This window comes from Vigna unguiculata, chromosome 11, assembly GCF_037176805.1.
Source record: "Vigna unguiculata cultivar grain cowpea cultivar isolate G323 ecotype 2 chromosome 11, ASM3717680v1, whole genome shotgun sequence".
In the NCBI taxonomy this organism is placed as follows: Eukaryota; Viridiplantae; Streptophyta; class Magnoliopsida; order Fabales; family Fabaceae; genus Vigna; species Vigna unguiculata.
In genome coordinates, this window is record NC_140802.1 from 28,716,136 (window position 1) to 28,846,822 (window position 130,687).

A 130,687-nucleotide genomic window follows, 5' to 3' on the forward strand; every position below is an offset into this window, starting at 1 on the left:
GGAGGTGCGTAAAGAAACAATTTAAATATGCTAACCTTAATTAAAACAGAGGTGGTGCGTGAATGAATTATAGTGGTGCATGAAGTAAAAACTTAAATCTGCTAACTTTAATAAAAGAAGAGGGGGTGCGTGAATTAACTATGGTGGTGCCTAAAAAAAAAGGTTAAATTTGCTACCCTTAATTAACAAAACGCACAGCACAAATGACCTAACCCTTACTTCAACTTCTTCCTTTCCACGAAACACCACTGCCGCACTAACTCACAACCTAGACCACCGGCGGCAATCGTTGCGCCACCACCAACAGTAACGGCAGCTATAGATTTTCGCCTCCATCCCTACACTACCATACCATCAAATGCGGCCACCATTCAAAACGCACTCATGCTCGTGGTAAAGCCGTCAACGGTGACGGCGACCACTCTCAGTTTTTGGCAACGTCGGCATGGCGCTGCTCGCCACTACACCACTCATGATCGCGAAAAAAAAAAATCATCGCACTGTCTCCACTACTCGCGTCTTCTTCGGGCCATCAAGACTACTGTAAGTTTGCCGTCACAGCCACCGTCAGCGTCGGAACCTCCAACGTTTCCCTTAACGCTCACTACCACAATCCTATTTTATAGCGGCAATCTAAATCCTTTTTATTTTATTTGTTAATTGCTTTGCCATTGTATGAAAAACAGAAAACAGAGAAGTTTTTGTGATTGATATTCATTTCAATTGGGACTTCTTTTACTGGTACATACTCAACCGCGATGCTCCCAACTCAGATCATCATATAACATTAAAAGAGATTTTTAGATAGAAAATGCGTACCTCTTTTGCAATTCTGCTTTTGATTCCGAAAGTTGTTGGTTTACCAATTGGTTCTCCTTTGTTGCAATTCCGAATTCAATGATTTCAATAAGAAAGTTGCATAGCCATGGTGCCAAAAAAATGCAGAGAATCTTTTTTCATCAAAATTCCTGTGTGTGTGATAACCCTCCGGTTCTTGTGTTAACTTCATTAGCAGATGGAGTGGGCAGCAGTTGGAAGAAGTTGGGATGGAAGAAAAAAAACTGTTCCCTCCAATCCACAATTTTTATTTTTAACTTTTATTTTTGAATTTATTAATTTCTGAATTTATTAATTAAAAAAACGAAAATATATTTTTTAATTATAAAAACAAAAAGATCATCTTACTTAACGTTTAAAAACATAAATTAAAAATCTTTTATTATTTAACTTTTATTTATTATTATATTTTTTTTTAACAATTTATTATTTTTATCTTTTTTTTTTATATAACATTTATTTTTGAATATATATATATATATATATATATATATATATATTATTTTATTTTATTTTATTTTTATTATTGTTATTTTATTTTATATATATATTATTTTATATTTTTTATATTTTTTATATATATTTTTAAAAACAACATTATTTGCCCGAACGAAATTGGGTGTTGACAGCTGCCCCTCTTTTCTTAGATCTTACTAGATGATACGAAAAATTAGTCATTTTCATATCATCAAAGTAAAATATAAGAAAAGACAGAAACACTAATTTCATCTGGGCTTTAGAAAGAAAACACAACAATGCAAAACATAAGAAAAACAATGACCATTCCATCAAAGAGGGTCTTGATATGAAAGATCGATGACCAATGCATTTGCAGAGGGCCTTGATATGAAAGATCGATGACCAGTACCTTTGTAGAGGGTCTCGATATGAACACATATGAAAATCAATGACCATTCCATCGAAGAGGGTCTTGATATGGAAGATTGATGACCATTGCATTTGCAGAGGGCCTCAATATGAAAGATCGATGACCAGTACCTTTGTAGAGGGTCTCGATATGAAAACATATTAAAATCAATGACCATTCCATCGAAGAGGGTCTTGATATGAAAGATTGATGGCCATTCCATTTGCAGAGGGCCTCAATATGAAAGATCGATGACCAGTACCTTTGTAGAGGGTCTCAATATGAAAACATATTAAAATCAATGACCATTCCATCGAAGAGGGTCTTGATATGAAAGATTGATGGCCATTGCATTTGCAGAGGGCCTCAATATGAAAGATCGATGACCAGTACCTTTGTAGAGGGTCTCAATATATATAAAAAGTAATTTGAGAGTATGATATCCTAATTTACAAAATATGAATGCATGTTATGCATGAATCACCTAGAACTTTGTCTCTTCATTTTTCTTTTCCTTTCATCCTCAATCATTCATTTTTCATCATCATTTTTCCCTCATTTTTCATTTCATTTTTTCATTTCATTTTTTCATTTCATTTTTTATTTTTCTCTCTCTTTTTTTTCTAATTTTATCATTTTTAAGAAGACACATGTCTTTATAATTATTTGCTTTTGCAGCCATCAAATTCAATGCATGCTCATAATTTGTTTTTCACATTATCACCTCACACTCTATATCAGAATCACGAGGAATTTAGGCAAATCTTTGCGCGGAATGAGAGCACCGTATACCTTACATTCTCTTTCTTGATGCACAATACATCTCATGTATGTTTGAACCCATGGATAGGTGTTACACAGCTGATGCAATCTTGTGTCAGCAACGTGTTTCAAAACTTGTACCGAAAAAGGATTGCCTTACTTTAAAACTTTTGACTAAATTTAAGAACTGACTGAGTTTTTTGCCCTTTTTCTTTTCTCTCTTTCCTTTTTTCAATATGTGTCATCAACCAAATTTTTGTTTCTAAGTTATTCCCATGAACAAAATCTGACAGACATTTTTCAATCAGTGTGGACTTTAACTAGCTTGTAACGTGGCCCGGGCTTAAGGGTGTTGAAAGAAATAGATATTAAAGGCCCAAATAAAATATTAGTGGCTTTTACATTTTGTAACAAAGATCGTTTTGCAAGATTATCGCTTCGGCTATCACCTAGGGTCTTTGAACTTTTAAAGTTCTCATCATTCCTAACTTTTCCTTCTCAAGTTCTTTTTCGCCATTACTTTATGACTTTCTTTGAATTTTCAACTTTTGGCTTTTTCATTGAAATACTTTTTTCACTTTATTGAGCCCCTTTAATAGCCTTGCAATTCTTGACATGTTGATGATCCTTATTCAAGGGTATTTTGGGAAACAAATTATTATTTTTTTTAGCTCAAAGAGGGTACAATGGAAAACATATTTTTAAATCATTTTTTGGATAAGAAAAAGATGGCCACACATCATTTTAAATCTTGACTGCCTTATCCTCTTCAAAGAGTTAACTTAGTGACAAAACAAATGGCATCAGACACATATCACTGTTTATTTTTGTTTGCGTGTATAACTCTCTTTTTCTTCTCCTCCCTCTCTCTCTCTTTCTCTCTTTTCACTTTTTTTTTTTAACTCAGAACAACCTTTTTAGTCCAAACAGGGCTATCAAAAATGTGCCCCAGCATACTATTTATATTCTCTTTTCTTTTGGCAAATCCTTTATCTTAGGGAAATCTTCATGAGTTGGGGAATTCAAACAACATGAGTGTAAAAGTGCTTCAAAATAGGAAGTATTTGATCCGCTACCCTCAATGCCACAAACATAGACAAACCATACCTCCTCACTTTGATTAACTCTCTCTTCACTTTCTTTCACCTCTTCTAGCGATGCACTGTATTTGCAACTGCATAGTCAAACAATTTGGACTTGTGATCTTCTCTATTTATTTTGCTCATTTCCATGACACCCTTCAAGAACCATTTTGGGCTATACTGAATGACTTGTACTTCGTGATTTAAACCCATGGTATTAAAAAAGCTCAGTGTGATGACAAAGATACTTACAAAAGAACGTAAAACAAAATTACAAAGAAAATGACAATCCAGTCTTGACTACAATAAAGCATAATACAATGAACCATAAGAACAATGTCAATATTTCCTAATCATTATCAGATCATTACGCATAGAACTTCTTTACTGCATCTGAGTTGACAGGTAGAGATAACTCTTCTCCATCCATTTTTGTGAGAACTAGCGCACCACCTGAAAATGCTTTCTTCACTACATATGGCCCTTCATAATTTGGAGTCCATTTCCCTCTGTGGTCTTTTTGTATAGGCAAAATCTTTTTCAAGACTAGATCACCTTCAAGAAACTCTCTTGGACGAACCTTTTTATCAAATGCCCTTTTCATCCTTCTCTGATACAATTGTCCATGACAAGCTGCTGTTAACCTTTTTTCTTCAATTAAGTTAAGTTGGTCAAATCTAGCCTGTACCCATTCTGCTTCTTCTAACTGAGTTTCCATTAACACCCTCAGAGATGGGATTTCTACTTCAAAAGGAAGGACCGCTTCCATCCCATATACCAAAGAGAAAGGTGTTGCACCAGTTGAGGTCCGTACCGATGTACGATATCCGTGTAGGGCAAAGGGAAGCATTTCATGCCAATCTCTATATGTAATCACCATTTTCTGCAAAATCTTCTTTATATTCTTATTAGCAGCTTCAACGGCCCCATTCATTTTCGGGCGATAAGGAGATGAATTGTGATGTTGAATTTTGAATTCTTCACATAGCTCTTTCATCATTTGATTATTCAGATTAGTTGCATTATCAGTGATAATTTTATTAGGCAACCCATATCGACATATCAACTCCTTTTTTATAAACTTTACTACCACCTTTCTAGTCACATTGGCGTAAGAAGCTGCTTCCACCCATTTGGTAAAATAGTCAATTGCAACCAGAATGAAACGATGTCCATTTGACGCCTTCGGCTCTATGGCTCCAATAACATCTATTCCCCACATCGCAAATGGCCATGGTGCAGATAGAACATTTAAGGTTGTAGGAGCTATATTAATATTATCTGCATAGGTCTGACATTTTTCACATTTTTTCACATGTATGTAACAATCATTCTCCATAGTCAACCAAAAATAACCTGCCCTCAAAATCTTTTTAGCCATAGAGTGCCCATTCATATGTGTACCAAAAGCTCCTTCATGAATTTCTTTTAATATCAACCCTGCTTCTCTTGCATCGACGCATCTGAGGAGTACCATGTCATGATTTCTTTTATACAAGACATCCCCATTTAGAATAAAACTTGAAGCTAACCTTCTCAAGGTTCTTTTATCATTCTCAGAAGCTGTTTCAGGATATTCTCGGCTTTTGAGGTAGCGCTTTATATCAAAATACCAAGGCTTATCATCTGATTCTTCTTCCACTAAATAACAGTATGTTGGTTGTTCATAACTCCTCATCTTGATCATTGGCATTTCCTCATCTCGACTAATTTCAAACATTGACGATAAGGTGGCCAAAGCATCAGCTAATTGGTTATCCTCTCGTGGAATGTGATAGAACTCAATGGAATCAAAATGTTTCATTAATCCTCTAATATATGATTGATAAGGGATTAACTTTTGGTCTCTAGTCTCCCATTCCCCTTTTAACTGATGAACCACCAATGCTGAGTCACCATACACCTCCAACACCTTCACCTTCGACTCAATAGCTGCCAAAATACCCATGGCGCACGCTTCATATTCTGCAACATTATTGGTACAACTAAAGCACAATCTTGATGTCATCGGAATGTAATGATTCTCTGGCGAGATGAGCACTGCCCCTATTCCATGTCCAAGCGCATTGGATGCTCCATCAAACAGTAATATCCAAACCTTCTCATGATGGCTACCCTCCTTTTCACCAAATAGGGCAAGAATGTCCTCATCTGGGAATTCAGGTTGCATAGATTGATAATCCTCAATGGGCTGTTGAGCCAGATATTCTGCTAAAGCGCTTCCCTTTACGGCTTTTTGAGTCACATAGACTATATCATATTCTGATAACAACATTTGCCATCGAGCCAATCTACCAGTGAGAGCAGGCTTTTCAAAAATATACTTAATTGGGTCCATCTTAGATATCAGCCAAGTAGTGTGACTCAACATATATTGACGTAAACGATGTGCTGCCCATGTTAATGCACAACAAGTTCGTTCCAACATAGAATATCTTTGTTCACAACCTGAAAATCTTTTACTCAAATAATAAATGGCATGCTCTTTCTTCCCTGTCTCATCATGCTGCCCTAAAACACAACCCATTGATTCATCCAACACAGTTAAATATAAAATGAGGGGCCTCCCTGATACCGGCGGACGCAGTACGGGAGGATCCTGCAAATACTGTTTGATTTTATCGAAGGCTGTCTGGCAATCTTCATTCCATTCCACAACTTGATTCTTACGCAACAATCTAAATATTGGCTCACAGGTGGAGGTTAATTGGGAGATGAATCTAGCAATGTAGTTCAGTCTGCCTAAAAACCCTCGCACTTCTTTTTCAGTATTAGGAGCTGACATTTCCATTATTGCTCGTACCTTATCTGGGTCAACCTCAATACCTTTTTCACTGACAATAAAACCCAATAACTTTCCTGACTTTACACCAAAGGTACATTTAGCCGGATTCAATCTGAGTTTAAACTTTCTTAACCTCTCAAACAATTTTCTCAAATTAACGATGTGATCATTTTCTGATTCAGATTTAGCAATCATATCATCCACATAAACTTCGATTTCTCTATGCATCATATCATGAAAAAGAGTCACCATCGCTCTTTGATAAGTTGCCCCAGCATTTTTAAGTCCAAATGGCATTACTTTGTAACAAAATGTTCCCCAAAGTGTTATAAATGTTGTTTTCTCCATATCTTCTGGTGCCATCTTAATCTGATTATACCCGGAGAATCCATCCATGAAAGAGAACAATGAAAATCTAGCAGTGTTATCCACCAAGATGTCAATATGTGGCAATGGGAAATTATCCTTAGGGCTAGCTCGATTCAAATCCCTATAATCAACACACATTCGGACTTTACCATCTTTTTTCGGCACAGGGACAATGTTAGCCACCCATTGAGGATATTTTGCTACAGCCAAAAATCCTGCATCAAATTGCTTCTTCACTTCTTCTTTAATCTTTAGCGACATTTCAGGTTTCATTCGTCTTAGCTTTTGTTTAACTGGGGGACATTCTTCTTTAAGTGGAAGTTGATGTTGCACTATATCAGTATCCAACCCAGGCATATCCTGGTATGTCCAAGCAAACACATCTCTGAACTCTTTCAACAAATCACATAATTTTCCTTGTACCTCCTTGCTCATGTTGTTACCAATTTTAACCTCTTTTCTCTCATTTTCATCCCCTAGATTAAGTATTTCAATGATCTCTTGATAGGGTTTTATTTCTCGGTCTTCTTGTTTCACTAACCTTAACAACTCAGAAGAAGGTTCCCAATCATCTTCATGATCGTCATCCATATTATCGATAGGGTGCTCAAAATTAGGAATATTGACATCATTATTTTCAAAACATTCATTGTCATATCTGCATTATTTGGATTTATAAAAGAAAATAAATAGACAAACAAAGTATATAGTGAAAGAAAACATAACTGAACATCACATTAACTGAAAACAAAAAATAGAACCAGTCCATAAAGACATCCTAGAATGTTTTGGGGAAAAACAAAATAAAAATAACAATAACAAGCATTACATTTGATTGAACTTAAACACCACGGGTAAATTCACGGTCTTCCAATTATCGATTTGCATGTTGGGAGGACAAGGCTGCACCAAACTGGAACTTTCTTCCCCAGATTCATCTTCAATAACTGCAACTTGACTAGCATTGATCCATCCAGCACTACGAAAGCTCTTCTTTAAGTCACATATGGAGATCTTTCCTACCCTCGGCTCACGACCCTGCAAGCGAGCTAAGCTTCGTTCTTTCTTTTCCTCCATTAATCTTCTTTTGTCCTCCTTAGTAGGCTTGTACCCCAGGCCGTATCTGTTCTTGTTCTCAACAATTTTCAGTGGAAATATTGGTCCCTGTCCAACTTTGCCTAGGCCTTTCCCATATTTATAACCTTCTCTCAACATAACCCTTGCCATCATCAGAGAGGCACATGACAAATATGGCTTTATCTGAAATGGCTCAACATATGTATTCCCCACAATTTCCAAAGCTTGAAAAGCCGTCTCAAGAGCCTCCTCTGTTGTTTCAATATATCGGGCAGATGAAGGACCACTCACCAGAAAATCTTCCTCTCCTGAAACTGTTACCATCTTATCCCCCATTACATACTTCAACTTTTGATGCAAAGTGGAAGGCACCACCCCTGCAGAATGAATCCAAGGTCTACCAAGTAAACAACTGTATGCCGGTAAGATATCCATTACTTGAAAAGTTATTTGAAATACACACGGACCAACTTGAACTGGCAACTCTACTTCCCCCATCACCTCTCTTTTGCTACCATCAAAAGCTCTCACAATCATAGTACTTGGCTTCATAGGGAATTTATCACGTGATAACTTCTCCAGCGTCACCTTAGGCATCACATTTAGGGAAGAACCATTATCAATCAACACACGAGCTATGACATGGTCGAGACATTTAACAGATACATGAAGAGCTTTATTGTGTCCTCTTCCTTCAACTGGTATCTCATCATCCGAAAAAGTAAGGAAATCATTAATGGTAATATTATTAACAATCCCTTCAAATTTATCCAACGAAATATTTTGTTCAACATGAGCCCCTCTCAGTATTTTCATTAGCAACTTTCGGTGAGCTGTCGAATGCATGAGCAGTTCCAAAAGCGAAATACGAGCTGGCATACGATTCAACTGCTCCACCACCTTGTATTCGCTTTGTTGTATGAATTTCAAAAATTCACCGGCCTCTTCATCTGATATTTCTTTTTGTTTATCTTTTCTACATTCTTCCTCATCTTGTATCGTCTTTTCTCTTAATATCTCTTTTGCTTTTTCAATTCCATCATTTACTTTACTTCTATGGCATGCTTCCTTCCTTAGATCTGGTGGTGTAAAGAAACGACCACTCCTTGTTATCCCACCAAGACCTGATATATTTTCAACATTTGGACCTTCATGCACAGAAGTGTTTTCAACTTGTTGTCCCTCACCTAATTCATGTACTCCATACTTCCATGGAACAGCTCTATCACTTTCATAAGGAAAAGAGGAGGGCGTTTTTATCACTATGGATTGCCTTCCTTGTTCCATGAAAGAAGGGGCAGATCTAGTGAAATGAATCACTAAAGGTTCTGGCGTGGTTAAATTGGATTGTTCATCAGTTTGGGCCAATACCTCCTCATCTTTCTTTCCATAAAAAACTTGCAGGAAATGCTTATCAACTAGATTTTGCAACTCTAGCTTGAACTCCACGCAATCATTAATAGAATGTTTGGCACCCGGATGGAATGCACATGCATTACTCAGATCATATTCACCTTTTACTAGCCCCCTTTCTAATAGTGCTTCAAGAATGAATTTCATAGAGCTCCGAATTTCACTCACTTTTCTTACCAACCTTTTCTCCCTGACCTCAATAGCATTTGTTGAAGTCTTCTCATGCCCCGACAAAGGGTTATTTTCAATACTGGGTTTATCTTCTTTGAATGTCAACCACCCTGCATCAATCAAAGATTGTACCTTATACTTGAGAGGAAAACACTTTTCTGTCGAATGCCCCTTTACCCCTCCATGGTAGTCACATGTAGCATCTGGATCATAACTCTTGGAAAAAGGAGGTTGTTGTGGCTTCATTGGGCAAATTGCAACAAAAGATTTACGAAGAAGCATCGGTAACAACTCTGTGTATGTCATAGGAATAGGAGTAAAATGAATAAACTTCCTCTCCCTTCTTGTATTAGTACTTTGACCTGGGTTCTCATTATCACTAGTAGTCGCTTTCTGAGGTTGCAATTGATTGTTTGAAACAGGTTGTATTTGGTAATTAACAGGTGCACGGTTATCCCATGCGGATGCGGCATGAACTTCAACTTCTTTTTTCTTACTTTGATTGAAACCTGGTTTCTTGGTATTTGCAGCCGCGGGCGGGCTATATGCAATTTTACCATTTTTTATCCCAGTCTCAATCCTTTCACCAATGATGATGATGTCCGCAAAATTAGAAGATATATTCCAATTCCCAATCATATGCTCATAAAATGGCGGTTGTAATGTATTCACAAACATTGTAACCATCTCTTTATCATATAGTGGTGGCTCAACCTGGGCAGCTATCTCTCTCCAACGCTGGGCATACTCTTTGAAAGTTTCATTTTTCTTCATTGTCATGTTTTGCAATTGTATTCTGTCTGGTGCTGTATCCATATTAAATTTATATTGCTTTATGAAAGCATCAGCTAGATCCACCCAAGAATGAATATGAGTCAGCTCAAGATGCATGTACCAATTCAACGCTGCCCCAGCTAGGCTATCTTGGAAAAAGTGGATAAACAATTTCTCATCATGAGTATGACCAGCCATCTTTCGACAGTACATTGTTATATGGCTTTTTGGACACGTAGTCCCCCTATACTTCTCGAACTCAGGCACTTTGAACTTAGGGGGTATCACCACGTCAGGGACCAAAGATAAGCCTACAGCATCACCGAATCCATAACTTTTATTCCCTTCAATAGCCCGTAGTCTTTCCTCCAATATCTCTAACTTTCCCTTGTTATTCTCAGTCGATGAAATCACTTGAGCTAGTGTCTTTTCTTGTAAACCCACACCTACAGTCGAAACATGTGGTGGAATCGATACATTAGGATCTGTGTAGGTTGTGATTCCAACCACACTTTCTCCTGGGCGTACCTGGTTCCTAAAATCAACCATCCCAGTTGACACTTGGAACTGCTCATTAGGTAATGAAACAGGTATGCTTGTATTACCACCAGAGAACGGAATCTTAACTTGCTCTACATACTCTGCCATTGGAGGTGTGTAACCCGGGGGTAAGCCGTAAGGTGGAAAAGCTTGAGATGATGTCCCTTGACTCACAAGATGATGTGATGGGTAAACCGGAGGTCCACTTGATACATGAGGATAAAAGCCTGGAGGGTAGGAAGTACCACCGTCAACTGCTGAACTTTCTCCTGAACTCTTCATAGTCCTCAATGCCTCCAAGATCTGACCCATTTGATCCTTTATTTGGCTGATTTCACCCTTCACTTGGCTAATTTCTTCCTTTACTTCCTCGTGTGCATTTTCCCAATCCTCCATTGTTTTGGAATTTGCCCGAGTTCTATAAGGGTGTCTCGGAAATTTTGCCGTATTCACTTATTGTCACTCCTCTGTTTAATTTCAAATGAAATGAGAAGTGCGAAAAAGGAAAAGAAAAGACAAAATGCAAATGCAAACATTCTAGCTAGAAATTATAAAGCTGTGCGAATAATACTGCGAGTAATAATGGAAATTAACGCGGAATAAAGTAGTCGATTCAAACAAAAATCCACAATGTTCAGAAGTTCACAACAATGAAAAAGAAAGAAAGCATAAACATCAATTGCGAGCTCTAGTCACTATATTCTTCATTTCCCCTACTAGCTCTCTGCAGTAACCGAGGAAATCTTCAACTGCTTTTGGTGGATTGAATATAGGCATTGCAATCTCAGCATCAGTTAACATCTTGGGTACATCTTCAATTGCTCCGTTAGCTATAGCTGCTAACTTTGAAAAACATCCTCTCCAATACTGTACAGTTCCTTTTAACTCAGCACATTCAGTTATCAATCTCTGATTTTCCTCCTCCGACTCTGCCCGGTACCAACTCTCCTCAGCCACTTTTGCTTCATAAGCTGATACTGTATCCTTCATTTGTCTCTCAAACTCTCTGTTCCTGTACTGTATGTCATTTTCTAATTCTGCTTTATACCACCGCTCTTCTTCTAGCTTTGCCTCATAAGCTGCTGTCATTTTTTCTGTCTGTTGTTCCATCTCCTTAATCCTAACCTGTGCATTTCGCAGCTTGTTTAATGCCTCCCTTTTGTCTCTCGCCAATTCTTCACATAATGCAATTTTCTCACGTTCAGACAATACCACTGCCTTCTTCTCTTTGCCTCTCAAAGCTAGCTCTTTGTTAGCTGCCTCGAGATCTTGTTGTACTCTAAAGTGATGATTTCTTTCCTCTCTTTGCTTCTTTATTAATACATCACAAGTTCTGATCTTGGCTTCATTGTCATGTTTGAGATCCATATATTCATGGTGAGCTTTCTGAAGATCATTAACAAGCTTAACATTTTTCTGCTTCATTTTTTCTATTTCTTCCTTAAGGGTTTTGACTTCCTCACTCTCCATATCTTGTTGTTCTGACATGAAGGCAACTGGTTTGAACGGTAGCTTCACCACTTTAACCCTATCCATTACCCATTGCTGATAAGACGTCTTCTCATTTACTACCCATGGCCTAGAGTCTTTCTCTGCACGCACCACACTGCCCCAAGCACTTCTAATTCGCCGGAGTAAATCATTAGAAGTCCCTTCTTTATAGCAATTCCACACTGCAACTAAAGATTCTGGATTTGGTGCACCCCGTATAGGATATCCAAATTGTCTTTGTGCTAATATCGGATTATAATTAACACAATATTTGGTTCCTATAAGAGGTACATTTGGGTACTCCCCACAGTGTATGATATGTGATCTCTGCTGCCAAGATACTTCTCGTTTGATCATTCCATTATGTAACTTAGCAAAAAAACACGCCCATTCTTGCACTCCTTTAGCTGTTGGCTTGTAATTTGGACTAATATGAGAAGTAAACCATTTATATAATACTGGCAAGCAACATGACAACTTCTTCTTCTTAGATTCATAACACATTCAAATTTCCATAAACATCAGCTAAAATTGCTGTGACTGGGTTTTCTGCATTGATCTTATATGCTATGAAAACATTGATGGTTGAGAGATCAACAAAGTTATCGATGCTTGGAAAAATCATGACGCCATAAAGAACGAGCGCCAGTACATCCATGAAAGTTTCCCCCATGTCTTTATCAACCAATTGACGTAGATGTCCCTCTAGAAACCCTTGAGGAATGCCTTTGATGGTTCCCTTCGTAATCATTTTGCTTTCTAACTCGGCAGGGTGTACCTTCAAGATTCCTGCTAGTGTTGAAACAGATGTATTTTGCGTTGCATGCTTGTAAGGAATCTTGCCTTCTAATGGTAGATCTAGAATACCCCCAAATTCCTCCACTGTCGGCACTAGTTGAAAATCCTTGAAGGTGAAGCACCGGAGCGGCGGATCATAGTATTGGACCAAAGCAGTAACAGCTGGAACCTGAGTATCAATCTCTAAAAGATTCAGTAAATTCCCATACTTCCTTCGAAAACTGTTCCTCTGGATAGTCTTCATCTTCCCCACCAACTCTCGAAGATAAATCAAGTTTCCTTCCTTTGCTCTAATTGACTGCTTCTTTTTTAGTGACTCTGAACCAGAATGCTCTCCAACACCATATTCCCTATTAATTTCCATTTCTTCTCCAAGAAAATGACACAGCTTTATAATTTTCTACCTAGAATGGATATAATGAAAATGTACAAGAAAAAGAAAAAATTACAAACTACATGATGCTATGAATAATTTACATAACTTATTACAACCCAAAGAAAGGAACACAAACCAAGAAATACAAATAAAAAAAATAAATAAAAAAAATAAAATAAAATAAAATAAAATAAACAGAGAGGGAATTATAGGAATACACATCTCCCTTTCGTGCCTTATAGGGTTCAAGCGCATTCATAGGATTAAGGTATGTATATGTGCTCACCAGGATAGTCTCCTATGTCCTAAGGATAAAAAGTCACTAGAGTTATGGCCCACTTCACGACATTTCTCACAACAGTTGGTAAACAACACGATGTGAGAGTATCAAATGAAGCAAACAGACTCTAGCTGGGGTTCTCACAATGACCACTTGGGAAGTACATCCACTGTGGCACTGCTACACAACCCCCTTCTAATTCTAAGCTACTCAGACCCGGGTATAGGGCCGCGCTCATGTTCATGTACAAAATATAAGGTGAGTGTGTGAAGGGAGAGAAAACATGCAAACCTAAACCCCCACCTGCAAAAGAGATCCATACAAAAACATATTTTCTACCCTAAGGTTCAATATCCACAAATATATCATACACCAACAGGAATATATATACATAAATTGAAAAAGGGAAAAACAAAACATCTAAATTTAACATATCGCTTTCGCATATTCGATTAAATAGGCCTGACTCTCTACGGTCCCCAGTGAAGTCGCCATCTGTCACAACCTAAATCGTGACGGGATGACAAACTAAAATAAATTCATTTAGAAAATAGAGATTTGAAGTCGCCACCATAGTTTATTCTGGAAAACTATGGAAAACCATAAAAAACATAAAGTCCGCGAGAACCAAATTTAGGGTCCGGGAGTCGGTTACGCGTAGGGAAGGTATCAGCACCCTACCGCGCCCGTCCAAAGGCGGTACCTTTAATTAAATTTGCAAAAGAGATGTGTTTATTTTAAATATTTATTTTTCCCAAAAGTAAGAACATAAATATATTTTTGAGTGAAAAGGACCCGACAAGGATTAACCTTGGTCCTACGTATTCTCATTAAAAATAAGAAATCAGGGCTACGTAGTTTATAAAATTGTTTGATTAAATGATTTAACTTTTGAAAGTTGTCTTTTGACATATTTGAAAGGCAATGTCGTGCGGCGCGAACGGTCGATTGGACATTAAATACCTCTTTATAACTTATTTATTGATAAGAAAGAAAGTGTCATGTGACGCGAATGATCAATTAGACACCAAAAACATTTTTAATATTTTTGCATTTTTAAAGAAAGTGTTGTACGACGCGAGCGGTCGATTAGACACTAAAATAATTTTTATTTTTACCTTTTAAAAGAAAGTGTCGTATGACGCGAGCGGCCGATTAGACACTAAAATAATTTTTATATTTTTATATTTTTAATAGGAGTGTCATGTGACGCGAACGATCAATTAGACACTAAAATAATTTTTATATTTACCTTTTGAAAGAAAGTGTCGTACGACGCGAGCGGCCGATTAGACACCAAAACAAAGAATAAAGAAAATAATTTTAAATTTTTATTTATTCTTATTTTTGAAAATTATTTAAATTTTAAAATATTTTTATTATTTTTTTGAAAATGACGTGATTGAAATATGAAATTTACTTAAAAAACGCGGAAACGTGATACATAAAGAAAAACACGGGGTGCATAAAGTAAATGCGGGGTGCATTAAAGTAAAGCGCGGGGTGCATAAAGTAAAGTAAACACATTATATCTAAGAAAAAAATAAAGGAAATGGGTGTGTGCTTAGTGAAAACGCATGTACGAAAAGTAAACTAAAACTTAATGAAAGGGGTGTGGAGTTATTACATTGGGGAGTGCATGAAGCAAATAAATAAACAAAATCCAATATTAAAAGGAAGGGTGTATAAACTGAATTCTGGAGGTGCGTAAAGAAACAATTTAAATATGCTAACCTTAATTAAAACAGAGGTGGTGCGTGAATGAATTATAGTGGTGCATGAAGTAAAAACTTAAATCTGCTAACTTTAATAAAAGAAGAGGGGGTGCGTGAATTAACTATGGTGGTGCCTAAAAAAAAAGGTTAAATTTGCTACCCTTAATTAACAAAACGCACAGCACAAATGACCTAACCCTTACTTCAACTTCTTCCTTTCCACGAAACACCACTGCCGCACTAACTCACAACCTAGACCACCGGCGGCAATCGTTGCGCCACCACCAACAGTAACGGCAGCTATAGATTTTCGCCTCCATCCCTACACTACCATACCATCAAATGCGGCCACCATTCAAAACGCACTCATGCTCGTGGTAAAGCCGTCAACGGTGACGGCGACCACTCTCAGTTTTTGGCAACGTCGGCATGGCGCTGCTCGCCACTACACCACTCATGATCGCGAAAAAAAAAAAATCGTCGCACTGTCTCCACTACTCGCGTCTTCTTCGGGCCATCAAGACTACTGTAAGTTTGCCGTCACAGCCACCGTCAGCGTCGGAACCTCCAACGTTTCCCTTAACGCTCACTACCACAATCCTATTTTATAGCGGCAATCTAAATCCTTTTTATTTTATTTGTTAATTGCTTTGCCATTGTATGAAAAACAGAAAACAGAGAAGTTTTTGTGATTGATATTCATTTCAATTGGGACTTCTTTTACTGGTACATACTCAACCGCGATGCTCCCAACTCAGATCATCATATAACATTAAAAGAGATTTTTAGATAGAAAATGCGTACCTCTTTTGCAATTCTGCTTTTGATTCCGAAAGTTGTTGGTTTACCAATTGGTTCTCCTTTGTTGCAATTCCGAATTCAATGATTTCAATAAGAAAGTTGCATAGCCATGGTGCCAAAAAAATGCAGAGAATCTTTTTTCATCAAAATTCCTGTGTGTGTGATAACCCTCCGGTTCTTGTGTTAACTTCATTAGCAGATGGAGTGGGCAACAGTTGGAAGAAGTTGGGATGGAAGAAAAAAAAACTGTTCCCTCCAATCCACAATTTTTATTTTTAACTTTTATTTTTGAATTTATTAATTTCTGAATTTATTAATTAAAAAAACGAAAATATATTTTTTAATTATAAAAACAAAAAGATCATCTTACTTAACGTTTAAAAACATAAATTAAAAATCTTTTATTATTTAACTTTTATTTATTATTATATTTTTTTTTAACAATTTATTATTTTTATCTTTTTTTTTATATAACATTTATTTTTGAATATATATATATATATATATATATATATATATTATTTTATTTTATTTTTATTATTGTTATTTTATTTTATATATATTTTATTTTATATTTTTTATATTTTTTATATATATTTTTAAAAACAACATTATTTGCCCGGACGAAATTGGGTGTTGACAATAAAAAAATCATATTACTTGTTAACTAATTTAATAAAATAAAAAATAATTTACTATAGGAAAAAATATTTATGAAGTTGTTCACAAGGTTTCAAATTTTTTACATGTTTGCTTACACTTCATTCCTTAGCATTTTTATTCCATCCGTAGATGGAAAATGGGCAACAAGATGACATAATATGTTTGGATGACACTAGTTTAGTAGATGAAGATTGTAGTCTTCCTACTTAAGATGAGAAGGATAGCTTTGATACTATTGACCTGAGTAACCAGCCTAACGACGTTGCTTCTCCCATTGTTGGAATGCAATTTGACACATCATAAGACATTAAGACTTTCTACAAAAGTCATGGTCTCAAATGTAGTTTTGGAGTGCGAATTCGACATTAAAAAAGGATGATGATGACGACCAGTTCCGTTACCTTAAATTAGTTTGCCCTAGGAAAGGTAAATATGTGTCCCAAATCCCATTTGAATTGAAGACCCACCCTACCTAAAGGACTATGGTACATGACCATAATCATGACATTAGTCCTACTAAGTTAAGGTTAATACGGGGAAATAAAAGGTTGAATTTTCAGGTTAAAAGAACCCTTGAAATTAACGACAAAGTCGGTGTACGCCTAAATAAGACTTTTAGGTCCTTAGTATGCTAGGCAAGTAGTTTTTGACAACTTAGATTTCCTTGAGCGAGACGCAATGAACTACATTGGCCAACAAAGATGCGCCTTTGGAAAGGAGGGAGATGGGCAGGCATTGATGGTCTATTTCTCAAGAATGAGAGAATTTAATAATGAGTTTTATTATGAAATTGACATAGATGCTAAGAATAGAATAATTAGTTTTTTAGGCAGATGCAAGGAGTAGAGCAGCCTTAGTGGATTTCAGTGATGTTGTGTCATTCAAGATACTACATACCTAATCAACAATTATGACATGCCGTTTGCACCCTTCGTTGGTGTTAACCACCATGGTCAATCGATTTTGTTGAGTTGTGGATTGTTGTCTTTAGAAGATACTTCAACTTTTACAAGACTTTTTCGATGTTGGTTGACGTGCATTGACCCAAAGTGCTACGTTCGTGCCAAACAACATGGTACGAAGCCAATTACCCGTTAAGAGGAAGGGGTGACCATGATCAAATGGGGAAGCTTTCCGAGAAACGTAAATCTAAAGCGGCATCTAATAAATCAACAAGGGATCATGTTGTAAGTTTAACTCCAAATTTAGTTTCTTTTTAGTGTAACTTTAATGATAATGAAATGGATTTTGTAAAAATTAATTGATTATGCACCTACAACTTAAATTTCAGGAAGTTAACGTTAATATGTGAACTGCAGCTACTACACTTGACATTACTAGTGTCACATGTGACTCACATAACCCCTTCTCAGCAGCACCTTCCACATGTTTTATGTCACTAATAACTTCATTACATAACAATTTGGATACATAGATGTTTGCAAATGAGGAGTTTATGAGGTACTTTATAACTCTAGTGAAATTTATTAAGACCCAAAGCATAACAAAAATTTCATGACTTTAACCTTTTTTTGCAAAACACAGTGACGTCATTTGCATGGTTATTTACTCATATTCTTTTGGATACTATGCAATACTAATGAAGCTCATTGCGCCAATTGGAAGGAAGAAACTCCATGAATGCAGTAGAAATGCAGTTGGAATGAAGGAGTGGAGATAAGTTTGAAGGCTCTTGTACCTATAGAGTGATGTGGTGGAAATGAAGTTCTAAGATAGAAGACTATCCTAGGGAAGGGGGCTAGAGGAGCTAAGGTAGAAAACTAGTCTAGCAAGTGACTCTTGAGGTAATAGTGTGGAGTGCTCTCAACATTTAATCTATTACCAAGTAAAAGTAATCCAATACAAGTGGAAGGAGGCCCCATTTATAGTAGGATGGTTGACCTTAATGGAATGAAAATGCAACATCAAATGAAAAGTAAATGTAGCTTGGAGAGAAAGCTTGCTCTATGGTTGTGTGATGCAAAGGAGTGAAGGATCAAGAGCCATGTGGCAAGTCACACTTTCCATGCTTGCACCATGAGGAACATGTGCACTTCCAGCTTGCCCTCCAAGTCTCTTTCTCGGCCAAGCTTCTAATTGGGAAATCAAAAGTGTTGTCCTAAATTGCATGGAGAACCCTATCCCCGGTGAATATTTTCTGCATCCAAGACCCACTCACAGATGTAATCTTTTCTAAATTGTTGAAGATCTTCTTGTCATGATAAGTGAAGATCTTAGTACATCCAACTTGAATTATGAGATGACTACACCAAATAACAATTTGGACTATGTTGAATGTACTTATGCATGTGTAAGCAGGCATACTTTTGTCATCGTATTTGTTCACAAGCTCCCAAAGCTGGAGATATTTGAGGACCATAATACCATAGTCGTACCTATTTAAAACACGAAACTTATTGAAATCAAATATCACATAAGTCATGATGCCTCACACCTTAAATTTAGAGAAGCTTACAAGTTTGGTTTTTGTGGTAGGTCAGGTCTTCAATGATTACTTCAAAAGTTGGTTTCTCTATTGGGGGGGAGACATCAACATTGAAATCAAGTGCTCCAAATTGTAGGCCTTTAATCAAACCAAGTAAAAAGTCATTGATGTTTATCTGGAAAATAAAGAAACAAACTAAATCCACATATGAAATAACATGACAATACTTACAATATGATTATCAATGTGTTTTCTCCTTGGACACTTGTGAGCTAGGGAGTCAAGAACATACAATTTTCTAGATTCCAATTCAAGAGCATAACACCACCAATGATTATCACAAAGAACAGGTGTCATCAACTAAAACAAATAATTAAATAAGACTAAAATAATTCAAACATACAAGGTACCTATAACCACAAGATAGAGCATTAAGAATACTAACAAATTTGGCTATCAAGACATCCTTTATAGAGAGAAGTCGACATGCAAAGAATTCGTTGTAATCCGCTAAAGACATTACGTGCATGTTAACCTTCTGCTTAGCACAATCTTAGATGACCTTATCCTGCATAAAATAATATTAACAATAACTTGGATAGATGAATTTAATGGGTAAAAAATAATGCAGTACATGTGCCATGTAAGTTGGACTGAAAATAACTTTGTTGATGTTCGCTGTGACGCATTTTTCCTTGTACATGAAGTGGCTGGCTGCAAAAAATATTGACTACATAACATACAAGCACATAATAGTCAGTATAATCGTTTCATGTTTAATTGACCTTACCAACCTTACTATGTTGTCAATCCATTCACGAGGCCGAAAGCCACTAGTTTCATTATTGGTGAGTATTTGGTCATTAATCTCAACATATCTCAAAACCATTGAGTTGGAAATTATACACTGCATACTTAGCAAATAAAAACTTTTGGGTGCTTAATTTCACCTAAAAATGTATTTCAAATTCATACACAACGTCAATACCTTACACAAATATATAAAACATCACACACCTCATTGTTTTCTAAAGACTTCATAATCTTGCCTCCCCGGATTTTAACCAACGGCTAAGACAAAAAAAGGGGGAAAATTAATCTATCGGTTATGTCTCCCAATAAGAGCCTCCTTGCAGCCCAAACCTTTTACAAATAACGCATTATTAATATACATCAAATAAGAAAACCTATTTGTATTATTGTAATTGAAACACATTTACCTGAACCATAGCGACTGAACCCAACACAAATATCATGTGGTCATTTGCCTTTTCTCTATAAACTTTTGATAAACGACTCAAAGAAGCAATGAGAAAATTGTGAACATAACTCGCCCATTTGTACTTCCTAAGGTTATATAGGTTATCTAATAACCTAAAAGGCATGTTCGTTATAATCCTAGAGGTCCTAGGGAAATACATAATAACAAAACATAAAATCACAGAGTTGGCAAACACTATCAACATGGTCTGCTTCACTAACCAACTCCCTCATCCTTTCAATTATGTCATTGATCTTGATTTCCTTAGTAGGAAACAACAACCCCACATCACCCCACAATTCACTATCAAAATCTACATCTTCGCCTGATGCACTCAACCCGAAACATATAAAAACATCTAAACAAGTTAATTTCAGCAAGTGTTGCCTAATTTGGATGAATTCACCTTTCGGAACCCATTAACTGAGGACCTCTCTTATCAATGCATAGTTTATATTCAACTCCATTTTTAGCCGAAGGCACGACAAAAACGATGTCAATTTAAGTCTTGGACGATGTGTACTGCTCAATAGTGAAGTAGCTTCAGCAATCAACCTCGTTTGGCATCTGTGTTCAATGCGAACCTAAAATATTTGCAAAGAATTCAATTTAATATAACCAACAATGTACAAAATATAATCAATTTAATGAAAAATTTACTTATTTAACTTACATTCTTCTTAATTAAAGGTTTCACATTACTCATAGATGCTTTCTGTGTGCTCCCTTATGGCTTCAGTTTATTCACTTCCTTCTTCACATTTTATCTTTATAAGTGTTGTTTTCGTTCGCCCATTCACTAGTGCAAAATAAGCTTTTTATACCTACATTATTATACCTGTTCAAATTCACCAGGTATAAAATAAGAGGCAGATGACAATTTTGTAAATAATGTGAGATTTTTTATGCCAATTATACTTTCAACCGGTATAAAAATTAATGCGATGACATTTTTACAATATTAGAAAAGACTTTTTATACCGGTTATAATTAAAATTGGTATAAATTTTATATATATATTATTAAAAAAAATATTTTTTATTGACGGTCGAATTGTAACAGTTAAATAAACTGCTAAAATTATTTTTGTTTATGTTATTTTTCTTTATCGTCACAATCCGTCGATTATATTATTTTAAACTTAATTAGTGATTGTTTCAACAAACACCAATTCAGTACCTTGTTCACCTTGCACTCAAAAGTAGAACGAAATTGGAATCAGGATTCCTAAACTCATTCAAATAATGTGGTACAATAGCGAAACACATAACACCAAAATTATTACCTACATCGAAACAAAAACAAGTAACCTGATTTCCTTCATCAGAACACAAACGTGGAAGGAACCACATGGGAAATGAAATTAAAGTTAACCCTAAATGAAAAGAAATAAATGTTCCCAACAAAAATCAATGTAAAACCTACCAATCAAGACAACTAATAATCAACACCAAAATTACTTACCACTGACCAACTTTCCGATCACCGACCAAGATAATGATTGTGAAAAACCACCAACAGTAAATGCAACTCCTACAATACCCACACCACTCAGTACTTGAAAATGGGTTTTTTCCATGAAAAAGGATAATAAACACTACCCACCAACACTTTCGACCACTACGTAAACCCACAACATGTTGATAACGTTGTTTTCTACCTTTTATTGATGTTAAGTTTCATGAATAAAATTAACTACTACATAACTTTTATCTTGTTTAATCCTCTAGTTTATGTTGTTTTTGCATTGTTTCGTATTTTAGTTGTTTTATACTTTTTTTTTACTTCTAATCTCTATTATGAATGTGTGAAATAAAGCAATAGGAAGCAATTATGGTGGAAGAAAACAAGTTAAAACTCAAGGAAGCATGATTGAACATGAAAGATTGACTTTTACACAAATAATCATGTCGAGGGGCACCGAGATCAAGTCCAACACTGCAAACATGGAGAAAGGACTCACATATATGTATATACTGCCTTGGACCACCCTTGGAAGGCCAAAAAACGACCATTGGGCGCCAGGGTCACTCGCTGGGCGAGATAAAAGCTCGCTGGGCGAAAATATGGCTCGCCCAGTGAGTTACATGTTTGAGAACGTCGATTTTAGGCCTCGCTGGGTGAGAGTTAAGCCGCTGGGCGAGAATATCGACCCCAATATGCGAACATGGTTATTTAATCATGTTTCTACGAGAGTTTTGGGGGATTCCTCATTTTTCACGAATAGAAACACCTTGGGTGCTTGGGAGAGACTCTTGGAGGCTATTAGGGGTGTTGGGAAGCTCTCCCTTCTCTTCTTGGGTTTCCTTCTTCATCCATGGAGGTTTTACCCCTTTTGGGTTGGAGAGGATGATGGGCTACAAAATTGGAGGCGGAGATACGAATGGGAGGCGCAGTTGGAGCATGAAGCAGTATTCAAGAACCTTGGGAGAAGGATTGTTTTCTACTTTATTGTTCCAATTTCTTCCTTACTCTTCAATTTTGTAAAACCCTAGGTTCTCCACCATGGAGAGCAATTTCTATTTGTTGAGATTAGATGTAAAAACATTGAATTCTTGTGTAAAATTGTGTTGTTAATTTATATGCTCTTCAAATTCATGTTAGTATTTGATTTTCATGCTTAATGCTTGATGTGGATTGTTCCGATGCTTGATTTGTGATTCTTGAGGTGTTGGGAAACATCTTTAGAATCTAGATTTGAAATTAAATACCTAATGGATGCTTGTATCTAGGAATAGAACTTGGTTCATTAGTAATCTTAGATTCTTGAAACTAATGCATGATTTCACTTGTTGAGGATTCAAGGAATTGAAACTTGATGAGTAATCATAGGCTCAAAGGCTCTAGGAATAGGATTTGAGTATTCTTGTGAATTGATTTTAACATGAATATGGAAGTGGGATAATTTAGAATGCATGAGAATGAAATGGTTGAAGTCTAATCCTGACAAATTGTAAGTACACTATGTTAATTTCTTGTTGCACACCAACTGTTTCATAAAATACAAAAAGAATTTCCATTGCATTTGTGTGAACTTTGTGTCTAATTGAGTCGTGAATTGTGAGAGTTGTCATGCGTTGCACAAGTCCCTTGAGAGAGAACGATAAAATACTTATTACTTGCTATGTGCGACCGGTGCACTTGTCGTGTTGATTTTTCACTAACACATGTCCACCAACACCATGAACAGAGAAATCGCCAAGAAGATGGGGTTCAAGAAGAAATGGGAAACTTATGGGGTTCAGGAAGAAGAAAGACTGGATAACTGATTGGATAACTATTCAAACGAGGTGATAGGTTCTCCAACACCAACAAACGGCTCTCTAGTTTACCATGAACTCCCGCTTTCATTCAAAAACGACCAATGTGGAATTAAACAAATTAAAAAAAAATATCATTGCCACATAAGGTTTTAAAAGAAGTTGTCAACTTTTAAATGTTACTATATCATTTCCAAAAAAAAAACAATAAAACAAGTGACACAAAGGAGCCGACTTAACGTTGTCAAATGTTGTCAAATTTTCTTTTTTCAAAATATGATTCTCCTTCGATTATTATCTCCCTATTATTATCATTATGTTATATTAGTTATCAGTGGAACTAGTGAGCCAATAAGCTTTATGTATACAATCTATGATATAGGGAGTAAACACGCATTATTTTATACCATACACATTTTATTATCGTTCATTGATCCATACTTTATTTATTGACTTAAATATTGAAGAATCTTTTTTAGATTTCCTCTCTAATCTCTCGTGGACCCAAATCACTTGGCAGTAGCAACTCGAGAACGTTGACTCTTGCTTGAAGACTTTGGGTAGAATCTAGTAAGAACATTAATCTTGTGTTTGGATTGAGCATTTCAACAATACTCAAAAATTGAAATGTTTTGTATTTGAATTGCTTGCAATTAAATTCTCTTAATTTTTTAAATAACTTACACAATTTTTTGTAGTGAATATTACAAAGTAGATTTAATCGACTCTAACTTAAATAAATATAAATATTAAAGAAGTATAAGGTTAGTTTCCGCTAAGTCAATGTTAACTTTATTTATTTTTAAAATTTATTTATGTCCTCTACACAACACTTATATTATAAAAAAATTATTTGTATCCTCGACTTGGTCTACCCAATGTTTAATGTTATGATTTTTTTTTTATTTATGGATCAATTTGCATCATGTATAGTGAGCTTAACCCACACTTTTATTAATGTTTTTTTTACTCAATTTCTCTCCTTAGCGTCGGCTAAACCGACATATATATTAACAAAAATCTTTTTGTAACATTAACTTGACAAAAAAAAGTTTAATTAATTTTTATTTATTGATTATATTTACGTTCGTTTAGAGTGAGTTGGACATTTTTTATTTACTTTTCATACTTAACCTAGACTAAATTGACACATATATTAATACAAAATTATTTTGTAGCATCGACTACAAAATAATTTAAAAGATACTTTTAACTTTTAAATTATACAATCGGGAAAGAATAAAATGATAGTTTCTAAATTTATACACGAGGGAAGACTTTTCATACCGATTTTTTATGTTGGTGAACCGACAACAAAAGTTTCTTACATTATATCTCAAACCTTTTGTCAACTCATTTTCACTCACTAAAACCTTAAGCTCAAGACCAACCAGCAGGAGCTCACCATTGTCACCTACTTCGTTGCCTTTATCACACGTTTCTCTGAAGGCAACATGCTTTACCCCAGCCTCATGCTTATTACTACTGTCATTCACTCTCTATTCTGTTTCTTCCGCCTCTTCGTCATCCGCAAGATCTGCGTTCTTAACACGTCTTTCTTTCTCAATAATACCATTTTTGTTGTGTACTTCTTTACCAAAGACAGTAAACACTATTATTCTGGTACTGCACTCAAAGTATGAGTACAGTACTAGAATATTGAGAGGAAGAAAGAAATTAAAGATATTATAGTGGTTATAGTGAAAAACCAACATAATTTTTTATTTTAAATTTAAAATAATATAATATCTCACTTTCTAAGTCAATTTTGATATAATCGATATAGGAAGTCTTGTATTATAAAATTATCACTACACTCATATTTTATGCCAGTTTTAACTATAACTAATATAAAGAGTTTTTTACTTTATTAAGAAATTGTCATCACTTCCATTTTCTCTCTCAGATTTAGTGATAAAGAAATTATAATCGATATAATAAATCGTTATAAAAAGCTATTTTTGCATTAGTCACGAAAGTTGGGAAAATGTGAAGGTTTAGAAAGATGTCAGCAAAATAATTTATGTTTATCTTCATTCATGGACCATAATAGGTTATTATATTTGACGGGACCGGCTTGTGCAAGCATGTGATGTTAGGATTATATTGTTCTTTTGGTGGAACAAACATTTGTTCATTGCTTTCAATAAAAGAATAGGATTAGGTTTAGATTAAAAATCCATAACATTACTTTTGACATTTGATTTAGGTACGGGTGAAATTTGAGTGGTACAGTGAGCAATTGCCTTATATTATTCTCTTGGTTGAACAAATAATTGTTCATAGCTTTCAATAAAGTGTATTCAACCGAAAGTAAAAGCGAAGTCATGGATGGGAATTAAAAATTGATGAACGCAATTACGAGGAACCAAAGTGGGAGAAATTTCCAAGAAAACACCAACTCAACGCCCACAAGACTCTGGTCAATTTATACTTCTTCAATTGTTTGTCCATATTTCGCATCTTAACTGTTCAGTCACCAAGTTTGCTTCCACTTTTGTTGCTTGCAATGCCTTCTAAGGCCATCATGCAATGCAGTTCTTCTTCATCATCTCAAGTCACAAGAATAAGCCATAGTCGGGATAAAATCCACGAATATTTAGAATTTCTAGTGCATGTCCCATTATATAATTATGGAGAAAGCAAGAAATGTCTAGAAATATTTCCTTGTTTGTAGAGTCCAACGCTCCAAAACTTATTCTCAGCACATCCATAATCTTTTTACTTTTATTTTCTCTTAGCATAGCTAATGCACTTCTCCATTGTGATACACTTAGACCAAATAATGTTGAACCCAATATTTCAATTGCTAAAGGATGGCCTTGAGCATGCCACAGTACCTCATTTGTCATCTTTTCAAAATCACTCATAATAACATTAGCTTTGAAAGCATGTCTACAAAATAATTGAACGGCTTCTTTCTTATTTAGTGGTTGAACTTGGTGAACCTCATCTACTCCATGTATCCTCAATATTTGTTCATCTCTAGAAATTATGATGATTATACTCCCTCTACCTAGACAATCACGTAACATACTGTCTCGATTCCCACTAAAACCCAAACAGATTGATTATTTGAATTTCAAATTCTACTATTTTTTTAGGGTATTTAAATTTCTTCTAATTTAGCTAATTGAAATTGTTTTAAAAAATGCATACATTTTAAATGTTTTTCAATTTCTCTATCAAACAAAACTTTTCATTATAAAGAATTTCAAATTCTCCAAATAAATAAATCATCCTCTTGTATTGCCTCATCCAAACACACCATAAGGAATTCCGGTGAAAATGCAGTGTTTCTACTTGTTTTCTTCAAATGCCAAAACCTCGTTCTTCAAGCCCGGCTAACTTCCACCATGCATCCTTGCTAAAATAGATAATTCTAGATCGAGATCATATATCAGACGATACCCCCATTTCTTCACGGAAATATGAAAACCATCCCCGACTACTTCTGATATATTATTATACAAACGTGAGTGCTGATATTCAAGGAATTCATATTTATTCAAAAAGGTCATCCACAAGTAATCTGAACAATTGTCCATGACGGCTAGATCATCATCAAGAAGCATTGGAATCTTACTGCCTCCTTTTGCTTTCTGAGGACACATTGGTGACACAATACCCCTTTTGCATCGAGCTTCGAATAATACACAAAACACAGCAGCCACATAGTCATTCCGATAGGGAGATGCGTCAATGCTACTTACATAGCTAGACTTATACTGATGGTTGAACAACCTTGGTATTTCACTTCCAGGAGTAAGACTTGAAAAATATTTATTCGTTATGGACAACGGATCTCTGCGGTATTGTGCCTAGTACCAAAGACAAAGCTATGTTAGTTCCTGGTATTTACACACAAAAATAGAGAAAGAGAAAGAAGGATCCCGCAGACCTGTAGTATTTGTATCATCCATGAAACAGCCATTTTAGTGCAGCGTTCCCTTTCAATCTCATCTAATTTTGGGCAGTTCAAAGCATCTAATACTGAATTTACAAAATGTAGATCTATTTCTTTATCTTTCGTGTCTGTACATACTGGAAATTCTGTAGTTGGCGATGGCAAGTACGTTTGTGAAGGGAGCTCAGGCAAATATTTCAGTTGCTTGCAATGCCTTAAGACTAAATAATGCAGTTTGGAAAGCTCTTTGAGGCTTGGTAGTTTAGAAAAACTGTTTCCACTTAACTTTAGCCTTTCTAAGCTGTGCAAACTTCCAACAACATCAGGGATTTCAAGTAAAGCACAGAAACTTAGTTGAAGTACACGAATGCATGAGAAATTGGGAGAAGGCAACAAGTGGCTAGCTGAATCTTTATGTGTTCTTGAATGCAACAAGTGTAAAGGCCACTTAAACCACCTTTTCATGATAGATGATCTTACAGAAGCTTCACCTACACAAGGCCTCTTCAAATGACCTTCATCCCTTGCTTCTTCTAATAATTGGATATAAGACAGATTTGAACAGGTCGAGACATACAGATCACTGAGAGAATTGAGGCATAATATTGTGATGGGCAAGCTTACTAGCCTTTTGCAGCCTGCCAAACACAAAATAGTAAGCTTTTTTAGACGATGAATGGAGGGATTGATATGCCTGAGCTTTATACATCGATCGAGATATAGTCTTTCAAGATTTAGGTCCTCTCCAAAATCTGGCAACATTGTAAGACTTTCGCAGTGTCTTAAGTACAAAGATTTCAGTTTTCTTATATGACCAATGGATGGATGGAGCTTCTCCAGTTTTATACATCTCTCAAGATTTAGTATTTCAAGATTTTGGGTCTCTTCAAAATGTGGCAACTTTATAAGATTTTCGCAGCCTTCCAAGGTCACATTAGAAAGTTTTCTTAGGAGACCAATGGATGGATGGATCTCCCTTATTTTTGTGCAATATCTCAGACATAGCCGCTCAAGATTTATGGCCTCCCCTAAATCTGGCAACTTTATTAGTTTTTCTGAATATGAGAGATCCAAATGCTTCAAACTGTGTAAAGGCTAAAAGGACAATAACAGGAAACAAAGTCAATAATGACACTTATCTTTCTTTTGTTGACATGCATATACTTGTACAGGTTGACTGATACATACCTTGAAATGGCATGTGAATATATATCATAAAATTCATATATCATAACATATCAAATTTTTAAAACAATCATAAAGCTTAGATACTTTGATTGTTCATTTAAAATCAGAAAAGAACAATAAGTAACTATACCTTTGTATCTTCCCATAGTCGCTCGATATTGCTATAAGTCAGGGACAACGAAACAAGCTTGTATGGTAGAAAACGAGGTGGCAAAGACTTAAAAGGATATCGATTCCAATATAGATATCCTAATTCACTAGGAAGATAGTCCAGGCTTCCGGAAAAATATGGACCATTGATCTTGAGCAACTTAAGATGACTCAGGTTTGAAAACGCATCGGCGCTCAAGGTTCTTTTACGGAATTCAAACTGATTAAAAACTACGGCTTCAAGATTTTCTGCTGGCTACAACATTGAAAAGTGGAAAGAAAACGTTAGAGCATTTATAAGTATTTGCATACATTTTTGTCACTAAACTATTACAAATAAAGATATATCAGCCACGTTCAAGCTTTGTTCTCTTTAGTTTGGGAACTTGAGCATAAAAACACACCCAAAAATTTTAAGATGGTTCACAAAAGGCTATGTTGTATCTATTCAGCATGCAAATTCTTGTATTAACATCCTTCAGGAGAAAAAACTCTTTAGGCGTTTCTTTCTCAAACAACACAAGCTTATGTTCTTTTGAGAAAACAACATAAGACCACTGCAATTTGCCTACCTAAGTCTGTTGTGTCACGGACAAGAGTCACCGTTTTATCTTGCCACAAAGTTGAGTTTTCTTTCAATTCTCAATTCTCCACTCTCGATTCTCAATTCGAAAAAGTATATTCGTAATTCAGAAGTTGTCTAATGTTCAACATATTTTCATCTAGTTTTTGTACATAAAGAGTGTCATGAATTACCTTATCTCATTGTATTTTTGTAACTCGAATGTTGTCTTTGTCTTCTTCCCTTTACTTTCCATTACCTAATTTAACTTGTGATGCAAATGAGGATTTCATGTTTAACAAAAGCTTTTGTATGATGTGACTATTGCCCCCTTGTCCAAATATCATATGTTCTTATGCTCTCGTGTAGTATTTTAACAACCTAAGAACAAATTTCCTTCACCGTATTCTGCCTTAACAAATAAATTATGTTATTGATTGTAAAAGTGGCAATCTTTTTTAAACAAGCAAAAACGCTTTGGAATTATAACATTACGACTTGACTTTATTCAAGCATTCGATCTAGGTGGGTTTTTTCCTCCACCTCATACAAATATGTCACCTCTAAAGAACTCATCAATAATTAATTGTATCTCCATGGGACTTCATTCAATCACTAATTCAGAAATCTATTGGAATATTCATTCAAACTTTCCTTTTCTTTCACTTTTCTCATTTTCAAAATCTCTCTCAAGAGATTGAAGTTTGATTATTCACACCCTTTGAATCTGCTTCAAACTCTTGTTGAAAAGTATCTCGTGCTTCCTTGATTTTTTTTGGCCGCTTTGAAATTTGTCTAGTGAGACTAGTTTTTGAATCATCACAAGAACTCCAACATATGCGATTTTCTTTTTGTGTGTTGTGCAGCTGTAGTAGCTTGATATTCATACCTCATTTAGTTTTTTATTGTTGCAAAGATCTATCACTCTAATACCACTTTGCTGGTACTATAAAATTGTTGCCTATATAAAAACTTAGAACAAAAGGAATATAATTTGGGTTTTTAATTTATGTTTTTCTTACAGTCTGTAGTGCATTCACAAACATTTTAAAGATTGACGAGTTTGGGTGTTAATAGTCAGAAAATATAAAGACTTATCGATGCCTCAAAATACTGCTTAAAAAATCTTTAATAATCATTTGACAACTATAAAATTAAAATTTGGACACCAGAGAATTGAACTGTTACTCTGGTACACCAAGAGACTATTTATCATCAAGTTGACCAGACTTGGTGTTATTAAAGTGTAATGCAAATTCTAGAAGAATCTAGAAAATTCTAAGATAAAAGGATTGAAATGTAATGAAAGTTATAGAACAAAGTAGAAAAGTCTAAGATAGGTAGAAAATATCAAGAACATTTTACATAGACAAAAATCTAGAACATTCCACACAAGTTGTGGCTAGCACTTTCTAGAATACTCTATAGGTCTATAAATACTCATGTACTCAATCATTTGATGAATGACAAGAACTAAAACCACAACTAACACACCACTCACTACTACAACTACATACTCCTTCCAACTACAACTTCCACATTCTACCATCTCCACAATTTTCTCTATCCCATCAACTATTCCTTGCACAAACCTCAAAATACTATCAGGTGTAATAACCCAAAGGACCAATTTGGTTAGATATAGAAACCTTAAGGAACCAAAATTAAAACTAGTAAAACTCAAAAGGAACACACTGAAACTTTCTGTTAAACAAGATAGCAAAATTCTATATTGTATATCCTAGATAAATGTGAACATAATAAAATTTTATAATTAAAAACAATTGTACCATGTTATTGGACAGTATTTTTTGTAGATCCTTGCATCTCCACACTCTGCTCCAATTTCTTGGCTCTTTAGGTGATATTTCACGAACAATAGACTGGCCCAAATCGATCAACAACCGATGCATTTTAATTATCCCATGCTTAACGATCAAGAGTGATTTATTTATGAGAACTTGCAAGCCAAAGTCGGGATAAAATCCACGAATATTTAGAATTTCTACTGCATGATCCATTATATAATTATGGAGAAAGCAAGAAATGTCTAGAAATATTTCCTTGTTTGTAGAATCCAATGCTTCAAAACTTATTCTCAGCACATCCATAATCTTTTTACTTTTATTTTCTCTTAGCATAGCTAATGCACTTCTCCATTGTGATACACTTAGACCAAATAATGTTGAACCCAATATTTCAATTGCTAAAGGATGGCCTTGAGCATGCCACAGTACCTCATATGTCATCTTTTCAAAATCACTCATAATAACATTAGCTTTGAAAGCATGTCTACAAAATAATTGAACGGCCTCTTCTTCCTCTAGTGGTTGAACATGGCGAACCTCATCTACTCCATGTATCCTCAATATTTGTTCATCTCTAGAAATTATGATGATTATGCTCCCTCTACCTAGGCAATCACGTAACATAGTGTCTCGATTCCCACTAAAAACCTTTAGCTGTTCAACTTCATCAACATTATCGAGAACTATGAGTGCCTTTTTACGATGTAGCCTTTTCCATATCAAATAAGTTCCCTCAGAAACATTGCAAATCTCTTCATATTTTTCATTTAGAGAACAAGAAAGCAATTGCTTTTGTACACCTAATGTACTAGAATCTCCATATATCTGGTTCACATCATCGATATAACAAGTAAAATCATATTGATGACAGATTCTTTCGTATAAAGCACGAACAAGAGTTGTCTTTCCTACTCCACCCATTCCACTGATTCCAAAAACTCTAACTTCATTACTTGACTCCGAATATAAGAGTTTTTCTAATTCCTCAACACGAAATTCCATCCCAACTAGATTATCATTCGGAAGACTTGAAAATTTATGACCCAATATATCTGTCACCTTTCGAACAATTACTTCAATCCCTTCATATTGTGGCCTGCCATTTTAATAAAAATAAGAAATGTCAAGTAATCATCACCCTAGAGAACCAAACATATATGCATAGCAATAGGACCATAATAGGTTATTATGTTACTTCTTCTAGGATATCAATTCAAGAAAGCCATGAGCAAGAAGTTTCTTAGAAGATAAAATATATATCTATGGTATGAATAGCTAAGTGCACCTTTTATAGTCTTCATTATACGAAGTAAATTTAGATATATCAATAAATGAGAGAAGATTGCTTACCTATTTCTAATGTCCCAGCCACTGAGATTGGCAACTTGTGTGAGAGCTTCTCTCCATCTCTGTACTTCCTCCATCCATTCATTATCTTCTCTAAATCTTTCTTCGAATTCGACAAAGGGTTTCTCGTAATAGCCACTCTGTTTTCGCACATCTGACGGATCCACATCATAAAAAATAGGTAGAACATGTCTTCCCGGTGTTTCAACCAAATAGCAAATGTGTGCAAGTTCACGCAAGCACCAAGTTGAGGAAGCATAGTTCTTAGAGAAGACCACGATGAAAACGCGAGACCCTTCAATGGCTTGTTGCAGTTCCGGTGCTATGGATTCACCTTTCCTGAGATCCGCATCGTCTTTGAAGGCATCAAAACCTTTTCTACGAAGAGCCTGGAAGAGAAAATCAGTAAAGTTGTTTCGAGTGTCTTCACCTCGGAAACTCACAAACACATCATACGTTCTTGTGACTTGAGATGATGAAGAAGAACTGCATTGAATGATGGCCTTAGAAGGCATTGCAAGTAACAAAAGTGGAAGCAAACTTGGTGACTGAGCAGTTAAGATGCGAAGTATGGACAAACAATTGAAGAAATATAAATTGACCAGAGTCTTGTGGGCGTTGAGTTGGTCTTTTCTTGGAAATTTCTCCCACTTTGGTTCCTCGTAATTGCTTTCATCAATTTTTAATTCCCATCCATGACTTCCCTTTTGCTTTCGGTTGAGTACACTTTATTAAAAGCTATGAATAGTTGTTTCTTCAACCAGGAGAATAATATAAGGCAATTGCTTACTCCACCCCTCAAATTTCAACCCGTACCTATGTCAAATGTCAAAAGTAATGTTATGGATTTTTTTAATCTAAACATAATCCTATTCTTTTTCACTTGGAATATGAAGCTGCATGATAAATCTCATCCATCCATTCTCACAGTTGCGCGAGAAAGGACCATTCACGCATTTTCGACTATGTAATCATGGACTCAGTCCCATAAAAAGAAGGGTCCAAACATTTAAACTCAGTCCCATAAAAAGCAGAATAGCTAACCCATTATGGTTATAGTGTTTTCGGTGTTTTTAATTTGAAAACACACATAGGGGATAAGTGTTTTCTCATTGCAATCTATTGCTGACCTGGTTTTGGTAGGTTCTGACTTCTTATAATTGCTTCCAGTTTTTTTCCTTGCCTTTTCTGAGATGGTTGTTATTGTTGTTACGTGGCATTATGTGCCGAGAAGAATGGTCGTCTTCTCTAATTTCTTCACCTTCTCCATTGTGTTACTTTCACCAAGCTTACATGTTTTTTTTAAGTTTAAAATACTTTTTTATCTCTATTTTAGTTATTTTTTTTAATTTAATTTCTATTTTCGTTGAACGTGAGTTAGGTTCTAATCTTGGTTAATTTGATCATTTATTCTATGGTTATTTACATAGTTAACATAGGTAAACGGTGCATGTCATGTGTCAGCTCTTGGTTTCTTTTATTATTTTTGTTTTATAAGATTGAAAAAAAATATATCTATGTTTCAAGTTAGTATTATGTCACGTGTCAATCAGCGACACGTGTTAGTTTATGGTTCTGTCATTTTATTTTGTTTAATTTAGTCCTAATTTTTGGCATGATAGAACAATTGTGTTCCTTCCAAATTGAGATCAAATTTAATTTTTATATCAATATTGTATTAATATTTTTATTAATTATTTTTAAAATTTAATTGTAAATTATTAAATTTAATTATAAATTATTAAATTTAATTATAAGTTATTAAATTTAATTATAAATTAAATATAATTCTTAGATTTAATTGAGTTCTTCCAATTCTGTCAGTGTCATTCTGTATGGAGCAACAAACATCGGACTAGCTTCAGGGATTAGATCAATGGTGAAATCTACATCTCTACTTAGCGGTAGTCCATGAACTTCATTTGAAAACACATCAACATATTCTTCTACCATTGGTATGCTACGAATTTGCCCTTCTATGCTCTTCTTTTCTGCTTGAGATACTACCATGAAACAAGTAGCTCCCCCTTTCAGTTCCTTCAAGACCTTTTGAGTTGAAATTAACTCTACCCCATCCGTTTCTGTTTCTAGAAACACCACTTTGCACCGTTCACAATCAATGACAAATGGTTGATAGACAACTAGTCCATTTCTAGTATCACATCCAATCTCTCTAAAGGCTAGCATATAAGATTCACCTTGAACCTGCGACCTGCCACTTCAATGGAGCATCCAACACAAACTGAATTGGTTGAAACTTGCCCAGATGCTGGTGTCGATACTACTAACTTGCACCCGAAATCACGCGTCGATAACCAAGTCTTCTTACACATTCATTAGATGTGAAGGTGTGTAGCTCTTGAGTCAAACAATACAACTACACTTTGGCCAAACAATAAACATGTGTCTTGTATAAGATTACCTGACTATGTTACTTTAGTACTCGTCATGGCAAATACCCGTCCAGCAGGTTTAGGCCTATCTGTCGAAGGTATCTAAGGTCATGGTCCAGCAATCGTCTTCTTATTAGGACACCTATTAGCAAAGTACCTCGGTTGATCACGCACAAAAAGATTTACGGCCACCCACATTGCCCCTAGGATTATTAGCAAATCTAGGGCAATCCCTCTTAAGATGTGCTCCTCCACATTGGAAGCACTACAACCCCTGAGCTGACGTTTGTAAGCAATTATAGGGCTTCTTTTGTTGTCTTGCCTCAAAGAGATTCTTTTGTGGTCTGACCACCCAGCTTGGTCCCATCTCCAATTGTTCCATAGTCTTGGTTTGTTCCACCAAGATAGGGAATTCTCTTATCCTCAATGGTACGAGGAATATCAGCAGCTCATGCCTCAAGCCCCTCTTAAACCTCTTGCAGCGCCACTCTTCAGTGATATTTTGCAAGTAGAATCTCGCTAGATATTAAAAATTGTCCATATATGCCTGCACTTACATATTCCACTATTGTAGCGTGATGAATTCAGCCTCCCTGTCATGCTTAGCACTATCTGAAAAGTACTTTTCGAAGAACCTCATCCTGAAATTTGTCCAGTTCACCTCCTCCTCTTTGGTCTACATTTGTTGTGCATCCCTACCCACCAATACTCTACATCACCCACTAATAGAAAGAGGTAGTGTAAGTGAGCTTCTCACACCTCCGTACAAGCAGTCACTCAAAAGATTTTCTCACACTCCCTAATCCATGCACCAGCGTCATCAAGAGTGGCCTTGCCATTGAACTTGACCAGCTTATGTCTTATAAAGTCATCCGTGTAGCCACTCGTGGCACGGGCTGTGGCAACACCACTGGTTGTTGCTGCATGGCATCAACCAGACGGTAGATTGCCTAAGCAATCTCACTTGCCGAGTTATTAGCATTGGGTCAAACTCTCTTGCATGTCATTCCTAGTTTTGAAATACATTTTACCAAAACACTATCACACCCAACTGGTTTAGGCACTACAAAACCCATTCTAACACACCCAAATAATCACAGTTACACATCCAGAATACCAATTGCGTATTTTTACAGTTCAACATCCCTCAATTTGCATCACAAATCATATGCATCAATCATGAAAATCACTCATATGTTCACAATTTGCACCGTTGAATTTGACCATACATACAAGTTATCAAAGGATCCTTCATGCTCATATTAGAATTCATAAATAGCGATATCCAGGAAACCTTAATGCATATTCAGATAGCTAATTATGACTCATTTGCACAACTACATATACCTACGCATCAATTCCATCTATATTGATATACATGCACTCACCAATAATGTTATTCTCAACATGTGAATAAAACAACGGAACATTCATGTTCATGGAAAGCTCACAACAGAACCCAACCATGCTTCCAACTCATGCCACATTAAACTTACCTCCAAGACACTACCTGCAACATTCATTCATCCTAAAACCTCAAACTAATTCAAGTTTAACATTGGTGCATATTCACAATTCATACATTAGACTCACCACTATATAATTCTACACATTTTATTATCATACCATATTCAGGAGTCCAAATGAACCCCATAAGAACCCCAACTCGAGCCCAAAATAACCATAAAAGGGTTGTTGGACACTGGCTCATAAATATTTAATAAAAATGTTAGTTTTTATAAAAATACCAGCATAAGATTTCTACAAAAAATAAATTTTGTCTCAATCCAAAGAGGAACGATATTGCTTCATTTTTACAAAAATTGGGACAAAATTAAATTTAAAAAACAATTGTAGAGATCAAATTGAGACTACCCACGTGACACTGTCATGTCACACTATTACTGCCACATCATATTGACCGTACCATTTGACACAATTGTAATGTGACATGTGTAAAAAATAAAGAATTAAAAAAGTTAATAAAAGAAAATAAAAAAATAATAGAAAATTCAAAAAATTCAAAAAAAAAACATAAATAAACACGTGACACTCTTTAACATCGTGTGGAAAACTAACCAAATTAAATCATTTTTATAAAAAAATTGGAACCAAATTTAATCAAATTAAAAAAGTTAAGACCAAATTGAGACAAAAAAGCTGAAAATCAGACTTGATACTTCTTGACAAAAACAATGACCAAATGAACTAATTAAGTCTTTTATTTGTACAATTATTATCAACTTAAAATTTCAATGGTTTTAAAGATAAATGTAACAAATATAATAGAAAAGACTAATACGATTGACTTTTAACATATAAAAGAACTAAATTGAAAGACAATTGACAAAAGATGATTGACTAAATTCACTACAATAAAATATCTTATCGACAGTCAATTTTAGTAACCAAAAGTTGTTAGTCACTATAGTGACTAGTTTAGACATCAATTTATAAAAAAAAAAAACAATTATTGACTACTAAAATAGTCACTATTATGAGTAAAAAATTATAATTGATCTCTAAATTAGTTTCCAAAATTTAGCTACCAATGATTTAGCTACTAAAGAAAATTGGTCACTAAAAACATTAACTACCAAGATTTTTGCTACCAAAAAAATTGGTTTCTAAATTATCGCCAATTAATTAGTAATTAATTAATGATCAATTATAATTTTTTTATTTATAATAGTGATTATTTTAGTAACCAGTAATTTTTTATTTTAAAATTGATATTTAAATTGGTCACTATAATGACTAACAACTTTTAGTTACTAAAATTAGTCGTTAATAAGACATTTTTTTTAAAATAATTAGAAAGATAGAGAATTAAAACTACACTTTATGCTACTTATTATTAATAATAATAATAATAATAAAATAAATTGCATATTATATTTAGTTAATGCAATAATCATTATAAAACAAGGATAAACTTGTTGTACATTTATCAAATTCTATATTAATTTTTCTATTTATTATATACATTTGAAATTATTTTAATATCTTAATTTACAACCATACTTTTAAAACAATAAGATTTTTAAAAATGTTCAGTTAAATTTAAAATATGCCGTTCTTATCTAGTATAATAATTACTTATTGAAATGTGTATATATAAATTAATATTTATTGCGATTTTTTATTACATTAATTAATTGTATTTTATTTACTTACATATTTATTTTTAAATTGAAATTGCATTATTATTCTTTATAACCTCGTCAAAAGTTGATTATAATTATATCTTACACATAGTTAAATATATGTATATTTTTTAAAAAGTTTATTGTTTTGAAAAGAAAACTACAACATTAAAACATTTTTACAGTATGTAGTAGGTCAACCACGCAAATATGAAACATGTCAATGAATTAGTGCAACTTATGATGTAAAATCCAGTATAAATTATAGTTGGTCATCTCTAAATTAGTATCTTCAACAACCTTCGGTAGGCCAACCAGGGAAATCATAAACATGGGTCAATGAATTACATCACATCATCGGTCAAACTCTGAAAAAGCTTTTATTAAGATTATGCAGATTCTTAATATACGACTTAAATTGTAATCTACAAATAAATATAAATCTTTTTATTGAACTATTTTTTAAAAATTGAATTAAATTTAAATTCTAGCTCCTTAATAAAAGTAAACAAATAATAAGTTCAAGATGTTTATCATGTACTAGTAGTGACAGTTACCAGACTTCATGTTCAAAAAACACCTTTTCATGCTGCAAATGAAATGCTATTACTAAATGGGATACAAGCTTACAACGTGAGAAACCAAAACTACCATTTAGCCACACTATGGACCTACATTCTATTGCTATGCGCTATTGTAAATTATGTGTTTAATCACACATAAATCTTTTGTTTATAATCATTCCAAAAATATAATGAAATCTAATGATGGCTAATAGTGAAGAAAATCTCCCTAACTTTTAGCTATATATATTTTCTACTTACTAAGATCAAATCATATCTATAACGGAATCAACATCTTCAATGATGATCAATGACTTAATTATCAGAGTAAAGTACTTTGTATGACAAAAAAGTGCAAAGTATGGAAGAGCGATTGTAGGAAATATATTAAGCATAAAATGGATACATCATGAGGTGCATCACTCTTGTGAAGCACATGTCTAAAGCCACACAAAAAATTAGGCATCACTCTTTCCCCTACCCTACACATATCACTGGAACTGGTGTATTCAGGTCTTGCTCTTTTTTTTGCTCTTTTTTCCCTTACTTTCTCCTTGCTTTTTCTTCTCTCCTAGAGAATCAAGAGCACAATATGTTTCCTGACATGCTATGATGACAGAACAAACCTCAGCATCGTCTCGTGGAATTTTCTTAAGCATGAAGGATGCAGATCTAACATCTCCAGCTGCCAAAAGTGCTTGATACATTCTACATCCATTTGGAAATAATTAAAAGCCACAACCATGAGGCAAAGATAAAAACTGTAAAAACTATAACAGGGTGAGGGAGAGAAGGCTAACATCTTACCGCAAGTAACTTAATACATTGTAAGGAAACCCAGCAATCTCGTACTCTCTCCAAATCAGGCGAGCATTGTTCAAATCTCCAGCATTGGCACAAGCACTTAGAAGAAAATCAAGACATTGCCGTGACGGCCAAAGGCCAAGTTCATCTTTGATTGCCCAAAGCAAGTCTAGGCCAATCTGTAAATGAGTGGACTCTGATTCTGCAATTGCAGAAAATACCTACAGACACACAGTTGACGTTAGCAAGATATTAAAATTAAAACCAACTTAATAAAGTTTGCATCTACTTATATATTATAATTTGGTCATATATTTAGTCGATGTAAGATCTCCAATAACCCTTTCATGCAAGGATTGGACATCTTCAAGTATGGGAAATAAGTGAGCCTCATAAACATATAGCACAATAGACCCACCAAACCTTCTTAGGATAAACTTTGATACTATTTTAGACAATAAGTTTTAAGTCTAACTCAATCTTATAAAATTGGTATTTAAGGTCAGATCTTAAGTCACACCAAAAGAGTTTCAAACTCACAAATTATATCAGTATCCTGGTGTAATATTAAGTTTATAAAAGTTAACTAGGAGGGAACAAAGAACTCACTCCGTCAAAAAGGGCTTCCATTACCATTTCATCATTTCTAAACGTATCCTTGAGTTGTTTGAACAAAAGAATAGTAGAACTGAACCATAAGATCAGAGTATGAAGATAAGCAACTTAAAGAATCCAACTTCAAAACACTAAAATTCATTGCGGGAGGGGTAAAAACCTCAAACCTCAAATTCTTGTTCCGTGCACAGTACACGATGACTTTGAAGCAGCCATCAACCCAATAGTCAAGATCACTCACTTCCTTGAGTAGAAGTAACAATCTATCCAACTCCCCATTGTGTTGAGTCAACTCTTCCTAAGAATGTCAGTAATTAATTATAATGTTGAAGGTAGATGATTAAAAAAACACTACTACAAAACCTTACAATCAGACTGGTAGCTGCTTTTGGCTCCAACTTATGTCCAGCTTTCTTAATCTGTTCATAGACAAGAAGAGCCTCGGATAATTGCCCATGTGATGCAAGAGCTGCGACAAGTACACTCTTGATTTCATTTATGTTCTTGTCTGGTATGTTTGGATCCAAAAGTACCTGCAAAATGAAATACAACTTATGCTTTACACCAATATTGAAGAAACTAATAAATAGGCAAATTTTTACCAAGTAAAACTAAATTATGTGTAGAGCCTGTATTGGGTGAGAATTGCTCCCAAACCTTTATAAGATCTAATTTGCCAATATATGTTGATAGATGTAACAAGCTTAGGTCCATCCTTTTGTATTTTATTATGTATAAAATCAATGTGCTTAATACACATTATGACAGAGAATTATCTCCTAATCCCATTCAAGAATTTGAGGAGGAATTATTGGAATTAAAAAAATGAATATCATAGCTTGGAGCACAAATTATAGAATAGTTTTATGCAATTAAAAGTATTTGTAATTTTCTTTTAATTTTAAGTGTTTGTAACTGTCTGTGGGCGAGTCAACTCCCTAGGAGAAGAGTTGAATTTCTAAGTTATTTTCAGACCCGATGTCTTTTGGCTTTCTTTAAGGATTTCTTAGTTGGCTTAACATTTGTGCCTATATATAGGGACAAAAAGATGTAGACACCTTGGTTGGTCATTATATAAAATTATTTTTCATTCTTAGTACTTGTTAGGGGTGGACAGAATGAACTGTACTGAATAATTAGTTCAGGCAAAGTGAACCAAGTTATTTTTTCTCTTAGTTTATTATTGTTGATTATCTTCCAAATTCAATAACTACAAATAATGTGATAAACACGTAAAAAATGTAGAATTATTAAATTAACTTTGTTATAAAATTTAAATAATATAAATAAGATGTTGATTTCAAATTTTACAATTGTGACATTGTAAGAAAATAGTTTTCTGATTAATTAACTTAATTGTTGGAAATTTATGATTGATATATATATATATATATATATATAAACTGCCAAAAAATCAATGGATAAGTTATGATATCATAAATAAAATTAATTTATAATTCAGTGTATTAAAAAATACCGGTCACAGGATAGAACAAAATGTGACTACATTAAAAATGAAAGTGAGGCTTGACATAGGAGATTTATAAGTTTACATTTACCCAAGTAAAAAAAATATTAGAAAAATTAACTAATGCACGTTAAATAATCGTGTTAAAAAAGCAATAAGATGTCAATAAGTTCAAATATACTACGAGTAAAAGTTAATATTATGTTATTTTAAAAATATATAATAATATACTATACAAATTATCACATGTGACGTTATCCTACTTTATCCTTGATATCCCGCTAATTGATAATGAAAAAGAAAAACCTATAAAAAGAAAATGCATTCAAATAATAGTAATGGAAAAGACTAGTTTTAAGTTAATGTTCATCAATGAATAAAAATTGTAAAATAGTTCCTGCCTATGTTACTATATGTTTATGTTTCATCAACGAAGTAGTTTTAAGTTAATGAACAGTCAAGTAAACTGCATCATTAGAGGTTCATTTCTTTAAAACTGAACTATAAAATGGTTCAGTTCAGTTTTCATTGTAAATAGTTCAATATTTTTAGTATAATAATAGTTATTTGACAGTTTAGTTTGGTTAATTCTGCCTGCCCCAAGTGCTTGTACAGAACACCGCCATATCAAAGGGCATATCAAAGATTGAATTTTGTGGCAAATCATCTTTGACTTATCAATATGCTAAATGTAGTGTCATTTATCTATGTCTTATTTCGCATTCTTTTACATCTTTTGGTATTTTCTGATTTATACATCTTTTATCGTATTCTTTCCTAAATAGGATCGTATCATTTTGACCTGGTTCTGGTTTGAATTTCTTCATCTATCTTATTTTTTCTGTCATATGAAGAAAACCCTAAAATTTTGAATGTTTGTGTTCTTCGTGTTTTTCATTTTAAATTGAGTATTTCTGCATTTGACCGTGAAAATCATTTATTTTTGTGTTTTTCTGTTCCAATTACGTTGTTTTACATTAGTGTTGGTGTTTGAAGGGCATTATGTTGCAAATTCTGGGTTTTATCGAACAACGCTCTTGCCCAATGAGAGAAGTCAGAGAGAAGTCTATGCCTTGCTCTTTTATTTCAATGTATGTAATTAATGTGGGATGTCAACACATGCCCCTATGCATAGAAGCATTTGAATAATTGGGTTTGTCAAAAGGGCCTCTTTGTATTGCATTAGAAAAACTATAGAGCTAGGTAGGCAACACTAGGAACAAGTCATGGCGGTTGTCAAAATATCAACTCTGATAGGTTTTAATACCATATGAAATTTGAGTAACATCAAACTAAATCCAAAAGCTAGCTCAGGAGTAAGGATTGCTCAAGCCTTTATAAGCTCTACTTTTCCAACATTTATAGTCAGTGAGGTATCTCAACAAGGCATGCAGAATAATTATCGAGTATCAATCAGACTAAGAATATGTAGAATAATAAAGAAAAAGCTTCTATTATACTTAAGCTACAGCTGGTATTATAAAAGTAAAGCAGAATCAAAGTTGGCTAAAATAGAAATGAAACAATCCCATAAAGGAATTCAGTGTCAATCCCAGGGCATGTGAGTTCAGAAACTATTTATGGTTAATTAGATCAAATTAGTCAGATAAAATTACTTGTAAGCATTAGCAGTCATAACTGCAAACATGACAATCTACACGCAGTTACTCATGATAATGCAAGTTCTATCAGCTAGATATTTAAAGCACGCACAATGCCTCTATTACCCTTTTAGTCCAGTAAGCATAATGCCAGGTTTTCTGCTTGTACTCATACCTGTTTTGCCTTCTCCAATTTTCCACAAGCTGCATATGAATTAACAAGGGCCATAAAAACTTGCTTTGTCGGTTGAATTCCAGATTGCTTCATTTCATCACAATACTACGAAAAAATATTGTCATTAGCAACTAAAAATGCCCATACATCGAATCTAAACTTCAGAACTTCAGTTAACATGAAATCTCAATTACATCAAGTCATCAAAAGTGGATGGATAAAGCTACAAGAATGCATACATTCAGTAGACTTCAAGTCTAACTTAACCTCACAAAAACAGTTTGTAAGGTGAAGTTTATACCTACTAAATATACTATAAATTAGTCTTATCTCTAATTAATGTGGAATCTCCAAAACACTTCCCTTACGCCAAGGCCTATATATCTTGAGCGTGAACCTAGACATTAATGGATAGTCTAATAGCGGACTGATGGCAAGTGGCACCAAATCTTTATTATTAGAGAATATAAAATCTCGTCTTTCATTCTATAGATTTTATTTTCTCAATATAAAATAAATCACTTGCACTTTTCAAAGCGACACATGGTTTCAGTCAACACTTTTTCTTATACTTCAACAATTGACTTAACTCTTGTTTTGAGGAGTTTATATATATGAAGATTTTTTATGCTCTGATACTTCAATTTGTATCACTTATTGTCAGCAATCATATTTTCTTATTCCATTTTTAGCATATTTAATTAAAGTCTATAACACTATCCCTGAATCTAGGAATCTAATTATATCCATGAATATAGGGATCTAATTATATCCCAGAATAATAGGGATTTGACTACTTTATGTGATGTTATAATATTTCCAAAATTAGTTTTCCAATCTTGTATATATACCTCAGCAATAAAATAATTCGATTCTACCCTAATATTTGAGATGGTATTAGAGCACTCAAATCCTGAGAGCTGCCTCTGATTGTGCATCGAAACATCCTATATGAGTGATATAATATGACAGCCTTCACTGCTTTCAGTAATCCACAATTCTAGATGACAACCTTCATTGTTGTCAATTATCTCTTTGAAGGCAAGATTAATTGCTGTCGTGATTTATCTTGTCATTCATTACCTTTGTCTTGCCGCAGGCATGAAACATTCAGTTGACACAACAACTGAAATGGGGGAAATAAATCCCAAATTCATGGAATGCCACCCAGCAGGGATTGGGCTCCCTAGAATCATGACAAGGAATGGGAAACAAAAGGAGCCAACAAAAAGAAAAGGAGCACAGGCACACATAGCTGAGACTAAGGAAGAAAACAGAGGGCAAGATAAAATAGAGAAAATGAGATTTTCCTCAAAATTTGATAAACCAAAAGGTACTTGTTTTCTAGCATATTCATATTCAAGTACATTTGGATATTTTTCTTTTGATGTTGGACTCATTGTCTTATATAAAATCTATAACGGATATCAGATAGTGGATTCAGACCCCTACCTAAAAATTTCTCCTCCTACACCCCTTGCCATAGCAATAAAAAAGTATTTACGGCAGATGGCACTTCCATCACTGCAGCAAGACAAGTCAAAATGAATTCATCCATAACACTGAAAAATGTTCTTCATATTCCCAAATTGCCCATCAGTTTAATTTCCGTTAAAAACCCATGAAAGACCTATCATATAATGTTTTTACCCTAAGGAATCACTCTAACTCATCAAGTCGATTACATGAAACATTTGCTCTAGTTGCAAAAATAATAACTGTGGTGATATTATCTCTAGTAGCCCACAAACCTGTAATTTTTCTCCCTTAATTCAACAAGTGTACAAGATTTTTCATTTCTAGCAAAAAGAAAATCCTTTAAATTGTCGAAAAACTTCTGTATTAAATATATGTCAATAAAAAAATACACTCTTTAAATAAATGTATATTAGGGTATGAGCAGGACTATACTCAGCCCAACATTGATTGCAAGCAGACAGAAAAAAACCATTTAAATTAGCAGCCAATACCCATTTATATATCCACTTCTTATCCAACCCACTGGTACGGATTTTTTTCATCCCTACTCTTCTCTTTCCCAAAAAGGTATTTACTTTTCTTTTACTCTTTGTTATACTAAACAAAATACTGAAGTCCCTTGGATCATTGATTCTAAAGCTAGTGGCCACGTGACAAATTGTTCAAAACGGTTTTTCACAAAAAATTGTGCAGGCTCAAAAGCATAAGAATTTCTTGTGGTACCTTTTCTACTGCTGGTGTTGGTTCCATCCCTGTATCTCCCAAATTTGTTAAGTAACATTTTGTCCATTAGTAGTTTAACATGATCTATACTGTCTGGCTATTTTTGCCTCCACGTTGCAAATTTTCTAAGTTGGGTTTGATGAGGATGATTGCCAGTGGTAGGGAAGTTGATGGGAGCTCTAGGAACTCTAAATAGTTGCTTGAACAACGAGTTACATTTACGTACTGTTAGTGCTAATATTGGCATGTTTGGGATGATGAAATAAAAAAATAACTGATTAGGCTTTCTATTATACAATAGAGTATAGGCATCATTTTTTTCTTATAAAAAATAAATTTAAGATATTTTCATGGTAACCATTCGTGCAGATGAAATTAGTAAAATTATCCGTGAACGCATTGAGCAATATAATACAGAAGTAAAAATTGTAAATACTGGTACCGTACTTCAAGTAGGCGATGGTATTGCTCGTATTTATGGTCTTGATGAAGTAATGGCGGGTGAATTGGTGGAATTTGAAGAAGGTACTATAGGCATTGCTTTGAATTTGGAATCAAAAAATGTTGGTGTTGTATTAATGGGTGATGGTTTGCTGATACAAGAGGGAAGTTCAGTAAAAGCAACAGGAAGAATTGCTCAGATACCTGTAAGTGAAGCTTATTTGAGTCGTGTTATAAATGCCCTGGCTAAACCAATTGACGGTCGAGGAGGACTCTTTCTCTTTGAGGATGAAATTAAGGGAAAACAAATGGTCTCTATTGAAAACTCCTAATGGCTATCTAATGAGAAGGGCTCCAAGTGGGCAGGGCAGTTTTTCCCAAACAGTATTTCTAGTCATTTCTGAGATAGTTCTTGTGCGGACAAAACTATCATGTTATTGGTCATGATTTCTTTCTAAAGGTAAACTATGATTGAATATTACATTTAATTTTCAGAAGGCTAATAACATTGGAGACTGTCAATGTCAAAAGTTAACCATTTGACAAGAACACAACACAAAATTTAATAAATTGACATCAACATAAGAGTTTATGCTCAATTTCGACTCATGTATTACTATAAATTGACATCAACATAAGGTACCTTCATTATATCCTCTTCCGTTTCACAATTGTGTATCAAATAGCAGAAAGTCTGAGAATTAGGCGGTACATTGGCATCTTGCATGTGTTTCACGACCCTTAACCCAGCACTGATGTTCTTCTACAAAATATCAAAATGGTGAAAAAAAGGAATGCATTATTTGAAACAAATTCAATAATGAAGAAAAAAAAGTTCAAAAAATAGTATATGCATATAAGATAATAAGTTATTGTGTGTCATCATGCTATTTTCACTTATTGTTGAAAAAGATAAAAATAGCAACATATTGCAAATGATATTAATGCCAAATATTAAAATCTAGTTGCAAAAATGGTTGCGTGTTTGACTGATAAACATATCCTAAAAATCCAAGAATATTACCTCTCGAAAATATCCTGCCATTATAGCATTGTACATGTTTGTCTTAAGTTTAACATTCATTTCCTCTAAGTCACCAATTATTTTGTAAGCTCCTTCAAACTGCATTAAGTAAACAAAAAATAAGTTTGCTGCATATTTGACACGTTTACAGATAGTTTGAATTCCTATCTACTACGATTTCTTTTCTTCTTCTTTTTTTCTATTTTTTTTAACTATATATATGGAGAGAGAGAGGCACACAAACACATGCATTTGCTAGCATACACCGGCTTCTTCTTTTGAAGAATTACATCCATAACTTACACCTTGGGCATATTTTTAAATAATTGTAGTAATTTACCCCTTTCAAAAATCAAGTTGGTGAATGTTAGTAAACTTCCTACTTATATAGAAAATCCCACTCTTATACAGAAAATACACCGTGATTTGTACCCTAGAGCATTGTTCAAGTGAATTCAATCAATAATGTTCACCAGTTGTACTTTTTGTGAAACTAGTGAAAAACTAGGTATATAATTAATTCCCCTTGTGTAGAAAATATACATAGGGTAATATATTTAAAATGAAGAATCATACACAGAAAAATATGGACTAAGCCCAAATACACATAATATTGTAACTAACAATATCTAATATTATCTTAACAACATCTAACAACTTTCAAGTATGTATGTTTGATTTCACAATGGGAACTATCAAAATTGATTTTTCCCCCTTGAATTGAACAACAGCGATAAAAAGTAGCTTTTGCGATAGGTTGAAAATTTTACACTTTGCAGTATACTAGCTTTCAAGGTAAAAAAATTATAACATAGACCTTTTAACTTTGAAATCAACTTTAACCAAAATTAATGCTGCAAACATTCATCCAAACATGTATCTATTTCAAGTTAATTGATTATGAGGTCATTTCTCACAATGTAATTCAATAACTCTGTAAACACAAAAACTATATACCAAGGAATAGAATTTCCTCAGCTTTTATAGGACTTTACTAAGATCATGTTTCAGGAAACGTACATCTTGAAAAAGATTAATCTGAATAAGAGATTTCATATAATTCATTCATTTCAAACAGCACATCAGCCTCTATATATAAGGAACTTTAACCCTAAAGTAAAGATTGCACAGAGATCTCTAGAGTGTACCAAGCACCCATGCACCCATGTAAACATAAAAGATCCAACTTACATCTTTGATCCTCACACAAAAGTGTACCAAGCACCTGCATATTTCACCATTCAACGCCAAATGATAGCGACATATTATTGAATGGATTCGATGTACCTTGATTTTGAGTCAAGCATGGAAGAAAAGAAAGATATCAATGCAATATGAAGAATAAAGGTTTAAAACAATTAAAAATTATCACACAATCAATTTCCACATAAAAGAATTAAGCTATCCTAAAATATAAAAACATTGAAGACTTCTCAACTTTAAGAATGAAATTTCATGAAAATACAGAAAGGGCACAATGAAGATAAACTCCATGATGTAATTCCCATCTCTATGCATGAAGAAGGATTTTCTTGTCCAATAACTTTTTTTTTCCTATCTTATGTTCTGCATGTCACCTAGTCTTTGGCAAAGGTATTGTAAAACATTAGTTCTTCATTTCTAACCAACATCACAATTTTAGATAAATGGGAACAAAGAAATCCATTTCATTATAATTAACTACTCATTCACCCTTGAATTGTAAGCCATTTAAGTTGAAAAGTGTAAGGTGGTATTAGAGACTCCATGGCCAATTATTTTAAAATTACGCATTGGCAACCCATTCTCTCTATATATATTTATATTTATATCATATACAAGCTAAAGCACAAGCTATGTCATTGACGTAGCTTAAGTTTCAGTTCTGTTTAGCCAAATTAGATTGTTCGTGAGCTGTCTCCATATAGAACTATTCACTTTGACCTATCTCTCTCATGCCTTTCCATGAGTTAGAGGTTTTATTTTGGGTGCATTTATGGACTACATTATTTAGATTAAGGAGTTTAAATAAGCATCATACTATTCACATTCTTTTATTCAACATATTCAAAAACAACATTGATGAAATAATGCCATCTATTGTAAGGATAAAACAAAAACTATCAAAAATCATTCATCTCTAATTCCAAGGCAAATAAAGCGATTGATCATTTTAAACACGCACTAGAATGATGGTTATAAGAAAAACAAATAAGAAGTTTACCTGTTCCAAATTACAATCAAAAGAAATTGACATTTGTATGGGTTTATTACAAACAAAGCCGCTTTCTCACTAGATAAAGGGTTCAATCATGAAAATAGACCTTCATCATGAAAATAATTATTATAGAGACTATAATGCACTTCAAAATGATATGTTTAATTTCCAATTATAGATTTTGTTTTTATATTATTCAAATGTATTACATGTTCGATACATATAAATTGTATAATTATGATATAATAAAAATAATAGCTTCAATACAATAGTACATCCAGACATCGCTTAAGAAATTAATTTACTAATATTTATAATGACTTGTTACTAGAACCCTTGGCGATTTATTGTTTCATAATGTTAGACATATTGTATAAATGGTTCAAAATGTGCCTGATAAATAATTTCTAGAAGGGCTTAATTTACTGAGAGCAAATATTATTTGCAAACTCATGCATTCTTGTGAAAGACAAGTTTGAATCGATTGAAAAAAAAAAAACAAAATACTTTGTTTAGTTTTCAAAGCATTCTATAACTATTAATGTCTATGATGCCTCTGAGAGCACATGTCTACATCTAATGTAATGAAACGCCTGTGCAAGGTAGTGGACTATAGTCTGTCTTTTGAGCCCTAAGGACCTTAAAAACAAAATAGTTCTGCATATTAACACATTCAACATTGACTGCTTGGGAATCTATGACCAAATTTTTTTTTTATGTTGTGAGAAGAGATGAATAGATCATTGAGCAAATTATCAAAAAGAAGAAATAGATGACATGTAAGAAAGATGAATTATACCAAAATATATTCAAAAGATTCCTCGCAGATTTGTAATATGAATTGTAACACGCCAGTTGACAAGTTAAAGCCAGCATCACACATTTGTTCAACAATATCTAGAGCATCGCCCACCTGCATTGAAAAACGAAAGGCAAATATTTTCTGTTATCTCACTCTGTCTGACCTAAAATATTTTGTGAGTAGGATGAATGTTATTAGAGATGTACAAAATTAGTTGGCTATATAAAAATACTGTTATAAAAATACTCTAGCATTTCAAATAATGTTAGAAACATAAAAATATCTAAAATATTATCTTAGAATATTTTAGAGTATCTAAGATGAACTCTAAGCATTTATTTTTCTTTATATTTTTTATTTATTTCCCTATCTAATTAGAATGTTTATGATCTAAAATTTAGTGATAGAAAATGAAGAAAAAAAGCCAATTATTGTGGGAGAGAATAAAAAGAAGTGGAGAAAAGTTTTGTAAATAAATTGATTTAATAATATTTTGAGCAATTGGAGTGAATAATAAACAGATTACTGTTTATATTTGTTCAATCTTGGAATATGTTTAGGCATGGGATGGATGCATTGAAACAGGTTTGAGTGCTCTAAAAAGGCTCTCGAGAGAATTGGAGAAAACTTTAGTAAATAAATTGACTTAATGATATTTTGTGCGATTGGAGTGAATAATAAACAGATTACTGTTTATATTTGTTCAATTTTGGAATATGCTTAAGTCATGGGATGGATGCATTGAAATAGGTTTGAGTGCTCTGAAAAGGATCTCAAGAGAGCACTCAATACTGATCTTGTTATCATTTTCGTTCTTGTTTGTTTTCTTCTCTTCTTTCCTTCTCATGAATAAGGTTTTACAAGTTAAGTGATGCCCACAATATGAGGATGAATAAAAAGAGGCATACCTTGTCTAAACCACAGCAATGTAAAATGAGCTTTTCATATGATGACGACGAAGGCAAGAGTTCCAGTAATTCATGCATATTATTGACTTTTGCAATGATGTCCTCGACCTTCAATATTATCAAACAACACATATAGATCAATCACATCACATCATCACAGACTTATTATAGCACTTCTAACTTTATGAAATTTGTTGGACATAATTTAAAAAATAATTTTTTGTGTGATCTAATTCCTAAACAAGATACATGATATAGGAATGAAAGAGCATCCTATTAAAAATTAAAATATAGTTTTCTTCACACAAGTTTTCTTCACCACGATTCATTGGTGCTATATTTGTTTTTTAGGAATTTTCAGCACTATTATTAGTTTTTTTTTTCAGCCTATGCTTTTTGCCACCACAATGCTACAACCACCCAGTCTGATCTCCCAACCATGCTATCGCTATCAACATCGCAATTGTTGCTACTATCATTTGGCTAGTGACACCACAGTTCTGCTCATCTCGGCCAGTCGACCACAATGCTGCAATAATTGCGCCAATCAAAGCTTTGACATGTCCCCAAGCAGCACCCTAGTTCTCATCGCCATTGGCACTTCCCACCACGTGTAGCAACACGTCTAGTATCATCTACGACAGTGACCAGTGACCACCATCATCTGACTAGCCTCGCCAACCTCTTTTTGATTGTGTGATTAGGGTTTGTTGGAACTTTCACTATTCTTAGAGTTGTTTCTCTCTTTCAATAATGATTTTCTCTCTCCACAAATATTTATGGACTCTTCTACTGCTTTGATGTTTGATCCTTCAGGACCAAGGTTGTCAAACTCGAGAGTTTACGTAAACTTGTGACAGCCCAGTAAACTCAAATCGTAAACTCGTAAGAGTTTACTTCACATGATAAAAATATTTAATTTATATAAATAATATCCTAATTCAAACAAGTCCATAAAATTATATAGCTTAAAAGTATTTGAAATAAACAAGTTCATACAAATACTGTAAAACATAAATTCAAATATCAAATGTCTATGTCTATTCCTCTAATCCTCTAATGATATCATTATCTCCATCATCATCACCCTCTTCATCCAACTCCTCCCCTGATGAAACATGTGCATCCTCATCGGCATCAAAAGTTATGTTATCAAGATCAAGAGCATCTATGGATCTGTTGTTGGTCCATCTAAGGGAACATTTTGAACATCAATTTCACCTTCAGCTTGCTCAATCTCAACAATATCATCTGTCTCTTCAGTTATCCATTCATCATCTTATTCAATGTCATCAAATAGTAGAGGAACAATTTTTCGAATTTTTCTACTTTTCGACTTCAAGTTATACATCACATAAACTAAATCATTCATCTTATGAACTATAGAAGATTAGTTAGAATATTGAACTATCTAATAGTTACTCAACCTGACATTTCTTTGGCAAATAGTGTGGTGCGTTAATTTTTTTAATTCTCCATGCAAATCATTAGAATGTCATTCGTATATTGAAATACATTTAAGGTTCTCCCAGAAAAGGTTTTTTATATGGATACAATAATCATGCTAGAACTGTATGTTATTCGAATGTTGAAGTTGATTGTCATTTTATTCAAGAAAATATTATATCTGGAAAAATTAAGACTAAGTCTAGTAATTCCAGTGATCAATTAGCAAATGTGTTTATTAAATCATTATGAGGACTTAGAACTGATTATATTTGTAAAATGTTTGGTACATACAATTTATATGCATCAACTTAAGGGGAAGTGATAGATGTAACGAGTTTAGGTCCATCTCTTTCTATTTTCCATTTTATAAATACAAAACCCTATGTGCTCAAAACAGATTAGGGATTCAACCTGCCGCTCTCTTATTTCAACAAGTATTATTAAGACTTACAAAATTATAAATTCATAACTTAGCTTTTATGTTTTTCAACTTATAAATTAATTCTTTAATATATATATATATATATATATATATATATATTTATAAAATATTAGAATAGTGGCCATCCTGTTATCCCCTTATTGGTGCCTGCCATTCTAGTCAGATATCGGGAAATGAGAAATATGGTCCTAGGATTGAAGCAAAAAGTACACGGGAAAAAGTGCATCACATTATAATACAGCATCAAGGACATTTACCAGTAGCATTCATGAGAAGTTCCTCACCGCTAAATTTGGAATGCTAAGAGCATAACTAACAATGAAGTTTGAAATTTTATCTTCATCATAATCTGCATCACATAACAATCCATCATCAACATCCTTAATATATTAAAAAAAATATTCTAATATCTCCAAAGTATTAAGAAAATAGCATATTATCTCACTGCTAATATACTAAATTTGTCCTTTGCAATTGGTGTTATGAATCAATTCATGCAAACTCCTTATTTTGATCGTTCAAATGCTATCATTTGTATTATAAGATATTTTAAAAAGGCTCCAGCATAAGAACTACTTTATGAAGATAAGGGAATACCCAAATTGTTGTCTATTGTGATATTGCGTGTTGTTTGATGCAATGTTATCTCTTGGAAAAGCAAGAAGCAAAATGTTGTTGCCCGATCATTTACCAAAGCTAATTATAAACCAATGGCCTCCCTTACCTGTGAGCTTGTAAAGGTAAACCAATTCTTACAAGAATTAGACTTTTGTGACATGCAGTTGATGAAGATACATTGTGATAATCAGGATGCCCTCCCTCCATATGGCTTCCATGAGAGGACTAAATATATTGAAATTGATTGTAACTTCATTGGAGAAAAGTTGTTGTGTAAGGAAACCTACACGAAGTTTGTTGGCTCAAATAATCAACTAGTTGATGTGTTAACAAAAACCTTGAGGGGTCATCAAATTGAATCTATTTGTTCCAAGCTTAGTACATACAATTGTATGCTCCAGCATGAGAGGGAGTGTTAGAATAAATAGTCTTTAATAGGATTTATTGAAAGGTGCTATGTTCTTTGTGTTGAAACTAGTTCCTAGGTGTATCTCTTCAAATTCCATTATTTTCGTGGATCCCAAGTTATTACAATTGTACTCTCTCAAATTAATTTTAATATTCTTGTGTATCTTTCTTAAGTATAACGTTCTAATGTGGCATCAGATTTATATTTTACTTATAAACCCAAATGCACCCTATCGCCCTTTCATCCAATGGTCTGTTAACAATTTCCCATGCTTGGTTCTTTTCAAAGGCAGTCATCTCTTCATTCATGGCTTAAACCCAATTCTAATCCTTCAATGCTTCTTGAACTAGCGTAGGGACTCTAATTGCGTCAACAGCAGGGGAAAATCTAGCACTGCATAGATACGTTTTTAGTAGTCACAAAATGAGAAAAAGGATACTTTGTACAAGGCCTAGTTATTTTTCTCAAAGCAATGGGCAAATCATCATGGTCAAGTTCACAATCAATTGCCAAGGAACTTTCCAAAGGCTTAAGGGTGCCAAAAGAAGCACTTACCCCATGTTAGATGATTGGTGTTGTTCTTAGATCAGGTTAGGTTGATTTTGTCTGCTTCGATATTATGTGAGAAATTCTCAAGATGACTAATTTTTGGATTTGTCTCTAACTCAAGAACAAAGATGTCCTTGTTAGGAGTAGCTTCACAAACACAACTAATTTCTAGAGTTAACCTTGACTCGGGAACAGAGATGCCCTTATTAGGAGTAGCCTTAGAGATATCCACACAACATGTGCTACGAGAAATATAAGGAGTACCAATAGTAGTATTAGTATGAGACAATTTGTGTATGAAAGGGGCAAAATGACTCAAGAGATTCAAAGGACTTGACTTCAAAAGAACTTTCCCCTGAAGTTGATGACGTATGTAAAAAGATTTAGTTTCATCAAAAGTGACATCCATGGAGGTAAAAAACTTCTGACTTGGAGGATTACAATATCCATTTTCAATAGATGCATAACCAAAACGAACAAGCATTTAACAACTCTAGGATCTCACTATCCACAGAAATAACTTTGAATATGGAAATACACAACACATCCATTTGATATAGGACTCCATGAACTCAATGGGACTCGGATCATCTAGGACTCGGATCATCTAGGACTCGAGAGGGTAATCGGTTAATAAGATATAGGTAGTAGTGAAGATAGCCTCTACCCACTATGATTTAGAGACATTCATTTGGAAAAGATATGTCCGTGCCACCTCAAGAAGAAGCCTATTTTTTCTTTCAGCAATGTCATTTTGTTGTGGTGTATTCACACATGTAAATTCATGAACAACATTTTCAAAAAGGAATTTAGACATGTCGTGATTTACACATTCCTTCCCATTGTAAACGTCTAATTGACTTCCCAAGTTGTGTTTTTAGGAGATGGAAGATTTTAACAAACAGAGTAAATACTTCATATTTTTCTTTCATGAGGAAAATCCAATGTAACATGGGTACAGTCATCAATAAACATGACAAACCATTTAGCACTAGACTTACTATAGTTTGATGTAGGCCCCCGTACGTCACAATGAACTAAATCAAAAGGATGGACATTCTTTGTATTACTAAGGAAGGGAACATAGACCTTAGAATAGAAAATGAGGGATGCCCTAGAGGATGATGGAGAAGCCAAATTTGAGAAGACTCAAAATTAGTACAAGATTGTTGACAAGTGATACCTATTTGTGTATTGATACTATCGAAGACTCAAAATTAGTACAAGATTGTGGACAAGTGATACCTATTTGTGTATTGATACTATCTGTAATAGTACCTTAACAACAGTTCCAATCGTTCTCCCTAAGGCCTGTAAAACACAATGAATGGGAAAGAAGGTTACAGAACACTTTAGGTCATGAGTTAGTTTTTAAATGGAAATAAGATTATTAAAAGTTTTGGAACATAAAGAACAACTTTATGATTGAGGGATGGTAAATGAAAAACAATACCACGTCAAGTTACTGGGATACAAGTCCCATTGGCGACAACAATCTAGTTACCAAAAAGAGAAGATCAACATTGTTTAGTGGAGTTGTCAAGCTTAAGTAAATAATAGGGATTCCTTAGGCCCCTCTTAATTAAAATAGAATAATAAGACAAAAAGCTTTGACAGTGGCAACGGCAACAACAGCAACAATTCTGACAGTGGCAATAACTAAAGCTCTGACAACAGCTCTAGAGAATGTCCAATGACATTTCTGGCGAAGTTCTTGCGAAGTTCTCTATAATCTCTATAATCTTTTAATAGCTTCTAAACACTTCTAGTAAAGCATTTAGTATCTTACTAACAACAATACTTAAGAAGAAAATAAGATCATAATCATACCACGTGCTCTCAAATCCAAAAGTATGTCATCCGCAACAGATTCCTGTTGGAGCCTGCCTAATGATTGGAATATATTTACAATACATTCTGCAGATAAAAGCTTGATGTCTACATTCTTCACCACATCCAAAACTTGCTTCTTTCGATCACTTTCACAAAGAGCCATCAAGTAACTTACTGCAACAACAATTAATTTTAGCTGAGTTTACTCTTTCACAAAGAGCCATCAAGTAGCTCACTGCAACAATTAACTTTAGCTGAGTTTACTCTACCGCATGAAACAAAAATGGTAATTGCACATGGACATAAAAATAAACAAGAAGAATTGTTTCAATAATTGTTATAATACTAAATGCACAAATTTTCAAATAACTACGCTTAGCACAATCACTTCTATAGTAGGAAGGTGAATGCATCAACATACTTGGAATACGATTTAGTGCAAATTCAGTTTTATTTCTGTTTCCAACATGGCGTGAATTAAGAAAAACCATTGATTGTAACACAAGCATAAAACATACATTTCCAAAGCAGTTATCATTTAAATCATGTCACTTAGTACTCCCTGGTAGCAAGAACAAGAATGTCTTATAAAAGGCATCATTGTTGTCCCTAATGCTTTTTTTGCCTTTTTTTGGTTTAGGGGATGGAAATAGGTTGGTCTTGCTTAGTTTAGGGGATTTAGAGGAGAATTAATTTTTAAAGTGGTGGAACCATTACACTATTTTTAACTTATTTTCATTCATTTCTATATATCTTCTCTATTGCTCTTCAACCAAATACCTTTAATTTCTATTGTATTGCTTACTTATTTCCACTCATCCATTTTATTTTTGTTGAAAGATTGACCTATGAAAAGATATTACTTAGTTACGAGGAGATATTATCAATCTATGGAATTGCATTGTGATAATAAGTTAGTCATGAGTATTACCTATAATCCTATAGAACCAAATATATTAAAACTGACAAGTATTTCATAAAAAATGATCCTGATAGAGGTCTTGTGGTCACAACTCATGTCCCTAACGGACTTCAAATAGTGGACAGAAAAAATTCCAAGATCGTGTAGGCAAGGCAAGATGGGAATGATTGATATTCATTTACCAACTTGAGGGAAAATATTGTAAATAGCAGATTATTAGGGTAAGAATATCCCCAATATCTCCATAGTGATTAAGAAAAAATATATTTAAAATCTTCCTATTCACTGCAACATATGTTCATTTCTTTATTTTAAACAATTTATTCTTACAAATATAAATGATGAGAATGTAATTGGTGTAGTTGTCATAAATAAAATAATTATTTATTTTTTTATGTAGTTCAAGTCTGAACCCACTCAACCATAGGCTATGATAACAAACAGTGGGCGTACTTCATCTCAAACCTAGTTTCCAAATACAGGTGTTTCCTTTTAGGTACCAAATTCCACTTAAAATATACAAAAACTAATCCTGTTGAAAGACCTTATTGGATTTTGTTGGCAATGGCCAAGCTCTTCTGATCATGGTTATCAAACTAGCAAATTAACTTGTAAACTCATGAATTTTGTTCACTCAATCTTACGAGTTAACTCGGAAGCAAACTCAATTTTGGAGTAGAATCGTGGGATAGAAGGTGGAATCGGTCGAACTCGCAATTTTGTTTCCGATTTGGCGAGTTTGACAAGAAATAGTTTTTTCGCAAAACAAAATCCTTTTAGCGCTCACTTACCAGATTAGGCTTTTAGACTTGGTATCTTTTGTCTTGGTTCTTGCTTCCTTGGTCTCTTGCGAATCCATCTCACTATCGCATTGTCTCTGTCTCTCGTTTGGTGTCACCATTGCTCACGATCTGTTGTTGTCGGTGGTTTGTTCTATGGATCTTCCTATATTCCCTTCCTGATGTGGTGGCTAGTAAGGGTAGAGAAGATGATGTTTCAGTTTAGGGTTTATGCTTTCTATTTGGGCCTTAAAGCATTTAGGCCTTAACGTCAAAGTTTAGAAACTTTTTGTATTATATTAAATATGGTCTATATAATTAATTAAAATTATTATAAAAAAATAGTTAGGAAAATACAAAAAAACGTTTAAAAATATAATATGATGAACAAATAATAACATTTTAATAAATAAATATAAAAATTATTTATAATATTATATAATAAACTATTATAATTTTTATAAATATTTTAATATTTATTTATCTAAAGTAAACTCTTACGAGTTAAGAGTTTACGATCCAAGTTTACAATTCGAGTTTACCATACCACCACGAGTTTCCGTAAACTCTTGAGTTTAACAACCTTGCTTCCAATACATTCTTTTGGTTTTCCTACTTCCCTTCACCTTTTAACCAAATTGAAAAATAATTAAAACTAGGTATATGATGATTAATTCCCTTGTGTAGAATATACACATAGGGTCATGTATTTATAATAAAAAATCACAAAGAAAATATAAGCTAAGTCCACATACAAATGATATATTATAACTAACAATATATAATGATATCTTAACAATATATAACACTCTCTCAAGTTGGAGCATTTAAATCATATGTACCAAGTTTGTTATAGATATAATCAATTCTAGGTTCCCATAAGAACTTATTAAAAATATTTGTTAATAGATCATTTGAGTTAACAAACTTAGTCTTGATGTCTCCAGATATAATCTCTTCTTGAATAAAATGACAATCAATTTCAATGTGTTTGGTTATTTCACGAAATTTGGGATCACAGTCAATATGAAGAGCAATTTGATTGTCACATATAAGTGTCATTTGAGTGATATTTCCAAATTCCAAATCTTTATCAAGTCAGTTCACAAGTGGTTAAGGCCATAGTTCTATATTATACTACTACACCAAATCTTGCTACAATATCTTTCTTGTTCGTCGAAGATATCAAGTCATCACCAATGGAGACACAATATCCGAAAGTGGATCTTTTATCATAAGGACGTTTTGCCTAATCAGGTGTCAAAGTTTTGAGTAGAAGAAAAACTTTCAGAGCCATGGCAGTAGCTCTTGATACCATGTAAGAAAGGAAAGAAACAGAGGGAAGATAGAAAGAATATTGATTATTTGTAGGTTATCTATTACAATGAATATCAATTAAATGTGCTTACAACAAATAGAAAGAATAAATATATAGGGAAGGAAGAGTAACTAATAAAACAAAATTAGTTACTCTTGTAATTGTTGTGTTGTGTTATCAATCAGCATTTGAATAACATAAACTTTAGTATGGTTATTGTAACCATATAGCAAAGTTCTTTTCCTGGAAATCCTTTAATGTATTTTAATATTCAAATGAATGCATTCTAATGATCTACACATGGAGAACTAAGAAATTGACTCACCACAATGATTGTAGAAAAAAAAAATGTCAGGCGAGGAACTATAAGATAATTCAATTCTCCAACTAATCTTCTAATTTCTCCGAATCAGAGAATGGCTCCCCCCAATTGGGTAAGAGTTTAGCACATGGATCCATGGGTTTGTCTACCGACTTTTAATTCATTAACTCAGTTTCCTCCAAAATATTCAATGCATACTTCCTTTGATTGTCTACCTCAATCTCCAAGAAACATCTGAGTTGTCAAGATCTTTGGTCTAAAAATGGTGACAAAGGTGTTGTTTCATATGTGAGATGCCATGGTGGTTACTGCTTGTAGGAACAATGTCATCAACATATATTATTAAATAGATATACACCCAGCACTCGAGTGACGATAAAAGACTAAATCATTTGTCTCACTTCAAGTCATACAAAATTGTTGAACAGCATTGCTAAAGTTTTCAAACCAAACCCTAAGAGACTGTTTAAGACCATATAAAGATTTGCATTGACAACATACCAATTCGAAGACTTCGCCTAAGCAACCAAATCCACAAGTTGCTACATATATTAATCACCATTAAGAAAAACATTTTTGACATCCAATTGGTAAAGAGGTCATTGTTAAAGAACAATCATGGCTATAAAGAAGTCATATTTGTCACTAAAGAAAAAATATCACCATAATCTAAACAAAAAATTTGTGTGTAATCTTTGGCCGCAAGATGAGCTTTGAGACAATCAAAAGTATCACCTACTGCCCCTAAACAAACCAACACATGCCACCAAACAAAGATTGCCACATGTTGCACCATATATGTTAACCTTAATCCAACCAACATTCGGGAATTTCCAAAGAACCTTTATATAAGATGCATTTTTACCCTATTTGGTATTTATATCAAAATATTTCTAAATCATTCATATCATTCTACGTTGGTTTAGCTTAATTCTCACACACCTTTCAATAGTAGTAATTGCAAATTGTAGAGGAAAACCTTGTTGAAATCTATCAAAATTTCTCATCCTCCAAATCCTCCAAATAATAATAACAGCAGTTTAAATCTACAAGTTATTACATTTTAACAAACCTATTAAAGTCATTCAAACTTATTTGGGTGGAGAATTTCTCCCTTTTGCTATTTTCTAAAATCTCAAGGTATTGTTCATAGACTTGTTTTCCCTCACCCAAAAAAAAATTTTTGTTGCTGAATGTAAGAATCATCACATTGTTGATATGGGTCTTACTTATTCATGCATCTTTTCCCTTATCCAAATGATTCAAAGATTGTGCATGGCTGCCGGACTTTAACTTGAGATATTCCTAACATTCTTCACTAGAGAACTTTGGCTCAGAAACTTCAAATTTGGAAATATTGGCTGCCTTGTCAATGAAGACACATAAAGAGTAACAATTTTATTGGGTGTAACCCATTCTTTTAAATGTGTATTGAGGAGACCCTCTACCGCAAGAATGCCCTCCTCTAATTCCATGGCCTCTTTTTTCACAAGTAAAAATTATGGCAGAGGAGATAGTCCCTAAAGACATGATGAGCAAGGTAGAGGGCAGGAGGACAGTCCAGAAATGCAACAAATGCTCCCAGAATGAAAAAAAAGGGGCATAAATGGGCTCAAAATGCTCCAACAAGTCAAATCGTGGTAGTCCAAGAAGATTCCAACCACCAGAAGAGCAATGCAACGGTTGAACAGGTCGTTGGTTGGAGTTTGGATGCACAACCACCGAGGTTGGCATTCATAAATTTCTTACAACTTGCTTTAAAATAAAGTACAGTAAGCGAACTTGGAAATAGACAATGGGTTCAACTGGCAAACAGTCCTCAAGAGACTCTAGATACCATATTTAAATGATTAGTGACAAAACAAAACGTGGAGGATAGTACCGCTCTGATACTAGGTTGAGAAGACAGAAATTGAAAAAACATAAGATGAATTTTGTGTGTAATGTGTACATATGAGTATTCCAGTTTATAACGAGGAAAAGATACAATTATAAAAAATAAAATAAATATCTAATAATGGGAAATATTTGGTAAGATATTTCCCTATCAAATTATATCATATCACCCTATGTAATATAATTGAATGGTGTATCTCTAACATAATGAAATCATATCTCAAACAATTTTCATTCACCATATTATCAACCAAAGCATACATGAAAAAAATAAAGCAACTCATAAATTTCTTACAAATTGCTTTTAAAATCCTGCAGTGGATGTTCAAAATTGGATAAAACAAATCATTAAAATTGATTAACCAACCTCGTAAGGCAGAAGTGTTTTCTCTATCATCAACAGTAATAAACTCGCAAATGTCCCGGATCATTTCTTCATTGTCAACTCTTAACCACAGCAACATTTCATAGTAACCCAATCGTGAAGCTGAACCAGGATTCTCAGCTTTGATAACATCAGAGAAAAGTTGAAATTCTTGAACCAGACCCATATCAGATATATACCAGAGAAGTTGACCATATGTTTGCTCTTCCAGCGGATATCCAGAATCCCTCATTGATTTGAGAAGGTGAAAAGCCTTACTCATTTCATTTACAGCTATGTGTTCATCATCAGTCGCCCTAGCCTTCTCTATGCACACTTTTAGCAATGCATTGTACTCCTTTACGCCTGTTTTTCGACCCAAGTGACCAAACACATTAACTGTTTTTGTTGTTCCTAGTTTAGCTGCACACACTTTAATTAACCTGTCAAAACGGTCATCACTAGAGTATTTAAAAATCCACTTATGCTTCCGCTCACGCACTACCCCTTTTCGTTTGACCAATAAATTACCATGACACAGGTCTGGCATCCATGGTATTTCTACCGCACTTTTCCTTTTTTCTTCGTGATCGACTTCCTCATAACCAAACCCTTTGTCCTGTTTAGCTGCAAAGGAAAAAAACAGCACATGCCCAACATTGATACAAAACTAAAACATGAGCATAAATCATTTCAATTCTCTAAGTAACCACGTCACCCAAAGTAAAAACACATGCCCAGTACTCTGTCAGTAATTTCAACAAACACTTACAGCACAGTAAAGCAGACATCTCTGCAGTACCCCCATCTTCGTCTACAAAATCCCCTGCACCAAAATATTGGAAAAAACAACACCATTACACACCCAAATACCCTAACAGCACACCAAAGTAACCCCCAAGAAACAAAACAACTGAAACCAACGCATTCGCTAGCACACAGCCCAATATTTTTTAACACGCTTAGCTCCAAAATACACAAAACTCATTAACGCAATACGTCTCCTTTATAAAACTTAACATAGACGAAAACATGGGCAGGCATAAAAAATCAAACTTGACAAGGGTACCTCGGGAAGAGTCACGAGCGAGATCGTGTTCTGAGAAGTGTTGCAGTTCAGAACCAAAACCGACATCAAATTCAGGAGAAGGTTTTATAAAGGGTTCAACTTTGGTGTTGGGTTTGCTGATTGACCGAGAGCGGAAGAGGGCGGCGAGAGTGCATAGGTTTCTTGCGGTCGGGGCGCGCATCTAAGCTCTGCAAGAAGGAAGAAAAATACGAGTTTGCTTGTTGGGTGCTTAGTTTTTGTTGCAGAAATGGTAGTTTCGTTCGTTCTAAAAATGCGCTTTGTGTTTGTGTGCAAAGCATAGAACCCAACTACAGCATACGAAGGAACAACGTTCGTTCTAAAAATGCGCTTTGTGTTTGTGTGCAAAGCATAGAACCCAACTACAGCATACGAAGGAACAACGTGAAAATGGCGAAGAACAACGGCATGTACACAGAAGAACAAAATGTTGTGGCGGAGGGCGTGGGACGAGAGTAAGAAAATAAATAAAATAAATTGAGAGAAATAACACCCACGAAGAAAGAAAATGATTAATATATCCGATTTGGCGAGTTCGACAAGAAATAGTTTTTTCGCAAAACAAAATCCTTTTAGCGCTCACTTACCAGATTAGGCTTTTAGACTTGGTATCTTTTGTCTTGGTTCTTGCTTCCTTGGTCTCTTGCGAATCCATCTCACTATCGCATTGTCTCTGTCTCTCGTTTGGTGTCAGACCTGACATTGCAATCAACATGTTAGCTAAATTGAATTACCATAGTAGCACACTTCACAAAAGTACAAGAGCAAAATCCATGTCATTAATAATCTCCATCACATCAAAAGAATCTTCAACACAACAAACTAGAGAAAATTTCATCAATGACCATCCCATGTATTAAAAAATTTCTGACCTCTGTATCCAAAGCTGCAAAATAATTACATTAAATGATTTAAAATGAAAGCGATCGAAAAAAAAGAACCCAACTAGTTTATCCTACACCACAATTTAGAACACTAACTTTAGAAAAATTCAAAAGAAATAAATAGCAAAAAGCAAAATCCCATCCAAGATTTCAGATTTTGCTTTGAAATCTTGAAATCGATAGTGACACGAACCTCAGTCAAAAACTATCACAGAATAAAAATACCATGCCTCAAATATCACTTTACACCCAAATCAACCGCAAACAAATTAAATTAAAAAAAAATAAAACAAAACAAAAAAATAAAAAATAAAACCTTTTCACTGATAAGAAACACTCAAAAAAGATCCGATCAAGACTATATCAGAATCAAATCAAATCCACGCACAGAAGATGAAAGATTTAGGAAAAACAAAAATAGGGAGTAAATATTTAGCAAACTTAGAAGAAGGATGATAAAGCAAAACAAACCCAACCCTAAAATTAGCGAGTAAGATAAACAAAATCTTAAAACGGATGATGAGGGATTACCTGATCCTGAATTTAAGGTTTCGATACCTGAAAAATAGGGTCAAAAACCGAAACCCTAAATTGGATAAGACTGAGGTGAAACTTTGATCGGTTTCTCTGTCTAGGAGACTCGGTGAGGTATTTACGTTTGGGAAGAAAATGGATTTATTTAATACAGAGATCAAAAGCGGCACGCGTGTCGCGTGTAAAGAACTTGGGATCTAACTTTGAGTAAAAGACACGCATGAGAGAGAGTTTACCTTTTATTATGAAAAGAATTCGCGAATAATCTTTCTAAGTGTGTATCTACTTTTCTTCTATAACAAATATTTTACGAAATTATGTTAATATTTAATTTTTAAAATAAAGAAATTAAGAAATATTTTCATAAGATAGTTATATATAAATATTTTTTATAATTTTTTATAAATAATTTTTATTATGTAAATGATTCTTTTTATTATAAATAATTATAATTATTTAAATTTAAAAATATAATTATTAAATAGTGAAACTGAAAAAACTAAATTATATGAGTAATTATTTAAATTTAAAAAATAATTATAAAAGAATAAAATTGAAAAAAAAAATTATATAGTGAATTTATTATATTAATAATACAAATTAATGATAGAAATATTGTGAAAATCTCATTCTTGTACCTAGGTTTGCCAATTTGGGGGACCCAAGGAAGAAACATTTTTGGCAAACAATTGTCAGCAAAGTCAGAAGTAGGCTATCAAGTTGGAAAGGTAAACTTTTGTCTATGGCTGGTCGGGTTTACCTTATCAAATTAGTAATATCAACATTACTGTTGTACTATCTATCCTTCTTTAAAGCACCTAAATGCGTGTGTGATGAGTTAAAGAAAATCCAAAGGAACTTTCTATGGGGTTGGAGCATTGAGGATAGGAAAATAACCTGGGTTTGATGGGAAAACATATGCAAACCAAAGGAGGAAGGAGGTTTGGGAATAAGAGAAATTAGGAACTTCAATAGAGCACTTCTAGCTAAATGGATGTGGAGATTAGGCATGGAGAACAAAGGCCTGTGGAGAGAGGTGCTAGAATCAAAATATGGGTCATGGAGGAACCTTAATGAAATTGTCATCCTAAAGTCTACTTCAAGGTAGTGGAAAGACATCCATAAGGTTTCTGGAAGCTCAACATAAGGAGCATGGTTTGAAAACTATAAAGACTGGGTGATAGGAGAAGGGGACAAAGTACTATTTTGGGAAGATCTTTGGGTGGGGGATGAACCACTTAGCTCGAGGTTCCATAGGTTATATCTAATATCAGAAAGTAAACAAAGTCTCATAGCAAGAGTAGGACATTGGGTCGACAACACATGGGTTTGGGAATTGGTTTTGAGGAGACAAAGACTTGTTTGGGAGCAAGCTATGGAAGCACAACTCTATCAGCTAATTAATAATCGTACATTTAGGAAAGGGAATCTAGATACTTGGAGTTGGAAGGAAATCGTAGAAGGAGCATACACTAAAAGGTCTACATATATGAAGTTGATGGGTAGCTACGAAGGGGAAAGCAACAAGGTGTTCACAAAGTTATGGAGTATAAGAGTGATTACAAAGGCACAATTATTTGGGTGAAGGCTACTCTTGGATAAGTTACCGACAAAGGATAAATTATCGGTGAAGGGGGTCCAATTACAACACTCTTTGTGTGAGTTATGCCTAGATTGTGAAGAGAGTGCATCACACCTATTTTTCTCTTGTACAATGTCTCAAAAGGTGTGGAAAATGTGTGATAGCTGGATAAGGGTGAGCTCAGTGCATCACAACCAAGCTAGGATACACTTTCAACACTTTCATATGAGTAGCTTGAACACTAGGCAAAACACAATGTGGAAAGGAATGTGGCTGGCTATAGTTGGGGAAATTTGGAGACATAGGAATGAGGTGATCTTTAAGCAAAAGAAAGTTGACACTGAAGAGATTTTTAGTCTTGCTCAAGTTAACGCTTGGGCTTGGTTGAAACATAAAATTCCTTCGGAGTAAAGTTTTCATATAGTGATTGGTACTTCGCTCCTATTGTGTGTTTAAAATCTCTTTGATATGATGCTCTATGTGTTTAAGTTGTCAGGTGAGCATGAAAAGGATTCCCATGTCTAAAGCAATGAGCTCTTCATCAGTGATTATGCACACCTCTTTGGTTACTCCGTAACAACCAAGAGAACATAGTCTCGTAGACTACGTGCATCCAAAGCAAGCAAAACACAATGTCTGCTTCATCAAAAATTGTATGGCGTTCCACATGAGTTGCCAGGCGAAAAAGGCTTCCAGACTGCCTAGCGGACACCTTACGTCGCTAGGCGCCATACGCTTTCCAAAGCCTCTACCAGATCTTTTCTGCCTGGTGGGATCACATTTTTCGCCAAACGCCATGCGTTCCAAGCTTCTATGGTTTTCCCTTATCACCTGGCAGCACACCCCAAACTGCCAAGCAACACTCGCCAAACGCCATGCGTTCCAAGCTTCTTTGGTTTTCCCTTATCACCTGACAGCACACCCCAAACTGCCAAGCAGCACACCCCAAGCCGCTAGGCGCCACACCAGTAGCGTCATTGCTACTAGTTTTTGGCACTTTGAAGCAAGTTCCAAAGAACCTCAAGCACTATACATACAATCCATAACATGAAATATGATTATCCAGTCATAATCACATGACTGGATCATAGTCCAACACAATCCCAAACAACCAAACAATATACAAAAGCAAGAAGAATACATAACCATTGTCCAAAATATCACATGGACAATAAAATAGTAATAATAAAAAAAAACAACAATAACAATAATAATAATAATAATAATAATAATAATAATAATAATAATAATAATAATAATAATAATAATAACAAAACGAAACAATACAAATAATAAAAATAATAATAAAATAAAATGAAACAATAATAGTAAAACAATAATACTAATAAGATAAAATAATAATACTAAAATAATAAAAATAAAATAAAGCAATAATAATAATAAATAATGATGATAATAATAAAATCATCAATAAAATAATAATAATAATAATAATAATAAAATAGAAGTAGTAATATTAATAATAAAAATAATAACAAAATAATAATAGTAATATAAATAATTATAATATAAATATAAATAATTATTATTATTATAATAATAATAATTATAAAACGACATTTTATAAATAAAAATAATAATTAAAAAAAATAATAAAATAAAATGAAACAATAATAATAAAACAGTAATATTAATAAAATAAAATAATAATAATAATAAAATAATCAATAAAACAAAACAATGATAATAAAAATAATATAATAAAATAATAGTAAAATAAAATAAAATAAAAATATTAATATTAATAAATATAATTATAAAATAAAATGAAATGAAATTAATAATAATAATAATCAAAATAATAACAAAAATAAACATAATACAAATAAAAATAATACAAATAAAAATAATAAACAAAAATGATAGTAGTTGTAATAATAATAATAAAATAAAATAATAATAATAATAATAACAATAATAATAATAGAAATAATTATTATTATTATAATCATAATTATAATTATAATTATAGTAAAATAATAAAAATATAATATAATATAATAATAGTAAAATAAAATAATAATAATAATAATAATAAATAATAAGGATAATAATAGTAATAATAATGGTAAAATAAAATAAAATTAATAATAAGAATAATATTAAGTGTGTTGTGTTTAGAAGAAAAACTCTAAACTATCTTATAAATGCACAACCATTTAACTAATTCATGTTTCATGATACTTCACATCATTCTATAATTATGTTATCACTCCTCATGACCCAATAGATTGTTAAAATAATAATAATAATAATTTAAATAACACATAAATGACATACATAAGACTTCAACCTAAGCCCCTTCACACAATAAAGTACTCTCAACCACTTAAACTAGTACTTTTCCACATCATACATGTTAGAATTAAATGTCATAAAGCTCCCACTAACCGCATTTATTAATTAATTATTTAATTAATTGGTTGAATTTCACGGGTCTTACACATACCTGGTTTTGTATTCACTTTCTGTGTAATCTTGTAGACTAGCCGGAGAATTTGCAATATGGGTGGCTAATCTTAAGATTCCTACCCAACTTGACGTTGGGAAGGCATAACTCTTGCATTGAAAGTCCAGTTTAATTGTTCTGCTAGATTATTGTAGAAGCATAGTATGTTGTTGGCGCCTACTCAAGCTCTATTTCTTTTCCAAGAATGTTGCTTAGATGTTGTTCGATTGCCCCTATGATATATATTTTATGCCCAATGTCTAGGGGTGTCTTAGCTTTTGTACGTGAAAGTTTTATCATTGTTTTGACAGGTTTTGGAGATGCACTACATCTTTCTCTCATCTTTTTGTAAATGGGTTAGAGCACCCCTCAAGTGCTCTATTATTAATTTAATTTAATTCTTTCCGATAAAAAAAAAGAAATATTGTGAAAAAAAATTGTTTTAAGAGTGACAATATTTAAATAATGAGATCCTATTATTATTTTAATAAATAAAAAATTATATATTAAATAGAAACTTCATAAAATGATCTCATCACTTAAAAATACTTCATCTATCTAAAAAATACTTTTCTATGAGTTTTCTCCCTTGTCTCTATAGTATCTCAATGTGTGTTCTTTTTTTTTACGATCAAAGACTACAAGAGTGACCCCTACAACAAGTTCTCTAATTTTATTTGATTTGTTTCTGAGTAATTTGATTTTCTACTCTTGTTTTGGTTAATTGTTCTTATGTATGCATGTGATCAATCTGGAATCGCATGTGACTTCTAAGTTTTCTTTGTGAGTCTCTGCTGATCAATGGTTCTGATGATGTTCTCTAATCATGTTTATGTTGCTCCTAGGTTGAATTGTGAGCTTCGTCAATGAAAAGGCAGATTTGGTACTTTTATGGTCGTTTCAACCATCTTCAGGCAAGGAAAATTAATTATGTTGTGTATAACTAGTAGAGCTGTTGAATTGATAAATTTAATGACTTGATTGAATTTGGGTGGTGAAATTGATTTGTTATGTGTTTCTTGATATCTGTAAATGGATATGTTAATTGTAATGTTGTTTGCTTAAAAATGTTATGAAAAGGATAGGTTCTGGTAGTTCAAGTTGCATTGATACTAGGGATGAAATTGAATTTTGGTATGTAATTGATATATGTGAAGTCTCTATGATTGTCTAAGCTGAATTGGGAGTGACAATTCTGCAGAATTGTTGTTCTGCAGAATTGTTGTTCTGTAGAATTGTTGTTCTGCAGAATTATGCAGACTCACTGGGCTAATAATTCTCGTTGGGCAAGTAATGATTTGTGGATTTCACTAATTTGGAAATTGCTAGGCGAGTTATTCTCGCTGGGCGAATTTCAGATCAAGGATTCCCCTGATTGAGAGTCGTTAGGCAAGAAATTCTCGTTGGGCGATTTATGGAGGGATATTTTCTTTGGATTCCTAGTGAAACACTCGCTAAGCAAACCCTTAGTCGTTGGTCGAAAAAGTGTCTTTTCGCCCAACGAGAGGATGAGTTTGTTGGACGAGTGTGTCAGATTCTGAACGGATAGCAGTTAAATGGATTTAGAATCTTTGTATGTTTTCTATACATGATTGGTAATGATTATTAGATTCTACATATAACGTCTATGAGCATAAAATGTGATGTGATAATAAGAGTTTCAAGGGGAAATTCTATGTAGAGGTTTAAACGTATGCATCTACATAAGGATTCATTATAGTATGTATCCTTTCTCTAATAACTACTCACGATCAAGTGGAGCAGAGTAGGTTATGTGGTGAAGAAAAGAAGAAGGTCTTAGTCACTGGACCCGATCAAGTCCTAGGCGTGAAGGGGATTTACATTGTTGTTAGTTGGGTGATAACCCCTTGAGGCCAAACTTTGCAAAGTTTGGGAACCATCCGCAAGTGCAGGCCACCAGAGAATCCAATGTCATATGCATGTATCCGGATAATTGAGTTAGTGTCCACTGTTTATATGTTATAATAGATTTATATGTTGTTTATGGCATGAAGTTTATGACATAATGGTGAATTACTTGAGTTCTTTTGCTATATTATCTTTCCTTGTGTTGTTGTATTTTGTTATCTCTTTTGCGATGATCACTTAATTGTGAGCACAGGGTAATGTAGGTGAGGATACTCCTATTCTGGCAAGCATTAAGGTTGTAGAGTAGAGTCTGGTAGTATATTAGTAGTTTTGTTTGTTTTAGAGATCGTAAACTCTTAGATCTTTTCATAAATAGTTTGTATATATTTATATTAATATGGTTATTGTAGGATGATTGTACTGATTCATATCATTATATAATATTATATTTAGTAGTTTATAATTATTAAATGGAATGTTACAAATATAAACTAATATATCCATTTTTATTTAGTGAGAAAAAAATATTAAAAATATATTTTATCCTTATTACTAAAATTAAAATTATAAAAAATATGTTTATAAAATATATATATATATATATAATAAATATTTTATAATTCTGTCATATGTAAATATGTTTGTTACAATAAAGTTTGGAAACTAAATATATACACTAAAAACATTTATAAAAATAATCTTTTTATTAGTAGATTAACAAAAACACAGGCAGACGTATGTGTGTTTGATTATTTAATTTTTATAAAAATTTGAGTTAAAATGAATAAGAAATATATAATTCTTTTAAAAATATTATTAAATATAAAATTTTAAAAGTGGAATATGTACATAAATTTTTTTTTTAAAATAACTAGACAAAAAATAAGAAATATATAATTTTTTTTTGAATTGATTTTCACCAAATACTTTTTAGACGTATTTGTACGTATTTTTGTAAACATATTTTCTTGTCTTATGACTTACACATGTTAACATTAATTGTTTAATAATTATTTCCATCTCTATTATCGACAACTAAATTGCCTAAACCTAGTATAGTAGCTAAGATTTTCAAATTTAGATTTAGTATTAAAATGTGTTGTTTGCATACGCTATTTAAGGGTGATCATCAGATTTTTAATGATTCAATTAACATTAATTTTAGATTTAAATAATTAGATTAGACTTTCAATCCAAACCTATTTTTTCAGCAAAATTAATTTGGATTTTTTTTTTAAATCTAAATCCAAATATTTAGATCAAGATTTAAATTCATATCCAAATATTTGGATCAAGTTCAAAATTCAGAATCTATTTTTTATAAAAGAAATTTAAATTGAATTTTCTAAAACTTGTGTCCTTAGGATTGACAGGATTGAATTTGGCAGAATTTCGGTCGGGGCCAACTCGGTTGAATTTTAGCATGGAATCGACTCGGCTAACTTTTGATCATGGCCGACTCGATCAAATTTTGGTCGGGGTCGACTTGGTCGAATTAGGCCAAATTTTGATCAAGGTCGATTCAGTAAAATTTCGGTCGAGATCGGCTTGACTGGATTCGACCGAATTTCGATGGGACCGACTTAGTTTAATACAGCGGGGCCAACATCATTATTATTATTATTTTAAAGTTTATGCGAAAATCATTAAATATGATAAGAGGAAGATTTTTCAAGTTTGCATTCATCAAAAATGTTAAAATGGTACAATATTTAGTAAGAAGGATTAAATATATAGCATACTACTCATAATTATGATGGACATTAGTTTGAATTTGTTCCATAAAACTATTATCAATAAGATCAATGAGACTATCATTTATGTTGAGTTGCACCTAAACCTCCCTATTATTAGATGGATCGATGAAAAAATAAATAATATATGCATATATTATTTATTATAGTGTCATCAATTATAGTTGTTAAATTAAGTTCAACAAATTTTATGTTTAATTTTTATTATGTTTAAATAATTAAGTATAAAATATAATTTTATATATTATTAAATCATGTAAAACATAAATTTAACCTATCAAATACAACTTGTATGGTTAAATAAATGTAAATGTTGTTCAATATTGTTTGACAAATAGAAATGTTGTGTCTATGCATTGTCTATTAGAATGTTATTTAGACAAGCATAAACAAGTATACTTAGTTAAATAAGTTTTTTCTTGGATAAACGATAAGTATATTTTATTCATATATGTAAGCTAAAAGCTCTTCATAATACATATCAAACATTTCATAATATTTGTCAACCATAAAGATCTCTCAAAGAAAATGATGAAGGTTGCTTCATTCAAACAACTAATTTGGAAAAGACAAGATGCCAATACTACAAAGTTAGTTAGTTGTGTCAGGTCTTGCACTTTGACTAAAAGGAAGAGAGAAGTCAATTACCTTAGGTTGTGAAGCTTTGAGAAGTGTTGCCAAAGAACTCACATGTTGGCAAAAGCAATACAAGTCTAAATGCTGAAGCAAGATTTTGATGATGACAAAAGAAGCCATGAAAGCCATCTGGAAGTCAATATGAAGATCATGTGTTGTTGTGTTTAAAGTTATCTTGTAAAATGTAATTAGATTAGTTAGACTCAGTATAATACAAGAAAATTCTGGTATTTCTCGAAAAATCAAAGTGATAATCGATTATCACTTAGAATAATCGATTATCCTGAGCTGAACAAATTTTTTTAAGAAAGCACGAGAATAATCGATTATCACCTCTGATAATCGATTATCTGCTCAAAAATTTGTTTTTCATAAACCACACTGGAATAATCGATTTTCACAAATGATAATTGATTATCCTGGTCAGTTGGGCGCGACTGTTCAACTTTTTGACCTAATTTCTGAAACCCCTATTTAAGGAACCTCAGAGTTACTTCTCACTCACCTTTTTTAGAAGCTAGAGTACTAGTGTTGTGACTGCAAGAGAGTTCTCTGAGTGTTCTCAAATAGAAGCTTTGAAAAACCTAGTGTGGGTAGAGCGATAACTTTTCCTAAGAGGTATTCTAGGAGATTGAGTGCTGCTGCTGTTGCTAGGAAAGCTAAGGTCAAGATTCTCTGTGTGATTCGGAGAAAGGTGTTCATCTCTTGTGTGATTCAAGAGAGGTGTTTTCTTTCCTTACACTCTTAATATCTGATTGTAAATCTGTTACTTGTTAGTGATTTAGTTAATCTTGTTTTTGAGAGATTAACAACTAGACGTAGGGTCTTTTGATCCGAACCAGTATAAATACTTGTGTTCAATCTTCTTCTCTATCTCCTTATTTCATCTATTATTGTGTTTAAAGAAATTGATTATTGATTTAATTGATAAATTTTGAAAAAATTTTAAAGTATTAATTTTATTACTTAAAAACCAATTCACCCCCCTCTTGGTTTTGTCTGCACGCTCAAACATTCCGCTACGTGATACCAACAATTGGTATCAGAGCTTGCTTTGATAGTTATTCAAAATTTTCGAAAATGGTTGGACAAAATCAAACCTTTGCTGAGGGTACGTCTATCAACAGACCTCCTCTATTTACTGGTGAAAATTATCATTTCTGGAAAGTTAGGATGCAAAGTTTTCTGGAATCTGTTGATAGAGGTATTTGGGATGCTGTTTTAAATGGTCCATTTGTTCTTGTTAATATTGTAAATGATGTGCAGGAACCAAAGCCATTCTCGCAATGGACAGCAGACGAAAATAGAAGAGCCCAATATGATGTAAAAGCTAGAAATATAATTTCATCTGCCTTAACCCTAGATGAGTTTTACAGGATCTCAGTCTGCACCAGTGCACAAGAAATGTGGGAAATATTGTATTAACCCATGAAGGAACAGACGATGTGAAAAGAGCACGCAAGAACTCCCTGATCCAAGAATACGAAATGTTTCGGATGCAACAAGGAGAAACTATATACGATGTGCAAAAACGTTTCACACATATCGTCAATCATCTCACAAGTCTAGGTAAAACTTTTGACACTGATGAATTAAATATAAAAGTTCTTAAATCCTTGAACAGGATTTGGCAACCGAAGGTGACAGCCATCACGAAGTCACAAAATCTTGCGACAATGACGATGGCGGCTCTTTTTGGAATGTTGAGAGAACATGAGCTTGAATTGGGAAGATTAAATAACGAAGAAGATATTGGAAGAAAAAAGAACATAGCCTTTAAAACCGAAGTGATTAAAGGCAAAAGGCAAAAGGAAGAAGAAAATTCGGATGACGATGAAAATCTTAGTCTTATGATTAAGAAATTTACAAAATTCATGAAGGCCAAAGGTAAAAATCAATTCAAGAGCAACAAAAACGATAATCAAGGATCATCCTCAAATTTCAAATGTTATGGATGTGGAGAATCTAGACACGTCAAAGCTGACTGCCCAAATTCAAAGAAAAGTGAAGAAAAGAAGGGTAGAAAATTCTTCAAAAATAAAGCATACATAGCTTGGAAAGACAATGCCTCAAGCTCATCAAATTCTAGCGATTTTGAAAATGAAGAAGCAAATCTATGTTTGATGGCTAATCATGATGATTCTGACAGTGAGGTAAATTCTACTTGCCACGAAAATGACTATGATGATTTGTATGATGCCTTTCAATAATTACTCATTAAATCTAGTAAATTGGATACTGCTTATAAAAAGTTAAAATCTGATTTTAAAGATTTGCAAAGTAAATTTGAAAAATCTCTTGATGAAGAAGAATTTTTGAAAAGTAAAATTTCAATTTTATAAAATTTTTGAAAATTTTCTTACAATCAGATATTAAGAGTGTAAGGAAAGAAAACACCTCTCTTGAATCACACAAGAGATGAACACCTTTCTCTGAATCACACAGAGAATCTTGACCTTAGCTTTCCTAGCAACAACAACAACACTCAATCTCCTAGAATACCTCTTAGGAAAAGTTATCGCTCTACCCACACTAGGTTTTTCAAAGCTTCTATTTGAGAACACTCAGAGAGCTCTCTTGCAGTCACAACACTAGTACTCTAGCTTCTCAAAAAGGTGAGTGAGAAGTAACTCTGAAGTTCCTTAAATAGGGGTTTCAGAAATTAGGTCAAAATTTGAACAGTCGCGCCCAACTGTCTAGGATAATCGATTATCACTAGTGATAATCGATTATTCCAGTGTGGTTTATGAAAAACAAATTTTTGAGCATATAATCGATTATCAAAGGTGATAATCGATTATTCCAGTGCTTTCTTGAAAAAATTGGTTCAGCTCAGGATAATCGATTATTCTAAGTGATAATCGATTATCACTTTGATTTTTCGAGAAATACCAGAATTTTCTTGTATAATACTGATTCTAACTAATCTAATTACATTTTACAAGATAGCTTTAAAACATAACAACACATGGTCTTCATATTGACTTCTAGATGGCTTTCATGGCTTCTTTTATCATCATCAAAATCTTGCTTCAGCATTTAGACTTGTATTGCTTTTGCCAACAATCTCCCCTTTTTTGATGATGATCAAAACAATATGTTTAAAGTATCTGCAATCAAAATATCTTACAAGTAGATTTGTTAGTAGCACTGTTTGGTTTAAATGTTTAAACTTTTTCTCCCCCTGTTTTGATCATATGAAAAAAGTTTTAATAAAGAAGCTCCCCCTCAATTAGGCAATGGTAAAGAATAACAAGACAAATATACTCTTATTGAAAAAATAATAAAACTGGAAAACATATTACAATTGGGAAAAAAATAGACTATGATGTAGACTTTTAAAAGTCTTGACTCATGTCATCATCTTCCTCATATTTATGAAATTTATGTTCTGAGTTAGAGATCCTAGAATCTAATCCTCTAATTAAGCCAATGAATTCTTATATCTGTGAGTGGAGAGAAGAAAGAATTCTTCAAGTCTCTGGTTGAGATTTAAAATGTGATCCTCTAAAGAAGAGGATGAGCCACCAACACCATTGGATGATCCAACATTTGTGTCAACAGGAGGAATATGAGCAGTGGGAGGATTTTCTTCTTCTTCATTGTCCGAGGGAGGCATATCATCCTTGTGAATGTAGGTATTCCCAAAAGGAATAAATTTCATCTGCTTCAAGGAGTTTTCCGCAATTTTGTTGGTTGTAGTTGTCTTATGAGACTGTTCATCAGAGACATTTACCCCTTTATACTCACAAATACAAGAGGTGAGCAAGGAATACGGGAGAGGATATTGAGGCAATCTCTTAGCTTTGAGCATGGTGTCAAGAATGATGCTTGGCCAATAGATGGGGATGTGGCTGAGCATGGTATAGATGATCATAAGATCTGCTTCACTACATTGTGCGTGGTTTGTACCACGTGGACATAAAATCCAAACAATGAGATAATCAAGTAGACGCTCATCGATTTTGAGAGGTCTGGCTAGCAATTGGCGGCCTATTTCTTGATCTGGGCGTCGCATAAAGGATCTATATGCAAAAATTTTGTTGAACCCTTCAATGCCAGCCGTGAGAATTGGAGATGTGCCATCATGAATGGGAAATTGTGCAACATTTTCCCAAATATCATCATCTAGAATAATGTCGACACCTTTCACTTTTGTGAACCCAACTCCATCTCTGAATTTGTAATTGAAGTAGAAGGCTCGTACCAAGTCGGGGTAGTAGGTGCCTTGCATCTTTGTGAAGAATTTCACACCTTGTTCAGCCAGAAAATTTTGAATTGTGAAATGGTGATTTACAAACCATTGAGACTGGATGAATTTTGGAGTGATGAGGGGTTTGTCTTTCCACAATGTGATGAATTCAGATCTTCTTTCTTCATCCGAAATCCATCCTTCAATGGAAGTTGTTCTAGGTGCTGGTGAGGGTTGAGAAGCACGAGATGCAGTCCTTCTACGTGTAGGAATCTTTCTACGAGAGGGTTCAACCATGGTTGAGGTAAAGGAGAGAGAAGCTTTTGAGAGTTTTTGAGAAAATGAGAAAATGAGAGGTTCTTGAGTGTTGATAGAGAGAAAAGAGTGTTCTGGTGACAAAAATGGCTAATGTTTATAGAGAAGAGACTCCAACGGCCATATACACGCAATTTGATGCAAATCTAGCCGTTGCAACGGCTAGTTTTTGAATTTAGTTGGTCCAACGACGTGTAATAATCGATTATCCTAAGATGATAATCGATTATTGGTTCATGAACTGGGCAAAATATGAATCCTGACGAGCTGATAATCGATTATCCTAAGTGATAATCGATTATTCCAGTGAGTTTTTGATTTTTGGCTCAGAATTAAGGATAATCGATTATGGCCCTAAATAATCGATTATTGCAAAATGTTTTTGAATTTTAAGGTTGAGAATTTTAAGGATAATCGATTATTGCCCCAAATAATCGATTATTCCAGAATGTTTTGGGATTTTTAAGAGTGGCTGATAATCGATTATTGACACTTATAATCGATTATTGACGCTATTTTTCGGATTTTTAAGGATTTTGAATTTTTGGCAATTTAAGAGATCTCTAATATGCCTAAGTCTTTTCTTAGTTCATAAAATCTATCTTTAGCTAAAGGTTTGGTAAAGATATCAGCTAATTGGTGCTTTTTATCTACGTATTCTATCTCACAATTTCCTTTATTAATGTGATCTCTTAGGAAATGATGCCTTATTTCAATGTGTTTTGTCCTAGAGTGCATTATGGGATTTTTGGTTAAATTAATAGCACTGGTATTATCGCATTTCAGAGGTATGTGATTTAGAAAGATATTATAGTTTTCTAGTTGTTGTTTCATCCAAAGAATTTGAGCACAACAGTTTCCAACTGCTATGTATTCAGCCTTTGTAGTTGACAAAGCCACACAAGCTTGTTTCTTCGAGTGCCAAGAGACTAATGAACTACCTAAGAGGTGACAAGTACCACTGGTACTTTTTCTATCTATTTTACAACCACCATAATCAACATCTGAATATCCTATCAAATTAGGAGATGCTCCTGAAGGATACCAAAGTCCAAAACATGCAGTTCCTTTTAAGTATTTTAAAATTCTTTTTACTGCAGTAAGATATGATTCTTTTGGATTGGCCTGAAAACAAGCAGTATCCATTCAGGCCTACTTGTAGTAAGATACAACAAAGAACCTATCATGCCTCTAAACATAGTTTGATTTACCTCTATTCATGATTCATCTTTGTCTAAGTAGCAGGAGGTTCCCATAGGAGTACTTCCTTCCTTAGCAGTATCCATTCAAAATTTCTTAAGTACTTCTTTACAGTACTTAGATTGAGAAATGAAAGTTCCATTTTCCATTTGCTTAATTTGAAGACCCAAAAAGAATGTCAATTCTCCCATCATTGACATTTCAAATTCTCCTTGCATTATGCTTGCAAAGCCTTTACATAGTGAACTATCAGTACACCCAAATATTATGTCATCTACATAAATCTGAACTAGCAAAATATGCTCATTTACTCTTTTAATAAACAGAGTTAAATCAATTTTACCTCTTTCAAAATCATTTTCTAACAAAAATGTACTTAATCTTTCATACCAAGATCTAGGTGCTTGTTTTAATCCATACAATGCTTTCTTTAATTTATAAATGTGATTAGGAAACTTATAGTCTTCAAAGCCAGGTGGTTGTTCAACAAACACATTTTCTTTTATAAATCCATTTAAAAAGGCACTTTTAACATCCATCTGATATAGTTTAAATTTCATGAGAGAAGCATAAGCAAGAAGTAATTGTATAACTTCTAACCTGGCAACTGGAGCATATGTCTCATCATAGTCTATACCTTCTTCTTGTCTGTATCCCTTAGCTACAAGCCTGACTTTGTTTTTAGTGATGTTTCCATCTTCATCCAGCTTGTTTCTGAACACCCATTTTGTTCCTATGACTTGGTGTGAATCTTCCTTAGGAATGAGTTCCCAAACTTCATTCCTTTCAAATTGATTTAGCTCTTCTTGCATTGCTATACACCATTGATCATCTTGAAGAGCTTCTTCTACATTTTTGGGTTTTATCTGTGAAACAAAAGCAACAGTCATACAGAAATTTGACATATTTCTAGTAACTACTCCCTTTGATATATCTCCAATGATATTTTCTAGAGACAATCCTCTAGGTGATTCCCAGCTTTTGGCAAGATCTTCAGGTTCAGTCAGTGGATTTTCATTTAGATACATCTCATCAAGGGCTTCTTTGAAATATTCTTCATCACCTGCATTTGTTTTATTTGACTCAAGAGGGTTCTCCTCAAGGTCCACAATTTCATCAAAAACAACATGCACAGATTCTTCCATATTCAAGGTTCTTCTATTGAAAATTCTATAGGCTTTACTAGTTAATGAATATCCTAAGAAAATAGCTTCATCAGCTTTAGAATCAAATTTTCCCAAATTCTCTTTTCCATTATTTAGAACAAAGCATTTGCATCCAAATATTTTTAAATGTGCTACATTAGGCTTTCTTCCTTTAAACAATTCATAGAGGGTAATTTTTAAAATTGGTCTAATGAGCATTCTATTTAATACATAACAAGCTGTGCTTACAGCATCAACCCAAAAATATTTAGGCACATTATATTCGTTCAACATTGTGAGAGCTAATTCTTCTAAAGATCTATTTTTCCTTTCTACAACTCCATTTTGTTGAGGAGTTCTAGGTGCGGAAAAATTATGCATAATTCCATTTTCTTCACAAGTTTTCAAATAATTCATTTTGAAATTCTCCACCATGATCACTTCTTAAAACTTTAATTTTCAAATCTTTTTCATTTTGAACTGCTTTTGCAAACTTTTTAAAAGCTTTAAATGCCTCACTTTTTAGTGTGAGAAAGAAAGTCCATGTATATCGTGAGTAATCATCAACAATAACAAGAGCATAATAATTTCCTCCAAAGCTTTTTGTCCTTGAAGGACCAAACAAATCCATATGCAAAAGTTCTAAAGGTTTTGATGTAGAAATCACATTTTTTGAATGAAATGAAGATTTTATTTGTTTTCCTTTTTGACATGCATCACATAGTTTATCTTTTTCAAACTTTATTTTTGGCAATCCAATTACTAATTCTTTAGAAATCAGTTTGTTTAATTGTTGCATGTTAATATGAGCAGCTCGTTTATGCCATAACCAAGGATTTTCTTCTTCAACAACCAAACAAGTTATATCACTAGATGATGTAGTATCAAGATCAATTAAGTAAATGTTATTGTGTCTCATACCTTTTAAGGCTATTTCTTTGGAGTCCTTTTGATGAATAGTGCAGTAATCACTCTCAAATATTACTTTGAGTCCTTTATCACATAATTGGCTTATACTGAGAAGATTGTGTTTTAGTCCTTCCACATACAGTACATCCTTGATCTCCAAAGTATTTCCTCCACCTACATCACTTGTTCCAAGTATTTTTCCTTTGTTGTTATCCCCATAAGTGACAAATCCTTGTTCCTTCTTTTTAAAGTTTTTAAACTTCTTTTTATCTTCAGTCATGTGTCTTGAACAACCACTGTCGAGATACCACATTGATCTTCTGGATTTAGAAGTCATCTGCAAAATAAGGAAACAATTCATTTAGGTCCCCAACAACTTGTTTAGGTCCTTGGGGTTAGAATAAAAATATCTACTTATGAACAGGAACCTAATGATATTTCTTATTAGGAACACCAAAATGTTTGATATTCCATTTGTTTGAAGTATGACCCTTTTTCATGCAATAAAAACATGTAGCAGTACATGCATATGTATTCATAGAATGATATATTCCTTTTTCTACCCAAACTCTAGGAGTTCTTTTAGTTTTATTTTTAAAACTATGATTATGAGCATGCTTGGTCTTATTTGGGTTTTTCTTGATATTAAACTTTTCACAATTTTTATTTTCTAAGGCATTTTCAAGATGTTTTTCCAAAATACATATATCAAACATATAACTTTTGCATGAAGCACATTCAACAGTTTCTTTTTCTTTATTTTCTAAAATTGAAATTTTATTTTTCAAAAATTCTTCTTCGTCAAGAGATTTTTCAAATTTACTTTGCAAATCTTTAAAATCAAATTTTAACTTTTTATGAGCAGTATCCAATTTACTAGATTTAATGAGTAATTGTTGAAAGGCATCATACAAATCATCATAGTCATTTTCGTGGCAAGTAGAATTTACCTCACTGTCAGAATCATCATGATTAGCCATCAAACATAGATTTGCTTCTTCATTTTCAGAATCGCTAGAATTTGATGAGCTTGAGGCATTGTCTTCCCAAGCTATGTATGCTTTCTTTTTGCAGAATTTTCTACCCTTCTTTTCTTCACTTTTCTTTGAATTTGGGCAGTCAGCTTTGACGTGTCTAGATTCTCCACATCCATAGCATTTGAAATTTGAGGATGATCCTTGATTATCCTTTTTGTTGCTCTTGAATTGATTTTTACCTTTGGCCTTCATGAATTTTGTAAATTTCTCAATCATAAGACTAAGATTTTCATTGTCATCTGAATCTTCTTCTTCCTTTTGCCTTTTGCCTTTAATCACTTCGGTTTTAAAGGCTATGTTCTTCTTTCTTCCAATATCTTCTTCGTCATTTAATCTTCCCAATTCAAGCTCATGTTCTCTCAACTTTCCAAATAGAGTCGCCATCGTCATTGTCGCCAAGTCCTGTTCAAGGATTTAAGAACTTTTATATTTAATTCATCAGTGTCAAAAGTTTTACCTAGACCTGTGAGATGATTGACGATATGTGTGAAACGTTTTTGCACATCGTATATAGTTTCTCCTTGTTGCATCCGAAACATTTCGTATTCTTGGATCAGGGAGTTCTTGCCTGCTCTTTTCACATCGTTTGTTCCTTCATGGGTTACACGCAATATTTCCCACATTTCTTGTGCACTGGTGCAGACTGAGATCCTGTAAAACTCATCTAGGGTTAAGGCAGATGAAATTATATTTCTAGCTTTTACATCATACTGGGCTCTTCTATTTTCGTCTGCTGTCCATTGCGAGAATGGCTTTGGTTCCTGCACATCATTTACAATATTAACAAGAACAAATTGACCATTTAAAACAGCATCCCAAATACCTCTATCAACATATTCCAGAAATATTTGCATCCTAACTTTCCAGAAAGGATAATTTTCACCAGTAAATAGAGGAGGTCTGTTGATAGACGCACCCTCAGAAAAGGTTTGATTTTGTCCAACCATTTTCGAAAATTTTGAATAACTATCAAAGCAAGCTCTGATACCAATTGTTGGTATCGCGCAGCGGAATGTTAAAGTGTCCATGATCGATTATAAGTGTCAATAATCGATTATTTAGGGCCATAATCGATTATCCTTAATTCTAAGCCAAAAATCAAAAACTCACTGGAATAATCAATTATCACTTAGGATAATCGATTATCAGCTCGTCAGGATTCATATTTTGCCCAGTTCATGAACCAATAATCGATTATCATCTTAGGATAATCGACTATTACACGTCGTTGGACCAACTAAATTTAAAAACTAGCCGTTGCAACGGCTAGATTTGCATCAAATTGTGTGTATATGGCCGTTGGAGTCTCTTCTCTATAAACATTAGCCATTTTTGTCACCAAAACACTCTTTTCTCTCCATCAACACTCAAGAACCTCTCATTTTCTCATTTTCTAAAAAACTCTCAAAAGCTTCTATCTCCTTTACCTCAACCATGGCTGAACCCTCTCGGAAAACTCCTTGAAGCAGATGAAATTTATTCCTTTTGGGAATACCTACATTCACAAGGATGATATGCCCAATTATTAAGGTAGAGGAAGAGCCTACCATCAATTATTAAGGTAGAACACCTAATATGTAAGTTGCATTTGGATCAGTTATTCCAAAAGTTATTCATTTTAAGAGCATTTGGATCACTTAAAAACTTGAATAGAGTGTTTGGATAAGGCATTTTAAGAGGGTAATTCATTTTGTTTAGAGAATTTGAAATGCTTTATGAATAAATATGTTAGGAATTTTGAAAGAAATTGAAATTCTAGAATTTCATTAGAGTAATTGGATTAATTAAAATTAAAGAATTTCAAATTTCACCTAAACAATAAGAATTTGAAATTCTTCATATTCTTATATTCATATTTTGGTCTTCGTAGTTTAGGAATATTCATATTTTGATCTTCGTAGTTTAGGTTAACATGGGTTCGAGTTGATTCAGCTAGACTTGGGTCGAGGTAGACTTAGCTCGATCACAAATGGGATTGACCTAATTTAGTTTGACATGACCCAAATCTAATGTCTCGACCTAACACGGGTCCAACTCAACTTAACCAAACCTGGCCCGATTTTTCGCAATCCGCCTAGGCCTAACTTGACTTAAACCTAGTCTGAGCTTCACCCGAACAAACTTGACCCGACATGGGCTTAGCCTAACTCAATTTAACGGGATCTCACCCCTATTCAACTCATCCTAGACCTAGCAAAGCCAATTCAGCTTGACTTGACCTTGCTCAAGCTAGGTCTAACCTGATCTTGATCGAACTAAGAACCACGTAGGCCTAACCCAACTCCACTAAGCATAGGTCACCCTTGACTTGTATGAATGTTGACCCATCCTAACTCGATTTTACTAGAACCCTGACCGACTCAGCTCAATCTGGACCCAAGCTGACGTAGCTCGTTCAACTCGACCTAGCTTAACATGATCTTGATGAACTAGGTTGAACCTGGTCTAATCGAACTAGAACCAACTTGGGTCTAGCCAAGTTTGACAGAACATGGGTCGACCTAACTGGGATGAATATGGGCTCGCCATGACTCAACTAAATGTAGCATGCCCCAAAACCTAGTGTTGGGTTTGATTTAAATATATCATTCATAACTTGAAAAGAAATCTTCTATACCATAAATTGAGAACAAATTTTGCAAATATAAAATAAAAATCTTGAGAACTTTGACCAAAAAATAACATAAATCATGATTAATTACAAAATATTACCAATATTGACATTTATTAATTTTTAACGATTATTTATATTTAATTTTTTTTTTGAATTTGATGACAATTGAAATACTTTATCTAAGGAAGAAAATAAAAATTCACTAATTTGAATTATTTTATAAAAAACAAACATTTAAAAGAAATAAAACAATTTAAAAGGAGAGCGATTTAAATTCAATATATTTAAATAAGTTAGAAATTGTGAAATTCTCTCTCTGAACACAAGGAATGATGATATATTGTGGTACTACACAATGCCTCACACCCTTCTATCACATGCACCAAATATATTAGCCCAATCATTAAAAAAAAACATTCGAAAGTATAAAACCAACAGTATTAAACGATTTCTCTTTCAATGCACTATTGAAAGAAGAACCACTTGGTTATATATATATATATATATATATATATATATATATATATATATATATATATATATATATATATATATATATAGTAATTTTCCATTTATTCCACAAGGGGCCGCGATGGCTTTTTATGGAATTGGGGTCTCTTTATTAGTTTTTATTTGTGGTGGATTATTTTGTGGGATATTGGCGGTGGTTTTGATATCTTCGATAAAAAAAATAAAGAAGAAGTATGTTTTCTTCGTTGGGGATTTCCTGGAAAAAATCATCGTATTATTCTCAAAATACCTATGAACGAGATTAAATCTATCAGAATAATAACAGGAGTTCAAGAACGAAGTATTTTGACTCGTACTCTTACTTATGAGAGTATCGTTTATATGGAAACAATAGAACAGGGGTTTATTCCCTTGACTCGTATTGAAGATAATTTGACTCCACCAGAAATTGCAAATAGAGCTGGCAAATTATCTTTTTTTTAGGTGTACCGCTTCTTTATTGATGAAAATTGGACTTAACTAGAAATAAAATTGCACAAAAAGTTTCAGAATTGTCCTATTTATTTAGTGTACCGATTGAAATATTTTGAAAAAAAAACTATTTTTTTCAAAATATTTCAATTTTTATTTTTATAGATGGGACATTTTTTGATTTCGAAATTTGAATATTATAGTCATAACTCGAAGTGCTCCTTGGTGTATTTCTAAAAAGAATCCTTTTTTCTTCGAATCTTAGCAATTAATATCCTTTCGAAACAATATTTTTTTCTTCATTGGATTGGAATTGACTGTGAATTCTTTCGATTTCTTATTCGATTTATGTATTCTTTTTTCTCAATTAAAGAAGGCAAAGGCTAACTTCCGAAGTTTAAGTCAAAAAAAATGATAAAATACAATCTAGATTTATCTAGAAGCTCTATAACTTGTAATGAAGCTTATACTTGATAGAAAAGTTATTATCATATAGAGTTGACGAAAGAGATGAAGTTAAGTTCATTAAAGACGGAAAATGAAAAAAAAAAGCATTCCCCTTCTATATCTTACATCTATAGTCTTTTTGCCCTGGTGTATCTCTTTCACATTTAAGAAAAGTCTGGAATCTTGGTTTATTAATTGGTGGAATACTAGTCAATCCGAAATTTTCTTGAATAATATTAAAGAAAAGAGTATTCTAAACAAATTCATAGAATTAGAGGAACTGTTTTTCTTAGATGACATGTTAAAGGAATGTCCGAAAACATATATACAAAACCTTCGTACTGGAATTTATAAAGAAACAATCCAATTAATAAAAACACACAATGAAGATCATATGAATACGATTTTGCACTTCTCCACAAATATAATTTGTTTCTTTATTCTAAGCGGTTATTCTATTCTTGGTAATTAAGAACTTGTTCTTATTAACTCTTTGGTTCGAGAATTTATATATAATTTAAGTGACAATAAAAGCTTTTTCTATTCTTTTATTAACTGATTTATGTATAGGATTCCATTCAACCCATGGGTGGGAACTACTTTTTGGCTTCGTTTATAAAGATTTTGGATTTGCTCAAAATGATCAAATTATATCCGGTCTTGTGTCCACTTTTCCAGTCATTTTAGATATAATTTTAAAATATTGGATTTTCCGTTATTTAAATCGCATATCTCCATCACTTGTAGTGATTTATCATTCAATGAATGATTGACAGAAAAACCGATTTACTTCAATGAATTTCAAGTTTTTATCTAAAAAAGATAATTTTTAATTTTCCCCTCTTTAAAAAAAAGTTAAATAAAAAAGGGGTTCCCACCTTGGATAGGGAACTATGCGAGTGACCTACCTAATCTTATTGTAGAAATTTTCAGGATCAATGATTAGACCATGCAAACTAGAAATGCTTTTTCTTGTATAAAGGAAGGGATTACCCGATCCATTTCTATATCGGTCATGATATATATAATAATTCGAGCACCCTTTTCAAATGCATATCCAATTTTTGCACAGCAGGGTTATGAAAATCCCCGAGAAGCAACCGGTCGTATTGTCTGTGCCAATTGCCATTTAGCTAATAAGCCCGTGGATATTGAGGTTCCACAAGCGGTACTTCCTGATATTGTATTTGAAGCAGTTGTTCGAATTCCTTATGATATGCAAGTGAAACAAGTTCTAGCTAATGGTAAAAAGGGAACTTTGAATGTGGGGGCTGTTCTTATTTTACCGGAAGGTTTTGAATTGGCACCCCCCGATCGTATTTCGCCTGAGATTAAAGAGAAGATAGGCAATCTGTCTTTTCAAAACTATCGCCCTACAAAAAAAAATATTCTTGTAGTAGGCCCTGTTCCTGGTCAGAAATATAATGAAATCACGTTTCCTATTCTTTCCCCGGATCCCGCTAGTAAAAGAGATATTCATTTCTTAAAATATCCTATATATGTAGGCGGGAACAGGGGAAGGGGCCAGATTTATCTTGACGGGAGCAAGAGTAATAATAATGTTTATAATGCTACAGTAGCAGGTATAGTCAAAAAAATCATACGAAAAGAAAAAGGGGGATACGAAATCACTATAGTAGATGCATTAGATGAGCGTGAAGTGATTGATATTATACCTCCAGGACCAGAACTTCTTGTTTCAAAATAAAAAAAAAGCAAGTCTCTTTTTTTTTTAAGCTCCCTTTTTGTTCTTCTTGTTTATGTGATATAACATAAACAAAGTAATTCTTTTTTTTTTCAAATGGGGAGAGATGGCTGAGTGGACTATAGCGTCAGATTGCTAATCCGTTGTACAAATTCTTGTACCGAGGGTTCGAATCCCTCTCTTTCCGTTGATAATTTGGTATTTTTTTTTTGAACTTGTTTTTTTTTTTTATTTACTAGTTAAATATGTTAAAATAGAGAAAATCCTAAAAATATTTCAAAATTTCGCACAAGCAAGAAAACACAGAATCCACTTTTTTCTTATTCTATTCTTCACGTCCTGGATTACGTCCTGGATCGTTAGATAGGAATCCGAAGATGAAAAGAGAAACGAAAAAGATCACTACCGTATAAACAAAAAGTTTTAGAGTAAGCATTATGAAATCTCCAAGATAATTAAAAAACGACAAAGAAAGAGAATAGATTCTCTTATATTACAACATATTTTGTTTCTTTTAATACTAAGATACTAAGTTTCTAAAAAATGAAGTTTTTTTAGGATATGAGGAGAGATATATATATATATATATGAGTTTCGAAAATGAATTGATAGTAAGAGTAGATTATTTTATTACAAATTATCAATAATTCTTTTGACCAAAAATCCTTTTTTTCTGTAATCTAGGTATTCGATTGGTGAGGGGTTCCAATCGAATAATCGGATTAGGTTTTTTCAATTCAAAAAACGTAAATGATGAGAAGGTCCCTTTTTTTCCTATATATTGAAAAATTTCAATATTGGAATCCAGAAGTCACACTGTAAGACTTATCTGATCTTATAAATTGTTAAAATGTTCGAGTTTTAGTTTTCTGATAAATTCTGAATTTTTTTACGACATTATTCAAATTAAAAATATCATCGAAAACTTACAACAGCTTGCCAAACAAAAGCTAAAAGAAAAAATAGTACGGGTATTACTGGCATAATATCCACAATTGGATTCAAGAAAGCGTAGGCTTCGGGCAATTTCTCCAAAAAAAAACTACTGGAATAAAGGACGGAGTGAATACAAATACAGATCCAACTAAAGATATTAAGCATAACAAACATTTTGTTCTTTAAAAAAAATAAGTTATTTTTGTTTTTTTTCATTCTAATTTTCAATTTTATTGCATTATATATAATACAATAAAAAGGAAAATAAAGAGTTATGAATAAAAGTAAAAAAATGAATCAAATAAGATAAGAATCTCGAGAATCCTTCTTTTATTTGAAATTTTCCAGTTTCAAAATATTTTTTATTCTGAAATAAAATAAATTGAAGAAATCATACTTCCTTCTATATAATATCTTAATTGAATTGTATGTAATGATCAATAAATTTAGTTTTATCCTATCTATCTATATCCATTTATAGATATAAATAGATATGTAGATACGCATATAAAATACTAGTCGCAAATTATATATATATATATATATATATATATATATATATATATATATATATATATATATGAGAAAATAACGTGGGAGAATTTTAAAATGTATTATTTTGAGTTCTTCATTTATCTTCAAAATTTTAGATCCGTGATGTTGCTGCTGAATTTTAAAATTTCTGAATTTCTGAATCAAAATACCCAAACAAAATAGTTTGTAGCAAATCATCTAAAACCTTTAACAGAAATAGTTAACTCTGTTAAAATTACTGATATAAAGAGGAAGGAATATATTTTATAACAACAACGATTAGACAATTATCAAGCTTTACTTTACAGCTTCTGTGTCCTACCCATTGGAAAGTTTGAAATGATTTTTTTTTTCATAATAATAGTAATCATAAAATTAATCTATTAAAAACTACTCAAAATTATTTTTTATAAATTAAAAAGCATATACATAGACACACTCTGAACTTAAATATAAAAGTTCACCTAAAATTTCATGTTATTGGATATTAGTGATAACATTACAAAATTAAAGTTTGTCATCTAGTTTTTTTCTTATCTTTATAAAATACTAACTTTAACAATATTTTATCTTTCGAAACATATAAATGACCTTTCGGGAAACAAAAAGGTTGGCACAACCACAACCACTGTGCTACAAACTTTTTGGCTTCTAACTTTGTGATCACTATTTTTACTGAGTGCACCTTCATTCTAACAGAAGAAAAAAACAGAGTAAAATGTTAGGTTGAGGAACTCGTTTTGAAAAGTATTTTCCAAAAAATTTAATCCAGAATGGATCCATATGTTCCAGAAATTTTGTTTTGTAAAACTCATTTTGCAATACTTCTCGTATGTTGTAGAAATCTTGTAGAAGTAATTATCTAATCCAGAAGTCACAATATTTTGAAGAGTACAACCGTTATTTAAAAAATATTAGCTGAAGTTAGTAATTTAAAAAAATTAGGTGCAATTAGTAAGTATGAGGAGAAAAACCCATCTCTTTCAATTACTAAACCATATCCATTTCATATCTCCTAGGCCTAGATAACTAAAATCTCCTTTACAGTGAATATTTTTAAGTACTTGAAACTCTTAAAAATGAACAAAATCTTAATAAAAGAACCTGCATCATTTCCAGTTTTATCGCTCAAAGATTTTCTTGATAATCAAGAATTCTAGTATCTAAGAAACATTTGTACAAAATGTAGGTATTGGATTAGTTATTCCTTCATAAAGTGAATAAATTAAAAATAATTTCCATGATTTTTTCTAAGTTGCCTGTGCTGGGAAATAAAAAATTCCATGACTTTTTTCGAAGTTGCCTGGGAAATAGCAATAGCAAACACATGTAAAAAGATCTTTGTCCTCGTATTCACTCGTAGGAAAATCTCAACAATTGAGACTTAAAATTGGCTATAAAACGAATTTCTCATTCGCAAGTGCTATTTTTAATCTCCAACTTATCATTTGTTAGTAAACATGAAAGAACGGAGAAAACGAAAAGAGGACGCGAAAATAGTTTAGAAGACATATATAGTGAAATTATATATACCCATATTTGTATATATATAAATATATATATATATATATATATATATATATATATATATATATATATACACACGTGAACATATATACTCAGAAAATATGTATAAATCATGGGAGAGAGATCGCATAAATTCATTGTGAATTTTTCTTCGAAGAACTACTTTCATTTAAACCTTAACTAAAAATAAATTTCGGAAAAAAATGTCGTAAAATGTCAAATAGTATTTTGTAACAGTGGAGTGATTTCAGAACATCCGGAGAATGGATTAGGAGGTTAATAACTGATTAGACGACACTGCAATTTCTTTTTCCTTTTTCAAATCCTTTTTAATAAAGAAAAAAATTGTACTAATAATATTAATAAATTAAACAATACTGCAATAAAATAACTAATTTTCAACCAAACTTCCCATATATTTCTCACCTATGATTTACTCTTTTTCTTCTTTGCACTTAGGTTTTATTAGTAAAAAAAGATCGAAAAGAAGTCCATTAAACTGGTTTTTCATATACGTCTTAAGCAAATAACACACAATGTTCCAAAGTCCATAATCCCACACATAGTTAAATACCAGAACACACTTGATATACCACAGTAACAGACAACTCAAATTATCTATGTCCAGCACATATTTTGGCAGGTAAGTCTGGATACTTGAGACTCCAATCGCTCAGAAACCATGAATCTTGATATGCTCCTTCTTCACAATACCAGCCTGTTCACATTCACAAGACAAAACCAACAAGATAATTAGATGAAGAATCCTTGTGTACAAATATTCCTTGGTACATTCTTTAAAAGCAATTACAATTTTTTTCCATATATCTAGAGGACTGGATAGAAGTATATACTTGTTATGTGGCATGCTTGATCCCTTTTCTAGTGTTACAGATACCATCAATTAAATTACAAAATCGCAAACCATTGTCCTAAGACCCCAACCATGATTTCTGCTAAATAAAGTTCATTCAGCTACAATAAAACACTGATTCACACAAATAAAAACTATTTGTGCTTGTGCTTCCTTTTCGTTTCTCTCAGCTTTCTTTTTCTCAAGCATCAAAAGAATGATTAAGTAAAATAAATTTTCTACACTTCAGTAGGGTATATAGGGCCTAGGTTCACATTTAACATACGATTTCAAAATATTGGATACGGTCTCAAATATGTAAATGCAAAATTACTTCTCAGAAGACTGACCAGCTACGTTTGTAACACATTCAACACTACCGGAGTATTCTACAAAAGGATATCCAGTTGCCTACACTATTACTAGATCATTCCCAATAAAATAGCACCAAAAGGCACTTATTCTCAATGGGAGATTCAAAAAAATAAGCCTTAAAACACAATAATGAAAATAGCACCGAAAGAAGCAAACCGAAAAGATGAAAATCGAAATGGATAAGTAATCATAGAATACAATTCATAACACAGAGATGAGGAAGACAGTTACCTGGACTAGGAAGGCAGAAACATTTTTCCGCTGATCACCTTGAAGTTGAATAACCTACGACCACAAACACTTGTTACTTGAAACTACAATGGGGTTAGATCATTTATCACAGAGGGGAATGTCAACACAGACCTGTCCTAGTTCTGGGTCCTGAACAACTGTGCCATTGCAACAGAACTCTTTCTTAACGTCTTTAAGTATCTTGTTATAGCTGAATTCTTTTTTCAATCCCTGAACAGTTGTCAGGCTTTTCCTACCATTGCGCTGTTGCACGCGAATATGCACATACTCCTTTGACCCAGCACCCGAGTCATCAGCATTTGCCTCAGCAAAAGGATCTATAAATTGAGGCAAACACATTATTTACCAGAGTCGATCATTAATCATAATTGCATAATCACAGTAACCAAGTACTTCTCATAATATACAATAGTGAGCAAGCATGTGTAATAACACAATTTCCACAAATAATAAAACTAAAATGCAATACAACTGTAAGAAAAGCTCAACATAAAATTCACCATAAACCACCACTCAGAAAGCACATACAATAGTCTCCTATTCAAGAAAGATACACATAAGATTGTCTGAATGTACAGGAAACATTATTGTTGAACCATGAGATGTAATCAAATTAGTATTCAAAATAACATGTCGCTCATAAAACTAAAAAGTCAAGGGATATGTAAAATTCCATACTCAGGGAGTACAAATGAAAGGAACACTGTTCGCAACCAAACTATCACTGAATTGTATATTAGAAGGTACATAACTTTGAGAATCAAATGGAAAAGTGCATAATAAATATTTATACAGACATACTGCTGAATTGTAAAGACGACCACACAAAATAACAACAGTAAGACATAAAAGTTAGAGAACATATAGATATCCTATTCCGCAAGTACATGTACCACAACAGAATTAAGGAAGGAAAACGTAAATAAAAAAAGAAACGCTATGTTAATCATACATACATAATGAACTGATATTTATTCCCTTTAGAAATATCACATATCGTGAACAAGACAAGTAATCCACAGACTAAGTCATTTTATCAAGGAGTCGCAATATACCGAAGGCAGTAGGAATTTGAGCGTCTAATTCAGACATAAAACTTGACTCTCTATCACCAAAGGTTCCACCAACCAGATTGTTCAGACCTGACATTGCAACCAACATGATAGTTAAATTGATTAACAATAATAGCACACTTGAAAAAATACAATAGCCAAATCCCTATCATTAATCATCTCCATAAAGAATCTTCAACACAACAAACTAGAGAAATATTGATCAACGATCTTCATCACATGTATTACAAAAATTCTAACCTCTGTACCGCGTTAAAGGTTTAAAATATATACACTATATTTTAAATGAAGACGACTAAGCACGACTAAACAACCCAACTTAGTTTATTCGCCACAATTTAAAACTAATTTTAAAATTTTCTAAAGATCTCAATAGCACAAAGCAAAATATTTCCTAGGATTCAGATTTTGCCTTGAAACTGATAGTGACGATTTAAGAATCAAACCGTCAAAACCTTATCACAGAAGAAATTTTCCATACCTCAAAATCCTTATATACCAAAATCATCCTTAAAAAAGAATTAATAAGAAACCCCTTTCACCATAACAAACACAAGATTTCTAACTGAAATATCAGATCAAGACTCTATCAAATCAAAAACCCCTAAAGTGTATAAGATGTCGGGAAAAACAAAAGTCTGGAAAGAAAATTGGGGCAAACTAAGATTATTGGTGAAAAAGAGAAAGCCGAACCCTAAAATTAGAGACAAAGAGAAATGAAATCTTAAAAAGAATTATCAGAGGTTACCTGATCCTAAATTTAAGGTTTCGATACGTCAAAGGTAGGGTCAAGAACCGAAACCCTAAATTGGATAAGGCTGAAGTGAAGGTGTGATTGCTTTCTATGTCTGCAACGCGCTGAGGTATGGAAGAGAAGGGATCTATTTAATAATGAACTTGAGAGCGGCACGTGTGTTGCATGTGCGGAGAGTTTTCCTTTCTCAAGAATAATGAATAAATAAATATAAATATTCTTTGAATTTCATAACTTAAATATATATTTTATGATTATAATTACTCATTACACAAATAAACTAATTATTCATATGACGTGATTAAAATAGAGGCTTAAATATTTTCTTTATATTGGGACTTTTTCAACTTTTTTTTTTTTTTAATTTTGGGTAATATTACTCTGGATTAAATAATCTATTCAACATTTTGACATGTGAATTTAAGTAAGTCATATAGTTTTTTTAAAACTTACTCAAATTTTGAATAAGTTTTTATTTTATAAATAAATGAATTATATTGCTTCTTTTGCCCATTAACTAACAAATTTTTATTTTATTAGTTATTTAACATTTAAACTATATTTTGTATCTTTTTTGTTTCTTTTTTAATTTTATCCTCTTAAATATTATTTTTTTAAATTAAATAATTATTAATAAAAAAAATTTCAATTTTATCACTTTAGTAATTACGTTTTTTTTTAAATAATTACTTATTATAAAATAATTATTCATTGGTTTATGAGTGATACATTCGTTGGGCAAGTAATCTACTGCTAGTCGAAAAGGTACTTTTCGCTCAACAAGAAGACGGTTCGCTTAGACATGTCAATGTGAGCCGGAAGTCGTGAGCCAACCCGGCTAACCACGGGTTCGAGCCGGATCGGGTTGGAAAAATAATTTTTTTTGTGGTTATGGGTCAAAACAGGTTGAGCTCACTTAATTCACGGGCTATGCGGGTTCGAGTCGGGTTATAGTGAGTTGACCAACCAACCCACCTATATTAAAAAAGCCCTAATTTAATAAAATTAATTATTTTAAAGTTAATATTCAGAATCAACGCAATCCCTATTCCTCTTCTCATTTTCATTTTCGACATGCATCTACCTACTCGCACTTCCCTTCCTTGTCATTCCTGTTCTTCGTGGTGGTGCCCATAGGTGTTGGTCGTCAGTCGTTCTATGACGACGGTGGTCGATGTTGGTGTCGACCATTCGGTGGTGGTTGACAGGCGTGGCGTGGGTGCTCTTGTAACATTCATACTTTTAATAAACTGTATTATTTATTTTAAATAAAACACTTAGAAAATCTTCTATTTTTACTAATGTTTCGTATTTTATTATGATGTAGTTTAAACATTAAAAATATATTTTATCATGATGTAATTTTTACTTATTGAAAATAACAATAAGAAGAAAACAAAACTAATAAAATATGTATATATATATATATATATTAAAAAAAATTAGGTAAAAATATATTAATTAAAATATTATTAAATAGGTGTGTGTGTTAAAAAAAATCTTCTAAAGAGATAAGAAGATAAGAAGAAAAGATAAGAAGAAAAGAAAAAGAAAAGAAAAAAAAAAGATAAGATGAAGAGATAAGGATTATCTCCTCATTAATGTAGGTAATGATGATTTTGAAAGAAAAATCAAAATAGCACATGCTTAGCTTATCTTCAATTATGCATTGATCCTTTTTATTTATTTTATTTAATTTATCTCCAGTTATGCACTGATCCTATTTATTTATTTTATTTTATTTATCTTCAGTTATGCACTGATACTGATTATTTATTTTATTTAATTTATCTCTAGTTATGCACTGGTCCTGCTTATTTATTTTATTTAATCTCCAGTTATGTATTGGTCCTATTTATTTATTTCATTTAATTTATCTCCAGTTACGCACTGGTCCCGTTTATTTACTTCATTTAATATATCTTCAGTTACGCACTAGTCTTGTTTATTTATTTCATTTAATATATCTCCAGTTACACAATACTCCTGATTAATTTATATTTTTGTTATTATATTGATTTATAACATTCTAATCCTTATCGAATTATTTATTTAAAGTTCTAATCCTGCTTATTTATTTTATTTAATCTCCAGTTATGTACTGGTCCTGTTTATTTATTTCATTTAATTTATCTCTAGTTACGCACTGGTCCCGTTTATTTATTTCATTTAATATATCTTCAGTTACGCACTGGTCCTGTTTATTTATTTCATTTAATATATCTCCAGTTACGCACTACTCCTGATTAATTTATATTTTTGTTATTATATTGATTTATAATCCTTATCGAATTATTTATTTAAAGTTCTTGCTTTGATTCTTATTTTATCACTATTTTATAATTAAAAAAATGTGAAGTGAAAGGAAATATTATTTTATTCAATAAGCTTGGATAGAAGAAAATTGCTTGTACATTTTATCGTTGTTTTATATTCTATGTATAGTTTATACAATGACATGATTTGATAGTCATCACATTTTATGACCTTTGAAAATATCTAAGAGTGTGTCAGTTAAGTAAAAGTTAAGTCTGGTTTCAATAAGTTGAGACTAAACCAGTATCAAAGTGTTTGTATTTGGGAAGTCACAGTTTGGTACACTGCGGGATGAAAGGCAGGAATGATGTGATCCCAACAAGCTCAAATGCACCTTCAAGCCTCATTTCAAATGCAAGCCCACTTAAAGGCCCAATTACAAGATCAATGATAAAGAAGATTCAAAAGGGCCTCCCATTAGATGATCACAAATTTAATGGGCTTCTCACATTATTTACATGGGCCAAATAGATCACAAAGACTTGAAGAAGTGCATGTAAATCTAGTAGTGTAGATTTAAATTGGGCCATTGTTTTGGCTTTGCTTTCCAATAATACATAAGACATGAAAGGAACATAGGATGGGATTCAAATTGGGCTCGACCCATTTCTCTTCATACATGGCTGAGACTATCAAGGCAAGGCAAGGAGGCTCCTTTGTTTCATGGTTTGACTAAGGTTGGTCATCACATCTAAAGGCTAAGAATCCTTCTTGTTCTTCAAGCCAAGATCCAAAGGGTGTGACCTTGCCTCCTTCTCCAAGCTTTCATCAACGTCCAAGATCAAGGCCCACTTCATCCAATGGCTCTCCTTTCTTATGTGTAAATATCTTCATATAAAAGCCAAAATTTCACTCATTTGTATTCACTCTTGAAATTTTATGCAATAGATGCTAATTGAGTTTAGAGCACTCCTCCCTCTATTACCTTTGAGAGTCACTCTTTCTAGAGATTTCCTCTCTCTACCTCTAGCTACCTTCCTTAGGCTAGCATAGATTAGAAAATCCTATCACCCCTTCACTTTCCATAGCTTGCAAGTGCCTTCAAAACTTGCCTCCATTCCTTCATCTAATTTCCGCTACCCATGGAGTTCTTCATGCACCTTTGGAGCTCCACCAAGGGACCATGGTGGGGTCTAAGGAAGTTTTACCAAGTAGGTGAATATCTGGATAGTTTAAAATAGTGCACTGGACTAGGATATTCATAGGCCAAACTTGGGACTATCCGATACCTGCTCGACATCACCAAAGTTAGGTAGTGAGTATATATCTCTTTGTGGGCTTATAAATGGCTAATATTCTCGAGAAAGAAATAATTATGATTCTACCGATGTTTTATGAGAAATACTCAACTACCTAATCACTTCACAAAATATCTTTTCTTGTTCATAATGGATCATCAGAAGTGGTATATGGATCCATATGTCTAGTAAAACAAGATCAAGTTTTGTGGTTGTAGGTCCAAATATAGGCCCCAATGTATGTATTGTTTGTTGATTTTATTAAGATTGATATTTAAGGCTTATAAAGACCTCATTCCTTTCATATTTTTCTTACATATGTACCTATTGCATGAGCAGAAGAGGAACATGCTCAGTGAAAGTTGTTCTGAATATTATTGGTGGATCTTCTGAAGATTAACTCATGGATAATTTCTATTAATATCTTTAGAAGATATTAAAAATATAGATAATCTTTTATTCTGATGTAGGACTCTTAATAATATACGTGTGTGTACATATATATATATATATGATATATATATATATATATATATATATGTATATATGTATATATGTATATATGTATATATGTATATATGTACATCTATACATATATACATATATACATATCTACATATATACATATATACATATATACATATATACATATATACATATATACATATATATATGTATATATGTATATATGTACATCTATACATATATACATATATACATATATACATATATACATATATACATATATACATATATACATATATACATATATACATATATACATATATATATATATACATATATATATATATACATATATATATATATATATATATATATATATATATATATATATATGAATATGAAGTCATGTCATTATTAATGTTCTCTCAAGGAAAATCTTATGGTAAAAAAAATAAATCCATATCTTTTTATCTAATAATATTTATTTAATATAATAGTCGGGGCATCACATTTAGTGGTATCAGAGCAATTCCTTTTGTCAAGACCTTGGGTATGGTTTCTTTCATGTTTGTAGTCTTTATTAGTAAGTAGAGGTGCAGGTTGCTTGTTCTTACATTTTTCTTATAAAAGAGAAATGCAAGATGAGTAGACTGATAAAAGTAAGTAATAACAACAATTAATACTTGTAATAAGGATAAGTTTTAACAATAGTTAAAAAAAATTCTAAAGAAAACTAAGGAAATTGTTCATTCTTTCAGGAAAAGATGGATAACGGACCAAACATTACTAATGAATTATTGGAAAGAATGACAATTGTCCTAGAAAATATGAGCCGAAAATAAAATGTTGAACCTATGGAAAATCAAGGATTAGAAACCTTTCGCAGGAACAATCCACAAAAATTTAAAGAAGGATTTAATCATGAAGGTGCTCAATCATGGATAGCAAAAATTGAGAAAATTTTCATCGCAATGACGTGTGCGGATGCAAATAGAGTCACATTTGCTACATTTATGCTCGTTGAAGAAGCTGAAAATTGGTGGAGATTTACAAAACAACAATTGGAGGATGAAGGGAGACAAATTACTTAGGAAGTCTTCAAACAAAAGTTTCTGGAAAAATATTTTCCAGAGGATCTTTGAAGGAGGAAATAAGTTGAATTCCTTAATCTTCGTCAAGGAATCATGTCTATAGGAAAATATGCAGCAAAGTTTGACGAGTTATCAAAATTTTGTCCTTACTTTCATGATAGAGTTGATGAACGTTTCCGTTGTTCCAAGTTTGAAAGTGGACTGAAACCTGATATTAAACAAGCAGTTGGTTCTTTAGAGATTTCTTCCTTTCCTACTCTTGTAAACCGTTGTAGGATTTATGAGGATGATACTAAGGCAAGGCAAACTCAATGGAGGCAAGGAGGGCCTTTGAGGCACAAAATAAATGATTTTAATAATAAGAAACCCTGCCAACGTCCATCTCATGCTTCATGGAACTTTTCAGGACAAAAACATTCCTCTCCTACCAAGAATTCAGGCATAACCAACCCTATTAAATGTTTCCACTGTGGAGGACCTCATCTGTCAAGAAATTGCACCACAAGAACTATAACTTGCTTCAATTGTGGGAAGTTGGGTCTTTATTGTAATGAATGCAAAGAGTTAATTAAGGAGCAAGGAAGTGGGGGAAGCAACAACGGAGGAAAGAATCAACTTGGAAGACTAAAGACAACCGGAAGAGTCTTTACGATGAATGATACTGAAGTTGTTCAATCTGAAGATCTAATCCAAGGTAAAGGCATCATAAATGGGCATCTCGTTAATGTACTATATGATTCAGGTGCTACACATTCTTTTATATCACATGAATGTGTCAAACATTTAAAGTTACCTGTCTCTTTATTACCATATGATTTAACTATGTCTACTCCTACCAATGTTCCAGTCACAACTTCACTTGCATGCACAAATTGTCATATTTCTATAAAGAGTAGAAAATTTTCTGTAAATCTTATATTGTTCTTGGAAGGGATTGGTTATCTTCCAACCATGTTCTCCTAAATTGTCACGATAAGACTTTAATTTTTGAATCACACATAGGTGAAGTTTTTTACTCCAAAGAATTAAAAGAGAGTACTACCAATCACGATGAAATCTCAAAAGGATCTCAAGTATACATGATCTTAACTTCTTTAAAAGTCAAGGAAATTTCAGACATTAATAAGTTTTCTGTTGTTTGTGAGCATCTTGATGTTTTTCCTGAGGATGTTCCTGGGTTACCTCCACAAAGAGAAATAGAATTCACTATAGACTTAGTATCAGGATCAAGACCTGTGTCTATAGCCCCTTACAGGATGTCACCTCTAGAGTTTGCAGAGTTGAAAAAACAAATAGAAGAATTGTTGGATAAACAATTCATCAGACCTAGTGTTTCTCCCTAGGGTGCGCCAGCATTGTTAGTCAAGAAAAAGGATGGCACTATGAGGTTGTGTGTGGATTATCGATAGTTTAACAAAATCACCATTAAGAATAAATACCATCTACCAAGGATTGATGATTTGATGCATCAATTGAGAGGAGCTGTGGTATATTCCAAAATTGACTTAAAATCTGACTATCCTCAGATTCGAGTCACGATAAAAGATATTCAAAAGACAACATTTATGACAAGATACAGTCATTATGAGTACTTGGTAATGCCTTTTGGTGTGACAAATGCTCCTGCCATTTTCATGGATTATATGAACCGTATTTTTCATGAATTTTTGGATAAATTTGTGGTTGTTTTCATTGACGACATTTTAATTTATTCCAAAAATCATGAAGAACATGAGAGACATTTGAGGATTGTGTTACAAATTCTGAGAGAGAGACAATTGTATGGAAAATGGTCAAAGTGTGAATTCTGGTTGAAAGAAGTTCAATTTTTGGGACATGTGATACCACAAAATGGCATTACAGTTGACCCCTCAAAGGTTCAAGCGGTATTGCTTTGGGAACAACCAAAGAATATCACAGAAATACGTAGTTTCTTAGGATTGACAGGCTACTATAGAAAATTCATTGAAGGATTTTCTAAATTAGCATTGCCTTTGACTAAGTTAACACGTAAGGGACAACCTTTCGAATGGAATGAAACATGTGAGTTTAGTTTTCAAGAGTTGAAGAAAAAATTAACATTTGCACCTGTTTTAATCCTTCCTGACCCTACAAAAATTTTTGAGGTGTATTGTGATGCACGTGGACAAGGATTAGGATATGTATTGATGCAAGAAATAAAAGTTGCAGCTTATGCTTCACGACAACTCAAACAACATGAGCTTAATTATCCTGCACATGATTTGGAATTAGTTGTAGTGGTGTTTGCATTGAAAATATGGAGACATTACTTGTATGAAACAAGGTTTGGAGTTTTTAGTGACCATAAAAGTTTGAAGTACCTTTTTTATCAGAAAGAACTAAACATGAGACAACATAGATGGATGGAATTTCTTAAGGATTACGACTTTGAGCTGCAATATCACCTTGGGAAAGCAAATGTTGTTGCAGATGCTTTGAGTCGAAAGTCTATACATGCATCCATGATGATGGTGAAGGAATTGGATCTGATTGAATCATTCAAAGACTTGAACTTAGCTGTAAAACTTAGACCCAATAGCATATGCTTAGGAATGTTAAAAATATCAAGTGAATTCTTAGAAGAAATAAAGAGAGCTCAAGAAAGAGATCAATTTTTGCAAAAAAAGTTGATAGCAAATGTTGAAGGAAAGGAATCTGAATTCCACAAAGATTCAAATGGAATCATCAAATTTAGAAATAGAATTTGCATACCTTCAAAAAAAGAGTTGAAAAAGTTGATAATGGAAGAAGCTCATAATTGTAGCTTAAGTATTCATCTAGGTGCTACAAAGATGTATCAAGACTTGAAGAAATTGTTTTGGTGGTCTGGGATGAAGAAAGCAGTGGTGGAGTTCGTCACACGTTATCTAATGTGTTAGAAAACAAAAGTTGGACATAGAAAGCCTTATGGGGAACTACAATCCTTTGATGTACTAGAATGGAAATGGGAAAGCATATCCATGGATTTTGTTACAGGTTTACCAAAGACTGTGTCTAGTCATAATGCAATTTGGGTCATTATGGATAGATTAACAAAATCTGCTCACTTTCTACCTATTAACATTATATTTTCTTTAGAAAACTTGGCTCATTTGTACATAAAAGAAATTATCAAGCTACATGGAGTACCTTATAGTATAATTTCTGATAGAGATCCTAGTTTCACATCTAGATTTTGGGATAGCTTACAAAAAGCCTTGGGAACAAAAGTTAGGCTCAATTCAACTTAACTCCCTCAAACTGATGGACAATCGGAAAGGACTATCTAATCTTTAGAAGACTAGTTGAGAGCTTGAGTTTTAGAACAAACTAAAAGTTGGGAGCAATTTCTACCACTTATAGAGTTCACTTATAATAACAGTTTTCACTCAAGCATAGGAATGGCTCCGTATGAGGCTCTATATGGGAGAAGATGTAGAACCCCGTTGTGTTGGTATGAGAATGGAAATTCATTAGTTTTGGGTCCAGAGATAATTCAACAAGTAACTGAGAAGATTAAAATGATTAGGGAAAAGATGAAAACTTCTCAAGATAGGCAGAAAAGTTACTATAACAAATGAAGGAAACCCCTTGAGTTTGAAGAAGGAGATCATGTTTTCTTGAAAGTTACACCTGTAATTGTGGTTGATAGAGCTTTCAAATCTAGAAAACTTACACCTAAATTCATCGGTCCTTATCAAATCCTTAAAAGAATTGGTTCTGTCACATACCAAATTGCTTTACCTCTAAACCTTTCGAAACTTCACAACGTTTTTCATGTGTCTCAACTTCGTAAATATATTCATGACCCTTTTCATGTGATAGAACCTGATATAGTACAAATAGGAGAAAACCTTACCTATGATGTGCTTCCTGTAAGGATTGGGGATCGAAGGATTAAAGTTCTTGCTTTGATTCTTATTTTATCACTATTTTATAATTAAAAAAAATGTGAAGTGAAAGTAAATATTATTTTATGCAGTAAGCTTGGATAGAAGAAAATTGCATGTACATTTTATCGTTGTTTTATATTCTTTGTGTATAGTTTATACAAAGACAGGATTTGATAGCCATCACATTTTATGACCTTTGAAAATATCTAAGAGTATGTCAGTTAAGTAAGAGTTAAGTCTGGCTTCAATAAGTTGAGATTAAACTAGTGTCAAAGTGTTTGTATTTGGGAAGTCACAGTTTGGTACATTGTGGGATGAAAAGCAGGGACCATGGTAGGGTCTAAGGAAGTTTTACCAAGTAGGTGAATATCTGGATAGTTCAGAATAGCGTACTGGACTAGGATATTCATAGGCCAAACTTGGGACTATCTGATACCTGCTCGGCACCGCCAAGGTTAGGTAGTGAGTATATATCTCTTTTATGGGCCAATAAATGGCTAATATTCTCGAGAAAGAAATAATTATGATTGTACCAATGTTTTATGAGAAATACTCAACTACCTAATCACTTCCCAAAATAATTGTTGATGTTCATAATGGATCATCAAAAGTGGTATATGGATCCATATGTCTGGTAAAACAAGATCAAGTTTTGTGGTTGTAGGTCAAAATCTAGGCCCCCAGTGTTTGTATTGTTTGTTGAGTTTATTAAGATTGATATTTAAGGCTTATAAAGACCTCACTCCTTTAATATTTTTCTTTCATATGTACCTGTTGCATGAGTAGAAAAGGAACTTGCTCAGTGAGAGTTGTTCGGGATATTATTGGTTGATCTTCTAAAGATTAACTCATGGATAATTTCTATTAATATCTTTAAAAGATATTAAAAATATAGATAATCTTCTATTCTGATGTAGGACTCTTAATAATATACAAATATATATTTTTGTAATATTTCATGAACAATTATAGAGATGTAAACTATATATATATATATATATATATATATATATATATATATATATATATATATATATATATGAAGTCATGTCATTATTAATGTTCTCTCAAGAAAAATCTTATGGTAAGAAAAAATTAATTCCATACTTTTTATCAAATAATAATTATTTAATATAATAGTCGGGGCGTCACAACTCTTGTTTGTTGATTGCAAGCTACTTACCCGAATAAGGCAACGGTGGTCATTCGGTGGTGGTCGTTCAGTCGTCTACGACAACGGTGGTCAACATTGTTACCCATTCAATGGTGGTCGACGTTGGTTTGAGGCGACTTTCCTCTCTAGAGGTCAATTTTATTTTTATGCGCAAGTATTGTTTGTGAAATGATCCCAATAAATTTTATTGAACTCCAATCTCTTACATGAGTGATAACTCATATGCTGCATTAGGGTTTTGGCTTTATCTTTTGCGTTTGCTTTCTCGCTTTGGATGAAAGATGATATAGAAATGGCAAAAGGGCAATTCGTGTACAATTTTTTTCCCATGAGAAATAGGCAATTCAACATTTCTTCTTTCTATATGTTTTTTTAATGTCGGAATATGTCTTTGACTGTAATAAGCTATCTACTTACTATGATTGTTGAAGTTTTTATTAACCTGAAAGGAGAATTTGATTATCACTTTGCACAAATACCATCAAATTTTGTCTTTAAATGAATTTGTTTGAAGATGGAACCTTTTAGTACAAATAAAAGTCGACTAGTCCTTGTTATAGGAAAAAAGGATGAGGTTGATGGATCTAATCCAATGTACAATTGTTTGTTTTCATCCTATCTAGCATCTATAAAGGGCGTGAAAGAGAAAAAAAAACTAAAGGTTGGTTGTGTGCATGCACCGTGGCAATTGGCAAGCATATGAGCACTTTTCTTTGGACCATTTGCATTTTTGGGTTAGAAAACTATGTATGTATGCTAAAGGAAATTTATATTCGATCACTTTTCTTTAGGCCATTTGCATTTACTTTATTTATTTATACCTCCAATCTACTAGTTTGTACTTTATTTTTTTTACTAATAATGTACTCACTGTTGCAGGAGAGAGCTGGAGAGGATCCCGACTTGAACAAAGTTCAACTCCAGTTAGCAACTTTCCTCTTAGGGTCAGTTCCATTATTTTTCAACTCCTATTGTACTCTACGTTTGTATATTTAATTTATTCATGTCAGCTTTTTGGTCAGATTTGTTTATGTATTGATCGTTCTTTTTAGTAAGTTTTTCACTTTTACTTTTTTCACAAATTAATGTGCAGCATGGAATCTGAAACTATTCATCAGAGTGTGAATTTTTAAGGCCATTTTATAAGATAACCAATTTGATTTCAGGGACATCTTATCCAACTTCTAATGAATATTTTATGCAAGTATGGAAATTTGAGTGGTTTTTAAGGGATACTCTAAGAAGTGGTGACCCCTTAATGAAAGACATGGCAAAAAGGATAAAGGATACATTTGACAAGTATTGGAGTGAATAAAGTACCATTCTTTCAATTGCCATGATTCTTGACCCACGGGTGAAACTTGAAGCACTCCGATTCTATTATTCAAAGCTTGATCCTTCCACTTGTGATTAAAAGATTAATCATATAAAAGGAAAGATGTACAAACTTTTTGAAGAATATGTGAGTGTGAGGTCAAATTCATCCAATGCATCAAGTTCTCAAGTCACGTGTTCGATAGAAGAACATTTGAATATGGAAGAAGACCAAGAGATTGATCCATATAATGTAAGTTAGTCATTATTCCTAACTAATTTTGTTATTTATTATTGTCTTATCTTTTTTTAACCAACTTTTATGTTTGCATTATATTGTTATAGGAATATACCAATTACGTAAGAAAAAAATGTGAATGTAATTGGCAAGTTTGAATGGATCTGTATCTAATTGAAACACCACTTGAGCTAAAGTATTTTCCAAAGTTAGATGTTCTGAGTTATTGGAAGGATCAACAAGAACGCTATCCAAATCTATGTAGACTAGCATGTGAGGTGTTAAGTATTCCAATAACAATTATCACCAATGAGTCTACATTTAGCATTGGTGGTAAAGTGCTTAGCAAGTATCAATCTAATTTTCTTCTTGACAATGTTTAAGCTCTAATTTTAACTTAAAATTGGTTACATGGCTTTGAAAATATTGGTAATTTAATATATATTAATTTTCAATATTTTCTTTGCATCATATTTCTTCTTCTAGATTATATCTTTTATTAATAATTTGTTCTTAATTTTGAAGATGAAGATAATGAAGATGCTAAAAAGGAAGAGGAAATCGTTCTAGACTTTTCAATCCATGACTTCAATGTACCTCCTATGTAGTAGTTGTAGGTAAGGAAACAAAAACTTTGGCCCAGCTTAAATTAAATCACCTAGTCTTCTTCATGCTATCTCTAGTATTATGTATTTAATACTATTTTTCAGATTGTGCAACTAATGCTTATTATTCCATTCTATTTCCAAATTGAGTAACAATTGCGTTAGAATTTGCAAATGAGATTAAATGTGAGTTGTTGAGTTGTTGGTGTTCCAGGGCTTATTGATACATATCGAGAACCTCTCAATTCAAAGTGCATAAGGACTAAGCTCTTCACTGATTGTTTTCTTTTGCACATCTATTGGGTGTACATCAGTTTGGTTTTCAGGTGTATAATCTTTGGCGCAAAGCTAGGAGGGCCTATGCTCTCTAAGAATTTTTTATCTTCTTGCATATGAACATGCAGTCATTTAGCAGCTGTCAAATTTGAACTTTAATGCTTTATCGTTTAATGCAGGGGAAGCTTTTATTTCATTTCGTTCATTTTGAACACCCTTGCACATACAATTGATGTTGGTGTTGGCAAACAGAGTTAAAACAATTGGAGGATGACAAGATTGAAACAGTCGTGTTATGAACAATATTTTTTGAATTAGCATGAAAAAAATGTAGTATTTTCGTTTATGTTTTGTTCAATACTATGATAGGAACTGCCTAGCCTTGTTATTTTGGACATGTAGGAACACTTTTTTGAAAACAATTCATCAAATATTGATAATGAGCATGATGAAAGATTTGTACTTAATATTACTGTAATTGTCATGTTATAGATTACTTAAAAAATATTTAAATATTGCAATACTTAAAAGTTAAAAAATAAATAAATTTTTAATCTTTTACGCGGGTTGGTGAGCCAACCCACTTAACCCACCAACTTGTGGTGGGTTGAGCCGGGTTGCAAAAAATCTGGCTCACCACAAAGTGAGTCAGGTTGGGCTCACTCAATTTTTGACTCGGCTCGTGGTGAGTCAACCCATGTGATTCGGGTTGGCTTACTTTGACATGTCTATGTTCCCTGATCGAGTAGATCAGAACCTAAGCAAATGTTAATTGTTTTGTTTTAATAATTTGGTAATCTTTTATGAATGATAGATTGATGAGTAATTGATAAATATGATCTTGTTGATACTAATTCAAGGAGAATTAGTAAGTGGAATTGTTTAGTGTAAGCATTGATGTGGGAGTTTAGTTGAAAGTTATCTTGACGCTCTAATAACCATTCAAATTCTCAAATAGGGAAGAATGATGTATATGGTGAGAGAAGCATAAGGTCCTAGCCTAGGGATTTTACCTTGACCAAAAGTTTTTAACGGACTACCCTTGTGTGTGGTTTACCGCTCTATAGAGCACTATATGTCATTACAAGTGCACAACTTACCAGGACTCGACATAAATACTTGTATCGAGATAATTAAGTCATAACTTTGAGTCTTTACATGAAATAGTGTGATGGATTTTGTATGTTTTATATAACTATATACTAAATGAATTGGTCTTTTAAATCATATTAGTTTACCCTTTCATTTGTATCTTGTTTTCTTGTGTTTCTTTTCTTTTGCTATGATTACCTAAATGGTGTGAGAAATTGATGATTTTGTGGTTAGACTATTGTAGGAAAAAGATGATACTGTTAGTTTGAAATGATGATTTAAGGCAAGAAGGGGGTGAGGGAGAATTGGTTGTTTAAAACTTTTTCGGAAGCATAAAACCCATTTTGATTGAATCAAATAGATTATGAAATTCGAATGCAAAGGATGCAGCACAATACATTTTCAATCGGTCAAAAATAAAACAACAGACTAATTTGTTCTTGAGCCTATGAAACAGTTGATTAAAATTTCAAATCAATCGGCTAAAATCTTGGGAATTTATGCAGAATGTTGAATTCGAAGATTTAACTCAAACAACAAACTTTTACACACAAGACTTATTCCAATCAATATTTCTAACATGTATGTAGCATCATATTACACAAAAACGCATTGAAGCACATCAAAGAATGAATTACTTGGTTTTCTTGAGTTTTTAAAGTGATTTAAAGTGAATGAGATGAAGGGAAGAGAATGGCATATTTGTTTTTATATTGGTTCACTTAATCACAAAGCTACATCTAGTTTATCAGGACAACCTAAGTTTGGTTTCTACTATATTCAAAAGTTTTACAAATCATACACCAAGATTACACTTTTGAACAAAGAAACTCACAAGATTTTTGACTGACACAAAAATCTAGACTAACACCCGGTAAGAATCACACTCATAGACCTAAAATCACATTAGGTAAACAACCAGAGGCACAAGAACTACAAAACCTGATGGTGGCTCTCCCTAGTCAACCATACATGAGTTCTTTAAGCTTATCCCAAGCCAAAATACCTATAAGATCAACCCAGATCTTCAATCTTCATCTTGCAGTTGTGTAATGCAGAGAGAGAGAGTTTTCTAGTGATGAATGACAAGTTTTCGCGCTTAAAAACTCAGAGTCATATTTATGCTCTCAAAAACTCAACTTATATAGTCTGGTTTAAGTGAAATTAATCGGTTGAATTTTCCGTACAATTTGTTGATTTCACTTTACTTAAGTGAAATCAGTCGATTGAAAAACAATTCCAATGATTGAATACATTCATACCATAGACTATATATAACAAGCCTTTTAACTTGTTAAAACTCATTTTAATAGATTAAAAAGGACACACTAAGACTAAAAAGATATCTAACCTGTGTCATATAGCCTACCAACATGATATAACATGTAATCATTACATCTAACACATCAATTACAAATTTAATACAATTGAAACATAATCTTCAAGTGGATCTTCATCAATCTCCATAAAACATATGTGATCTTCATGTACCTAGCTTGATCAAATCTTTGCTTCAAGCTTACTTGTGCCAGCAGATACAACTGTTTAGTTGCTACTTTTAGGAGTTTCAATTTTTTCTTTGTTTGGAAAACTCCAAACACTTGGATTGACATGTATATATATTGATATTTCAATTTATCTTAAGGATGATTGTAATATGATATTAATATGTTAGTATTCTATAATGTGCTTTTATCATATATGAAATATTATGTTTAATGGTTCAAAATTGTTAAATGGGATGTTAGATAGGTGTTATCGCGTATATGTTTACACTAGTAATAATATATAAAGAGATACCCCATTTTGGTATCCACATTTATATTCCAAGTTTTACCCTCTAACAAATAACGTTTTTTAATTAAAACAATTGTTTAATCATTTTTACCTTTTAAGTAACTGCTTTGTTATATTTAACCGTTTCATTCATTTAAGTTTTGTTTTTTAAATTAATTATTTTTAAACTAAAATAAGTATCTTTAATGAAAAAATATCTACAAAATAAATAAAAAATATTTATAATAAAATTTTAAAAAAAATATATTTTTATTTTTTATATTAAAAAAATTGAACATAATCACTTATATGTAATTAAGTAATATGATTTTTTTAAAATTTTATATTAATATGTTTTATTTCTCATACTATTTGTAAGATAATATTTCGGTCGTGCATATAAATAGTACTTTCTAAAAAATAAAATTGTTGTGACCTAGTTATCGTCCATTATCTCTAACTTTTGTCTATGATAAGTTGTAGTACTCATGTTCTGCCTAATTTTTTTTCTACGCGAGTATCTTCATTCAAAAATTATAATCCATTTGAAACAAGTTGAAAAAGTTTCACTTGACCTTTGTTGCCATTGAACCTCACTTAACACTCTAACGATGTCCCAATGATAACAGACACAATGGAGGTTCACGAGCTTATTTATGGGGTTTGATTCTAATATATGAATTTTTCTACCTAGTGTAACATCCTACGCCAATACTAATTGATAAAGCAAATTATATATCTATATAGAATTCAATAACTCATATGGTTCCCATGCACGGGAAAAAAAATCAAAACTTAAACCGTGTAAAATAGAAATACTCCTCAAAGACCTTATTACAATCCATAATCCAAAAGCCAAATAAAATAAAATTACAAGATATTTTGAAATAAGTTTATAAAGTAATCCCCATAGCTAGCCTAGCTCCGTCTCTATGCATCACCATCCTCACCTGGATTAACATCTGCTCCCGTGTGACAAGTCACACGATCATTGCCAAACATAAACAAAAATGGTAAGCTAAATAAACAACATACATAAATAATGATAATTACACCCATCCAACATAACTTAACCATTTTCTTATTTATAGCACCTTTTTACCATGTCACGTCGATCTCATAACCTATATGAGAAGAATGCACAATCAACTATAGTCTTAGGGATTACAATGCTTCCATGAACCTTCCCGCTCGTGGTCTAACTCTACGAACCTCCTTGTTCGTAGTCCAACTCTATAAACCTATCCGCTTGTAGTCTAGCACGCATAAACACCTGTTATGAACTTTTCCACTCATAACAGCCTCAAGCGTGAGCACAAAACATATGAACCTCCCCACTTGTATCCGCACACAAGAGCACAACCAATACGAATCTCCTCGTTCGTATTAATCACGCGTTTCCAATTCCATTACTAACCTCCCCGCTTGTAATTTATCCAAGCATATCCAAGACCAGACCGTCACAACAACCCCTGCAAAACACACTACAAAACCCTTTCGCCCATGCACTATCGCTTGGTGCAACTCAAGTGCCTCAAGGCGAAACTGTGCTGCAGACCGCGTAGTGGTACCCACATGTCGTTAGGCGCTACACCAGTAAAGCAGATATTTACTGGTTTGAGCATTTTCAGAACCACTTCTAATTACATAATCACAGTTCACAGGTTCCAATTATACATAAGCATTCATACATTCACACTTTGGAACATAACATCATTTGAGTGTGGCCAAGAATATACCTCGCATATACAGTGGCAGAGGATCATTGGGGTAAGGGGTGGTCGTGGCCCCCCCCATAATTTTTAATTTTTTCATATTATATATATATATATATATATATATAAATGTCTTTCAATTTTTTAAATTTTTTTATTATATGTAATATATATTGGAAATTGATAGAAGTTAAATTAGGTATCTTTATATTTATTTTATAAGGCATAATATTTAATGTTAATAAATAATAAAATATAAAATTAAATGTAATGAAGAATAAAAATATTTATTAAGATATTTTTTATTTTCTTTTTTATTGTATTTTTAAGTTTTTCACAAATTATATTGATCTCACACTCTCACATGTTTTTTTTGTTTTGAAAAAAAATTGTTAAATACAAACTTTTTCTTTTTTGCTTTCATTTCTCATTTGTTCTCTTTTATTTGTGAAGAAAAAAGGTAACTATCTCATATCACTTGATACTGAAATATTTGTTCAATAGTTAACATTATTTTTTATTACATGAGCCTTATATTCATTTTTTTATGATTATAGGAGAAAAATGAGTGCACTATGTGTTTTTTCATAACCTTGTTTTAATTGGGACTTGATTATCATTGATTTTTTTCTTTTAGTAACTCTTAATTTTTATTTGTTAATTAAATTATGATAAATTATTTTTTAATCTTAAACTTAAACAAGAAATAAGTATATTGATGAATAATAAAAGAATAGATTTATTTCTTAAAAGTAATAAAAAGAAAGCTATTGGTGAATATGAAAACAATACAAATTCAATATCTTAGCTTTATGTATCCTAAATCATGATACAAATGATCATATTGTTCGATTAGAGGAACGTGTTTTATATTAATTATTTGGAACGTATTTATACATTGAAAAAGAAATAATTGAAAATTTTAGTTTTGACTCAATTATTGATGACTTCAAAGATCTGAAAGAACGAATAACAATCCTTTGTATATTGTGATTTCTTTTGCAGATTATATTTAATTATAAATGAGCTCAAAGATCTGAAAGAATGAAGGACGTATTTATATTAAAAGTTTGTATTCATTTTTATTGTGTTAATGACAATAATTAAATATATAAATTTTGAATTTTGAGTATATTATTTTGGCTCCCCAACATTATTGGTCAAGATTCGCCACTACGCATATATGAATCTAGATGACAACAGTCAAAACATTTCTATAGTCATACAACTACAACAGTACCTATAAAATCCTTTCATCCTAATGCATCACACCTAAAGCCAATAGTTATTACACTACACGATCATGTATGCATACATAATTTCACCTTATTAGCTATTTGAAATTATCATGAGATCATACATGCATTTAAAAGACTTCCAAACCAGCAACCTTCTAAACTCCTAAATCATGCAAGTTACATAATGATGTCAACGACTCCAGTTTTAATCCTTTGCTTTCAATAACCCAAACCAATTCAAGTATAGTATTATTCCACATCCATAATTCATGCATTAAACACACCCATATATGAACTTGCAAATTATGCCATCATACTATTTTTATGAGCCAGAATAATCCCCAACAAAACCCCAACTCGTTGCCAAACATAACCAACCAAACTATGTTGTTGAGTAGTCTATCGCCTTGTGGCACACACGTACCGCCAGACGGTGCATTAGTTTTCTAGAAAAGTCCAGATTCTCTTGCACCTCTTCGAAAACCCTAAACCCCCCAGAAATGCTATTCAATCATCCAGTTGCACATAAACCACATTCAATCATATATCTAACATGCATACATACTAAATTAACCCAAATAATCGCAAAATCACCAGATTCATAATTGGCACACCATATTTCACATTCATCCCCAATTCCTTATTGAACCCTCATGGTCATATATTCCCCCAACCATCAAATCATCATCGACAATGGACATTCTCAGTCAATTATACCAATAAACAAGCAAGTAAGGGCACATGAATTTTTTAGAGCATCCAAAAATATCACAAAAAACACAAAAAACACAAAACACACCAAAAACAGCTTGTATCGACTAGAGGGCCTTCATTGCCACTAGGCGATTCTTTGCAGAACCCAGAAATTGGGTGAAACAGGTTGAGTCGCCTGACAAACCTTCATCGCCATCCGGCAAATTTTGGGCAGAAGCCCATAAACTTTGAAAAACAGCGTAAAATAGAGGAAAATTCAGACACCCAAGCAAAAATATAACAGGAAACACATAATTCGAATTGAAAATAAGTAGTAACAACTACCCTTACATGGATTCCTTGCTCCAATTGCAATCCTAGTAATCTTCCTTGCCCCTAAAAGTCTTAACCCTTGTCTCCACTGCAAAAATCCTTTCCAGCACTCAATCTCCCTCTTAGGTCACGAATTCTACTGCTCCCTTTTACTCTCCCTACTGCCACACCCAAATGACCTTCTGTTTTCTCCCTTAGTCTCCTTTGTCCCTCACTTTCAGCCTAATATAAATAAATAAAATACAAAAAACGAAAATTATAAAAATAATGGTTAATGGCCATTTACTTTGAGTTTTATTGCACCTCAACTACAACCCCTCTAGTTTCTCAGAGAATTTCTAGAGTTTCTAAGTTTTCCACCTCTTAGCAAAAATACTAAAACGTGAAAAAGGACTACTCATGGCTAGCCAAGGTTCAAACTCACATCTACCCAATTATCAAGCATATGCACAACCAACAAGCCATTACATGTTTCATGCTAATTCATGCCCACATAGGATTTTAAATCATGTCCCACATCCAAGCATATGTGCAAAATAAAGCAACAATCAAAACATCGCACTAATGGCATACACAAGACTCAAACCCAAGTCCTCTAAACATAACCAAGTGCTCTCAACCACTTGAGCTAGTACTATACATTTCTATGACTTGACAAAGTAATTCTCTAAGAGGTACTTCAAACCCATAATTATTGGTAATTAATTATTATTATTTATTTAAATTTTTTGAGTCTTACACCTAGACTCTAATAGAAAGTAAACACTTGTCGATACAACTAAATTTAAAGGACCAATTGGATCATTGCTTTACTTAACAACTAACATACATGATATTGTGTTTAATGTTTATATATGTACACGAATGATTTTATAATGCTTCTAAAAGAATTTTGAAATACCTAAAAACTATCAATGTAGGTTATGTGCTTTTAAACTTAGTTGGTTTCTCAAATTTTGATTTTACAAGTTGTAAGTTTGATAGGAAAAGTACAAGTGGTAGATGTCATAGTCTTGGAAGCAATGTGGTGTCTTAGCACACCAAAAATCAATCATTTGATTCCCTTTCAATAGTTGAAGCTAAATGATAGTTATTGGGAGTTGATGTGTGTAGCATCTCTATTTTTAAATAATCATATTTTTTTTATTGTATCCTTACTTAAAAAATAAAAGAGAGAAAATCTTACACTTTAACTCTCAAGACTAAGTTCATATATTAAAAATAATATTTTTTTATTATATCTAGACTGAATATTGAAAAATAAATCAAGTACCTTTTAAGAAATATTATGAATAAATAAAATAAAAATAAATAATAAGATGAAAACAAAACACATGAAAAAATATTACTTAAAATATAATTGAAAAAATATTAATTATTATATATATATATATATATATATATGTATTAAAAAATTATTTTTAAAGGAAGCTTCTAAGAAATAAGAAGAAAGAAAAAAAAAGAAAAAAAACAAAAAGAATATGTAAGACTTATCTCTTCACTAAATGAAAGTCATTATGACTTAAGAAAAAAAAATTAAAAAAAAAAAACTTAGCGTACACATATGTGAAGTGAAAGAGAGGGTGAAAGGAGGTAAAATTAGAGAGAAAATAGGAGGAAGGAGAGAAAGAGAGAGGAGAGAGGGAGAGAAAGGAAAAGAGAAAGAGAAAGAGATAAATTAGGAGAAGATTTAACATTTGATTGTTATCCTCTTTATTTATTTATACTTATATTACTTACATTATTTTTCGCTTACGCACATATTATGTTTACTTATTTTATTTGATTTACCTCCACTTACATATTCATCTTGCGTATTTGATTGATTTAATTTACTTCCAGTTACACATCCTATTTATTTCTTTCATTTCATTTACCTTGACTTATGCATTTGTCATGTTTATTTATTTCATTTAATTTATCTCTAGTTTCACATAGATCTTATTTATTTATATAATTTAATTTATCTTTGGTTATACATTGTTTCTTTTTATTTATTTTATTTGATTTATCTCTACTTATTCACCAACTTTTTGTATTAATTTATATTTTTGTTATTATATATGTTTATGATATTTTAATCCATATCTAGTTATTTGTTTAAATTTATTGCTTTCATTTTTATTTTATATTTTAACATTGTTATTTTATAATTAAAATATATATAAAATGATAAAAATAAAGTAAAAGTAAATATTTTTTTTATTCAAAGAATTTCGATAAAAGAAAGTTACTTATACGTTATATTCTTACTTTTATATCCTTTGTACTTATTTAGATGGTGTATAGATTATTTGTCAAGAAAAATGACATATCTCAATAGTTATCTCATTTTTGATTCGTGTAAACGTCTAAGTATGTTAGTTGAGAAAGAGTCATATGTTTGGTTTCAATGAGTTGAGATCAAACTAATATAAGAGTTTTAGTGTAGAGTCATGAGTTTGGCTTCAATGAGTTGAGATCAAACTAATGTAAGAGTGTTAGTGTTTGGAAAGTCATAGTTTGGTAGACTGTGGGATGAAAGATAGGGCCTATGGCGGAGTCAAAGAAAGTTTTTATCAAGTATGTTTGGATAGTTCAAAATAATGTCATGGACTAGGATATTCAAAGTCCAACTTAAGACTAGGTTAGGTAGTGAGTATATATCACTTTTGTAGGTCGATAAATGGTTGATATTCTCGAGGAACAAATAATTATGATTGTGTCAATGCTTTTAATGCAAAATACTTAACTACCTAATCATCCTAAAGCAACTTTTGATGTTCATAGTGGATAATCAGATGTGGGATTTGGATCCATATGTCTGATAAAATAAGATCGAGTCTTATAATTGTAGGTCAAGTCTTAGGCTCCATTGTTTGTATTGTATGATAATTTTACTAAGATTGATATTTAAAGCTTACAACAACCTTGCTCTTTTTCCAATTTGTGTTTTATGTTTACATTTTGTATGAGTAGAAGGAGACAAGTGCTCAATAAAGAGTTGTTCAAGAAATTTTTGGAAGATCTTTTTTAAAATGTTAGACTCTTGAAGAATTTATAATTATATTTTTAGGAGATATTAAATATATAAATAGTCACCTATTATCACTACAAAAAAAACTAAATTTGTAGGTTTTAATTTTGTTTAGCAGAGTTTTTACCCTCTATAAATTAATTTGCAAGGTTTTTTCAAAACTCCGCAGATAGGTTTGCCACAAAAGTCATTTGTGGAGGTTTGTAGAGGTGTTTTAGTAGAGGGTTGTAACCTCTTCTATTCAAGACTATTATTTTGTGGAGGTTTGAAACCTCCTTTAATTTCATCCACCTATTTGATTCCAAATATTTAAAATTCCTATTTTTCACTTTTTTTTGTGCGGGTTAATACCCTCCTTAATTTGACGATTGTACTATAAAAGTTTTAACATGTCTTGTTTGTATTATTTATTTTGTGGGTTTACTGCTATATTTTTCCTATCTTATTCAAATCTCTTAAAAACTGTTTGTAATTAAAATCTCCTATTGTACCTGATAATGTATGTCCATGCTCAAATATATCATTAAAACTATTGATTCTCAAAATCAACATATTAACATAAAAGTTCATGCTTACTCAAAGTCCATAATAAATGCTTACACGTGTCAGTTCCTCAATTTTTTGAATTTTTTTTATTTTTCATTTATTTTTTATTTTTTTTTAAAAGAAAAATTTTTCCACATGTCAAGCTTTCGTCGTGCCACGTGGCAGTGACAGAGTGAGGTGGCAGTGACAATGACACGTGTCAGTATTATGCCAGGTGTTATTTCCTTAGTCTCAATTTGGTCCCTGTATTCTAATTTTTGTCTCAATTTAGTCCCTATTTTTGTAAAAATAATTCAATTTCGTCCCTCTCCAAATTAAAACAAAAAATAATTTTATATAAATGTTATACAAATATTTTTATTAAATTTGATATTTTTATTCAAATTGATATTTTTATTATATATTTTTAACATAGCTAAGTTTATTTAAAATTGTGTTTCACATTCAACTTTACTTAAAATTATTTTCAAATTTTAAATTTATATGTTTTTTATTGTTACATGAGCTAGTTAATTTATGAATTTTTTTCTATTAACATTATTTTCTATTAACAACTTTAAAACAATTTTAAATAAAGTTCAATGTAAAATATTAATTAAATGAACTTAATTTGGTTAAAAATATTTACTTGAAATATCAATTTTGATTGAAATATTTGTGTACATTTATATAGAAATTAAATTTGATTTCAATTTGAAGAGGGACAAAATTGTACATTTTTACAAAAATTGGGACTAAATTGAGACAAAAATTAAAATAAAGGGACCAAATTGAGACTAAGGAAATGACACCTGGCATAATATTGACACGTGTCACTGTCACTGTCACGTGACACGATGACAGCTTCACAAGTGGCAATTTTTTGATTTTTTTTTAAAAAATTCAAAAATAAAATCAAAAATAAAAACAAATTTAAAAAAAATTAAAAATTTGAGGAACTGACACGTGGCACTCTCTCTAACGGCGTCAACCTTGACTTAGCAGAAAGGGTAAACTTGAGACGTTTTAACAAAAAAGGGGACCAATTTGAGACTTCTAAAATTTTGGGTACCATTTTGAGATTTTGACTCCAAAATAGGGACCAAAGGCATAATTAAACCTATAAATTAAGGTTACATTTGTATTCATCTGTATAGTTGTTTTGATTCATAATTTTGCTTTAGAATAGGTAAAGTTTAGGTGCAGTCTTGGTTTTAGTTTTTAAGCAAGATTAGCTTAGTTAATGATTTAGCTTATTCTAGTTTATGTAGTTTTAAATAGAATAATACTTCTAACTTGTGTTTTGTGATTCTATGCAGCTAAACAAAGCAAGTTCAACAGTGAAATAGTGAGAGTATGCAATCAACACATGCAAATCAAATTCGACTTTGGCAACTATGCAGAGTTGACTAGAATTATGCAAAGTTGACCTTTAATTCAACTGATGTAAGCTTATAGGAGGAGCCATTATTATTGCTTGAGAAGCTGCCAAGTTGGATTGCACATGATAAAATGATTATAGGAAGCTGTTAATTGAAAATAGCACTTGGAATGGTATGTAAATCCACATTGTGAATTATCATGAGCCAACTGAAGTGCTACCTACTATAAAAGTTAAGGAACTTCAAAAGACACAATTGAAGAATTGTGGTAACCTTCATTATCAACTGGCTTGAAGAAAAAATGACCCATTGACTTGCTACTTGGGTGTCTCGTTGAAGAATTTAGTTAGTTAATATAGCCAGTAGCATTAGATTAATACATGATATAAACTTTGAATGAAACTTGCAAAAGATACCACCACCACCATCACCCCCCACTTACATTACACACAACTCAAACACAACACCTTCAATTTTTCTAGCTTTTTTTTTTCATTCTTCTCTCTTCGTGGAGGCTCCAAGAAACTAAATCCTATAGAGAAATCTCAGTTCTTGGGAGTATTCAACAACTTTCATTGTATATAATCTATTTCTTAGTTCATTTTTCCTCTCCATCTTTTTTCATGTTTCATCTTGTTTCCATCGATTATTTTCACTATTTTCATGTTTTTCATTCAAAAGTAGTTTCATTTGATTTGGTTTGATAAATTAATACTTGCTTTTGTACTTTAACACTGGATTTAATATAGAAATATTCTGAATCTCTAAAGATACACAACTATCTTAATTAATTCAAATGTCTTTTTATTGGGAATGTTAAGTATCAAGCAATTGAACACAATTTTCGAAATATGGGTTATATAAGGTTCTACCATTCATTCTTCATTGTATATGCTTCGTTTTATGCTTTTATCTGTTTGTAAATCATGTCTCCATTTCTATATTGATTTTCCAAGCTTGTTTGATTCATTTGATCACAATTTTACTTAAGAAATCAAAAACCTATTAATAGATAATTTGTACAATTTTTTTTTTTATTTCTCTTGTTACGTTTCTTAGTTCTAGGTTAGGAAAATTAGGATTTCTTGTTTTGAATGATTTTCATTTTCAATTCAGCATCCCATACATCAATTCATGTTGTAAATAACTACTTTTAGTTTCCAAATCACTCATACGTTCCGGTTTTCACATGATCACAAATTCCACCCTTGCACCTATGTTGTCTCATTCATTTTTTTTGTTTCATTTTCTTAGGTTTTAATTAGTGATCTTGTGTTTTTATTGTTATTGTTATAAGTCACTGTTGAATGTTTCTTTAGGTTAGTTTTAGCATTTAAAAGTTGTTCACATCAGTTGCACTGCATATTCATCATTAGTAGTTCATTAGGGCATTCTGTCAAATACTTTGTATGCATGTCTATTTTTTCTTTTTTGCATTGTGTTAGTTCATTCAAACACTCATGACACATTTCATATCACTCATTTATACAATGTAAATACTTGCATATCATTTCTAATCATTCATATTCATTTTAGCTTGAGAAACCATGAATTTTCCTTTATTCTAGGATAGGTCTGCACATATAGTTCAGGCTATACATTCATCATTTCCACTACATCTTTAGTATATTTTTAGTTAGTTTAAAGGTAGTATATTAGATTTTCTCCATTTAGATTAGATTGGTACACTCACATGCACTCAAATTTTTTGTCTCTCCTTGGGTTGATTCTTGGTTTTTACTATGCTATATTAAGAGGGAAAATCATTTTTGCACAAATTCTTAGCGACAAAGAGTTTATAGAAGTTATTGCGTGAAATAAGAATCTACACGGACTAAGGAAGAGCAAGTTTTGCCTCCACCATATTTGAGTAAACATTCCTTTTTTCCTAGTCTTTTCCTTTGCCACCCAAACATAGCCTAAAAATTGTTCCCTACATGAAGAACTTTCTAAGCCATACAACTTGAAACTTTTTGATATGTTAGCATAGCAAAAATAAGGTGTTGTGTATGTATGTAACATATACTAAAAATTTATCTTGGTAGATGCACCTAATACTTTGAGAGGCACTTTAGTTGAGAAGTCATATAGGTAAGCCACCAATCACACTCTTCATCCTAGGCTGTTTGTTTACTTAATTCATAAACAACATAAAGGGAAATATTAGAACCAATACATATGAAGGATTAAATAATGGTTTGGTCCTAGTTTTCGTTAGGTTTTTTCAATGTGGTCCTACTTTTGTTTTCTTTTTCAATTTGGTCCTAATATTCGTTAATTTTATTCAATTTGGTCCTTTTCGCTAACACCGTTAAAATAGTTAACGGATGTGAACAGTAACCGCCACATGTTATTTTGTGATTTTTTTATTTTTAATTTTAATTTTTTTAACTTTTTATTTAAAAAAATGTACACGTGTCAAGCTCATATCATGCCACGTGTCATTTTGTGATTTTTTAATTTTTTTTAATTTTTTTAAAATTTAATTTTTTTAATTTAAAAAAAAAATTCACGTGTCAAGCCAATATCATGCCATTTTCAGAATCAGTTTCTTATTTTCAATTTGGTCCCAATATTCGTTATTTGTTTTCAATTTGGTCCTATTTTTTTTTTTGAATTTAGCATTTTTGTTCCTCTCCAAATTGAGACAAAGTTTAATTTGTATATAAATGTTATATGAATATTCTTATTAAAATACATATTTGTATTAAATATTTTTAATTTAGAATTAGAGTTAGTTTAAAATTAAAACGAAAAAAAGCAATAATACCATTAATTTAAAATTTTAAGAGGTTAAATATCTTCTCGCCTTCTTGTAGCCACGCATCCGCCTCATCGGGGGTGGCCTTACTAGTGAACTTCGTTGGCTTGTGGCGCATGAAGTCCTCCATTGTCATTGGCCTGACAGGTGGAATCATCGCCCTCGGCAGCACTGCAACAGGTTGCATCGCGTCCACCATCCTATGGATTGCATTTGCAATCTCATCAGCCCCAATGGTATTTTTGTGCCTCCTATTTGCCATTGCATGGGCACGCCACATTTTTTAACTAGTTAACATTAAACAGCTCGGATTATAACAAAAACAAACAATTACTAACAATCAATAACACACAATAGTTTCACAAAGGAAACACGATCAGCTCACTCCCCAAAAACTTGAAACTTTTGCTCTGATACCAAATATAACATCCCTACTAGAAATTACTTAATTAATTAAATAAATAATAATGGAAAAACAAAATGACAAAAATTTATTATTTTCCAAACGCGGGAAATTTTTAAATTATCGTACCACGCGCCGAAACTATTTAATAACAATATTAAATTTATTACAATTTTCCAAAATCAAAGAAAAGTGCAGTAATGTAAATAAAATCTTAGCTCAAATCCCAAGCTAGCCCATCTCTCCGTCTCATGCATCAGTGACATCACCTGTAGCATCAATTGTTCCCGTGTAAGGAATTACACGATCATCGCCAAGCACAAACAGAAAATGTGAGCTTATAATAAAAGCAAAACACATCAATTAAATAATATAAATACACCTAGTTATATTATTATAATTAGACCTTGGTCAAGTCCTTAATACCCCAAGGCTTTTCCACCTTGTCCAATTCACATACAAAGTTAGCCATGGACTCAGAACTCGTGCTCCTCACCACTCTCTCAGTTTTCAGTCTTCCCATTCCCTTGGTTGTCCAATGTCTCTAGGGTTTACCCACCCTTTCACATTCAGACTACAATTATATTAGCAAAAATAAAGAAGTCAATTTCATTCTCAACAAGATTTGAACACACAACCCCTTAAACACAAAGCAAGTGCTCAACCAAATCAACCAATACCTGTTTCGTGATAATTCCTATAATTTTAGGATTACATTATCCCTACTCCTATTCAATATATAACATAAAAAAATGCACCATTAACACAACATACAATTGGCATACATAGGACTCGAACCCAAGTCCTCTCAACACAACCAAGTACTCTCAACCATTTGAGCTAGTACTTTTCCACGTCACAAACATTTGTATTAAATGCCATAAAGGCTCCCATTACCCGCATTTATTAAATAATTATTTAATTAATTATTTAAATTTCCCGGGTCTTACAGTACTGCAACAACAAAGCATCCTTCACCTAATATTCCTCTATTAGGTGAACAACAATTAGCCTAGAATTTATTCTACACACCAACTTTTGTACTCCTACTTCTTTGGATAATGTGAGGTCGGCTATGATGGCTTTGTACTTGGCCTGATTGTTAGATGTTTTAAAGCTGAAATGGAGTGACTTTTCTATGACCAAATCATTGGGTCCCTTTAAGACTATGTCGACACCTACTCCTTTAGGATTGGAAGAGTCGTCTACATATAAAGTACATCATTCTTCTTCTAAAAGATGTTCTCCGTGTAACTCAATGGTGAAGTCGGCTAAGCATTATGCCTTTATTCGTCCCCACAATTCATATTGTATGTTGAACTCAGACAATTCAACAGACCACGAAGACATTTGGCCTACTAGGTCAGGTTTCTGTAGGATCTTCTTTATAGGGTAGTCATTTTTATAATTATGGCGTGGCTTTGAAAGTAAGGCTTGAGCCTTCTTGTTGTGATCACCAAAGATAATGTGACTTTTTCCGCCATTTGATATCTTATTTTTGGGTCTTGTAATGTCTGACTTACAAAGTAGACTGGTTTGTGGTCATTATCAATTTCCTGGACAAAGGTTGCACCAATCGCATTGGTGGTAGCCGCTATGTAAACTAGCAAGGGTTGGGTAGTATCTGTCTTGCATAAAATTGGAGGGGATGTCAGCATTTGTTTCAATTGTTTGAACTCTTCCTAGCATGTGTCATCCTAAACAGATTTTGTCAACTTCTTCAATAGCTTAATCATGGATTTTATTTTATATGCTAATCTTGAAAAAGAATTATGATATTGTTGTTAACCTTCGTATGGGGCATTGAACCTCTTTCACATTTATAGCTTCTCATATCAATTATTGCTTGACACTTCTCAGGGTTGGCTTCAATAATGCTATATGTCAACATAAATTTGAGGAATTTGTCGTCTTTTACCCCAAACACACATTTTTTCGAGTTTAAACGCAAGTTATGAGTGCACAAGGCTGAAAAGACCTCAGACAGGTCTTGAGAATGTTAGGCCCAAGTAGGGGACTTAACCACCATGTCGTTAACAAATACTTTGATATTTTTTTCCAATGAGGTACTTGAACACCCTATCCATCAATCTCTAACATGTTGCTCCATAATAATAGTTAGCGACTTTATGATGGAGGCCAAAAGGCATAACCTCATAATAATAGTTAGCGACTCTATGATGGAGGCAATTTTCATCTTGTCGTATTTTAACATGGGGATCTGATTATAACCTAAGTAGGCAACTAAAAAGCTCAAAATGTTGTGGTCGGTGGCACCATCCACCAACTGGTCAATGTCAGGTAAGGGGTAGACGTCTTTAGGGCACGTTTGTTGAGGTCCGTGTAGTCCACATACATACGTCATTTTCCACTTGCTTTCTTGAGTAACACAACATTGGCTAACCGTGTTGTATAACGTGCTTCTTTCACAACCCGACTTTTAACAACTTGTTGGCTTCTACCTTGATGTAAACATCCAATTTCATCCGAGTAAGAAATAATTTTGTTTTCAGAAAATAATTAGGAAGAGGAAGGAATGAAAAAAATGAAAGAGTATTGAACGTTGATTTGAGTATGAATATATTCCTACTTTTATTTTCATCTCATTCTAAATTTAATTTACTTTTATCTTGTTTTATTTTATTTAATCTTGGTTTCTTTATCTGGTTTATTTTATTTTATTTTATCTTATCTATTTTATTTTATTTTTATTTTTATTTTATTTTTTGATTTTAATTTTAATCATATTTTGTTTACTTTTTATTTTATTTCGTTTTATTCCTTTTTCAAAAAGTATGTATATAAAAAAAAGAAATAGAAGAAAGAGAGGTTAATGTAATGTTTGATAGTAGCAGACCTATATCCTTCCACTATTGATTAATTGAAAGATGTTCAAAGGCGCATCAACTTGGCTACCATTGCTTTTGTATGTTAATTGGGAATTACATGTGGTAGCTAGTTGGCTATGGTCATGATGGCCGAAGGAGTAGGAAGCAACATATGCTTTAAGCCTTATCCCACATCTAGAGGTTGGAAGGGGCAGAGAAAAAGATAGCAGAACAAAAAGGAGGGAACTACATAATAAAAAAGGAAGATTCATAGGCTTTGGAGGGAGGAACACAAAAAAAAACTTCCTTAGTTCTCCACCCCCGGGATCAAGGGATTACACATTCAACATTCAGAAAGAGAACACAGTAAGGGAGATTTTACAACCAGAAGGGAGCGAAGCCGTGATTGGTGCAGTGGATTTCATCTTCAAGTTATCACCTCCATCTCACACCTCACATCTGTATAAAATCAAAGAATAGATACCCAAACAACCCCTAAACATTCACGTTTCATCTTCCCCAATCATTTCCACCCAAATGCAAATATGAAACAGAGAAAGGGAGAATAGATAATAACCGGCGACATTACCACCAACGCGTCTGGACACGAATGGCGACGACGAGGTGGTACAACGCGGAAAAAACTACAACATGCTAGCAGCGAAGCGCACAAAGCCTAGACCGGGAAGAAACCCTCACATAGGGAAGGGGGAGTTGGCATCACCAGTGACACGCACTGGTCGCAGGTGCAGCGACATTCACGGTGCTGGTTGCAGGTGCAACGACATTCACAGTGCTGGTGGCAGGCGTTGCGTCGACACGCTCTTGTCGCGACAACAACAACGTATATGGTGGTGGTTGCAGGCACTACGTCGGTGACGTTTTTAGGAGTAGCGGTTGCCTCCGATTTCGTGAGAAAGGAGAGGTAAAATCAGCAACTTCGATCGTAGTTGTAGCGGCGCCAAAAACGGCAACTGGAGCGATGGCTGCTGGAACTCCATGGAAGTTGTCCGTGCGAGATGGTGGAAGGGGGGGCTGCCAGGTCCCGGTCTAGATTTTGCACAGAGGAGAAGACATAGGGACGTTGTGCTTCACACAAAGAGAATAGGTGAAAAGCGTCGTCGTAGGCGAGGTTCCCGACGACGTCACCGACAGTCCGTGTTGGCCAAAAAAGATGAACAGGTTGGATCTGACCCTTTCTTTTAATTAGGGTTTTGATTCATTTTTTTTTCTAGATAACAAGTTGGATCTGACTCTTTGTTTTCTCCGTGCACCTCTCACCTTAATATCTGCACCTTCCATGTTTGTGTGTTTTTGATCCTCATTTACTAACTACACCCCAATTTTCACTGTTACACTTTTCTGTATTTTCACTCCATTTTCAGCTTTGACCCACGCACCTCCTATGTTAATTTTTACACTCCCACAGGTTTACTGTACTAGGCTAGTTACATCTACTTAATGCACCCCGTCTTCTTAGTCTCGCACTCCCTATGTCTTTGTTTATTGTTTATGGGTTGTTTTGTGTTTACTTCTTGCACCTCACACATTACTCATGCATCGTCCTATTTTTGTTTTTTTTTTCACTTTTATCCCTTTTTTATTAAATTCCACCTTTATAATTTAAAAAAAAAAGAGAAAAAAAAATATTTTAAATTCTAAAAAATTACAAAAAAAATAGAAAAATCTAAAAAATAAAAAATGTTCTCTTTTGCTTTATTGTGTTTGTCCAGTCATCCGCACCATGTGACACTTATTTCCAAAAATACCAAAAATAGTCTTCTTTCTCTTTTCGTGTCTGTCCAACTGCTCGCGTCGTGTGACACACTTATTTCCAAATAAATCAAAAGCACCAAAACATATGTAAAATTTTAAAAAATATAAAAATATCAACATTTCCAACTAAAAAGTCTTTTTCATAAGAACTACATGATCCTTGATTCTCCATTGTGAGATATGTAGGAGCAAGGTCAGTCCTTGTTAGGTTCACTTCAAAAAAATCAAATCATTTTATCAATTGTTTTCCAAATTTCTTTTAAAAAACTACATAATCCTGATTTCTCATTTTGAATGAGAATACGTAGGATCAAGGTCAATCCTTGTCGGACCCAAAAAACCAAAAAATATTTTTGTTTCTTTTTAGTATTATTTCTCTTATATTTTTGGGGAAAATCAACATTTTAAAAACCACACCAACTTTGCATTTTTAATTAAAGGTACCACCTTTGGACAGGCGTTGTAGGGTGCTAACACTTTCCTTACGCATAACTGATTCCCAGATTTAAAATATGGTTTTTCGCATACTTGCTTTATCTTTATAGTTTTCCATAGTTTTCTAAAAATAACTATGGTGGCGACTCCAAATCTTTTTTTAAATTCGTTTCTTTTTGGTTAGTCGTCCCATCGTGATTTCGGTTGCGACACTTGACAACATGTCTTCTTTCTTCTCCTAGCTTCATCTTCTTTTATGAAACTAGTTTTGCCCCTTTGAAGATGGATAAACAACGTGAAGTTATCCTAGGGTCAACTCTTGGGAGGTCAACTGTTGTCCATTCAAATAACTCAGCGTTAGTAGCTAAAGCTTGGCCTATGACTTTTTCTCCTTTCGCATCTATCATAGACCCAATTTTGAGATGTTGTGCCCCCTTTAGCAAGGAGAAACTCTGGTTTCTCCATCAAGTTCCATTTGTGCATCGTCATTTATCCTTAGATCAAGATCCTCTCCCCCCACGACGATGCTGCTTACCTGAATCTTTTTGACATTGTTGGTACTTAACAAAGGGAAAGGTAATTTCAAATAGGCTATATAACATTCTTTAGTTGTCTTTTGATCTCTGTGTACTGTGATTATATCTTCTAAAACTGATGTAAACTTATTGGCAAAATGATAGGTGGAGACTATTATTCTAAGTATGTTTAACGAATGTCGACCTAGTAAGACATTATATGATGTGTGTGCGTCAATGGCCAAATATCGGACAAGTATGGTCTTGGTCATATTTCCCTCTCCGAAAGTGGTATCTCTGGTAATTGAAGCTTCTTATATATTTTTCAGTAGAGTATATTTATTGAGCCACCATGATCAACTAAGATCTTCTTCACTGCAAATTTCTCCATTTCCATTGTAAAGACCATGGGGTCATCTTGATCTGGGTCTACTTCTTGGAAATTAGAGTCTATAAATGTGATTGGAGGCATCCTCTTCATGTACTTCCGTGATAATGCATGTATTGATTGTACTGCTCTCAAGTGCTTCTTCTTGGCTGAGGTTGAGGACCCTCTCCCTACGAAGCCTTCTGATATGGTGCTGATCATACCCCTTAAGGGGGGCCTATCATCTCGACGATCTTGGTGTCTCTTTTCCCGTTGTGTAGGTTTTTCTCTCCTTTCAAGCTTGTCTCTATCTTTCCTTTTATCCCTTTTGTCATTATATCTACGATACTCGACTCTAGATGCCCTTTCATCTTCTTGCTTAACGAAGCACTTAAGGTGGCCAACCCTTGTTAACTCTTCCACCTTAAATTTCAAGGTCGTACAATCATCATTGGTATGCCCATTGATACGATGGTATCTACAGTATTTGCTCATATCGACATTAGGGGGCTCTATAATGTTTTGGGTGATGGGATGAGATTGGCTTGTAAGGCTTCTTCCAATATGTGTGATTTGGGGGTGTAAGACCCGTGAAATTTAATTAATTAAATAAATAAATAATTAATTAATAAATGCGGGTAGTGGGAGCCTTTATGACATTTAATATTGATTGATGTGACGTGAAAAGTACTTAATTGTGTGAGAGGACTTGGTCGAGTCTTATGTATGCCAGTTGTGTATTATTTAATTATTATTATTTTTAATAATATGATTGAGCATGTTGAATGAGGAGATAATTATAGAATTATAGTAGTCATCATGAAACATGAATTGGTTAATTGGTTGTACATTGATTTAGCATTGACATGGTTATGGGTTCAAACCTTGGTGAACCCAAATTAAACTTTCTTTTTGCTAAACTTGATTTTGGCAAAGAGGAGAAGGGGTAGAAACCCTAACACGTGAAGGCATCCAAAAGGGGCTGAAAAATAACTTCTTGAATGACAATTATCATTAGCATTACTGCATGCTAGGGAGTTTTACACGTTAAATGTTTACGTTTAAGCATGAATTGTATGTTGTATGGTATAATATGCATGATTGTTCCTTTTAATTGTTGAATTTTCGTGTTTCTAGAAATTTCCAGAAACTGCATGGCGGCACGTCCCTAACCGCCAAGCGATGCATACTATTTTACCTGTTTCTGGGTTCCTGAAGAGGAACCGCCTGGTGGTTGGGAGCTTACCGCCAAGCGACACATGCTATTTTAACTAGTTTTTTGGGTTTCTTGATGAACTGCATGGCGGTGACAAACAATCGCCAGGCGACGCGAGTCAAATTTGACTTGATTTGGATGTTTTTGCGTTTTAGGGTGATTTTGTTCGGAGGGAAATCCAATTGTAGTTGTTAAGATATGGTTGGAGGTCTAAATTCCTTTAAATTCATCTAAATGACTGCTCAATTGGATGGAACAATGAAGATAGGTTCTTAGGGTTTGGCAAACTAGGGGTTTTTATGATTCGTGTATCTCTAGGGTAATCAGGTAATGATATTGTGCTGAAAAATAGACAGAGTTGGTTATCATAGCTTCGTTATTGAGTTTTTGATGGAAACAAAGAAGAGTGGGCAAAGTGATAAGAAAGGGGAATGAAGGAAGTTGTTAGCAGGTGTAACAGAACCTGGGATTTTTCCCAGGACTGATGCACCGCCTGGCGGGCTATAGCGTGCCGTTAGGTGACAATGCAACACCCAAAAGCATTATGGGGATTTTTAGTGTGCTGAGTTCGTGTTGGGTGTTGTGGTAATTTTTAGCATGTATTGGTGTTGATAAACTAGTGAAAAGGATTGATTTGAAACATCGTGGGAGTTAGAGGAGAAACTTAATTAAGGGGACAAAATGAGAATTAAAGAGTGAGTTAGTAATAGGTAAATTTAATGGTATGATTGGCTGAATTATAAAACAGTGTAGTGTTGGTACAGATCAGCACATGCTTAGTTAGCCATGGGGAGGTTGACTTAATGTAACTTGGTAAATTGGTGTATGGGAAATGTATGGCAAATTAAATGATAAAACAAGGTACAAAAAATTGAAGGGGCCTTGGAGGGACTTAGTTTAATACTGTTAGGGAGTTGCAAGACTTAGTCATGAATTAACAGAAGTTGCATGGGCTGATAAGTTTGTGAGTCCTTTAAAGTAATTATATCCACTTAGTGGTATGATGAGACTTGAAATTTTATGGGCATAAGGATATTGGTAAGAAGGTAATATTAAGAGAATTGAGGCCATAGAAAAGGGAAATTGCGTGACTGAGGTTTAATGACAGGCATAAGTAAAAATGTGTAAATAAAGGTTTGCAGGATGTAAGACAAAAACTAGTACTGCGCAACTACTGGTATGTTGCCTGGCGGCGAGCTATGCTTCATCAGGCGATAGCTTCAGAACAGAGAGGACTAAGAGTTTGTGGCGCCTAGCGGTAGGGATTGTCCCGCCATGCAATAGAGGCAAAATCAGTGTATGAGTGGCGCTTGGCGGTACGTGTCCCCCGCCAGGCGATTTTGCTGTTGCAACCCAGGGTTGATGGATTCTGCATGTGTGATCTGCAAGGCTTTTGGTGATGCTTCAAAGGTGGGTTGTTGGTGTTCCTTTAGTTGAACTCGGAACATATCCCTTGAGTTAAGCTTGGGATAGAGGTCAAGCACGTGGCATCCCTCAAGTTGAGCTCAGAATGGCATCTATCGAGTTGAGCTTGGGATGGCAGATGAACAGAGGAACCCTTGAGTTGAGCTCGAGTTGGCGAGTTTTTCTGGTGTGAGTGTGCTGGTTGTGGCCAGTACGGATGGGTCCAGATGGATTACCCTCCTCAGTAGTAGCTAACGAGTTTGGTAGTCTTGGGACGTTGCGAACCATGTTCGTATTGGGAACTCCACCTAGCGTTGCGGTGTATGATCCGTAGCAATGGTTTCCCGCACGTGCTCTATCGGTTGTGGCCAATAAGTATGACATCAAGTCATCTTGAGGTAATCACTAGAAGATGTAGAATACGAATAACATGGTTGTGGCCATGTGATATGTAATCTAATGAGGGAATTCTTCTGGTGTGACTGTATGATATAAATATAAAAGTATTGTATATGTGTATGCATTTTTATATGTTTTATCTGTTAAGCTCACCCTATCTGCTTGTGGTTGGTGATGATCGTGTACGCCATACACTTGGGATGGCAGATGAACAGAGGAACCCTTGAGTTGAGCTCGAGTTGGCGAGTTTTTCCGGTGTGAGTGTGCTGGTTGTGGCCAGTACGGATGGGTCCAGATGGATTACCCTCCTTAGTAGTAGCTAACGAGTTTGGTAGTCTTGGGACGTTGCGAACCATGTTCGTATTGGGAACTCCACCTAGCGTTGCGGTGTATGATCCGTAACAATGGTTTCCCGCACATGCTCTATTGGTTGTGGCCGATAAGGATGGCATCAAGTCATCTTGAGGTAATCACTAGAAGATGTAGAATACGAATAACATGGTTGTGGCCATGTGATATGGAATCTAATGAGGGAATTCTTCTGGTGTGACTGTATGATATAAATATAAAAGTATTGTATATGTGTATGCATTTTTATATGTTTTA

General features: G+C 33.1%; 4 protein-coding genes across 10 annotated transcripts; all 4 read right to left on the bottom strand.

Annotated features, from left to right (window-relative positions):
- Nucleotides 1-3,277: 3,277 nt before the first annotated feature.
- On the bottom strand, nt 3,278-16,361 carry LOC114170251 (uncharacterized). Its single transcript, XM_085669316.1, has 3 exons — nt 16,143-16,361; nt 7,533-13,371; nt 3,278-7,367 (listed from the first exon to the last, which is right to left on the bottom strand). Exons 2-3 carry the CDS (start codon nt 11,072-11,074, stop codon nt 3,917-3,919), a joined length of 6,993 nt encoding a protein of 2,330 aa, XP_085525442.1. The 5' UTR covers nt 11,075-13,371; nt 16,143-16,361; the 3' UTR covers nt 3,278-3,916.
- A 10,547-nt stretch (nt 16,362-26,908) lies between these two features.
- On the bottom strand, nt 26,909-33,448 carry LOC114169864 (TMV resistance protein N-like). The gene is made up of 5 exons (XM_028055217.2): nt 32,735-33,448; nt 31,367-32,480; nt 28,995-29,270; nt 27,671-28,771; nt 26,909-27,590 (listed from the first exon to the last, which is right to left on the bottom strand). The coding sequence occupies exons 1-5, from the start codon at nt 33,244-33,246 to the stop codon at nt 27,114-27,116; spliced, it is 3,480 nt and encodes a 1,159-aa protein (XP_027911018.2). The 5' UTR covers nt 33,247-33,448; the 3' UTR covers nt 26,909-27,113.
- Nucleotides 33,449-39,129: 5,681 nt separating this feature from the next.
- LOC114169865 (pentatricopeptide repeat-containing protein At4g04790, mitochondrial-like) lies at nt 39,130-64,688 on the bottom strand. 6 transcript variants are annotated; one of them, XM_085668644.1, is made up of 19 exons: nt 64,474-64,688; nt 63,646-63,754; nt 63,041-63,420; nt 62,744-62,797; nt 62,503-62,598; nt 61,975-62,414; nt 56,368-56,544; nt 53,246-53,310; nt 51,071-51,178; nt 50,160-50,273; nt 48,355-48,450; nt 47,164-47,262; nt 46,783-46,902; nt 43,497-43,601; nt 40,621-40,785; nt 40,420-40,550; nt 40,247-40,325; nt 39,641-39,858; nt 39,130-39,541 (listed from the first exon to the last, which is right to left on the bottom strand). In XM_085668644.1, exons 5-19 carry the CDS (start codon nt 62,523-62,525, stop codon nt 39,343-39,345), a joined length of 2,139 nt encoding a protein of 712 aa, XP_085524770.1. In that variant the 5' UTR covers nt 62,526-62,598; nt 62,744-62,797; nt 63,041-63,420; nt 63,646-63,754; nt 64,474-64,688; the 3' UTR covers nt 39,130-39,342. The 6 variants fall into 6 exon arrangements, 5 of the variants coding, with proteins under 5 accessions (XP_085524770.1, XP_085524771.1, XP_027911020.1 ...); XM_085668645.1 differs by lacking the exon at nt 63,041-63,420; XM_028055219.2 differs by having other exon boundaries at nt 61,975-62,598; nt 63,041-63,228.
- Nucleotides 64,689-90,780: 26,092 nt separating this feature from the next.
- Nucleotides 90,781-93,760, bottom strand: LOC114169870 (protein translation factor SUI1 homolog). Of its 2 annotated transcripts, XM_028055228.2 has the most exons (5): nt 93,592-93,760; nt 92,826-92,912; nt 91,882-92,087; nt 91,750-91,803; nt 90,781-91,008 (listed from the first exon to the last, which is right to left on the bottom strand). In XM_028055228.2, the coding sequence occupies exons 2-5, from the start codon at nt 92,860-92,862 to the stop codon at nt 90,964-90,966; spliced, it is 342 nt and encodes a 113-aa protein (XP_027911029.1). In that variant the 5' UTR covers nt 92,863-92,912; nt 93,592-93,760; the 3' UTR covers nt 90,781-90,963. The 2 variants fall into 2 exon arrangements, with proteins under 2 accessions (XP_027911029.1, XP_085525183.1); XM_085669057.1 differs by lacking the exon at nt 93,592-93,760 and having other exon boundaries at nt 92,826-92,931.
- Nucleotides 93,761-130,687: the final 36,927 nt, after the last annotated feature.

Bases quoted from the DNA above. Each gene is read 5' to 3' on its own strand.
- LOC114170251 (XM_085669316.1), bottom strand. From the start codon at position 11,074: ATGGAGGATTGGGAAAATGCACACGAGGAAGTAAAGGAAGAAATTAGC. The intron at 7,368-7,532 runs GTAATGCTTGTT...TAAATCCAAATA, and splicing joins GTGTTTAAGTTCAATCAAAT to ATGCAGATATGACAATGAAT.
- LOC114169864 (XM_028055217.2), bottom strand. From the start codon at position 33,246: ATGCCTTCTAAGGCCATCATTCAATGCAGTTCTTCTTCATCATCTCAA. The intron at 29,271-31,366 runs GTACAATTGTTT...TCAATGTTGTAG, and splicing joins AAATACTGTCCAATAACATG to CCAGCAGAAAATCTTGAAGC. The intron at 27,591-27,670 runs GTCTGCGGGATC...CTTTGGTACTAG, and splicing joins GGATGATACAAATACTACAG to GCACAATACCGCAGAGATCC.
- LOC114169865 (XM_028055219.2), bottom strand. From the start codon at position 63,221: ATGCGCGCCCCGACCGCAAGAAACCTATGCACTCTCGCCGCCCTCTTC. The intron at 53,311-56,367 runs GTATGATTATGA...TATGTGATGCAG, and splicing joins TTTGGATTTGAGAGCACGTG to ATTATGATGAAGATAAAATT. The intron at 47,263-48,354 runs GTAAGTTGGATC...TACTTAATGCAG, and splicing joins TTTGTGTGAGGATCAAAGAT to TTTGAAGGAGCTTACAAAAT.
- LOC114169870 (XM_085669057.1), bottom strand. From the start codon at position 92,931: ATGTTGGTTGCAATGTCAGGTCTGAACAATCTGGTTGGTGGAACCTTT. The intron at 92,088-92,825 runs GTATATTGCGAC...CTCAATTTATAG, and splicing joins TCAAATTCCTACTGCCTTCG to ATCCTTTTGCTGAGGCAAAT. The intron at 91,009-91,749 runs GTAACTGTCTTC...GAATGTGAACAG, and splicing joins TTTCTGCCTTCCTAGTCCAG to GCTGGTATTGTGAAGAAGGA.